This window comes from Sminthopsis crassicaudata, chromosome 1 (assembly GCF_048593235.1).
Source record: "Sminthopsis crassicaudata isolate SCR6 chromosome 1, ASM4859323v1, whole genome shotgun sequence".
Lineage (NCBI taxonomy): Eukaryota > Metazoa > Chordata > Mammalia > Dasyuromorphia > Dasyuridae > Sminthopsis > Sminthopsis crassicaudata.
Window position 1 is genome coordinate 380,856,731 of NC_133617.1, and position 144,179 is coordinate 381,000,909.

At 34.4% G+C, this 144,179-nt stretch overlaps 1 long non-coding RNA gene across 1 annotated transcript; it reads right to left on the bottom strand.

Annotated features, from left to right (window-relative positions):
• Positions 1–14,925: 14,925 nt before the first annotated feature.
• LOC141549672 (uncharacterized) lies at positions 14,926–74,863 on the bottom strand. The gene is made up of 5 exons (XR_012484413.1): positions 74,726–74,863; positions 35,649–35,753; positions 21,722–21,800; positions 19,027–19,089; positions 14,926–17,808 (listed from the first exon to the last, which is right to left on the bottom strand). It is a non-coding gene; the product is annotated as an uncharacterized LOC141549672 (long non-coding RNA).
• Between the last annotated feature and the right edge of the window lie 69,316 nt (positions 74,864–144,179).

Sequence of the window (144,179 nt, forward strand, 5' to 3'; positions counted from 1 at the left end):
GAAGAGTATGTTCAGAAAAAGGTGATAGGGTTGCCAAAGAAACTAGGAGCTATGAAAGATGAAGTTGAGATTCCATTCAACTAATAAAAATGAGAATGTTCAGCCTGGAGACCTAAGAAAAACATAGCAGCTCTTTCAAATATTTGAAGAAGTAACATGTTAAAGGAGAAGTAGACTTGTTCTATCTGGGCTCTGAAAGAAGAATCTAGGAGAAATAAAAGAAACTTACAGAGGGGGAAATTTCAGCTCGGTATTAGGAGAGACTTCTTAACACCTTTTTTTTACTAACTATGTGACATTTGGTAAAACACTTAACAGTAACAACAAACAACAATATAATAACTAGCATTTACTTAATATTTCAAGGCTTGCAAAACATTTTACATGTTATCTCATTTAATCCTCCCAATAACACTATGAAGTAGTTTAATCTTCCTAAATTTCAGTTTCTTCACCTGAAAAATGATGGTGCTGGACTAGATAACTTAACCTTCCTTCCAGCTGATGTATGATAGCATCATCCTGATTAGAGCTCCCTGAAAACTGAACTAGTTTTCTTGTCATTAAAGGTGACTGAGTAGAGGCTGGATAGACATTTATTATAAACAGGATTCGGGGTTTGGATGGGATTGTACTATGGATATCTGGGGTTTATTCTAACTCTATAATTTCATAGCTTTCTTCAATATTTTTATTCCTGCCATTGTAGATATTCTGTCTCTAGAGTACTTCCCAGAGGACCTTGCTCTTAGGGACTTGTGGAAGGACTTGAGTAATTCAAAGATCCGTTGAGTTTTTATTTGATTCCTTTATTTGACACATCATAGCATCTTAGTATTTCTTTCCTTCTTAAAAAATCTTTTTCTCACAAACATATTTTAAAATCTTTGAGAACAGAAATTCTTTTCTACATTTCTTCTATCCCTCTCTTAGTATCCATTAGAGGACTAAAAATAAAATTTGTTGTTCAGTATCCATTTCTTCAGATCTGAACTCACATCTTCCTGATTCTAGTAACGGCACTCCATCCACCAAGCCACCTAGCTGCCTCCAAGAATCCAATAGGTATTCAGTAAATACTAAATATAATAAGAGACCCTCAGTGCTTCTTTAATCCACCTGCTTCAATTTAGATTTAAACAAACTGAGGCTTCAAATGTGTAAATCATAGTACTAAGGTTACACCATAAGTAAAAAAAAAGATATAAGAAATTTCAAATAGAAATCAGATAAATATGAGACTTGTATGAACCAATGCAGAAGGAAATATATTCAAGAGAACAATATAAATAATGACTATAATAATGTAAGTGGGGGAAAACCCCACCCACCAAAATGAAGCTGAATACTAAGTAGCTATAATGACCAGTCTTAGAGATGAAGAAATACTATCTTACTCCAAGTGTTAAAGGAGAGCAGTGGGGCAGAACATTCTGTGGGGGGGGGGGGGCAGTTTACTCTTTGTCCTATTAGGCACAGTCAATATTATAAGGGAATTTTCCTTAAGTCCTTTTTTTTTGTTACAAAGGAAAGTTTCCTGAGGAGTAGTTTGAAATGAAGGATGTCTCTGGAAATCAATGCAAGGTTTAAATTAAATATATCAATAAATAAAGTTGACAAATTGAAATAAGATCTTCAAAAACTGCATTAGTGCTGACGATAATAATGATGATAACAACTGACATTTAAAAAATACTTTTCTCACACTTCTTGATAGTTTTCTAAGTGACAACTGTGCTTTTTTAAAAAATGTTTTGATTATTCTTAGTCAATCTGGACAAAAATTATAGAGTGAAGGAGAAATTTTAATCCTTGTAGGATATTCCATAATAGACAAATATACAACAATATTTCAGAGAAAAAAAGTTTGTCTTTTGACCAGTGAAAATAATCTCAAGAAAAATAATAGTGATGGGAGGATCAGAGCATTTCCTAATACTGTTTTTCAACTTAACTTTAAATGATGACATTAACACCTAAGCAACCAAAGGGACCTGAATTCCATATCTACACAATATAATATCTTTGTATCTGAGATTGCTTTTTGGAGAGGAAATTGAAGGTGTTTTTCAAAACCTTTTTCACTTCAGTTTATTTGCTCTGCAAAAAAGTTTATTAGTTTTCCCTTTTATGAAAAGAACTAACCATGAGGTCCATTGATTAATGAATGCTTCATTCACTCACATTGCCATGATATCACATAACCAAATGAATAAAACTCTAGTAATATTGAAAAAATATATAAAACAACTAATTTAGTGTGTCAGGTGAAATGACAACAGATTAATTCAGTAAAGAAATTAAACAGGTAATTTAATTTTGCATAGACCAGGGTTTTTCAAACTTTTAGAAGTCATAGAAATTTGATGTAAAATAAAATTCATTGACTTTTCATCAAATAGTAAAATTTTAATGCTGTCTACGTAAAATTAATGGTAATAATACACAATTGATACCATTTTATAATGAAAGATTGGATATATACAAATACATAGGGCAGCAGAATGCCTAGTTTAATTCTTTCAGGACTTGTGATTTCATTAATGTAGATAACCATGTGGCAACCACTCTCCAACTTTGTGAGTTGTTGGGGGACAGAAAAGATATTCCTACCTAGTAATCAATCTCTTGTTTTTGAAAAATACTAAACTGTTCACAAAGTACATTTTGTAAATGTAGTTGATTGACTTTGAAAAGGAATCCTAATTTAAAATTTTGTGAGCAAGTTCATAGAAATGAGATACCAATCAGTGCATTGTTTTTGAAAAATACTGAATTGTTCATATTGGTTATCAAAGACATAATTATGCTTGTAAAGTTACTAAGAGAACTCTTATCAAGTTTCTCTTGAACGTCACTTAAAATATTCTGGTATAGCCAGAAATTCAAAACAACAGGAGGAGTGATTTACATTTCAACTCATTAAGTGGCTGTTTCTAGATATAAAATGAAAATTTCTTAAATAGAGATCAGAGGATGGTAAGAAAATATATATCACATAATGAGCTTAAGTGGGGCAATCTTGAGCAGAGGGCAAAAGAAATGCTTCCACTGTGACCTGATGTAGATATTCACATTTTTTTTTTGCAAATGAGCTGGGGGTTCTTCTGAAATTTTAACTGTCAGAGAAGAGTTCTTGGTTTACTCCAAAATTTCTTTCTCTCTCTCTCTCTCTCTCTCTCTCTCTCTCTCTCTCTCTCTCTCTCTCTCTCTCTCTCTCTCTCTCTCTCTCTTCTTCTTCTTCTTCTTCTTCTTCTTCTTCTTCTTCTTCTTCTTCTTCTTCTTCTTCTTCTTCTTCTTCTTCTTCTTCTTCTTCTTCTTCTTCTTCTTCTTCTTCTTCCTCCTTCTCCTTCTCCTCTTCCTCCTCCTCCTCCTCTTCCTCTTCCTCTTCCTTCTCTCTCTCTCATTCTCTTTTACTCTCTGTCTCACTTTGTCTCTCTCTGTCTCTGTCTCAATCACACACACACACACACACACACACACACACACACACACACAAGCTAGAATTGGCACCACCATTAACAATTTTGGCATAAGAAAGACAAAGTTTAAAAAAAAACATATATTGAACAGTACTAAACTGCAAAAGTTGACACCAAGTGCACGACATTCATTTTACTATTTTTCTTACTACATAAGCATTTATTTAATGGTTACTATGTTCAAGGCTCTGAAATAACTGTCACTACATTAAAAACACAATCTCTGCTCTCAGTGAACCACAATCTAATGGGAAAAAGGAAACATACATAAATGGATAAAGCACAAAATAGAATCTGCTAGTTGCATACTGAAATGTAATAAGAGAGAGAAGACCAGGCTTTATCTGTAAAAAAGATGGGAGTCTTTCCAATCACACACTCCCTCAAAACCCACTTCAGATACCCTTCAGAAAGCCTTTCCAAGAAGGCAATATGAGTCAGCAGAAAGACTTTTGATTTGAGATTGGATCCATAAGACCTCAGTTCAAACCCTACTCCTGCCACCATATGTATAGCATTGGTTAAATCATTTTAGTGTCAAATTTTTCCCTTTGTTAAAATTACTAGAGTTTGGACTAGAGGATCCTTAAACTTGCTACTAGCTCTCTAACTATATTCCTGACCTACCCTGTAATCTCATGTATTCTTTGCATACCTTTTATGATACTTATATTCTTTCTTGTGCTTTATGAAAGGGTTTTGTTCTTTTTTTTTTTTTGTATTCCTGACTTTTTGTATTCTAGACTGTAAGCTCCTTAAGGACAGGAATTCAGTCTTATTCTTTTTTCTCTTGGCATAAAGTATAATGGTTTTCACACATTAAGTGTTCAATAAGTGGTTATTTTACTTGTCTTGACAAGAACAAGATTTCATATGCTTCAAATACAAAGGTCAGAGATCATTCTATCCCATAACCATCTTTGAATCAATAAAGTTTAGAGAGTTTGTGTACTTTTCTCATTGCAGTGAACTTAAAGTAGCAAAGAAAAACAACCTGTATTATAGGTGGCTTGGCTGGCTTTGTGGGTGGGATATTAAAACATTTTTGAAAACTTCCTTAATTGCAAATATATTTTTTCATGAAACTGAAACTGATCAGAGAATACAGAGAAACCTGTCACCACTGATGACAGACTGACCAAAGTCCTGAACTCTTTTCACAAATATTTCCAATTTGGAAAAGTCCATTTGGTAGCTACTTGTATATTGCTATATTTTGAAAGAGACCTATTCTATATGAGCTTGATTCATTTACACAGATCCCTTCAAAATACTTATTGATTCAAAAAAACTGTATGAGTCTCTTTTAAAGCCCTCTTTAAAAACGTTAACATTTCCAATGTAGAACTTGAAAGTCTTCCACTTGAGAACAAAAACCATTAGATTTGAATAGGCCAAGATAAGACCAAACCCATTTTTCCCATTTCTGAAGATAGTCTTCTTCAGAAGACTACTTTCTGACTTATAATCCTTGTTGTGAGTTATTTGGGCTTAGGACTTAACATTTTTGGTTATTAGATTAAAATTTTCATTAGACATGGCAAACATTGTACACAAACTGTACAGACTCTCATCTTAGACCCTTTTTGCTGACAGGAAGGAATTTGGAAATACAACTTTGGTTGAAGCAGAAGGTTGATAGGAGCTGATTTTTTTTTTACTCTATTAGAAAAACTCTTTCATCTCCTCTTGCCCTCATATTGGCCTTTACAAAACTCTTATGCAAACATACCACTTTCCTGATCAGAAACCATCAATTCCCTATTGCTTCCAAGATAAAATGCAAACTCAGCAGCTTAGTTTCTTTTTTGAAAACTCTTTTTTGCTTTTAAGGCAACATTGAACATGCATAATGATTATTATCCTTTAAATTTAATGTAACACAATTACTATACTTTGATAACAATTTACAATTTTTTAAATTTATTTTTGTCACTTTGTGTAATTTTTTTTATTAAAGCTTTTTTATTTTTCAATTCACTGGAAAATTCTTCAACAGTAGCCCTTGCAAAACCCTGTGTTCCAATTTCCACCCCCTTCCCATACACCCTTCCCTAGATGGCAAGTAGTACAATGTATTACAATGTTTTTATTTTGTAAGTTTCACCCTTTCTTTAAGGTTTAGAACTCTTAAACTTAAACAATTAATTCCTTAAAGTTGACAAGAGAATATACCTAGGAAAACACTTTATTAAGTTTTAATGCTTAGTAGACAGATTTTTAATTAATCATTGATTTGCATTATGAATTTCAAAATATGCTGCTTAGAATAGAGTGATAGCCCAATTCTTCCAAAGGTAGTTCTGGACCACCTGTAGCAAAGTGAACACCATTCTCTTTTTTCTTCAGCATCAATTTAATTTCATTCCTCAACTGTGGCAAGATTGTTGTTCACCATTATACCTTTGAGAAGAAAATAGTGGTACACTTAACTCTTGCTTCCAGACCTCTTTCTGAAGGATGGTAACTAACAATTGGGTCATTCATATTGTTTCCATGATGGTGATGAATCTGTTTCCATTAATGTGGGACTCATTCTAGATCAGAGGATGCAGCTTCAAGTTTTGTTGTCCAACACACAGAACATCTATTCCATCTTCTCTTATTCCCAGAACAAAATCTCCTCTTTTATAGCTATCAGTACTGTCTAATGTTCTCTCCAAAGATGCTTTCATTCCATATTGTTTATTCTAACAAATAAAAAAAATTATAGAGTAGTTTTCACAAGATGGACATTTTGTAAGTTACAAATATCTGGCCCTGATAGTAGAAACATCTCTGCCCAAAGTCAAATAGACTTCATTCTCTTCATTGTTCTTAGATCAAAGCAATACTGACTCCCAGAGACCCCTAAACTGCAATGCCATGATAAGAGATCTTGACAGATATATGTATGTATGCTCTTTATTACTTTATTATAATCCCCTCCTTGTCTATCAATTGGGGAGTGGTTAAACAAGTTATAATGTATGAATGAAATGGATTACTATTATGTAATAAGAAAAGATGAGCAGGCAGATCTCAGAAGAACCTGAAAAGACTTACATAAATTGATGCAAAGTGAAATGAACACACCCAGGAGAACATTGAACATAGTACCAGCAACATTGTGTGATGATTAATTATGAATGTCATAGCTCTTACTAGCAACACAATGATCCAAGAAAAATACAAAAGATCCAAATACTATCGACATCCAGAGAAAGAACATAAGGGTTCTGAATGCTAATAGAAGCACAGTTTTTTCACTTACTTTATTGGGTGCATGTATGTGTGTGTGTATGTGAGTGTGTGTGTTTCCTTTTGATCTATTTCTTCTTTCACAATTGTCACTAATATGGAACCATGTCTAACATTGTTACACACACACACACACACACAAAAAAAAAAAACACCTATCAAATTAACTATTGTTTTAGGAAGAGGGGAGGGAATGGAGGGAGAGAGAAAAATCTAGAATTTAAAATCTTGCAAAAATCAATGTTCAAAATTGTCTTGAATTACAATTGGGAAAAAATAAAATGTTTTTAAGAAATGACTTTCATGTAATACATATGCACATAGATTTTAAAAATCCTGATAGAGTTAAGATTGGCAACTTAAAGAATGACTTCTCAGATTTTCCATTGAGCTATAGCATATGAACAAGCATTAAACTTCTTTAGCTGGAAATTTTTATATTTGTTCTTTTATTCATCACTATTTGAACAATTGTAAAAATCAGTAAAAAACAAAACAAAACAAAAAAAACAAACAAACAAACAAACAAAAAAACCCAGATATAATTACCACTCCCTTCATTCAGTAAATATTCATTATATGTAGAACACAATATTAAGTCCTATGAGAGCTAGCAGAGTTTTGCTAGGGAAGATACATATATAAATCACTATAATTTTTAAAAGTATATGATAACTATATAATTGTACAAATAAATTGTTGCATAAGATCTTTTTATTCTCCTGAATAAATAATTCTTAATTACAGAAGATTATAAGTTATTTATCCTAAACTCAAACAAGACACATTCCAGCAAAAGAGTAGGATGAGGAGAGCAGTTGAATGCTAGCAGACCAGTTGTGGTTTTCACACTAACCTATTTTTCCCATGTCATTTTTTTTTATTTTCAATTGTCTTTATTCTCTGCTTCTCTACCTCTATATTTAACAATGTGCTATTCATCATTTGCAAAAAAGTATGAAATAGTTGATGTATAGGTAACACAATATAACAAAAAAGGTAGAGAAACATTGTTACACACCTCAAAGATCATACGCCATTAGCATAGGCTATAATTACTGCATAAGCATATGGGAACAATAGTCCTACATGAAAGAAAATAAGTATTTCCTGCAAAATACCCAAACAAATTGATCTATTATAATATTTTACAGTAATTCATTTTTTTAAAAAAATTATTCCTTTTCAATGGTCACTTACTTAGCTATAACAAACTGATTGTTTTTCTCCCATTTTTCCAACCTGAGAAAATTATTATTTTAGTGTGTTGAAAATAAAATTGACTTGTGGAGTAAAAGGAACAATAAAGGCCCATGGCACTAAAACTCATTAAGGTTTTTTTTTTTTAAAGTGGAAATGTAAAAAACATTATAAAATTATAGAAAACTTGGACAGGCATTCTTAAATAATCAAAACCTGACTAATAGAAATAATATAGACTCTTCATGACAAGATTTGTTTTGCAGCTAGAAATTCTCTAATATTTTTTCAGTCTGGGCTTTTGTTGGTTGGCATAAGCCAATAAGCTAAAACAAATTGGGTGATTTTTGTAGCAACTAAGCATTAGTTGCAAGCTTTCTGGTAACATGAATATTGGGGAACAAAAATTACTAATGACCAAAGGTCACTAGTAAGTATAATAAGAATGACTTTTTTCTTTCATGTTATCAATCCACATTGTTAAGAAATGTAATTCATATCACATAACTCAAATACTAAATTTGTGTAAGAATTTAGAAGTTACTTCAATCAAGAAGGTAAGATAAGTGATTTTTACAAGCAGGAAGACAGAATTTACTGCCAATAATTCTAATGTAAATAGTTCCTATGGCATTTTGAGGCTTGCTCATGAGCAACATATAAAAGCAAAGATATCCCACATTTTCTAAATAGTTTCTAAATAGTGTTTATTCTATAACTATTTGTAGTAGCTATCATTGACCTTGTGACTGAGCCATCTTTTTTCTCATGTGTGACTATAACCTCACTTTATCACACAATCTAATACATGATGCTGTCTAAAGGACATTCAAGAAACAATGGAATGCAAATACAGCCACATTAGGAAGGATATTAGGCCATCCACACTCCTTGAGAACAGTATTGTTATGCCACAATTATAGCCTACTTTTGCACTCTCTTGCTTTCTCTTTTTTATTTTTTATTTTTTTTTTTGCTTTCTCTTTTTTCAATGCAACCAAACATATAAACAGCTATTGACTGTTTATAAAATATATTTGTGACAATCCTCTGAGTATTTCCTGTTGCTTTCATTAGTGCCTATGTCTAGACCTGTGCACAATAATGGAGTCATACAAGTATAACTAAGAGAACATTGTATACAGTAACAGCAATATTTTTTAAGAACAACTTTAAGCTAATAAGTAATTTTGACTATTATAAATACCTAAATTAACTATAGAAAACACATGAAGGAAGATATTATCTGGATCTGGAGAAAGAATTGATAAATTAAAGTATGCCATAACTTTATTATATATTTAAAAGGAATAGCAAGTTGTATATAATAAACTGGCAGTTTCATGGGGAATAACCTTGTTTTTTTATTGTGCTATGGAAATACTTGTTTTATTCCATTAATTAAAATAATTTAAATAAAATTTTCAAACAAACTAGTACTTGATACTATGAAGAATCCAGGTTTTTTCCAGAGCCATTTTTTATGCCAAGTTCTCAAATCCTTTAGTCTCTTTATGATGCTGCTTAAAGCACTTGACTGAAGCATATGCACTTATCCTTTATGTGAATCAGGCCTAAAGCTGAGGCAGAGTAGGTAACTGCCTACATGATGGGATCTGAAGAGGACAACGAAATGCCACTGAACAGGAATATCTCCCTCAATAGTCTATCCTTAGTATTTGAAATTATACTAGTTGTTACTTTGGGTCCCTTTTCACAATTCCCACATTAGAAAATAGTGTGAGTTGGTTTGTAGAATTTTACTAGCTTAACTAGTTGAGAGCAGGTCTAGATAGTAAAGTGAATGGACTGTTAAATCTAGAACACAAAAAATAAAGATCTGTGGAGAGTTTTAGTGATTCAGAGGACAACATAAAGGTTCTGAATTTCTTGGAAAAGAAAAGACCTCAAAAAGCAGAGAAGGGGGTTAAAATTTTGGGTAGCAGAATGCTAAAAGACAATTTACTGGCTTTACTGTAAAAAAAAAAAAAGTACTCATCACTATGAAGATAAAAATAATTCCAGTGACATAGATCTTCATTGGACTCTTAAAATTTATGCATGTTTATGCATGGAAAAGACTCCCACTTGAAAGCTCACAATACTATTCAATAGAGTTTTGTCAAGAAGAAGCTTGCTTTATGCTTTACCAGCATAAAAAGGAAGAAGAACCTTCATTTTCATCATCTTCTCTGGCTTCCTTAGTGAATGCCTTAGTGGTGACATTGAAGATAAGAGTACTGAGATTTATTTCTTCTTCCTATCTCTACATCCGTCATATTTGCCACTGTAGCCAGAATTTTGCATGTTAGGACCTTCCTAACTTTTCTATGATCAGATATTATTCTAATTGTAGGATAATAATGATGAATAGAGGGTTGTTTTTTCCCCAACCTGAGGCAATTGGAGACTTGCCCAGGATCACACAGCTAGGAAGTGTTAAGTGTCTGAGACCAGATTTGAACTCAGCTCCTCCTGACTTCAGGGCTGATGCTCTATCCATTGTGAATGGAGGTTTTAAGAGATCATCTATTCTTCTATATAGATACATTCTTGTATTACCAGCATTTATTTATAAGAGCCTCCACCTCTCTGTAGATATATGTGTGTCTGTTGAAATTGAGTAAAAAAATAATCTTAATATAGATCAAGATATTCCATCTCTGACAAGAGTGTCATAGGTTGCCAATGTTTATGCTGAAAAAACAATAATAATTGCTATTATTACAGCTCATATTTATATAAGTATAATCCTCTTATTTTATGGAAGAAGATTGAGGCTGAGAGTGAATGTTTAAATGACTTTCTTATAACAAAGGTTATAATGATAAAATTAAGTATGTAAGTATAGAATGAATAAGCATTTATTAAACACTATGTATCAAGCATTGTTCCAAATGCTAGAAATACAAATAGAAAAAAGCTAGAAAGCCTCAGATCTCAAAAAGTTCACATTCTAACACACACACACACACACACACACACACACAACCACACATACACAAATTTAGCTGCAAGACATATGGGGGGTTAGTGTTCAAGGCAAAGTATCAGGGCAGATGATAAGGCCCACCCTGCTTTTAGTTAGGTCAGTAGGTCAGATGCATGTGCTGGAGATTGATAAGTGACAGATACAACTATATAGCAAAGTGGATAGTATTGGTGCTGCAGTCTGGATAACCTATGTTCAAATCTGCTGTCAGAAACTTACTAGCTTACTAATACCTGTCTGCCTCAGGTATTAATACTTGAAGGTATTATTAGTATCAGCCTCCTAAAATTATTGTGAGGATCAAATGATATCTTTGGAAAGTACTGTGCAAACTTTAATGGGCTATATAAATGGTGGCTACCATTATTATCAGAGGCAGGACAAATGATAAGGCTTGATGACTTTCTACCTGTTTGTTTGCATTTTTTTGGTAAGAAGAGAGTTGGTGAACCCATTCTCATCCAAGCCACTGTGAATTTTCAAGTATTCCAGGTGAGTTCTTGAATATCTGGGCCCCAGGGAGAAGACAAAGCAGAGATAGCACACCTTCTTGCTACCCAAGAGTTCTAAGTTATTATTAAAAACACTTTTCAATGCTTCATTTTCCCCTTTAGAAAATTAAGTAATAATAAGAAGAAGCTAGTATTTTCACCACCACAGCCACCCCCAGCTTAAAATATTTATCTTGCATGGTTAGACTGGAGCATGTCAATTCTTTTTCTTCTCCCTCTCCATACCTCACCTCACTAGCCTTCTTATTTCTCCAAATTAGGCTGCCAATCTAATAGTATTTCTGTTCTCCACGGGGGAGTCTGCCTGCAAAATGGCAGACATGCCCAAATATCTGTCAGTGTTTAGTATAGATAATGCAATCCCAGCATTTTACCCCAACCTCGGTAGATGTGTTGCAATATTGTTTATGATTTTCCCATTTGTGGCATGCTGCTTGGTTTCCTGTGAGTTGCTAGGAGAGCTCCCTGATAACAACTATGAGCCATTGAAACCTATGAGACTTCATTTATTATGGCATGATATACACATTACCTCACTTGTGTTAGACCATATGGAGAGCTCTCTGTTGAATTTGGCATAGTTACTGGGGTGAAACAAGGATGGATTCTGTTCCTCATCCTCTTCAATTATGCTGTATATTGGATCAGGGCGCCAACTTCAACAGATCATGTGGGCATAGCAATCAGTCCTCAGGACAACAGCTCTGCTTTATCCTATGCCAATAAAGAGTGATAGATGAACTGAGGAAGGGATGGTGAGTGGCAGGGAATAGCATTGATCCCAAGAGCAAATCAATAGAACTCAACACAAATATAAGGCTAGGGAGTAGGAGGCAAATGGAAGGCAGGACACCCATTTGTCACTCATTGTGGGAGAAAAACAGAAACTTAAGAGAACTTGAAATGCTCATCCAACTCTAAGCACAAATGAAAATCCAGCAATGAATTCTAAATGGAGACAAATCAACATTCTATGCTTGGATCAACACCACAGGGGAAAAGATGCATCCTGGGGACAAAACTCAGTCTGCCATGCAGATTTGCTTCTTGCTTAAAGAGGGAAAAATGAATGCTTAGAAAATGCAGGTGCAAGAATGGGAATTTTAATCCCTGTATGTAGATATGGAGGAAAATATGGAGAGTATACATGCTTCTGAATATTGGTTATGAAAGAGGGGGGAAGTGATACTAATGGCTTTTGCTCATATACTTATCTTTATAACTACCAGGGTAATGAAGTCTATCTTATTGTAAGTATAAATTATACCACACAAAAAAGGTAGTGGCAAACAAACAATACTATATACATAGTATTCATTTGATTCAATAATAAGACAAGTTTTCCCCACATCCCAAAGCTAACATGCTAGCAATCATCCTGAAAATGACCAAGATCACCAGAGACTAAGCATAATCACTATAGTCTGATTCTTGTATATTTACTATCTTCTGTTATAAGTAATATATATATTACTTATAAGCATGCGTTAAGAAGTTGACTCAAGACAGAGGCTCACAGGTAGTAGCTTGGTTAGTGGTAAGAGCCCAGAGACCTAAGTTCAAGTTCTACCTCTATAAAATACAAGTTGTATGATGAAAGATAAGTCCCTTCACCTTGTTTTGTCTCAAAACTTCAGTTAACATTGCTTGTAGTACCTAATTCACGGTGGTTTTGTAAAAAAGGTATTTTGTACCTCTGAAAGTACTTATATAAATGAAAATTATTATTGTATTAAGAAAACAACATAAATGCATTATTCACTTTTTTTTTCTCCTCCTCTCTGTTTCTCTCTGTGTCTGTGTCTGTCTCTCCCTCTCTCCCTGTTTCCCCCCTCTCTATTTCCCTCTCACTCCTCTTTCCTCTCTCTCCTCCTCTGTCTCCCTTTCTCCCTTTCTCTCTCCCCCTCATTCCCTCCCTCCTTCCCTTTCATATGTGCCTCATCTTTATCAAAATGGAACATAAATAATCTAAGAGTTCCCTTTGCAAGCAAAGCATCATCACTAATAATGAGCTATGGGTAAAGCAATCCTGTCCCTTCCAAAGGACAAGCTATAGCTTTGCTTATGGCTGATTATTAGAGGATAAAATCAAAAGATTGATGCCCCCCAAAAAAGTCTAATTAGTGTTAGTCTATTGGAGAGGAAGCTGAGCATGCTGCTCCACCACTGCCAAATGAAATTAAGGCCCAATTATTGATAAATGAAGAGTGGTTTGTGCTGGAGTCTGGCCTGGAGTCGAGGAAATACATCTGTCATTTGGCCTGCACAGGAGTCATTCATGTGTGACATAGCATCCTGTGCATTTATCATGCATCTGTAGATTTTTGTTTTAATTCAGTTAGCTGTCTAACTAGATTCAGTGCTGGATGCCTCGTACAGAGTCAGGATTTGGACTGACAGATGCAATTCTAGTTTGAAATGGTGTGTGACATGACTAGCTAGCCTGCATATTAATTATTATTGAAACCATTATAGGCTGTGCTCATGCACTAATGGCCGATTGTGTTATCTGTTTTGTGGCTTCCACAGTTAACAATTGCCCAGTTGCTCTAGGGCAGGTAGGAGACAAACTGGATCAATGGACCATTGTTGCTCAGCGCATTTACTATTATGAGTAAATTAGAATGGAGCTGTTTGAAAGACCAAGATGAGAATGCCCCAGTCTTCCCATCATGCAAATTACAAATTCTCTAAATGAGATAAGTAGAGAAGAAACACTTTTCATACATCTTAAGATGGCAAAATAATTTATTAATTCAATTGTTAACACTCAATGAAAAACAAACATTTGTTAAAATGATAAAATTGTAACATCTTCACAATGGCTTTTTTCAATAATTCCAGTTCAGAGTAGGCAATCCTAAGAAAAACTTCTGTCTGCAGGCTTGTGGAAGTTTAATTTAAAGTTCATACAATTTCATCATCAGGATGTATGGGAAATTGAAATAACTGTCACCTTCAGACTGAAACTGCTAATGGAGTTTTTGTCCAAAGTTCTGAGAAAAGACTTTGAACACTAATGAAAACATCGGGGCAACTAGCATGGTTCAAATTTTCCTCCTATTTTTTCTTCCCCATGAATGCGCATTTCATTTATGCTGATCACAGATTTAATTTGTGTGTGTGTGTGTGTGTGTGTGTGTGTGTGTGTGTGTGTACCACTGATTGCATTTTCGCAAACTTCTGTGATACACATTTTAGTCTTGAATGTGTAAAGTAAAGTGATGTGAAAGAGTCATGAACTTTCCTGCCATCAGCATACCAAATTTCTGGAAAGAAAGAGAAGTACAGGATTGAAAATCCTGTGTGTTCCATCTTCAATATGACTAGAATTAGAAATTTTCATTTTCTAAAGAAATTTAAAAGTCAGAGATAGTTCCTTTGGAGTTGCTAATCACTTTAATAAGGCAAAATGTAAAATGGTTATAACATTGAAGATGACATCTTTTGTATTAAATACAATTCATTTTTGGTAACTTTAGTTAAACTGAATTTACCACTTTCCTGGATGCTTCTTATTTATTAAAGAACCCCCTTTTTGTATTAGTGGTTAACAAAAGCTTGTACTTTCCTAAACAATTAAAATATGCACCTCAGAATTAATGCTTTTGTGCTTATTAAGGTTTTTAAAAATATTATTTATTTAAAAGGAGGTTTGTAAAGGGAAGCTGCAGTCTTCTATTAAAAATGGAGTCATTTGATGATGGTATTGGGTTATGAGATTTTAGTTGTTCAAGATCATTTTGAATAAAAGAGCAAATTAGAAGGTAAAAAGAATCTCAGCACAAATAGATCTTAAAACATCAACAGTCATAATATTCAGGAAATATAAGTGAATTTTGACTTTACAGTTTGGAAGCTATTATCATTTTTTGTGTGTGATTAGCTGCTCCAATTTACAGTGTTTGCCTCACTGCTTTATTTCTCTCAAAAGGTTTTTTTATAAGACTCCTAAAACTTAATTATGGCTTATGCAAATATCATTTGAGGGAAAAGAGGGTAATATTTAATCTTTAAAAGGCATTGTTAGGTTAAATGCTAGGAAAGTAGTTGTATGTATTAAATGGTGTTAAGAGGAACAAATGGTCTGAGGGAGGGGAAGCTTCCTTTCTAAGGGGCTGCTAATAACTTTCTTAAAACCACTCCTCTGGGGATAATGTTTTCCATACTTTCTATCAAAGGTGAATGTCTTAGTTGAAGAAAACATCCACTTTGCTACTTCTGCGTTATATAAAGATCAGAAGCAAAGCACTGTTCACAAAACATTGGGATAAACCTTATCAAATGATAGAAAAGCTGACAAAAGCATGAAAAGTGGTCAGTCAGCCAATGGCTTCAAATGTTATGTCTGAAATAATACACCAACTTTTCTTTTTTTCCCTTTTTATTGAAATGACTTTTTAAACTTTCTTTACTGGAAGTTTGGGAGATACCACATTCTCCAAATAAATTTAATTAAATACAATATTTGTTTTGTTACTTTAAAAGAATTTACTAAGCACTATGTGTGCTTATGTGTGAGACACCATGCTTAAGAATTTAGTTAAGAGGTACTAACTGTTAAATATTATGGTAGGAATTAGATGAACAAAGACAGAAATTAAATGGCCTTAATCTCCAAGGAGCTTACATTTCACTGAAAGGGAAACAATGCATATATAATTAAATAAATACAAAATACACACATGCTAAAAGATAAAGACTGGACCTGGCATATCATAACTACAGGGAATTCTCATCTTTTTATTGATGCGAGTCAGTACCTTCTCTGCAATTTATAATTTTAAAGAGTTGTCTGAGAACATACAGAGGTCAAGGATCTTGCCCAGCATCATAGAGCCCACATATATCCATGTCTTCCTGGATTCAATGTCCTCTCTCTCATTATATTAGGATAACTCTCTGTAACAGTTAAATTCAAATAGCTTGATTGGTGGAAGGAAGACACTGCAGGGAAGCCTATAGAAGGTTTAGTAAATTTGCTATCACAGACTCTTAACAGGAAAACAAAATTGAATTTATCAAAATTTATCAAAAAACAAAAGTTAGAGAGCAAAGTTAGATGTAAAATGGATAGTTTTGATTACATTAAATTAAAAAGGTTTCCCATAAATAAATGTAGGCAAGATCAGAAGAAAAACAGAAAATAGGAGAAAAAAATGTAAAAAACTTATCATATAAAAGTTTCATATCTAAAATATATGAAGAACTTGATCAAATTGATAAAAATAGAAGTCATTTCCAGCTGGTAAGTGTTCAAAGTATATGAACAAGCAATTTTCCATGCAGTATGAAAAAAATGCTCTCATTCTTGATTGGAATTAAAATAAATTTGAAATACTCAGAGAAAGTAAATTTTTTTCAACATTTAGCATGAAAGGAGTCCATTGGGGTGGGAAGGTATTGTTTATAAAGAAATCTGAGAGTGGAAGCATACTCTCCTAATGGAGATTCACTCTCCTAATGCAGATTAGCAATTCAGTGATATCTTTTTGTCTTAAATAGTCAAGGAGGTGGGAAGGCAAAGGGTTTAAGTTACTTGCTTTTTGGACCTACTCCTAATATGTATCAGAGATAGGCTCTGAACTAGTCTTCCCTATCTCAAAGTTGAAAATCTAGACTTTATAAAATTTTCTCTAAATTGCAAGAATACAATATGGAATATTTAATATTATGACTGTATAATATGCAATACCTGAGAAAAATATTAAAGATTTTTTGGGGAATTTGGTGATAGAGGGAGAAGAGGCCTTATTATAAGGTCTTTTCAAAACAAAGAATAAAAGAAGCTTCCACCTCATGATAAAAATCTTAGGAAAGACAGATTCAAAACACTTAATAAAATTTTTTCTTTGATTACGTTTGCAGCCTTAGTTTGAAATTATTATTATTATTAAATATGTCTGCTTAGATAAGTATTTCTATTTGGTGGTATGGAAGTGTTCAGCTCTATATGGGTACTGTTGGCTTTGAGCTTACTATAACATGTACAAAATTATTCATTTGTAGAGGATAAATCACTTTGTAAAGGCAAATTAAAATTGTCATCTTGGTTGGTTACTAGTATAATATCTTCTCCTTGAGATCAGGAACTATCTTCATTTGGATCTTGGAATCCCCAGTACTTATTGTATAGCAAGCACCTAATAAATCCATGATATACTGAAGTGGTTTGGGCTGCCTGCATAGCCTACATAAGAGCAAGACAGTCTGGATGTACTTTGTGAATGAACCAACCAAAGATATGTACTGGATCCAAATCAGTCCTTTGTTCTTAGTTCTTCCAAGGCAGTGTGCACCAAGTTTATGTGAAGTGCATTCTTTAGGACATGTAGACTAGGGGGTTAGCCAGCCTCTTCCATTCTACTTCTTTTACTTCTGCCTGGGGAAATGAGGCAATACTTCAGTTTTTGGACCAAAACACAAACATAACTATGATTTTATTGCCTGCTCATATCAAATGAAGATAATTTATTTAAGATGTATTTTTAAAATCACAATATTTGCACAATATGGAACTGAATGGAACTCTAAACTTGTGTTGACTTTCACTTTTCCACCTGCACTGTGACCTGTAACTTCCAATTTTATAATGAGAAAAGGATTTTCCCCTGCCAGAAACTATTTTTTGTTTACCAAAGAATATGCAAAATAGCACCAGGTGAAGAATGACTTTTTCACCCTGTCTTGAAACCATCACAAAGAAGCAAATTTTGCTGCTTTTACTTCGTGTGTGAATTTTTTTCCACACAGCTCTATTCATTGCATCAAACAATGGGGCCAGTGTTGCCCAGCAAAGAATGGAACTATTCACATATCCTGTGCCCTGCACAGTGCCTACCCTTGTTAGTCTTGGCTGTCCTTCTGCGGGGATGAAAGTTGGGTACATGTTGGTGCATGTGGCAGAGTAGACTAGCAAATTCTGGACAAAAGATTCCAGATAAGCTGACCCATATCAACTCCTAAAGAAATTGCTTGTTTGCTTGAGTTTGTGTTCAGAATAGGGTCCTGAATTTCAGGAACATGAGATGGTATCAACTGCAGTGTGAGGACAGGTGATGAGCTCCTACTTTTAAGTAATCTTCACCCTATTGGGCCTAACTTCCTGAATATGTCAGGAGATATAATGAAAGCCTGAGACTAGAGCTTACCCTGATCTTGTGTGCAACCTCTCGATGAAATTAAGAGGATCTGAAAACAAAAGAGGCAACTCTGTAGTCATGTGGGTAGAAAATACATTCAAGTACTGTGCTCATACTACAGAAGCATTAAAATGCTTTCCAAAGGGAAGAAAATGTATTTTGGTAAGAACAGCTCCATCTATCTCACAGACAAAACCAGCATCTTATTATTTTCATATGACATTATCCTGGAAAGAAAATTTCTACAAATATATTATTTGGGAGTGTCACACATTATCTTTACCATTTCCTCTTATGTTTCAGCATCTTAAATGTGCAGCTTATCAGCTACTATTTAAACCCAAACTTTTCTTTTAACAAATGAGATAGAAGGAGAGGATTAACTTGTTATCTACCATATTTAGAATATCCAATACTGGCTTCCATCATTCCAAACTTCTCCCTGCCATTGAACCCACCTTTTAAACTACTGACATTTTCTTGGTGATACTGTTGAGCTGCAAATCATGATACATCAAGACCTAAGAAGAAAGAAAAATACAGTTGAGTCAAAGGGTAATGTAGAGATGGATGAGAAGGCATGGGGAAATTATGATATTTGTCAGTGGATAAGAGTTCCTGAACTAAAGAGTTTGTGAGTCATTGAAATGTCAAAGAAACAAACATGGCCAAATCATGCCAAACCTGAATGGCTGACAAAGGGAAATAAATAGCAAATTCATGTCATGTCTATATGATTTAAGGAAAATTGACTATATCATTGAAGCATTAGAGACCGAGGAAGAGATATGTCATAAGTATGTGATTAGTTTGTATTTTTAGTTGGAGCTGTGTTTTCAATATAGGGAGCAACTTGTGAGAAATCCTCACTACCAATGTAGATTGCAAAGCATTGCCTGCTTTGCAAGGCATTTTAAGCAAGTTAGGGAGCCATCTGCAACACCAAAAAGTTAAATAATTTGCCCAGCATCACTCAGTCAGTGCATAGTAAAAACAGGGCTTGAAGCTAGGTCTTCTTACTAATCTGGGCCTAGCCTTTTATTCATTCTATGGATCTTTTCCTCTGCCACTAAATACTTAAATTAGAACCCTATCAGTTCTATCACAAAGTAATTTATGCAATGTAGCTAACTAAACCAGATAATTCAATAACACTTTCTCTCCTTCCTCACTGCCTTTTGATGAAAATATGCCTCTTATATTATTCTAGATCATTCAAACCAAAGTAAACTCTTTTTGAATTGCTTAATGATTCAAATATTTTTCTCATCCTGGTATACTAATTGTAATACTACAAGCTCAAAAATGGATAATTTTAAAGAGTCCTTTGTGTGCTCTCTTTTAAGCATGTCTCCTTTAGCTACTCTAAATCTTTGCTAGGCCATCATGGATCAGTTCTCAGGCAACTTATTCCATTTAACAAACTTTATTAAGCATTTATCACATGCAAGGTACAGTGCTAAGTGCTTGAAATGCAAAAACAATAATACAACAATCTATGTTCTCAAGATTATATCCTACTGGGAAAATACAATGAGTACATAAATAACTAAGTGCATGATGATTTCAGGAAGAAAAAGTATTGGCAGCTGAGGAGATTAGAAAAGTTGTTATATAGATGTTGACACCTGAGAGACAGAAGATAGAGTTTCTGAGATGTGGTAAAGGAGAAAGGAGTACATTCTAGGTACTGGGGAAAGCTTAGATCCTAGCAAAGGGCAGGAGATGAAATGTTGGATGTATCAGCCATAGGTCTATCTAATAGTGAAAAATATCTCAGGAGTTTTTGTGAATATAACTCTGGCTTTTCACTTAAGTACCTGATAGAACTACTCGTGAAAGAAAACAGTAGATGATAGAGGATCCTTGGCAATTATGTAATCCAACAGCTCTCCTCCAGGGCATTACTCCAAAACTATGAATATTTTGTTGACTGTCCTTATCATGTGATAAATAGAAAAAATATATTAATGACTTAGATACGTTATAGCATCCATCTCTCTTTTTATAAAAAGCAAATCATTCCTAAGCAGAGCTGAATGCTAGTTGCTTGACAGTAAGGGTAGATTAGGAGGTGTGTACAAAGTGGGAAAGGTAGGAGAAGATACTATATAAAATGTGGGGTACCTTGTCTAATTATCTCTTTGCTCTTGTTTTTCTATTCAAGGCCCAAATATTAAGAATAAATCTGATTTTACTGATTCCTCAACTATTTATGAGAATATTTTGCTCACTTTAGGTTTGTTAAAAATAGTATCAGTCATTAGAATCCATGAATCTTGTTGGGTAGCAGTAGGTAATAAAGGGCCAAGAGATTGGAATAAAGGCATAAATTAAGCTAGGATGGCAACTAATTCAATATCCTAATTGTATATTGCATTAGTTTCCATATTAGGTCTCTTCTAGTTCTAAAAATATTTTGCTGAATGTAATCCAAGTTGAACCTTAACTTTTATTAGGTTTTTGACTATTTCTTGATTGGGAAAAACTAAAGTCTTAATGTAGATATTGAAACAGCATTTTTTCCCTTTTAATTCTCCAAGCTTCCCCCCACCCAAAGCTTCTAACCTACATTTTTCTTTTCTAATATAGCTATTTGTGATACCTTGCTAAATCTATTCTGTTCACAGTATGGGGACTAAGAGCATTCTGCCAAATCCATCTATCTCCAGTAAGCTTATAGGTGGCTTAACTCTCATAAGTCAAAGAATAAAGATGTTAGTGAATAAAATTAAAACTAATTGAATAAAAATGTAATTAACTTTTAAAAGTCCAAATGCCTATACATTTATCACTTCATTGACATATCATTTATTCTTTATAGGTTTGAATTGCTTATCTTTAAGATGAAGGGATTGGACTAGACATCCTAAATTTCCTTCCATCTCTAAACCTCCATTCTATTTTGTTTTGCAACCAATGAACTCATCTATCCCAAGGAGTCATCTGGTAAGGCTTGAAGTGTTCAGGGAGAATTAACACCTCTTGTATGAAAGCTTGCTGAGCTTTTTCAGAGCTGCTCCATTCCTGGTGTCTACCTTGCACCCAATTCTCATTCTGTGGCTTTAGGAAGCTATAGCATTCACAGCAGCCACATTCTGGTAAAGCTGTTTGAGCAGATGGGCTAAAGCAAGTTAAGGATAACCAACAGACCTTACACCAATCAGTGAACTTAGGGAGATGTCTTCCTTTCGCAGAATAAGCAGATTTTGTTCCAATGGCCATGGAGAAGCTGAAATAGATGTTGTAGATCATCCTGAGATTGATTAGACATAAAAGACATCAAGGTCATTCACTGTCACTTATGCTATCACCAGTCCTGATTTGCCTTGCCACTGGATTTTTGTTGACTCTGAGAGTGAATCTGATGACTTGTGTAAATCTGCCTCACTCAAATCTAATTCATATATAAGTCAAAATATCATCCTGTGATATTATTGATCCTCTTTGGAAAACAAAGGACAAACAGCAATAATAGTCATGTGGTATTGGGCAAGTCATATAATCACTGTTTTCTTATTTGTAAAAAAAGGAGATTAAACCAAAATGTCTTTGAGCCCCATTCCAGCTCCAGCATTCTCCCATGCAAATATTGTACATAGATAAAACTGCTACTCTGACCTTGTCTTGACTTCTGCCTGTGAAGGAATTAGTATTGTTCTGTGATAAGAGTGTCATAGAAGCAGTTAAGTGCTATCATAGTGCACAAAGTGCCAGGCCTGTACTCAAGAAGACTCATTTTCCTGAATTCAAATGTGGCCTTAAGCACTTACTAACTGTGTGATCCTGGACAAGTCACTTAATCCTATTTGCCTCAGTTTCCTCATTAGTAAAATGAGCTAGAGAACCAAACCACTCCAGTAATTCTGCCAAGGAAATCCCAAATGGGGTCATAGGGAATCAGACACTACTGAAAAATGACTAAATAACAGTAGCAATGGTGCCACAGAAGAGAAAGCTGGTTGAAAGTTAATATGGCATTGGTGGTGGTAATATTCTTTCACCAAAGCAGAAAAGCATACAGTGGTAGCAACATTTAATGTGAGAGTTAGGAGTGGTCACTTTTTGGAACTAGAAGAAAAGAATCAAAACAGCAAAATAAAAAAAAGACCTCAAATCAAAGGGACCCACTTGCTCTGCAAGGTGCCACCTCAGATCCTACCTTCTTCAAAGCTGAGAAGTCCCAGAGTAAGACAAAACAAGCCGAGTTGTTGAAGTTTCAGACCCTTTACCCTTACTTCCAATTTGAATACTTCCTGGCAATATTAAGAAATCTGGATTTTGCAGGTTTGTTTTCCCTCTTCATCATCCCTTATAAGTAACAGAGAATGATGTCTTGTCATTCTGATGTCTTACTCCACTCATATGGCAGAAACCAACCAGGTGAGTCGTCATAATTTAGAGGAGGCTTGGATATAAATACACTTTGGAGAGCTTTCTTTATAACAGATGGAGAGTACCACCTTTTGATTGGAGTGATTTGGGACTTAAATGCCGTGCCAAACTATATGAACAGCTCACGATATCAGGCTACAAAAGAGATTACATTAAATATGAATATGTACATGGTTTCTTTTTTCCTCTTAGTTAAGTAGGACTTTACTAAATGGATCAATGGCCTTGTATATTCCTTTTCATTTAAAACCAGAAGTGGACATACAGCTAAAATTTAGTATACTTCTTACCCCACATTATTTCCAAGCCTCGCTCATAAAAATAGATTTACCTGTGTAGAGTTAAAGCTTTTCATTCATTATACATTCCAAGAATGTGATAATATTCCCTGTATCATCCTTAAGTTTTTCATTCAGCCAAATTACTTCACAAAAACAGTTCTCCTCAGTTTCTGTAATTCTCCCTAGGCAGTCACAAATATACTGAATTTAACTAATCACCATAAAACTGGGACTAGGGGTTGGGGACCCCTAGTATGACTTTGTGGTTATGAAGTTGCCTTTGCAAATAGAAAATTTCCTTTGCAGTTAATTCTGTGCTTCATCTTAAACAGGGCCAATCTGTCTTGTTTTTACTCAATTTTCTTATCTTAATTGCTAATTGGAATCCTCTGCACAGTGTTAAGCATAATTCATTAAAAGGGCTACTAATGGTTCTTATCACTTAACCACTAGCCATTTTCTTCTTCTCAATGGTCTTTCCACTCACCTTGGGGGCTACATGGAATACATTCAAACTTTATATTGGATCAATTGGTCTAAAACAATTTGCTACAGAGCAAAAATTTGATCTGAGACAAATCCACTTTGTTCAGGATATAGATAGGAGAGCTACTAGAGTGCTTCTGTTGAACCTAGTAGAAGTCAGTGTAGCCCATAACATGATCTTATCGAAAATACCCAAGTATGGATAGATTGAGGATTTAGTACTCTAGAAAATGTAAAACAATCAACACTCCTATCCAAACAAAAATGCTTGCTCACTTTCCTTTGAACATTTCCTTCACTTGTCAAGGTCCCTGACCTTTTATCGGGCTCTTCTTGGGATACTCTCACAAACATCTCTGACTCACCTCATCCTTCAAGATTTAGCTGCATTTCAAAGATAGCCTTTTCTGGTACCACTGATGTCACCTTCAGGGAAGCAAGCAAGCGACACACATTTATTAAGCATCTCCTATGTGCCACAGTCTCTATCTTGGAAAGAAAAAGTACAAATCTGTTGACTATTACTAAAGTTTACTTCTTTCAGTCACCTCTTGACACTTCATTCACAGGTTCATAAATTAAGTGCTAGAATGGACTACAGAGGCTACTTTATCCAACCCCCTTATCTGAAAGATGATTATACTAGGGCACAGAGAGGTTAAGTGAATATCAAAGACAGAGTTTAAACTCAAATCACCTGATTCTAGCTCCAGTATATTTTCTTTTATGAAATTCTGCTTCTGTAACAGTTCTGTGAATCAGTCACAAATGAGGCTTCAAATATTTTCTACACATATTAAAGTTTGCCATATTTTTCATTCTTTCCAATATCCCTATATCCTGTTTGTATTCTTTCAACAGCTAGGTCAAAGAATAATAACGTTCGTATTATAATCTCTTACATTTGAAAAGGGATTTTAAATTTTATAAAAACATGTTCATAGCCATTTTTGCATTTGAGGCTCATAAAAGGTGATTCCAATTTACCAGATAAGGAAACTGACAACTTAGAGAGATAAAGTGATTTGTCCAGAATCACACAGGAAATTAATGGCAGGACTAAAACCAGAATCAAGCCTTCTGACTACTAATGTAGCATTCATACTCTTTCGCCATACTGTTTTCAAGGGAAGGTAGATGGATTGAGGGGAGTAACACAGTTGGATCTCCCTAGACAGCCCTTGAACACTGGCTTAGTGGTTGGTAGGATAGATGATGAGTAGGCTCTCTTCAAGTTCTAAAGCTTATGTTTTTAGAACTTTTTTCAGTGCTGGGCAAAAAACAAGCAATGATTTGCAGATTCTGTAAAATCTTTCTAAGCCACACTTGAAGAGAGATGTGAAGTATTAAAGACAATGAGATACTTCCCTCTTCTCTACTTCCTTTCTTTTTTCCTTGAAGTGGCATCATACATGAAGATTAAAAAATACAATTTTCTTTTTGTACAAACTTTGAACCCAAGTTAATCCAAATGTTATTCCAAAAAAAAAGAAGTAAAATTTTCTCATTCATATATTATCTTTAAAATATTGTACTCAATTATTATTATATTTTTAATTTCATGAATAAAAAAAATTTGTAGAAATTTGTTTTCTCTCTTGTTCTAAGTATATTTGTTATATTTTTCTTTTGTTTCTTGGCCTACAAAGTCTAAAATATTTACCTTGTGGCCCTTTACAAAAACATTGTTTCAATCTTTAATTTATTGCATATCACCTACCAAGATGGGGTATATCAAGATTAAAAGATCCTTGCATTTGCAAGACTTCTGCTTGGTTGAAAAATTAGAAAAAATAAGTTTTGGCTATACTATTTATTTTCTTGATCTTTCTGAAGAGGGTTACTTATGAATGGATTGGAAATCCTGAGCAATATAATTCAATTCACATACAGTTTGGCAAATAGTAGATTCTCAATAAATATTTGATTTTCCATACTCCTCACAAAAATCTTTCTAGACCTGACTATAGAAATATTAGAGCCTGATAGGTCTTAGAATAATATGAAATTATTTGACCAGGGTGTCAAGATAGGAAAGGGAACATATCATAGTCAGTGAAAGTATAATAGTCTTCAAAAGAAATGAAGGGAATAGAGGGCATAGTGAAGATGAAAACAATGACAATGATATTCCACCATTTGCTACTATTGCCTACTGCAACTGGCCTGGTTATACATTGGTTTCAAGTCCAGAAAAAAAATTGAGGTAGGGAGGGAGGAATAAAAAAACCAAAATCTCTATTGAGAAGCTACTATATGACAAACTCTGCATGTGGTAGTTTACACATCTCAGGATTCCCATTCCAATTCATAAGTAGTCCATTTTGGAAATACCAGGAAAGGCTAAATATTGTTGCAGAAACTCTTTGCTCTAATTTTTCAGCAAAACAGAAGTCTTGTGAGACTTCTCATATATGTCTGATATAAGTGCATCTGATATATGTATGTATATGTGTACATATATAAATGTAATATTATAGTATCGTTTATATAACATTGCATGTTGTATATATATAATGTATATATGTACATATATACATATATATGCATATAGCATTTCTCCTTTTTTTAATCATCCATCAGCTACTTTTCTAGCACAGACTTTCTGCATCTCTCATATGGATTAATGTAATAGTGTTTTAATTGTCTGTCTGCTTCATGTCTTTCTTTACTCCAATTCATCTTTTACTCAGCTACTAAATTGATTTTTCCCACCATCTTTTTCCCAATAAAATCTAAAGTCTCACTTCCAGGATGAAAAATAAAGTCTTCTATTCAGCATCTTAACAATTCATCATCTGACCCTTTTCTGCCTTCCTAGCCTTCTAATAATGTTTTATTCCTACCCATATACTCTACAATCTACACTGGCCTCCTTGTTTCTTGGACAAGAAATTGTAACTACTGACTCCATCTGGAGCTTTGCATCAACTGTCTCCCTTGCTGTAATGTTCTCTCTTCTCACCTTTCTCTCTGATTCTCTTTGGTGTTTTTTAAGACTCAGCTAAAATCCTATTTTATGTTTGAGTTTTTTTTTTCAATCTTTGTCCTTTAGTTATTCTCTGCATTAGTGAAGGCAAAGCAATTGCTTGGAAAGGAGCTCTTGAGTTGCAATCTCATCTATCATTAGCTTATAGTAAAATTTAAACTACTTAATTTATTTTCATTTCCATTTTTTTTCACTCATGCATGAGAGTGAAAACACTAATCACTCAGCCTTTTCATTAGACCATGCAGAATGAAGTGGATTGGGAATCATAACACTTGATTTTTTTCTGGGTTTTCAAGTGACCTTGGGTAAATCATCAATCTTCCCTATGCCTCAGTTTCCCCATATTTAAAATAAAAAGGCAAAAGGAGATTTTACTCCCTTATAACTCTTAGATTCTGATGGTTATGATGCATAGTAAATAGAGATTTTGTTTTCAAATATTATGTGCTATAAAGATAGTTTTAAAAAGTGAAAGGGGGCAGCTAATTGCTGTAGTGGATAGAGCACCAGCCCTGAAGTCAAGAGGACCTGAATTCAAATCTGGCATCAAATATTTAACACTTCTTGGTTTTATGACCTCAGGCAAGTCACTTAATCCCAATTGCATCAGCTAAAAATAAAAATAAAAATAAAGTGAAAGAGAAGATTCTGGAAAGATAGCAGAAGAGGTAAAAAAAAAAAGTCCAAACTCTCCAGATTTCCCCCACAAACAAGTTGAATTTGTACTTTAGGGCAAATGTGAGGGGTTAAAAATAAGTTGGGGCAGAACAGTGATCCTCTTGAGACAATCAAAAATGATCCAAAAAAAGATACTAGGATGGCGGTTTGGTCCCTGTGAAGTATAAACATCTCCAGGTTAGTTCCATTGAAATAACAAGCAGAAGGAAACAACCTCAGCCTCAGACTCAGAAATTTTCATCTCCTGGACAGTGTGGGGAAATCTGAAGTAACCTCTGCTTATAAGGAATCCCAGGTCTAGTTGTGCTGTTGAGAAAGAATCAAAAAGCACACTCTCCCTGAGTGCAGATGCAATGGGACAAGAACTCTGTTGGCTGTGAGCACTTACAGGAAGATGGAATTCGTAGTTTTTGGTCCTAGGACAGAGAGAAGAACTGAAAAGACTTGAGGCCAGAGGTACATTCCCCCAGACACTAAGACTAAAGGTGATAATACCAAGGATCCAACCATATGGAAATAGGGAAGACCAGAATTCATCTTCAGAGATACCGGAATTTTTAAAAAAGAGAACAATCCAAAAGAAAAGAAAAGATTATGTAAAGAAAGCCAACCAAATAGAAAAGGTGATCCAGAATCTTAAGGAAGGAAAGGATTCCTTGAAAATTAGAATTAGGAAAATCTGAATGGGAAAAAAGGATATTCAATTAATTGCTAGACTGTCAGGATTTTGTGGCAAAAAGACCTGAACTTGATTTTAAAAAATCTGACATATAAGATCCAGGAGAAATATAAACTAAACATCAAAGACTAAATTCAAAAGACTCAATAAGGACAAACTGTTTTATATGTGGAGATATCAGCCATATATTTAAGATTGTCATTAGTAATTTGATAGTTCAAAAGAAAGTTTAGGAGAGAATTGAGTATGATGGGATTCTAAAAAGCAAACTATGTTGGAAAAGGTAAAATAGTAATTAGCTTATAAGAATGAAGTATGAGAGCAAGACCTGACACAGAGGAATTAGAAGGGGGAGGAGAGTTGGTAGTGCTAGAATTTTATTCTCATTGGGAATGGATTAAAAACGGGAAAACATATCTAGAAGGGTATAAAAGTCTTTTAAATAAGAAGAGAAGAGAGTAGGATGAAGGGGGAATAAAGAAGGGTCTATAGATTAATGGGAATGGGGTAAAGTATATGGAATAAAGGGAATGGGATACAGAGAGAAGAAAAGGGTATGGAGAGATGATAAAGCAGAGATTCTTGGAGGTGACGTACATTAAGTAATAGCAAGGCAAGGTAGAAGTAAAGAAGAAGAATGAGCAGGGATAGAAAATAAGAGATACAAACATAATAACAATGATCAGAAGTAGAGTTTAATGGGAAAAAAGCAGGGGTAATAGTCATTGATTTCAGACCAAATTAAAGCTAAAATAGATTTAATCAAAAGAAAAAAAATAGAGAAACCATACTAGAGGTCAGCCATATAAATCAATAGTATTGTGACCTATTTAAAATAAGTAATATAAGATTGGGATGGTACTGTGGAATAGTAAATGATGAGTTCGTGGATATAGAAAAACATGAAAAGATTTGGACTTATGATGGATGATGATATCCATCTTCAGAAAAACAGAGGACAAAGAAGCAAAATTCAACTTTATGTATTAATGAATATATACATATGTATATGTATATCTAGATATATGTTGTGTATATTAAGTATATATTTGATTATAGATATCTATGTGAAAATATATATACATATACATGTTATATATAAATGTGTGTATTATGTATATGTGTATGTATGTATATGTGTATATACATATATGTGTGTGTGTGTGAATGCAATATATCCACTTCTTAGGGGAAGGAAGATAAGGAAAGAGGAAAATAGAATAAAGTAAAAAGTGTACAGAAAAAAAGAGCCCTCTGGCACTCATCTCTTATTCTCCAAATTTAACTGAATGTTTCTGTCTGCCTGTGTTCTCAATGTCAGATTTGCTGTGAAGAAATGTCTAAATATCATAATTAAGAGAATTTAGTGCAAATGTAATCTTAGTGTACAAATTAAGAATGAAACTGTTGTCTGGAAAAAATGCAGACAAAAACTTTTAATTAATTAAAAGAATTGTTAAAATGGTCACATTACATGTTTATATACTTTGTAGATAATTAATCATATCATAGAATCACAGAATACTAGAGTTAGATGAGACTTCAGATACCACTTAATCCCAGCCTCCCACTTTACAGATGTGCAAACAAACTCAAAAGGAAGGCATGACCTGTTTGACCTTTCAAAACTATTTTCTTCAACTTGCCTGTGTTGACAAGGACTCAGAGAAGAGATCTCAGATTTCACAGAAATATTACTTGACATTCAACTGTGTTTCAATATAAAAAAAGTTTCCCTTTTGAATGTCTACGGATATATTTTTAAAAAGGTAGACAGGTGTATTAAAATATACTTTTCTGAAGCATCTAATCTGTCAAAAACCCACCAAATTTGCAAAGATAATATAATTCAGTTGGACTTTAATGAACATTTTGAAATGTATTCATGATTATTGTTATTATTAGGTACCAAACTCTACTACTTTGGCTAGTATATATAGGAAATTAAAAGTGTAAGTTAAGCCAAACCAAATGCATAAGTACAATTTTATGCAGAAGAAATATATTAGGAATTATATATAGATAAACTTGAGGATTTTTTAAAATTCAAAATTTTGTCCTTAAAATATTTGAGAACCAAACTTCAACTATTACTTTTTTTTTCTTCAGTCAGTTGTCTCCCTTTGAGGAAATAAAAGAAGTTGATACTAAGTTATTGGGACATCTGGAGACTCTATAAACTTAAGAATGAAAAGATTTTAGAAACATTATTAGGAAAAAAAACTCTTCTGAGTTTCTGGGAGAAGATATACCTTGTCAACTCCAAAGTGGAAAGGTACCATGGATTCAAGAGACTATTTCTCCCATTAAAATGAAAGCTTCTCTCTAGTAGAAATTGCTTCATTCTTCATATAAGTATCTGAAGGATCAACAGAACATAACAAAAAAGCTCTTAATAATTATTTATTGATTTATTGATTGACTGCTCCTTACTTAGGAGACAAGCATTTATTGACATCCTCTAAGGACAAAGATTGTATAAGGTGTTATTGTGGGATATCCCCCAAATTAAACACAAGTCCCTGGATGTAGGTTGCTTTTAAGATATAGAATTCATAAACAAAACAGCTTGGGAGTAAACATTAGTGACATATTAGTAAGTCAGAACAAATATGTATTGCTTAAGTACATAACTAGTCAGGGATGGGCATACAAAGTAAGAATCTTTAGAATGTGATAGGGTTAATCATAAAAGGCCTAAAGGGGAGACATTTGAAGCTGGACTTGAAGGAATAGGGATGAATAGAGAGAAAGAAAGTGATCATTCCAACTGGAATAGGGATTACAGGAGAAGGTGACATTCCTCAATTTACATGTAAGAATGGCATATAGCTTACTTTGCAATGGAGGAAATGCTCGGCACCTACTTAGTGAATGCTTGTTTGTTATTGATTGGTTTTTATATCCTGCATTTACTTATCTTGAGCACATAAAAGTCAATTGATTTATTGAACAAAAGAATTGCCCTACATGTCCAGAATGGGAACTTCCTGAACCCACAGTAGAAGCATCTGGCTCAATATTTATCAGTGATTTGAATAATGGAATAGATATGATTCCTACATTTGTTTGTGTTTATAAGTTGGTTGGTCATGGAAAAAAAGCTGGAAGAGGAATATATTCAATATCTCTCCCTTTTTTCATCTTAGGGTCTTGAAGATCTGAATATGTCTTTATGGCACACAATACGTTTTCTCTTCTTTTATTCCACTAAAATCACATCTGCCAAGATTATAATGCTATAGCTGGAGAAAGTTATTTCATTCCAATCTTCTTCAATCTCTTTGCAATTATTGAAACAGTGAATCAACATATACTCTAGTATCCTTTCTGAGTTTGATTTCCATGTTTGCTTAATCCATCATTTCTACAACTATTCCAACAATGCTTCCTTCCACCGTGCCAGCTTAATCTACTTCCTATCCCTTCTATCTTTCAGGGCACTGCTACTTAATAATTCTGTATCGTTAGGGAAGCTTCTTTGCCACTCTCTGGATCTCTTTTTCTTCATTGTTTTTAAAAAAAGAACTGGCCTATATGATATGGAAGAAACTTTAGAGAAGTCCAAGTCCTTCATTTATTTTATTCCCCTCTATTTCTAAATTTTATCAACAATGTTTAATTGAAAACACTGTGCTAGACACGATGGAGAATATGTTTTAAAGTATATGACATGGTTGTTGATATTTCTACCACTGTAAGAGTTCTTTAAATGGGCCGGCGACAGGAGATTTGAGTGGCCTGGAAGTAATTTTCTGTGGCTAGGGACTACCCCATGGGTGGGATCCTTGTCATATCCAGATAGCTTCTTAATGGGAGATGGATCACTCTCTGATTGGCTGTGTGTGACCTCATAGACTCTTTTTAAGCCCACAGCAAGCAGCAGGTCTCTCTCTTTATCCTGGGGGTAGCTAAGCCAAGTTGATGGATAGCCAAGAAAAGTAAGGTAAGGAGCTTGATAGTGAGCTCACTATATATATATATATATATATATATATATATATATATATATATATATATATATTTACATATATATATATATGTGAATTTAATCAGTTGGAAAAATAACAAATGCTCATTGGTAGGCTAAGCTAATAAAAAATGACAATAGTGGCTAAATTAATCTACTTATTCAGTGCATTACTAATCAAACTCCTAAGAAATTGTTTTACAGAATTAGAAAAAAATAATAACAAAGTTCATCAGAAGAACAAAAGGTCTAGAATTTCAAGGGAATTAATTTAAAAATGCAAATGAAGATGACCTAGCTGTACCAGACCTAAAATTATATTATAAAGAAGTGGTCATCCAAACCACTTGGTATGGGCTAAGAAATAGAATAGTTGATCAGTTGAATAGGTTAGGTTCACAAAACACAATACTATATGTTTTATAGTTTTATGACTATAGTTTTATAAGCCCAAAGAGCCCAGTTTTGGGGATAAGAAATCACTATTTGACAAAAATTGCTGGGAAAATTTGAAGTTGGTATGGCAGAAACTAGGCATTGACTCACACCTAATACCCTATATCAAGATAAGGTCAAAAGGAACTCATGATTTAGACATAAAGAATGCTATTATAAAGTTCTCTATTTCCAGGCTTATAATGCATTACCCTTTCCCCACATTCTACATTTGCCTTTTCTCTACTACTCACATATGACACTCCATGTTTTTCCATATCTCCCCATGTCTTTGCCCTGGTCAAACCCTATCCCTGGAATGAATTCCCTTATCTCCACATCAAAAAAATTCATGATGAAATGTAAGCACAATCCCTTATGAAAAGTTTTTCTTTTCCTCATTCCCCACTCCCCAAATGCTGATGTTCTTTCTCCTTGCCACTTTGTTTTTATATTACATGTATTTATTTTGTAAATTTTTACTCAGCATATACGTATCAGTATGTATATGTCACTTTCCCAAGGCCTAAAGCTGCCTAAGAAAAGTGTGGTGGATCGAGTGCTGGATTTGGAATCAGAAGGACTTTTAATAAAATGTTGCTCTAGACACTAACTAGCAAGTTAATTTATCTAATTTAGAAGAGAAAGAAGAGAGAAAAAATGTATCCAATGAGTAAAATAGCTCATTATTTTGAATAAAGACCGGAAGGAATGACCAGTGTGGATGTGAAGAACACTAAGGAGATTGGCCTGAGAATTAGAATGTTCCCAGCTATTTAATTCCCACCTGTATATATGTAGTGGAGATAAATACAATAGTTGTTCTATAGTTACTGAATACTCATTCAATCCTCTTGAAGGTGGCATTTCAATCTCAACTCAAACTAAATATGGCGGAGACAGAGGTTTCTTTAAGATAAGATGGCAATTTGGATTTGAGGAAATTTGCTAGACAGACCAATGGCTCTTTTAGCTTTATGCTGTTTTTGAAACAGTTTTGGATATTACTAGTAAGGGAAGGTCTTCCTAACTTCTCATGAAACCAAGGTCAATTGCACAAGTTCTATAGATATTTTAATAATTTTGAGGAGGCAAAATATCACAGATTGGGAGAGGGATAGATATGGGGACGTTATCATAAAAGGATATATGGCAGTAGAATGTAGTAGAAGAATATGCTATATCTAGATGTAGAATATCTGAATACACATTGTGACCTGATTGACATTGTGCAAGTATCTTTACTTCTCTGAGTCCCAATTTTTTCATCTGTAAAAGGAGGCTTTTGGATTAGTTAACTTCTAAGGCTCTTGCCAGTTCTGCATCTTTACCATACTTTTAAATTACCTAATTTTATATCTTTCCAAGTTGTTTGTTCAGAACAATAGTTGTCCCATACATAATTGCAGACAAATAGTAATGAGCATGTAGTAACTAACCTGGAAACAAGTCTGTTTGTTTGTTTGTTATGGCATTAACGCCCTAACCACTCTGCCCAGCACTGGATTTGTAATGTGCAGTACTGGAGAACATCTTTCAAACAAGCATTTCTGTTTTCTTCCTAATAACCATATATGTGAAAAATAGGCAAATGTAAACAAAACAAAACAAAACAACAAAACAAACACCCTGGCATCACTTAATATATCTTTCCTTTTATGGTTCAGCTTCTTCACTCCCATTCACATTTCTTTCATGGCCAGATCTTAAGAGGAAAAAATTCAAGCGGGAAGCAATGTTTTATAATTGATTTATAAATTCCTAAAAAAGTGTCAAGTATAGTTTTGACATTGTTTCTTGTACACCATAAAAATAAAGGGACATGAAGAATCTTGGGAGCTTCAGCTCCATGCAGGTACTTTTACTTCACACTTTGGAGCTTCTCAGTTTATGGTGAAGCAGCCTCTAGTTGCTAGTCAGACAGCAACAGAAGTAGCAGCGCAGCAGCAGCACCGCTGGCTGCTGTAAAACTCGATTATTGATCATGTACTTACATGGTTGGCAGCTTTTTATGTAAGAGGAATAAATGATATAGTTGTTTCTATCCATTAAACTATAGTGTTATCCAGGGATTGAAAAACTGCCCCGAACATGACAATTATTTTTGGAGGTTCTGTAATGCTTAAATATAATTGCCTAGTAATCTGATATTTACTGTGCGACTGCAAAGTGGAATTACGTTTGTATTTGTACCTTGTAAAAAGAAAAAAGGCATTAAACATGTTTGATACTAAGCAGTCTTCCTTCATAGTCGAGAATTTCTTTTTCTCCACTCTCCTCCCTCTCCCCTATTCTCCTGTTACATCTGGAGATAGAACTTTTAGGCACCTCTTCCTCCCTTAAGGAACAGGGACAAATTGAAGCAAATCACTTTTCGCTTTTGCGGGATTTCCACACACCCCTCCCTTCTTTGCCTCCTCCTTCCCCCCCTGTAACTCTAAGAATTGACCTGTACTCGGTTAGGTGGAACTCAGTAATTTACTAGGACGCTGGTGGCCTCCAGGCTTCAAACTGCTAGCCAAAGAAAGGCAGTGAGGCCTCAAAAACACAAAAGAATTTGCATGATTAGTGGAGCTGCAAAGGCGGAGGGAACGTGCCTAGAGAGTAAACCGCCCAGGCTTGGGCAGAACCCAAAGCAGGTCAGTGGAGAGGTTCTTCTCGGCCCTGTCAGCAGCTGCTACCTCTGAAACTAAGAACACGAAACACCAAGCCCAAATCCACATCCACCTTCAACACTTCCTTCTACTTCGAAGGCTCAATCTTAATTCACTTCCATCTCAGTTCCTTTCAAATTGGACTTTCCGATTCATGATTACCCTGCCAGATTACTTTCTTTATCCTAATTCACAAAAAGAATTAGGTATCCCTACCCTAATTGTTATTTTTCTCTTTCTTTTCTTTCCTCTCCTTTTCTTTTTTCTTCCTGCCCTCCCTCTTTCCTTCCTTTCCTCCTTCCCTCCCTCCCCCCTCTCTCCCTCTCTCTTTTATCTTTTTTCTTCCTTCCTTCTTTCTCTCTCTCCTTCCTTCCTTCCTTCTTTCCTTCCTTTATGTAATATTTCCTTATCACAAAGGCTTATTTCCTTTTGTTTTCTTCCTTGTTTTATTCTTTCCTTTCTTTCCTTCTTTTCTATTTTCCTGCAAGATAGCAGGGACCAGATACTCACAACATGCCATTTAGCTCCTCCTCAGATTTCTTTCTACACAGGGTGATCAGGCTAATTATCTCTTCCTTTCCAACTTAGCTGTACTGCTTCAGACTTTCTCTGGTACTGGAAAAAAAAAAGAAAGAGAAGGAATAGAAGAAATGAAACTTAAAGGCTATTTAAAATTGATTTATAAATTTTATTTATGTGCTTCTAATATGGGTAAAAGAAGACATTTTTGAGGAAACTGGTGCAAATTCCTATGAATTTCACATAACCTTTATATTTCTGGTCTTCCTATGAGATGTGTCTTTTGAAGTGCCAGTAAAGACACCTAAAGGGAATAATATTTTGTCTGCCATAGGACAGGAAAACCAGATAATAACTTTTTTTTTCTGTCTGTTTCTCTTATTTCAACTCAGCGTATGAAAACACAGCCCAAAAAATAACCATAAATGTTAGTTTTTGTGATAAGGTAAAATGTTACATAAACATAATGTATTAATATTACTACTATTACTATTAATATAGTGGTGATCACTGCAACCTTCCCCTTTCATGTTTTTACAGTGTCTGAATTGGCCCCTAAATCCTTTGACAGGCTCTTCCTTCCTGCCAATATCAAATTGAAGCACTTATCTCCACCTTCCGGTCACTTTTATCTCTAAAATGCTGTCTGTGTCTGCCTCTTTTCAGAAGACAAGTCTTTACACCAAAATAAAGAATCAATTCAGTCTGTTAAATCAGAGGAGAGAAAAGCACAGTCGAATTTGTTATTTGAGGTCAGGTAGAGAAAATAAGTGATTAGCTGCCTGTGTTTTTTTTTTTTTTTTAAACTCAAAGTTGTTATGGCATCATATGGGCTTTAGTTAATTCTTTTTATTTGTTCATAGTCCCAGCTGTCTTTATTTACGATATTTGCCTAGCTCCATCTCTGTACCTTTTTTCAGGCTATCTATTAAACCCTGGTAATGTCCCTCATTTAAAAGAGAGTGGAACACAATCACATGCCTCATCCTCAGTCACTCTGTGAAGGTTTCTTACTGTAATTAATGACTGAAAGCTTTCATGTGAGAACAAAATGACAAGAGTAAAGCTTCAGAAGATTTTTTAAGGCCAGTAAATGACAATTGTATCTTAATTCTGAAGCTCTTCCACTTAATCTCCTAAAATTGTATGCCCTGTCGGATATTGACTTCTAATTTGAATTGTATTGCTGTTAAAGCCTGAGCTATGTTTGGAACTGTATTTAGTGTATTTGGTCAATCAACAATAATGACATTTTTGGACAGCATTCTCTTTCATTTTCTGTTTAGAAAAAGGAGTGGGCTTCTGGAGGGTAGGGAAGGAAAAAAGGAGGGAGCCTAAAGAGGAAGGGACAAGAAGCAGAATCCATCGCTGCCTTAAGGTCCTTGTGTTTGAGAATTGGTAAATTTCAACTACTATAGTGTATTATGACATAGATCAGCTGTTGTTTTCCAGCCTCAGAGGAAACCTTGAGGAATCTCATTCCTTCAATTGTATTAAATTATCTGCAAATGTTGTCCTTTCCACTCAAAGTACTTTCATCAGCACATTCAACGTTAGTTGTAAGAACAGCAAAATCTCTTTAAAGCTATTGTTTCTTTGGATGTTTGGTTTACCTTTGGGTTCCACAACAAAATAACTTAATAAATGAAGGGTGAGTGGAATTGTTACTATAGCAATCCCCATAGTAACATCAAAATGTCACCAACACTCATCCTCAGAGTACAGACTCTGTGAAGGCTTATTTGCAGTACTTTCTCCTTTCCCTCCTCCCCTCCCCACACTAGGTTTGGCTCTGATGATCAAATCTATCGAATCTAACCTATTTTCTTTATGTCTCAGAGTTAATATGGTGACAAAATAATAAAAGTCTTTTGTCCTTTGTATTCAAAACAAAAGAATCAAATGTGAATTTTCCACAAGGGTGAAAATATGCAAGAAAGTATGTTTCTTGAATTATTGTTTAATGTGTTCTGGAATTATTAGGTATATATATATATATTTCAATTTAGAAATTTTTATTGATTTGCATGTATATACTGCATTAGAAATTTCTACCAAAATTCCTATGCATATACATATTCATTAAATAGCTCTCTTTTCACAAGCAAAATCTGAGCCCTCCCCCCTTACTCTTTTTTTCTTTTTACAATTTTGTTTTATTTATTTTTTTATGTACAAGACATATGCATGGGTAATTTTTAAGCATTGACCCTTGCAAAACCTTCTGTTCCAACTTTTCCCCTCCTTCCCCCCACCCTCTCCCTTAGATGGTAGGTAAACCAATACATGTTAAATATGTTAAAGTATATGTTAAATACAATGTATGTACACATATTTATAGAGTTATCTTGCTGCACAAGAAAAATCGGATTTAGAAAGAAGGTAAAAATAACCTGAAAAGGAAAACAAAAATCCAAGTGGGCAATATCAGAAGGAGTGGAAATGCTATGTTGTAGTCCTCACTCATTTCCCTTAGTTCTCTCTCTGGGTGTAGCTGGTTCTCTTCATTACTGAATAATTGGAACAGATTGGTTCATCTCATTGTTGAAGAGAGCCACGTAGGTACATATTTTTTAAATAAAAATTCTAATTTATTAATTGTCTTTTTCCAGATTTCAGTAGTCTTATATTATGTCTACAAAATAAGATTACCAGAACAAATAATAATGATCAGAATGTAGTACTGTAGGAACATACATATTTTTTCTTCTCCTATTTTTAAGAAGATTGAATGGAAAGAACTCCAAGAAACTATTTGGACTAGCCCCCTGTTTTTTGCCTGGGCAAGGATTCGATTTTCATGGTAACATTATCATTACTAAGCAGTACCAACATATAAAAATAGATGTTAAATACACATTCAAGGAAACAATATAAGGATGATTTAAAACTCATGTTCTATTAATGTATACTAGTTGTTCACATATCCTCCATTGAAGTCTTTTTCTGACTGTGGCATAGGAGGAATTTGGGGTAATCAGAGAGTTAGACCAGGAGGACATAAATACCAGCAGGTCCCACCATGCTGGAGAAACTTTAAGCAAAGACCTGGTATGTGTTTCTGTCCTCTGAATAGTCTGACCATGATAAGAGAGACTTACTCCCAAATAGACTATGAAATGATTAATTTTTTTTGATTTTCAAAATTCATAAAGACTTTGATAAGGAATGATGTTTTGTGAAAAGTACACCCACTCTGATATACTAATAGTATTTTTAAGCATTGAATTACATGTGTCTGTTCAAGTGTGTGTATATGTTATGTTAGCCAATCACTAAATAAAAAAATTAACTACTGTATACCAAGCACTATGCAAAACTTAGCCAATGCAAATATGACTAAAATAATTCCTAAGTGCAAGGACCTTATATCTTAATGGGAAACAAATATATCTATAAATATATACAGTAGTAATTTTAAAGGAATAAATCAAAATAAATACAAAGTAGGTAAGTACAAGGGGATTTGGAGGATAGGTACTATCAATTTAGGGTAATCATGAAAGGCTTTGTAAAAAATGTGATGCTTGAGTTATTAGTGATAATAACTCATGTACACTATATTTTAATCTTTATAATAGTACTATGAAAGAAAAATCTCAAGAAATACTATTACTCCCATTTTAAAGATGATGACCCTGTAATGTTAAATGACTTGCCCAAGACCACATAGCACATATTAAAAATCACGATTTGACTCCATATTTTGCTATATTCCAAAGTGATCACCCTTTCTGTTACATCAGGCTGTTTATCATTTTGTGGATTTGTAATAGCATGAGATTGGTATCTGGGGAGCCAAGAGCCCCTGCTGTCTTTCTTATCACTCCCTGTCTCATAATAGCACTTCCTTTTTTGACAGACAGCCTGTGACCCAGTTTGCCTGTATCATCTACTGATTTACCTACATTCCTTCATTCCTCCATTCTTAGCTGGATCTGGGGAAAGGTGCTTCATCTTCCTTTATCTCCCCCCAAAACCATATCATGCTATGTTCATTTAAAAAGAGAGGTTTCGTAAGGACAAAGTGGTAGATATGTACATTCTTGATCAGGGTATAAGAGTTTACAAATTATAAAAGGTCTTCTAAGTACTAACTAAAGGACTTTTTCTTAGATTTCCCTTCCCTTTTGTCTGCCTCCCTGCTACTACACTTTATTTTGGACATTATGTCAGTCCTACAAAATTTGTCCCTCAGGGAATATATCTATATAGATCACATAGAGATAAAGAGGTAGTAGACATCTAGATAGATATATAGACAGCCAGATATGTATAGACAAACATCCCCCTAGACACAGAAAAAAAATCATTCTCTTATCTCATTAAAATGATAGAACTAAGGTGATAGATAGTAAAAAGTATGGATTCCCATGCCTATAAAAGAAGGGTTGAGAATAATGATTACTAAGGGCTAAACAGCATAATTTCTTCACTTCAAAAGTTAGAACTGATCAAAAATATGTTAATACATCTGTGATATCATCAACATGGATACTCTCTATCGTAATAAACATTTCAACACAAACAGCCCTGTCCATTTTATGAGACCAAGTCCTCCCAAAAGCTCACTACAGGTTGTCCATCCAATATTCTGGATATCGTTTTCATGGTCTTAATATTGTAAGGATAACAATGAAGCTTGTGGACTGTCCATTGATTATTTCTTATTTTTGTTGCATGACTAGTCCAGTTTTTTTCTATATAGAAAGATATAAATAGTTATCTTCAGAATGTAGCATTGTGAGAACAAACACGTTATTTCTGTATTTCTTCCTTTTTCCTTTTTTTTTGCAGAGGGTCTGAGACAGTCAGGTTGTCTCAACTAGTAAATACAGTTAGTAGATGTCAAGTGTCTGAAGTTAGATTTCAACTCAGGTCTCCAGGGCAGATGCTCTATTCCCTCTGTTACTTAAGTGCCTCTTCTCTCCTATATTTTTTTTTACTATTTACTGTTCTCTATTTGGGCCAGCTACTTGCCTCCTACTTCTTGTCAATGCTAGGATTTACTTTCTATGTTATTTCCATATCTATATGTATATTTATGTTCCTATCAACATCTATCTATATCACTAGACATATAGATAAGACTTTGTATAGTTATATTGTAGAGCTGAGGTATATGAATTTAGTGATGTAACTGTATATCTCCATATATATGTATGTATATATATATATATATACATGTAAATCCATATACACATATCTGTATAGTGAGGAAAACAGAAGTCTATAGACTTAGAAAGAAATAAATTGACAGACAGACAGACAGAAAGATAGATAGATAATACATATACTGAAATGAACAATGAGTTGAGGACAGAATTGAAATACCAGGTTGGACTGTCTTTGGGGAACAGCTTATTTTAATTGGTGGTCTTATTGATGCCAGAATTCTGCACAAACCAAAATTCCATCTTTTAACACCAATATTTTTGGGTAATATTATAGATCTTGGTTGTTGTCCTTCACACTCAAAGAGGACCAAAATGACACCACTATATTAAAATGGAGTTAGAAGATGGCAGCGTGGAGGCAGACAGCTGCTTGAGCTCCTCGTTTTCTCTCAGAACTTACTTCATGACAAGCCTCTGACTTAATGCTTGACCCAGAAAGAAATCCACAGATGATCACCAAGAGAAGACATCCTTGAAAGTCGCCAGAAAAGGTCTGTGTTTGTTCGGGGGAGGGTCAATCAGACTGGGCGCAGACTGAGGGCAGACAGCCAGAGCAAGACAGGCAGCTCACACAGCTCAGACCGGAGGGGGAGGGGTGTGATCTCTGCCGTTTCTGTGAAACGGCTTTTGCCCCAGTGTGGATGCTCCGTCTTGGCAGCAAGCCAGGAGTGGTGGAGAGGGTGTAAACACCGGAGGTGAAGATTAAAACCCCAGAAAGCCAGCGTCTCTCAGAGCCCGGCCACCCCCAACCCCCACCTGGACTGACTCGGTGCGTTCTCGGAGCCTCAGAGGGCAGACTCAGTACAGTCATTGCTGTTCTGTTAGTGGCTCTCTGCTGCGCTACCCCCAGTCTGTAGAGGAAGCCCATTAATACCATCCAGCACCATCCCCCGCAAAACAGACCAATTGTTTCTCTTGTCAGTTTGTTTTCTTTGATTCCTACTCTGACAAAATGAACAAAAAATTCAAAAGGGCTCTAACCATTGACAGCTTCTGTGTGGAGAGGGAGCAGACTTCAAATGCTGAGGAGACTAGGAACAGACTGTCCCCAGATGTATCCCCTGGGAGGGATATAAGCTGCTCCTCAATACAAAAGAACCTCATAGAGGAAATCAAAAAGGCTCTCACAAGAGAGCTGGAAGAGAAATGGGAAAAGGAAAGGGAAGCTTGGCAAGAGAGCCTGGAGAAGTCATCCCATGCATTCAAAGACAGAGTGGATAAAGAAATCAAATCATTGAGAAACAAGATTAGTGAGCTGGAAAAGGTAAACAACTCCAAAGAAAACAGGATTAGTGAGCTGGAAAAGGTAAACAACTCCAAGGAAAACAGGATTAGAGAGCTGGAAAAAGAAATCAGCTCTCAAAAAAATAAAATGGATAAAATGGAAAAAAATTCCATAGAAGATAAAAACTCAATTGGACAATTACAAAGAGATATAAAAAAAGTGAGTGAAGAAAATACATCATTGAAAATTAGACTGGAACAAGTAGAAATGAATGACTCAAGGAGAAACCAAGAGGGAGTCAAGCAAAACCAGAGAAATGAAACAATTGAAAAGACTGTCAAGTACCTTACCAGAAAGACAACAGACCTGGAAAACAGATCCAGGAGAGACAATTTGAGAATAATCGGACTCCCTGAAAAATGGGAGGAAAAAAAGAGCTTGGACACCATTTTCGAGGAAATTATCAAAGAGAACTGCCCAGACGTTTTGGAAACAGAGGGTAAAATAGACATTGAGAAAATTCATCGATCACCTACTGAAAGGGACCCTAAAATCAAAACGCCAAGAAATATAGTGGCCAAGTTCAAGAACCATCAGACAAAGGAAAAGATATTGGAAGCTGCTAGAAAAAAACAATTCAGATATGGAGGATCCACAATAAGGATAACACAGGATCTAGCAGCATCCACATTAAAAGAACGCAGGGCCTGGAACATGATATTCCGAAAGGCTAAGGAACTTGGTATGCAGCCAAGAATAACTTACCCAGCAAGAATGAGCATCGTTTTCCAGGGAAGAAGATGGACATTTAACGAAATAAATGAATTCCATCTATTTTTGATGAAAAAACCAGACCTACATAAGAGGTTTGATCTTCAAATACAGAACTCAAGAGACTTCTAAAAAAGGTAAAAAGAAATCTTGAGAACTATACTTCTGCCAAAAAATATGTAAAGAACATATGTACAATTTGTCTTAGAAACTAGAGGTGGAAAGGAGATTATATCATAAAAAAGTATAAAGTGGTGGTACTACATCTCATGAAGAGGCAAAGGTAACCTATTATATCTGAGAGAAAGAAAGGAGGGAGATGAACATAGCGTGTATCAATAGACATATTCGATTTATGGTGAAACTTCTTCCACTTCATTGAAAAGTGAAAGGGAAGGAGTAAGCTAAGGGGAAGGGAATACAGTAATTTCGGGGAAAAGGGGTAAAATAAGGGGAGGATCTTTAAGGTGGGGGAGGGATCCTAAAAAGGGAGGGCTGTGAAAAGCAAGTGGTGTTCACCAGTTTAATACTGGATAGGAGGGTAAAAGGGAAGGAAAGGGGAAAAGCATAAGCAGGGGTTAATAGGATGGCAAGCAATATAGAATTAGTCCTTCTAACCATAAATGTGAATGGGGCAAACTGCCTCATAAAGAGGAAGCAGTTAGCAGACTGGATTAAAAGTCAGAATCCTACTATATGTTGTTTACAGGAAACACACCTGAAACAGGATGAGACATTCAAACTAAAAGTAAAAGGGTGGAGCAGAATCTATTATGCTTCAGGCAAAACCAAAAAAGCAGGAGTAGCCATCCTCATCTCAGATCAAGCAAAAACAAAAATTGATCTAATTAAAAGAGATAAGGAAGGGCATTATATCCTGCTAAAGGGAAGCATCAATAGTGAAGCAGTATCAATATTAAACATGTATGCACCAAGTGGTGCAGCATCTAAATTCTTAAAAGAGAAATTAAGAGAGCTGCAAGAGGAAATAGATAGCAAAACTATAATAGCAGGAGATCTCAACCTTGCTCTCTCAGAATTAGATAAATCAAACCACAAAATAAATAAGAAAGAAGTCAAAGAGGTAAATAGAATACTAGAAAAGTTTGATATGATAGATCTTTGGCGAAAGCTAAATGGAGACAGAAAGGAATATACTTTCTTCTCAGCAGTTCATGGAACCTATACAAAAATTGATCATATACTAGGGCATAAAAACCTCAAAATCAAATGCAGTAAGGCAGAAATAGTAAATGCATCCTTTTCAGACCATAATGCAATCAAAATAACATTCAATAAAAAGCCAGGGGAAAATAGACCAAAAAATAATTGGAAACTAAATAATCTTATACTAAAGAATGATTGGGTAAAACAGCAAATCATAGACATAATTAATAACTTCACCCAAGAAAATGACAATAATGAGACATCATACCAAAATGTGTGGGATACAGCCAAAGCAGTAATTAGGGGAAGTTTTATATCTCTACAGGCCTACTTGCATAAAATAGAGAAAGAGAGGGCCAACGAATTGGGTTTACAACTAAAATTGCTAGAAAAGGAACAAATTAAAAACCCTCAGACAAACACAAAACTTGAAATTCAAAAAATAAAAGGTGAGATTAATAAAATTGAAAGTAAAAAAACTATTGAATTAATAAATAAAACTAAGAGTTGGTTCTATGAAAAAACCAACAAAATAGACAAACCCTTAGTAAGCCTGATTAAAAAAAGGAAAGAGAAAAAGCAAATTGATAGTCTTGAAAATGAAAAGGGTGAACTCACCACTAATGAAGAGGAAATTAGAACAATAGTTAGGAGCTACTTCGCTCAACTTTATGCCGATAAATTCGATAAATTAAATGAAATGGAAGAATACCTTCAAAAATATAGCTTGCCCAGATTAACAGAGGAAGAAGTAAGTAGTCTAAATAGTCCCATCTCAGAAAAAGAAATAGACCAAGCTATTAACCAACTTCCTAAGAAAAAGTCCCCAGGACCAGATGGATTTACAGGTGAATTCTACCAAACATTTAAAGAACAACTAACTCCAATGCTATATAAACTATTTGAAAAAGTAGGGATTGAAGGAGTCCTACCAAATTCCTTCTATGACACAGACATGGTACTGATACCTAAACCAGGTAGATCGAAAACTGAGAAAGAAAACTATAGACCAATTTCCTTAATGAATATTGATGCTAAAATCTTAAATAAGATATTAGCAAATAGACTTCAGAAAATCATCCCCAGGATAATACACTATGACCAAGTGGGATTTATACCAGGAATGCAGGGCTGGTTTAATATTAGGAAAACTATTAGTATAATTGACCATATTAATAATCAAATTAATAAAAACCATATGATCATCTCAATAGATGCAGAAAAGGCATTTGATAAAATCCAACATCCATTCCTACTAAAAACGCTTGAGAGTATAGGAATAAATGGACTATTCCTTAAAATAATAAGGAGCATATATTTAAAACCTTCAGTAAACATCATATGTAATGGTGATAAACTAGAACCTTTCCCTGTAAGATCAGGAGTGAAACAAGGTTGCCCACTATCACCATTACTATTCAATATAGTACTAGAAACTCTAGCCTTGGCAATAAGAGCCGAGAAAGAGATCCAAGGAATTAGAGTAGGAAATGAAGAAATCAAATTGTCACTTTTCGCAGATGACATGATGGTATACTTAGAGAACCCCAAAGACTCTGCTAAAAAGCTATTAGAAATAATTCAGAATTTTAGCAAAGTCGCAGGATACAAAATAAATCCACATAAATCCTCAGGATTTTTATATATTACCAACACAATCCAACAGCAAGAGATACAAAGAGAAATTCCATTCAAAATAACAGTCGATAGTATCAAATATTTGGGTATATATCTACCAAAGGAGAGTCAGGAATTATATGAGCAAAATTACAAAACACTTGCCACAAAAATAAAGTCAGATTTAAATCATTGGAAAGACATTCAATGTTCTTGGATAGGCCGAGCGAATATAATTAAGATGACAATACTCCCCAAACTAATCTATTTATTTAGTGCTATACCAATCAGACTCCCAAGAAACTATCTTAATGACCTAGAAAAAATAACAACAAAATTCATATGGAAGAATAAAAGGTCGAGAATTGCAAGGGAACTAATGAAAAAAAAGTCAGAGGAAGGTGGTCTAAGTGTACCTGATTTAAAGCTATATTATAAAGCAACAGTCACCAAAACCATTTGGTATTGGCTAAGAAATAGACTAGTTGATCAGTGGCATAGGTTAGGTTCACAGGACAAGATAGTGAATAAAAATAGCAATCTAATCTTTGACAAACCCAAAGATCCCAAATTTTGGGATAAGAATTCATTATTTGACAAAAACTGCTGGGAAAACTGGAAATTAGTATGGCAGAAACTAGGCATGGACCCACATTTAACACCACATACTAAGATTAGATCAAAATGGGTCCAAGATTTAGGCATAAAGAACGAAATCATAAATAAATTGGAGGAACATGGGATGGTTTACCTCTCAGACTTGTGGAGGAGGAAGGAGTTTGTGTCCAAGGGAGAACTAGAGACCATTATTGATCACAAAATAGAACATTTTGATTACACCAAATTAAAAAGTTTCTGCACAAACAAAACTAATGCAAACAAGATTAGAAGGGAAGTAACAAATTGGGAAAAAATTTTTACAGTTAAAGGTTCTGATAAAGGCCTCATCTCCAAAATATACAGAGAATTGACTTTAATTTATAAGAAATCAAGCCATTCTCCAATTGATAAATGGTCAAAGGATATGAACAGACAATTTTCAGATGATGAAATTAAAACTATTTCCACTCATATGAAAGAGTGTTCCAAATCACTATTGATCAGAGAAATGCAAATTAAGACAACTCTGAGGTATCATTACACACCTGTCAGATTGGCTAAGATGACAGGAACAAATAACGATGAATGTTGGAGGGGCTGTGGGAAAACTGGGACACTGATGCATAGTTGGTGGAGTTGTGAAAGAATCCAACCATTCTGGAGAGCAATCTGGAATTATGCCCAAAAAGTTATCAAAATGTGCATACCCTTTGACCCAGCCATACTACTACTGGGCTTATACCCCAAGGAACTACTAGAGAAGGGAAAGGGTCCTGTATGTGCCAAAATGTTTGTGGCAGCCCTTTTCATAGTGGCTAGAAGCTGGAAAATGAATGGATGTCCATCAATTGGAGAATGGTTGGGTAAACTATGGTATATGAATGTTATGGAATATTATTGTTCTATAAGAAATGACCAACAGGAGAAATACAGAGAGGCTTGGAGAGACTTACATCAACTGATGCTGAGTGAAACGAGCAGAACCAGAAGATCTTTATACACTTCAACAATGATACTGTATGAGGATGTATGCTGATGGAAGTGGATTTCTTCAACATAGAGAAGAGCTAATCCAATTCCAATTGATTAATGATGGACAGAACCAGCTACATCCAGAAAAGGAACACTGAGAAATGAATGTAAACTGTTATTTTTACCTTCTGAATCCAATTCTTCCTGTGCAACAAAAAATTCGGTTCTACACACATATATTGTATCTAGAATATACTGTAATATATTTAACATATATAAGACTGCTTGCCATCTGGGGGAGGGGGTTGGGGGAGGAAGGGAAAAAAATCTGAACAGAAGTAAGTGCAAGGGATAATGTTGTAAAAAATTACCCATGCATATGTAATGTCAAAAAATGTTATAATTATAAAATAAAATAAAAAATTTAAAAAAAAAAAAAATGGAGTTACAGTGTGTCTGGCTGTGGCTGATCAGACCAATACGAACTTGGAATGCTCTGCCACAGATTGAACACAAATAGTCCCTATGAACATTTGGCGTAACTTCTCTAATTTTGTGCATCTCGCATTTCTTTTGGGCTAATTCAATTATGTTTTGCTCATAGAGCACAGCACTTTCTCTGATAAAGACATGCCAAGTTGGGCAGTCTTATGCTAGTGTCTCCCATGTCACAAAATAAATTCTAAAGTTCTTCAGAGATAATTTGAGAGTGTCTTTGTATTGCTTTTTCTGACCATCTTGAGAGTTCTTGCTCTGTGTGAGTTTTCCATAAAATATATATATATTTTTTGGCAAATGGATATCTGGACAGTATACCAGCACCATGCCAGGAAACTTACTTGCTTCAATTTGAATTGTCTTAGGAAGATTCTGAAGATCTCCTGGCAGGATAAGAAACCAGACACTAAGGGTCTTTCTTAAACTAAACTGCCAAGCAGTCACACTCTACTGCAGAGAGCACAACTCTGTTGGGCTGGCCACATTGAATACCAAATGTTATGGAGTGGCAAGTCAGGAAGCACTGACATTTCTGGAGAGTTGAAGTTGACAATCACCTTTGGGGCAATAGAAAGGCCTGTGATATGTGCTCCATATCAAAACAAGGAATTATTTAGGAAATTTTGTGTAAAAGACATCATTAAAATCATGGATGAATAACAAATGTTGGTCATATGACAAAAATGATCAAGAACCAATGGAGAATTCACATCTTCTGTTGGTATCCCTATAATGTCAAGAGAATAAAGAAGACCTACAGAAGACTGGATAGACCTCCACTGATAAACTTGCAGTAGGACAGAGTTTGAAGTCACAAAGGATGCTAAGATATGGATGATTATGATGTGCATCATTATAGGGAGTACTCATGTTAATGAGATCTGTTAGCAGTTCCTGATCTTTGATTATGAATTTTTTCCAACAAGATGATGGTACCTCAGCCCTTTGCAATCTACTCAAAAACTTAAATTATAATTATTGAAAACTAAGCTTAGTTCAGAAACTTTCTACAGATATCCCTACTCTTTCAAACAATCATTTATTTCTTTTCATTTCTCACATAGTTTTTTTGATCTCCTGATTATAGAAATAGTAAGATCACATTCCTGAATCTAAAACAACAAAGTTGTCAATTGGGTTTCCAAATTATTAAATAATGTGCCTAGCCTAGCACATATCATCCATTTTCTGGAGGCTACTCTAGAATTTCATTCATTTAGCCTATTTTGGCTGATCCATCTGAACTGAATTCTTTCTTTCTTTCTTTCTTTTTCTGAGTCAATTGGGGTTAAGTGACTTGCCCAGGATTACACAGCTAGGAAGTATTAAGTGTCTGAGGTTGGATTTGAATCCAGGTTCTTTTGACTTCAGCACTGGTGCTCTATACATGTGCCACCTAGCTGCCCCAGAAGTGAATTCTTTTAGCTGGATTTTTTTGGCTTGTTCAGCCACTGTTAGTGAAAATGTCTCTTCTACTTATATACACTGTGTGAATCTAATGCCCAGCGATTCAGTATACCCACAACTTAGACTTCAAGTTTCCAACATGTCTTTTGACTATCTCAATCTCTCATAATCTTTAGTCCCTAGTGAACTTGATCTAATCATAGTGAATGTTCCCCTTGCTGGTGAATCTGAGTTGACAGGCACACTTTATGACCAATGATAATAGAAAATCATTCCAATCTTCAGCTATAGGATTCCATACTTTGCAAACTCAGCCATGATCCATTTTTTTTTACCTTCTACAAAGGAATTGGCTAGCATTTTTACCATAATAATATTTTAAAAGGAGGATATAATAGTATTAATATATTCTTAATCCTCACTACTCAAAAATATATTAGGATAAGATTAATAAAGATTAAAGGAAGGGAAGATTAAAGTCAGCATGACTTTAAAATTTCTGTTTTAGGTCTATATCATAGACATTCATGCATACATGTAAATATGTATCTCACTATTTATACATATTTAACACACATTTAAACAATCAGCTGCTGAATATCAAATACTAGATCCACTGTCTATTCTGTTTCTTATTTCATTATACTTTGAATATTATCAATAAAGAGCAAATAATACAGAATATCAAGTTGAAAATTAAGTTTGGAGGATCCTGCTATTAAATGCAGAACCCAGGGCTCCTTAACATTATATAGCTTGGGATCAAGCTCTCAGGTCAGTGGATCTCATGACCAAAAATATCCCTCAGAATAAATGAAAGGGTTTTAAGGAACCAAGGATAATTCTAAGACTGAAGTCTCATGTTGAGAATCAAAAAACCCATCCGTGTGCACCATTTGTGATGACAGGCAAGGTTTTCACTGGAAACAAGTAGTATAATAGTGTAGTTTACATATTAGGAACTGTTTTGATAGTACTTTTGGTGTGGTAGAAAGCACACTTAAAATACTATACATATAATATATATATATTATATATATATATATATTAGCTATTAGGACTGTCATTTTGTTTAGAGACAAACTGGACCTTTGATTCCTCTGTTACTTTAACCTCAGGCAATAAACATTGTTATGTAGTACCTGCAATAAATAAGACATTGTATCAGGAAATAGGAAGAATATAAAGATTTTTCTTAATCTTTTTTTTTTTAATCTACAATGTGCCTGGCACTGTGCTAAATGCTAGGAATAAAAGTAAAATGACATTTTTACCTTCACAGAGCTTACATTCTAGAGGGATAAGATAATACCTATAGGGAGGAAGAAGGAATTATTTTGTGATAGAATGGTTTGGAAATGGTCAGAAAATTTCATGAAGACCTGGTTCTGGATAGGATAATGTTAGTGATCAACCATCAGAGCTCAAGGACAGCTAGGTGGTATAGTGATTCAAATCTGGTCACAGACCCTTATTAACTATGCAACCCTGGGTAAACTACTTAACACTGTTTGCCTTAGTTTCTCATCTATAAAATGAACCTGAGAAGAAAATGACAAATCACTCCAGTATCTTTGTCAATAAAACCCCAAATGGGGTCATAAAGATCATAAAGTGAAAGAACTGAAAAATTAGAGCTCAGGGTCCCAGGAACAGAACCCAAATTTCTGGTGGCAAAGAAAGTAAAGAGTATGGTCATTGCACAAACAGTTTGATTTGGAAACTGTAGGGGAAGGGAAGGGGAAAGGAAGGGGAAAGGAATAAGCATTTATTGAATGCCTATTATGTTCCAAGTACTTTACAAATATTACTTCATTTAATCCTCCCAATAACTTTATTAAGTAGATACTATTAATATCCCTGTTTTATATTTGAGGAGACTGGAAGGCATTCAGAGGTTATATGATTTGCCCAGGACCACACTAGCTAGTAAGTGTTGGAGGCCAAATTTAAACTCAGATCTTCCTGACTCTAGGCCCATCATGCTAAGTAATATGCCATATTACTGAAGGGCTATAATCAAAAATAACACAAAATACATATTGTGGAGGATTTAAATGCAAAGGTAATAGTTTGTATTTTATTTTATAGGTCAATTTATTCCAATTTTTCTGAGTTTTTTGATGGTATTATCTGTTATAACCATCCCACCTCCTATCATCTGCAAGGTTGAAAAGCATGTTACCTATGATTTTACCCAAATCTGTAATAAAATTGGTGTGAATAGGACAGGGGCAAAGACAGAGTCCTGAAGCATCCAGAATTGAGACCTCTTCTAAACTGATACCAACCCATTAATGAAATGCTATTTTTGTCTCCAAAAAAAAAAAAAAAAAAAGACACTGATTATATTTGGGTATATAACAAATTTTAAAGGGCCATGAAGAATTTCCTTTTTTATAATTATTCTACCAATACTAGAAAATATCTTAGAAGCCAATTCTGCTAATACATAAAGTTGACTTAACTATTATAATAGTCTGTTACTGTTTTTTTCTGAAGTATGGTTCTATTACAGTGACAGAATTCAAGATTTGTATTAAAACTTGACAGTACTTAAAGATGGGCTAGTGGAAAACATCAGCTGGATAGCTGCATTTCTTGGCTTCTCTCTGGTTAGGACAATTATCACTAATCATTGTCATATTCATGTTTTAAACTTGTCCTTTTTCATTTATGCAGGTGCACAACCAACATCAGCAGAAGCTCAGATTGTTTTTGTGTGGTTTTTGGTGGTTTTCTACACACACAACTTTGTGTTTCCAAAGGTTCAAGTTGATTTTTTTAGAAAAAAAAAAACATTTATAGGAACTTTCATGCTGAGAAGCAATGTGCCAAATCCCATCAAAATGCTAATATGTTTGGACACCTCTGGAATATCAGAAAGTTTTTTTTTTGTTTTTGTTTTTTTTTTATCATGGAGAGTATCAATCCCCAATATACAAGACCCTCACTCTGATGCATTCTTAAAACTGTGCTTAGGTCTTATGGGAGGACCATTTTTCTAGACACTTCCAGAAACAAATCTCCTTTGGATGATGTCCAGATCTTCCTCTTTTCACATTTTACCCAATGGGAAGGAATGCCAAGTACAGGCATATCTTAAAGATATTAGGGATTTGGTTCCAGATCACTGCAATAAAGCAAATATCATAATGAAGTGAGTCACATAAATTTTGGGGTTGCCCAGTGCATATAAAAGGCATATTGGTACTGTACTGCAGTCCATTAAGTGTGCAATAGTATAATATCTTTTAAAATGTACATATCTTAATTAAAAACATTATGGCTTTTTAAAAAAATGCTATCATCTGAGTCTTCAGAAAGTAGTTATCTTTCTGCTGGTACAGGATGCTGCTTTGATATTGACGTCTGTTGATCAATCCGGGTAGTCTTTACTAAAGGTTGTAAGTGCTGTGGCAATTTCTCCAAATATGACAATGGTGAAGTTTGTCATGTCAATTGACTTTCTTTCAGTTGAAAAATTAGATTAATATTAATAAAGGATAATATTATTTGGCCTAATTTTGATGTTGTATCTCAGGGAATAAGTTGGCCCGAGGAGAGAGAAAAGGAGAGAAATGAGAGAGCAATAAAAACACACACATTTATTAAGTTCACCATCTTATATAGACTTTGTGGCTTCCCAAAATAATTATACACTGATCTTTAAAAAAAATTTAGCATTTACCAAGATAAAGTCAAAATGGATACATGACCTAGATATAAGGAGATATATCACAAAAATTTGAATACCGTGGAACATATTACTTATCAGACTTATGGATAATTGAATGATTTTTGAATAAGTAAGAGATAGAGAGCAAATTTAGGTATAAAATGAAGAGTTTTGATCATATTAAATCTAAAATGTTGGTACAAATATGGCAAAGATGAGAAGGAAAACAGAAAATTTAAGGAGGAAATTTATAGTCAGTTTCTTAGATAAAGATTTCATATATCAAATATATAAAGAACTTTGTCAAATCTATAAGAATACAAGTCATTTCCCAACTAATAAATGGTTAAAGACTATGAACAAGAAATTTTCCAATGAAGAAATCAAAACAATTTAAAATTACATGAAAAAATGTTCTAAATCATTATTGGTTAGAGAAATGCAGATTAAAATAACCTTGGAATATCACCAAATTGGCCAAAATGATTAAAGAGAAAAGTGACAAATGTTGGAGGGGTTGTGGAAAAATTGGAACACTGATTCATTGTTTGTGGAATTGTAAACTGAGCCAAACATTTTGGAGAGCAATCTGGAATTAAGCCAAAGGAGTTATTAAACTGTCTGTACTCTTTGATCCAGTAATATTACTGTTACAAATACCACATCTATTTCCAAAGATGATTAGGACACAAGGTGAGAACATATTATTGGAAAATTGATACCAATAGACTTGTTCAATACAGGGTTGGCACAAACCTTCAATTTGAAATCACAGTATTTGCAAACCACCATAAAGCAAAGCACATTAAAATGAGGTATACCATAAAAATCCATAGAAATGTTGTATTTCTCAATCTATATTTTAAAAAGAAGAAAGTAAAAAAAAAACAGAAAGGTCTTTATAAATTAGTTATTGTTATTGTTGAGGTTGTTTATAATCAGATATATTATCAGGCATATATAAAAGCAAGGAAAATTCACCATACCCCCATACACTAGACTGGAGACTGAGCTACAAGGAAAGGGATCATGTAGACTAGGGATCTACATTCTGAGGGAAATCTGATCCATTTGCTGATTCCAATTTAGCCCAAATCCTTCATATTAGAAAGAAGTAAACTGTACCCCAGAGATGAATAAATAGATTAATAAGCAACTATTAAGCATTTACTATATACTATGCCTGGTACTGTACTAGGTAAAAAGCTCACATTTTATACAGTAGACAACATGTACCCAGCTACACATACATGTACATATACACATGTACACACATTATCAACTTCAATGTTCTCTATTCTACTCTACTATACTTAACTTCAGTGGTTTTCTCATGGAAGTTCCATTTCTGGAGTATCCAGATATTCCTCCCCAAACTGTTATTGATAAAAACATCCATACTACCCATGTACCCTTTAAACTCAAACAAGACATGACTCCCCAGACTATGGAAGAGGAAATTATTTATTTGACTCAATAATAGGAAGTCACTTGAGTTTATTGAGTAGAATGAAAATTGAACAGATCTGAGTTTTAGGAAAATGTTTTTGCAATTATAAAGAAGATGCCTTGGAAAGGAAAGAAATTTGAAGTAGGGAGAATGATGAAGAGGCCATTTCACTAGTTTAGGTAAAAAGCAATGAGAGAATTGACTGGATTGTTAATCATGCAGAGAGAAAAAAAAAAGATAGAAATTAGAGATATGATGACTACAGATTTGACAAAATGTGTGTGTGTGTGTGTGTGTGTGTGTGTGTGTGTGTGTGTGTGTGTGTGTGTTGAAAGAAGTCTCAGAGGGAAGACACTACGATTAAGGAAGAATGAGAAGACTTTTTTAAAAAGATGGACCTTTAAATAATATTTGAAGGAAGCCAGGAAAACTAGGAAGAGATGAGGAGGGAGAGAGTTCCAGGAATGGAAAAAAAAATCAAGTAAAAACATTCAGAATTGGGAAATGAAATATCTTGTACTGTAACTAGAAAGGTGGTCAGTACCACTGGATCACTCTGTAGAAAAATAACATCTAAGAAAACTGGAAAGATAGTAAGGGGCTAGGTTTTGAAGAGTTTTAAAAATTAAACAGTGAATTTTACATTTGATTTTGGAGGGAATAGGGTACCACTAAAATTATTGAGTAAAGGGGGTCAAACATTCAGGTTTGACCATTAGGAAAATCAGTTTTAATAGTAGTCAGTGGATTGATGTGAGGAAGATAAATGAGCCAGATGTTATAATAGTACAGGTGTGAGGTGATGAGGACATATACTAGAGTATTCATGGTCACAGAACAAAGAAGGGGATATATATGAGATGTAATTACCATATTCTAAAGAGACAGACACACAATTGTAGAGATGTAATAGCTGGATGATGGAGAGACAAGCCTAAAGGCAGGAAGACTTGTCATTTTCTTGAATTCAAATCTGGCCATTGATACTTAATAGCTGTGTCACTCTGGGCAAGTCACTTCACCTGTTTACCCCAGCTCCTCATCTGTAAAATGAGCTGCAGAAGGAAATGGCACAAACACTTCCGTGTCTTTGCCAAGAAAACCCCAGATGGGATCACAGTGTCCAATAATCTGGACACAACTGAAACGACTAAACAAATTATAGGGATGTAGATTTGGGCTTCATATAATGAACATCTAAGCAGAAATGGAATGGGCAACTTAGGAAGATAATGAGTTCCACTCTCATTAGAGGTCTTCAAGAAGAAGCTGCCTAATCTAGTCATTTGCTATATCTGTTTAGAAGGGATTCTGTGTTAGATATGGCTTAGAATATATATATATATATATATATATATATATATATATATATATATATATATATATATATATATATATATATATATATATATATATATATATATATATATATATATTCTATATAAAGAGGTTTTCCAGTTGTCAGATTCTAAATTTCTTTCTCTGAATTCTAATATATCCAACATTCAATCAGATAATGTCTTGTATTTTTATTTAATTTTCTGTGTATGTGTACCACAACTCTGTATTATAGATCTCCAGAAGATGAGGACTGTGCCTTGTATCTGTTTTATATAAGCTAGAACACTTGGCACACACAATAAGTGCTGAATAAATACTTAGAGAATCATTATAAACACTCATCCCACCTGCCCTGCATTTTAAGATAAATCTGAGCAAATAAGACAGATAAAAAGTTTCCTTTTAATGGTGAATTCACTGTGGTCATCCAGATGTTGCTTCTCAAACTTTTTTTCCAAGTGCCTATTAGATGAGATCAAAGAACTTATAAGTATTTCATCCATCCACTGCTACTACTTTCCCTTAATATGGTCTTACCAGAATTCCTAAGAATATAATTATTTGCATTTGACTAGATGGTGATAGCATATTGGTCCCATAGTAAACTCTTAAAAAATATTAAGGGAAAGAAAGAAAGAAAGAAAGAAAGAAGAAAGAAAGAAAGAAAGAAAGAAAGAAAGAAAGAAAGAAAGAAAGAAAGAAAGAAAGAAAGAAAGAAAGAAAGAAAGAAAGAAAAGAAAGAAAGAAAGAAAGAAGAAGAAAGAAAGAAAGAAAGAAGAAAGAAAGAAAGAAAGAAAGAAAGAAAGAAAGAAAGAAAGAAAGAAAAGAAAGAAGAAAGAAAGAAAGAAAGAGAAAGAAGAAGAAGAAAGAAGAGAAAGAAAGAAAGAGAAAGAAAGAAAAAGAAAGAGAAAGAAGAAAGAAAGAACGAAGAGAAGAAAGAAAGAAAGAAAGAAAGAAGAAAGAAAGAAAGAAAGAGAGAAACGAAAGAAAGAAAGAAGAAAGAAAGAAAGAAAGAAAGAAAGAAAGAAAGAAAGAAAGAAAGAAAGAAAGAAAGAAAGAAAGAAAGAAAGAAAGAAAGAAAGAAAGAAAGAAAGAAAGAAAGAAAGAAAGAAAGAAAGAAAGAAATGAAGGAAGGAAGGAAGGAAGGAAGGAAGGAAGGAAGAAGAAGGAAGAAAGAAAGAAAGAAAGAAAGAAGAAAGAAAGAAAGAAAGAAAGAAAGAAAGAAAGAAAGACCAAGAGAAAGAAAGAAAGAAAGAAAGAAAGAAATACCAAACCTAGGTTCCCAATCCAGCCTTTTCCAAAGCTGGTTCTGACAAATCAGTGCTAAATTTTCTTTCACATGTATCTAGCTTGTATGTACCTGTTTTGTCCACAGCTATAGAAAAAAATATATTCCATTATCACTAACTGCACCTGATTTTTGTTGCAATCTGCTTGTCCTCTGTTCCCAAAATTTGTTGTCCTTCTAGGAAGGATTACTCTTACTTGATTGATCTAAGTTGCACTCACTTTTGTTCTCTGTGGCCCAAATATGAGATGTCTTGGAACTAGGGGATGTAACTGTCAGGATGGCCTGGTATTCAGTGAATTATCTGGGAGTCTTTGATGTCTGCTCAAGTTTCAGCTACTTTCAAGGCCATTGGAACAAATTATTCTCATTCAGATAACTCCCTAACACTGGATTTGTTGGTCTGTTGACCTCGATAACATTTTTTGTCCTCATTGAAGACATATTACAACATTGCAGAAAACATTATGATAAAAATTTTGGGAGTTATAAACACACAGCCCTGTGTTTACTCCCTTGGTGACTTGAAAAGTATAAGAACATTATCCATTATTCAACAGGCAAGCATGCCATAATCAAATTGGCCTATAATGAATGAACTTCTTTGGATAATCAAATCGTGCCATAAATTTCCAAAAGTCCTCAAAATTGACAGTGTTAAAGGCCTTCATTAGATCAACAAATTTTGTGTTAACAGATCTCTGTTCTACTCCACTTGATAAATATATCATATTGAAAATACATTTATATATTGCTTTAAGATTTGCAAAACACCTAAAACATATTGGCCCATTTGATCTTCACAAAAACTCTGTGTGTTTTGTCCTTTTATTCTTATTTTGGAAATAAGGAAACTGATGATGAAAGCTTAAGTGACTTGTCCAAGGTCATGTAGATAATTAATGTCTAAGACCAGAGTTTCTTCTTTCTCTAAATTTTATGTTCCACCCAAAACAGTCTCTCCCTGATTTTGGATTTTGACAATGAGTACCTCATAATAGTATGTCCCTTATGATTAATTACTATCATTGTAGGTCCCTAATTACTGGCTTCTTTAGAGAGCAAAGACACTAGATTACCAAGGACTGCCACTATTGTCACTGGGACACTGGCTGCTAAAGAATATGAGAGCATGGGTCACTAACTATTGAGGACTGTGAAACCCCTTTTTATATCCCCCTGGGATTATTATAATAGCCTGAAGCCTGTTTTAAGTTTCTCTCCACTCTAATCCATCCTGCATTCAGTCATTAAAGTGATTTTTCTAAAGCACGGTTCAGTCACCAATGCCCCACTCAATAAACTCTAATGACTCCCTATTACCTTGAGAATCAGATACAAAAATGATCTTTTTGGAATTCAAAATCTTATCTCTTTCCTGCCTTTTAATTCTTTTTATTCTTTCTCCTAGCCATGTACAGTGTACTTGACAATGACTTCCTGATTGTTCCATGAACAAGACACACTCCACCTTTATTATCCAGGCATTTTTCCTCTGGTTATTTCCTAAAATTCCTCAACTTCAACCTATTGATTTCCATAGCTTTCTTTAAGTCCCAACTAAAATTCCATCTTCTACAAAAAGCCTTTCCCAAACCTTTTTAATTCTAATGCCTCCTTCTGTTAATTATTTCATATTTATGCTGTATATAGCTTGCTTTCTTTATATTTGTTTTCATGCAATCCTCCCATTAGATTGTAAGTTCTTTGAAGACAAATACTGTGTTTTGTATTTTTAAATATATATATATATATATATATATATATATATATATGTGTATGTATATTCAGAGCTTAGACACATAGTAGGTCCCTAATACATATTTAGTGATTGATTGCACACCTCTTACATTGTCATTATTTTCTCATCAAATAAAGATTTTAAACTTGTTTCCCAAGTCCTGGTCAATAACAAAAGATGTACTTACTAGTTTCTTAATAAACCCCTTGATAACTTTCTCAGGGTACTTTGAAATGCTACAGTTTCAGGCAGCTTATACAATACAATTAATGAACCCATTCTCTCTTGGATTTATTATCTTAAATAGCACCTGACATACCCCCCAAAGCATGCAGAGAACAGTCTTTTAACCCCATTCTTGTGACATCCAGTAAATATCTCTCCCACCCGCCCCACTCCCAAAGAAAATAATACTAAAAGCCCTTGAAGGAAACCAGATTTTGCTCCATAGCCCCAATTCTCTAATAACTGTTATTGTATGTAACCATATTTAAAAATTAAAAATGCCAAATTGTCATTGCACATAGCTAACATATGAATGTTCAATGTAATGGGCCAGAACTCTATACTTGAAACAAGGATTCTTATAAGGTGTTAACTAAGTGGAATTGATGAGACAATGGTTATCTAGTTTAACATGGTGATAAATAGTTCTCTAGTTCAGTATGATTGATTTAATCTTACAACAAATAATGGTTCCCTGGTGACATAATGATTGGTTATACTCAGTATACTGCATATAAACTGGGACAAACTCAGCCACAGACAGACTCGGAAGGGGACTAGAACAGACTGGGGGAAGACAGTGGGTAGAGGCTGGGGCACAAGCTCTTAGACTGAGAGAGACTTCAAGACAGAGACCCGTCGTGGTGGTCCTCCAGCTTCCCCCACAGAAACCAAGACACATTTCAAAGGACCTCAAGAAAGCTAGCCTAGGCCCCAGGCAAGGAAACTAGACTGTGAAGGAGATAATAAAGAATTTGGACTTTTTCCCTGGCTATTCTCATGGTGATTACTCTACTGAGACGAAGTCCAAAGACCTCCAGAAACCCAACTGGAACATTACAGTTCAACAGTGTCATTTTCAATTGACATGGAAAGACATGTATCAAATATCACCAAAGGTATTTCAGTACCATGTACAGCATTTCTTCAACAACATATACAATGTAAGTTCCACTAAAAATATGTGATGATGACATTTTGTCATATAATATCATACTAGTTACTTGAATCAATTTGTTTGTTCTGCAGTAGTGTGTTAGAAAACTAAATCTTGGGGAAAGAAAAGAAATAAAATATATTCAGTGTAGCCCTCCTACTTAGATTTGATGAAGGCTATTAATATAAACAATATTCAATTTAAACCTTGAATATAAAAAATAGACCTGTTCTCTCTTTTTAAAAAAATAGTTTTTATTTTCCAGATATATGCACAGGTAATTTTACAGCACTGACAATTGCCAAACCCTTTGTTCCAATTTTTCCTTTCTTCCCCCCCATGGCAGATTGACCAATATATGTTAAATATGTTAGAGTATAAATTAAATACAATTAAATAAATTAAAATTACATTAAATTAAATACATTAGACCTGTTCTCTTAAGGAGTGTATTCTCCCCACATGCACATATACATACATGTATATTTTCAGTGAATCCACAAGTAACTTTGGCTTAGCCCAAAACATGCAAAAATATTCTTTATTAATCTCAGCAAAAGTTCTCACAAAAATGTCATCCTGAGTTCGATGATCTCTTGCTCCCATCCCCTACTCCCATGTTCAAAGGTGTAATATGTGGTAATTATAATTATATACTTTACAAGTTAAATCCAAACTGGTGTCATCTCAATACACAGATTAGGATAAAAATTAAATCAAATTGCAAAGCATTTACTGAAAATAAAATAGTGAAGTAGGAGAGAGTCACACACTTAGAGGTTACCAATACCAAATTATTCATTTCAGTTAGAGTTAGAGAGGTTAGGGAAGCTGAATGAGTTGTCCAAATTTCACATAAAAAGGTAGCATTTGAACCCATATCCTTAACTTTAGAGTCTATGCTCAATTACTATAATAAAGAAATCTTGAATTTGAATTGTATAGAGGCAGTTTCTGTTTTTAAAAAATAGGTAATTCAAAATTAATCAACAGCAAAATTAAGAAAAAAAAGGCAATTTGTCCCCACAGTAGCATTTAGTAAAATGGGTAACACTAGACAATAAAATTTAACTATGTATTCATTATTAGGAAGCAAATGACCATAATAAAAATTGGCTATTTTGGAATTAATAAAATGGTGGTTGGACTTCTTTGTTAGGTCAGTTTTGCTTATTAGCAATACATTTTATGGAATTATTTTTCTCATACCACAATTTCTATTAAGAAATCATAATGAGAAATAGATGATTTTCCTTAAGTTTTTGCCACTTTTCCATTTTACTTTTATGCTTTATGAGGTATTCTTTAAAAAAAAATACAATTCAAGCAAATCTTTAACATTTCAATGGATTGAAAAGGCTGAAAAGCCAGTTTGCAAGAGTTCAATTCAAAACACACTACTTAAGCACTTTCTTTATGCAAGGCAACATTGTGATAGGTTGGATGTACAAAGATAAATAGGACACAGATCTTACTCTTAAAGAATTAATAGAATATAATTAACTGGGCTAACATATCCAGACACAGGGACAGGACTTCAAAATTATGTATCTTCATCAGAGAGCAAAACAAAATTGAAGTAGCTCAGAAGAAACCTGAAATGGGCAAAGTCCATTTGTTCATAGGACTATTTGTGTCCAATCTGTGGTGGAGCATTCAGTGCTCATGTTGATCTGATCAGGCACAGTTGGACACACTGTGGGAAGGGAAGGGAAGGGAAAGGAAGATAAATCCAGAGTCATTCACTACATAAAATATAAAAGTTTGCAAGAAATATTAACGCAAGGATGATCAGAGGATATAGAAAACTCATTAAAAAACTTTTTGGAGTGGGTAGGTCTGGACTCTAGAAATCCTCTAGCAAGTGAACAAATAGAGACATTCTAAGATGTCCTTGACATTTTACAAAGGGGGAACGGAGAATCCAGTTCTAATTTTGCTCCCAAAATTAGTAAAATTAAAGGTTTTTCCTGAACCAAAGTAAAACTTAACAAATAGCTTATTCCACTGAATTATAATCAAAATGAATTTAAACTCATCAAAATATGCCTTTTCAAGTTTATTTCATATTATTCTCCTTTAGTCTACATTCTAAGCAAAACTGCCTACTTATTGTTCCTTTTGTATGTTCCATTTCATGATTTTTCACAGATTTCTCCCCAATTCTGGAATGTATCCTCTTCTCACCTCTACCTTCTAGAAGTCTATCTTACTCAAAAGCTTAGCTTAAATATCAACTCTTAGAAGATGTCTATTCTGACTTTTCTGGCCAATGGTTCTCTCCTGCCCTAGAAATTACTTTGTGTCCACTTTGTGCATATTTTATGTTTATTTTTCTTTGTACATATTGTTTTTCCTCAGTAAAATATGTTTCTTAAGGACAGGGACAATTTCCTTTCGGTCCCCCCTTCCCCCAGAGCCTTAATCATTGCCTGGATTATACAAGTTATTTAGTAAATTAATGAAAATCTCATCCTATATGCCTCAAGTATTATTACTGTTATTATTATTTCTTTAAAGGAGATGTAGGATCTCCTGACAGCAAGGAACTAAACAACATGGACACTGGTGGAGTCTGTAAGACTGTGAGCTTTATTTCATTTGCAGATTCTTCAGTACCCTTCTCCAGTAAACAACTGTTACACAAGCCCTGACCTGACTTGAGAATTAGCCAATCAGAGCTTTTGATGCATGATCAGCTCAAATGGGACAAGGATGAAAGATGGACAAAACGCATCTGGTTTGTGACCAAATCACTCAATAGATGTGTGAAAAGGTTGCTAGCATTACCAGTTTGTCTATCAACCCACTACCTCCCTCCCTTCACATAAACTCTCTTACCTCATCCTCAGTTTCACTCTTTCTACTCTTTCCCTTTACCTTCCACATCAAGAATGTTTGGCTAAGAGATTTATTTATTTTTAGAAAATGAGAGTGTACCACCATATTTCCTGTGCTCAGAACCCCTCCTGATTTTCTGTCAAGCTCTCCCAATGGTTTTTAAGAGGGATGTGAACTTTCAGAGGCAGGCTTTTAAAAAATGCAATTTCATACCTGTACACAAGGAAAAAAGAACGCTGACAGAATTTCTGCTTATCTTTACGCTGACAAATTTTTAAAGTACCACCCTACTGGAGGGTGGTGTGACTTTCAGGTAAATGAAAAAAAAATTCCCTGGTAATTTTTATTCAGGGGGGTAGAGAAAGAAGTGACACTTGAAGAGGATAGGAGCATTGCAACCAAAGGTTTGTGCACCCCTGGAAAAGAGAAGCAGGAAGAGTCCCCCATTTGCTATTCCATGGCTTAAATGTTCAAAGAAAAAATGTAAAGTGAGCTGCAAGGGTCAGATCTGGATTGGAGCCCACATTCTGTGTCTCTGCATCCGTTCGGGGATAAACTTGGCTCTTAATCAGAGCTGACAATTAGGCCGTACAGTTAATATTTTTACAGCTGTTTTATTAATAACACATACAGTGCATCCAGCCAGGATTTGTTGGAGACACCTCAGGAAAACGAATGATGTAAATAACAGATGGATGTCGAATATTCTTACAAACAGGCATAAAGATATTCCCTTCTTGTTTAAAAGGAATTTAAATAGACAGATTGTAGATAAACAGGCAGACAGAAAGAGGGAGAGAGGATTTATGATATTTGGGGTAGTGATCACATGCGTTCACATGGCATAGAACATGAAGGTACACACATATGCAAGCACAGGATATGGAGAAATATACTTGGAGTATTAACTTCCAGAGAAAACTGTGGCATGAAGGGTTGTAAGACCACATTTTTTTCAGGGAGGGAATACAAAGGGGTAGAGTGAACATTTTAAGCAGATGCGGTGACTATGAATAATCCAGTGCTTCCTTTAATATATATTCAGCTTCCAAAGTTTACTCACACAATAAGTACAGAAATACCTGAGAATATCTTAACCTAGAGGGCAGCGAAGGGAGCATCTTTTTCACATTTATGTCAGTCAGCCTCCTTTACCTGGGACTTAGCTCTTTCAAATTCCAGAGCTGATCTAGAAGCAGCTCAATCAGAGAGGAGATATGAAAACAAAAAGAAATCAGGATTTTAATGTCTTTTGTTTCCACTCCTATTAATTTTTTGTACTGTATTTTTCATTTGCATGGGGCACTGTGCATGGTATCATACTTTGCAACCAGATGGCTCAGGAATGTAGAACAAAGGCCACTAAAATTGGGAGGAGAGAGATGAGAAAGAAACAGAGAATTGAAAATCAAGGGGTTCTAGAAGACAGAAGTAAAACTCAATGCATTTAATCACTGATATCTTTATTCCAAGTATAAGCCTATGATTCATAGTTTTTTTGAGGTTTAGTGTGTGTGTGTGTGTGTGTGTGTGTGTGTTTGTGTCTCTGTGTGTGTGTATTTGTGTGTGTTTATGTGATTTCACAGGCCAAGACCTTAGTTAACTATCATTTGTTCCTCCCTATAATGTGCCCCTCCTTATGTGGGGACACATTAAATTTTCCCCCTGTAGCACAGATGTGGAGCCATTTTGGAGCACTGTTCCATCTATGCATGGCTACTAATGGTGTGACTATAATGGAACAACTGGAAGCTTTAGAAGGTGCTGACTGCACTTGTAGTTTTTGAGAAGCTAGAAATTACTCAGATTAGTACTTAGTTAAAATAAATAAGCAGTTATAGTAGGAGAATAGCAGATAGCTTGTTTGTTTCTCCATAGAGGTTTAATTCAGGTGATCTCTAAGCCAACTCTTACCACATTTCACCCAAGCCCTAAATTTTCACCCCAACAGGGTCTCAGAGGCTTTTTTACTTCCCCAGGGTGGTGTCCAAGGGTCTCTTCCTACATGAGATCTTATGTCCCAAGATTTAAGATTTCCACTTTTTTTTTTTCCTTCAAATGACTTGGCTTAAAAACTTGACTTGAAATTATCTTTTGCATTGCTTTCCCTAGAAGGCTTCCCAGATAACATAGTTTGTAATGCTATCCCAGACACCTCATTTGCTAATTATTTTTCTGATAGCCAGGTAGCCACAAAACTACAAATAATGGAAGGCAATGTGATACAATAAATGGTGAAGTCAGATAGGCCTGGATTCAAATCCAATTTTGTACACTTAAGACCTATGTGACCCTGGGCAAATCACTTTACATCTCTGTAATTATTTCCTCATATGGAAAATGGAGGAGTTGGAATCTACTGAAATCCTTTCACTCTCTAAATAGATTATCTCATAATCCTTACCATATTTTCCTTTTGTGCTTCATCTTCTACTCCTTGGCTCTAATACTTCAGCCATCCAGGACCCCTTATTTCCAGAAGCCCAATTTTGGCCTGCTTGACTTGGTATAATTATTAATTTTTTTTCAATCATTTCAGTCATGTCTGACTCTTTGTGATTCCATTTGAAGCAAATATGATTAAGTGACTTGTCTAACGTCACACAGCTAGTGAGAATATAAGGACTAGATCTGAACTCCAGAAGCTCTAACTTCTATCTAACTTTAGCACTCTATCCATTGAGTAATTGTTCCAATAATGACTTAATACTCTGGATCTGAGGGTAATAAGGGTCAATACACAATTGTTAATTGATTAACTCATTCCCAGAAGGCTTTAGAACATCCAAAAACTGATTCATTAATAAGCTTAAGAGTTACTTGTTTGAGTAGGTCTCTTAGTACTGCAGAGGGTTGTTTGTATTGGATGATGTAAGGGATATATAGGGAGATCCCCTTTCCAATTCCTCTCCTCCCCAGCTCACTACAACAATATCTAGAATTTAACGATTAGAGACTCTTTAATTCACCCACCCTTCCCTACATGTAGATTCTCTTAGAGTAATAAAATCAGTAATTACTTAATCCCTATGAGGTTTACAGGTTTTTATCAGAAATAGAGTGGAGAGGAAATTCAGAGGTTCCAAATCTTCCTTTTCTACTGATTACCTATATGACTCTGCACATGCCATTTAGACTTTCCAAGTCTGTTTCCTCACTTGTAAAATAATGAGGCTGGATCTCTGAAATCCCATCCTGCTGAAATCTAGGAAAATCTTGTATGTCAGCAAAGAAGATATTTAAAGTAGTACTGAGAAATATCATATTGGCTGCCACTCATGTAGAGTCTCTGACCCACAAAGTAGTTGGCCCACAGCAGCCCAACAGGACCAGTAGGGAGGGACTCTGGAAGAATGAATAAAATTTGAACAATGGGACACCCCAAGGAATAGAGGGAAGATGTGAATGTGCTGGTGGTGCTATTTGGCACCTCTGAGAGCACTTAGAAAAGCAGGGTCATCTTCTGGGGATGGGATGGAGAGTGGATGGCTCCTTAGAATGGATGATAGAATGGATCGGTAGAATTGTGAATTGATCCAACCATTCTGGAGAGCAATTTGGAACCATAGCCAAAGGGATTATAAAGCTGTGCATAGCATTTGGTCCATTAATATCTCTACTATTTATATCCCAAAGAAGTCATAGAAAAGTGAAAAGGACTTCCATATACAAAAATATTTATAGTAGTTCTTTTGTTGTGGTGGTGAAAAATTGGAAACTCTTTATTACCCATAAGCTAGGGAATAACTGAACAAGTTGTGGTATATCAATGTAATGGAATATTATTGTGCTGTAAGAAATAATGAGCAAGCTGATTCCAGAAAAACCTGGAAAGGCTTACATGAACTGATGCAAAATGAAAAGAGCAGAACCAGGAGAACACTGTACAGCAACATTATATAAGGATCAATTATGAATGACTTAGATTCAAAACAATTCCAAAAGACTCATTATGGAAAATGTAATCTATATCTAGAGAAAGAACTGATAGAGTATGAATGCAGATAAAAACTTACTATTTTCACTGTTTTCATGTTTTTTTAACAACATGACTAAAATGAAAATTATTTACATGATTGTACATATATAACTCATCTCAAGTTGTTTGCTATTTTAGGAGGGAGACAGGAGAGAGAAAAATTTAGAACTTGAAAATATTTTAAGTGAATGTTTAAAATTGTCTTTTCACATAACTGGGAAAAATAAATACTATTTTTAAAAACAATGGGTGAACTCATTAACTTAGTAAAGAAAACAAAACAATGGCATTTCAGGGACAAAAGGCAGAAACTACAGATAATAGTCCTGAGGATTGTAGTCCTTTCTCTCATTGAAGAGAAGACATAAAATACAAAAAATTTTGGAGAAGTAAGGGTTTAACTTTAGGGACTCAAAACTAGTTTTAGGATGCTTGTATGTAGAATAAGGAACAGTAGAGAGATGTAGAACATCTTCCCAGCAAAGCATCAAGACTTTAGGGTTCAGCGATTTATGAATTTCTTACTTTGTGGGTCATTTTTGCTGTGTTCATTGTTAAATTTCCTAAATTTCTGCTCATAAAGAATACAGTTATTTGGTAGTATTGAATCTCTGTCAAAGATTAGCAATAATTGTGACCTTCTAAACCATTTCTTTCTTTCCCAAGGCATAGTAGATATTAAGGAAGCCTGATGTTCAAAGGTAAGATACATTGATAATCCAAAGTCAAGATATATGTGTACATACATACATTACATATGTATATACATGCATTCATTTATATGTATATAAATATGAGCATACATATTTTTCTGTTCATTTTATGAGTTGTGTTTGTGATTCAGAATTCTCTTCTGTGATCTATAGCTGTGCACAGTGGAAGTCATTTATAGGTTTCTTTGTTGAACTTGAAATTTTCATGAAGTTTGAGTAGTCTGTAAATCCCTTTGTACTGGCATATGCTATTGGAAAGTTACTTGAATATTTTTCAAAGTTGTTTATGTAAACTTCAAAACTGTTTGGGGTTTGTGATTACTTCTGTTGTTTGCCTCTTGGTATCATTTCATTTTTCAAAATTTAATAAACACTTGTTTTTTGGAAGAGAAAAATAATTGGTCACACACTTGTGGGTTCCAAGATTTGTTTTACATGTGTATGTAATACAGGCTAATTCAAAACATTTTCAGATACAGCATGTCAAGTAATTTCTAATGTTGTGGTCAAGACCAGAATGAAACCTCAAGTGAGTACCCACTGTCTTAAACCACATCACTTAAGAGACCGCCAAAACCAGGCCATGCTCACAGGCCAAATTCAGCCCTCAGTGACGCACATAGGGCTGTCTCAATCTGCAGCCTGAAGCTACCATAATAAGCTTCTACAAATAGCCTGAGATATAGGCACACTAATGTTTCTGATACCCTTAGAATTATAATATTGGCCAAGAATCACCTAAGAAAATGTCATCCAAAAGCCATCATCTCTCCATCTCCCCTGTGACTGAATGCTACTGGGTAGGTTGAACCAAAGATTAACCCCTCATTCTATACCGTGCTTTCTCTCCCCATCAACATCTCTGCACCCTCCATATCCCAATTCCCAGTGGTTTCCTTCTGCTCACTGTGCTATTCCCCTTAAATCTGACCTCCCCCAGGTAATTTATCATATTCCAAAATTATTCCTCCTTCTTACCCTCAATCAGAACATACATTCTCTCAGTGCCAGATCTCAGACTTCTGTCATGGAGGAAAGTGATGTGATTAATTAAGTCACAATAAGCAGCTTAATGTGATGTCCTCCCTAGGGGTATTTGCATTTTAAAAGCATATTTGGCAAGACAGCATTTCAAAATGAAGGAATAAGTCACTAGTTATGGGGTTTTCAGCAATTTAACAAGCAATAGGGACAATAGTTGGGAGGCAGGGTGTCCTTTGAGTCAAACCATATTGGTGACTATTTCACCCATATAAGTGGGCAATCTATGGTAGAGGGAGAACAAACTGGCCTGGGCATCAGGGGTCTCAAATTCTAGTATTGGTTTATACCATTTTGTGATCATGGGCAATTATTTTATTTTGCAAAGTCTTTATTCCTTTTGTATAAAATGAAAGGGTTAGACTATGGCCCAACTAGCGCTAAAGAGGCTAGCTTTAAAATTCAATCATGAACCTTGTGAAGAAGCATTCTTGGGGGGGGTCCATCAAGGTAATAATGCTTTCATAGCTACATGTGGAAGGTTTCACAAAAATTTTGTTAAACGTTATTTGTTCCTTATTTGTTACCATTATGAAACAAACTGTAAAACTAATTGTTATATAGTGAATGCAGCTTCTATGAACAGTTCCTTCTATGCTGACAATATGATGAGCCCATTTGTTTGTTTGTTTGTTTTTTACCTTAATCAACCAATTTGATTGACTGTAAAAATAAAAATTTATCAGACAGTTTCTAATCATCATTTTTGGGAAATCTCAATTGTCAAGATCAGCTTCCAAATGGAGATGAATACAATGAACAAGTGTAGGGAAATCACTATAGATGTTAAAAAACAGTTAAATAATGCTATGTGTCATAAGAGCTGAAAGGGATCTTAAAGTTCATTTAATCTATGGGTTCTTAATTTTTATTTGGGTCAAGAACCCTTTTCACAACCTAGTGATAACTATGGAACTCTTCTCAAAAATCTGTTTTTAAATGCATAAAATAAAATATGTAATATGGTAAAGGAAATGCATCATGCTTAGTTATGAGTAAAGAGATATATCAGTAATATATCAGATATATTAAGAACTTCTGATGTAATCCAACTCCATCATTTTGCAAATGAAATAATGAAGAGAAGAAGAATGCCTTGTGCATGATGAGACAGGTACTAAGAATCTTATTGGGGCAGTTAGATGGCACAGTGGACAAAGGATTGGTCTGGAAGACTTGATTTCAAATCCAGCCTCAGACACTTAACACTTCCTAGCCATGTGACCTTGGGCAAATAACAACCCCAAATGCCTAGCAAAAGGGAAAAAAAAAGATTTAAAAAAAAAAAGAATCTTATTCATTTTCCTTGATTCTAAGGACAGTGCTTTCTCTACTATGTCACAGTGTTTCTTGGTTATAAAACAATTAAAAAGAGATTTATTGATTATACAATTAATATAAGTAATGTAGATGGCTCATTCAGATATTCAAATCTCTAGTCATTTAGTGAAAAGAGCACTGAACTTGGGAACTGATAGAACCCGAGGACAAATTTCAGCCCTGCTTCTTACTACTTGCATATCTAACAACAAATTATTTACCACATCTGGACTTCATTTTCATTATCTATAAAATAACTAAGGTTGCTTTAGGTAATCCCTATAGTTCTTTTATCATTAAAACCCAGTTTTCCAGAAAACCAATAGTTAAGAGGAACCAGCATTTTGATCATGAAAGCCAGGGAATCAGATTCTCTTTTTTCTCTCAAGCTCCTACCAACTCCAAACTTCATGTAGACATGGGTCATTGAATACTCAATCTCCATCAATAAGGAGAGTTCCAAACAAATAGGATTTGAGGCAGGAAGTACATATATGATTTGACTTTCGATATAGTTAAAATTAATCAAATAGTTATCAGATCTTCATAGGGAGGGAGCATGAGAGAGAGGGAAAGGACAGAATTTTGAAATCCCAAATCTTTAAAAATGTTAAAAATTGTTTTAACATGTAATTGAGCCCAAAGAGATCTTAATGGAGGGAAAAGGACTCACATGGACATGGGCTTTGTGGAAGCCCTTTTTGTATTGGCAAGAAACTGGAAACTGAGTGGATGCCCATCAGTTGGAGAATGTTATAGAACATTATTGTTCTATAAGAAGCGATCAGGAGGATGATTTTAGAGAGGCTTGGAGAGACTTACATGAACTGATGCTAAGTGAAATGAGCACAATCAGGATATCATTGTATGTGGCAACAACAAGATTATACCATGATCAATTCTGATGGACATGACTCTTTCCAACAATGAGATGATTGAGTCCAGTTCCAATGATCTTGTGATGAAGAGAGACATCTACCCTCAGAGAGAGGATTGTGGGAAATGAGTTTGGATCACAACATAGCATTCTCATTTTTTTTGTTGTTGTTCACTTGCATTTTTTTCTTACTCATTTTCTTTCCTTTTTGATCTGATTTTTCTTGTGCAGCAAGATAATTGTATAAATATGGTAACACATAGTGGATTTAACATATATTTTAACATATGTAACATATATTGGCTTGCTTGCCATTTAGGAGAGGAGATGGGGGAGGGAAGGGAAAATTTGGAACACAGGGTCAATGTTGAAAAATTATCCATGCATAAGTTTTGAAAATAAAAAGCTTTAATTAAAAAAAACATGTAATTGGGGGGAAATCTTATATAAAAAGAGAATCATAAACTTTCAACAATTATCTGCTCAAAATACATTATTAATCAAATGAAATTATAAGATTAAAAAATAAGTCAAAGAAGCAAAAAAGAAAAATCTGGGTAATGAGATTTGATATGATATAGAGGGAACTACTTTTCAGGTACATATTAGAATAATTAGGTAAGGGATGGAGAAGAAAATAAGCAATTAAATAGCACTTACTATGTACTAGAACTTTGCAAAGGTTATCTTATTTAGCCTTTAAAATAATTCTATGACATAAGTGCTATTATGAGCCTCATCTTATAGTTGAAGAAGCTAAGGAAAACAGAAGTTGGGTGGCTTGCCCAATGTGACACAGCTAGTAAGTTTGTGAGGCCATTTTTGAGCTCAAGTCTTCCCAACTTGAAGCCCAGTACTCTCTTCACTTCCACCACTTGCCTTATCAGATGATGATTTATCCCTTCCAACTCTGAAATTCTCCTTTTTTTGAAGACTACATGGTCATTACACCAGGTCCAACAATTCACTGGCCATTTAAATCTTCCCAAAACACCACTTGTATTGTTTCAAGACATAAACATAAATAGATTTCTGTATTCTACCAAAGCAAATCAATAGTCCTCTAACTAGCTTTCAAAATCCAAAATCCTAGGAGCATGAATTTATTTCTAACAACTCTTTTAACCAGTTACTTCAACTCCAGAAGATAGTCTTCTCAATGAGCCACATATATGCCATATTCTTTTCTTGTATTTTTAAAAAATATTATTCCCTTTCCTTTTTTTTTCACTTATAGAAAACCTTCTCATTTTTCAAAGAAAGGAGGCTATGTGCCATAGTAGAATGTTAGACCTGGAGGTCAGTAAGACTCCAGGATGGAGTGCCATCTCTATAATTGAGTAAATATTTCAATCTAGAACTCAATTTTCTCATCTGTATAATGGGTATATAATATTAGTAGTTCCTAACTCATGGGATTGTCTCAAGAATCCAAAGCACTTATGGGTAGAAAAGGGGTTGGAGAGGGTAGAAAATAATTTTAAAATCTTTTATGATTTCAGAACAAATTGATCATTTTTCTGAACTTTTAATATACTTAGTAACAATATTCCATTTCCTTTTCTACAGACTGCTATTCCTTTTCTGTTATGTATTAACTTTTACCTTTCCAAACACATTTTGAGATTCTGGAAGGTAGGGGCTATGTCTTATATTTCTCCAGGATCTCTCATAGAACTCAGCTCAACATTGGAAAAATTTTATATTTGTATCACTCTAGGAAAATCACTTAACCTTTATTAGTTGTAATACTCTAGAAAAATGGGGATAGTTAACACATGTACAACCTACCTTACAAGGTTGTTGTTAACCTTAATGCACCATCTAATTGCAAATTATTATTATTATGGTGTTTGAGAAACGATGGTTTATCACTTGATAGACTCACTAGGTAAAGATGTTGGAAGTAAGAAACATTTGGTCTATCTGAAGACAACCAGTAATATTACTTTCCCCCAAAAAAATATATTTGAAGATCTATAGTTGCCAAATTAATATAGTATTTCAAGAAATTAGTGACCTTGTTAATGGGGTATATATCTAACTAAAGAGGCCCCTAAGTAATATAGTGGTTAGAGTGCTGTATTTAGAATAGTAAAGGCCTGAGTTCAAAAGTAGCCTCAGAAATTTACTAGAAATTTATATGACCCTAGACAAGTCATAATTTGTTTGTCTCCATTTCCTTAGTAGCAAAATGGAGATAACAATAACCTTTACTTCACAAAGTTGTAAGGATCAAATGAGATAATATGTATAAAGAGCTCAATGCAATGCCTGTCACACAGTAAGCCCTTAATACATGCTTATTTTCTTCCTTTCTTTTAATATCATAATCTAGATAATTGGAACTCTATCAATTGTTTTTTCCAGTGTTAAATTGATCTCTTTTCAACAATTTTCAATAATAATAATTTTGGATTTTATTGGCAATAGAGAGAAAAATATTTCTTTTCCTTAGGAATAAGAGAATAAGAAATTCTCCTTATAAGATAGTTTCTGGTATTAAAATAGTCACCTTTCTCTTGGTTTGGTAACTTTTAAATCTCAGATTGTCAACTAAAGAATTCTCCCTAGGGTTAACACATAGAAGTGTGTAAAATGCGGATGAAGAAAGCAATAGAAAATGAGCAGACCATCTAATTCATTACATAGATTAAGTCAGAAAATCCTCAAGGATTTTTCCAAAACAATTTGACTTGGTGACATTATGGCCAGTGCTCATTGTACCAATATTTGTTCTCTCTGCTTTATTACAAAAGATATTTTCTGGTTTGAAGCTTGACCTATAATCATCTCTCTTCTTTTCCTTCTTTTGCTGATGAAAAACAATGACATTTTCCCAGAATCTAATGCTAGGCATGCCCAGAAGTAATCAATAAATAATAATAGTAACATTTATTTTTTTGCTTTAAATTTTGCAAATACATTTATACATATTATCTCATTTCACACAACCATGTAGAACAGATGCTATCATTATATTCATTTTATAAACCTCAGGAAGGTGAGGTGGAAAGAAGTTAAGTAATATGATCAGCATCATACTTATATAGGTAGTAAAGTGACTATATGATTTGAACTCAAGTCTTCCCGACTTCAAGTTCAGTACTCTATCTCACTACCTTACCTACCTTTGTTATTTTTGTTATGAAAAGAATTACATGTTACATAGCTTCTTACATATCTTGCAACTGTCTTTCCATCAAAAAAGATTCACTTTTATCTGGAATATTAGTTTGTCCATTAGACACCCCTGCAACCTGCTAAAATCATACAGTTCTAAATCTCAAACTGATAACTTTTAGATATGCTATATTTTCAGCATAAAAGACCTAATGAAAGCAGCTTGCTTGCTTCAGGCTGCATAAGTGAAGAATTTGAATTTTCTTTCTGTCTACCAATTTGGTTGCCCCAATTATTTTGCTCCCAATTTCCAGTACTGCTTAATGGAAGATTAAAATGAATTCTTATTGAAATCATAGAGTAGTCTGAAATGTCTGGATTGAATAGCAATCCTATGTGGCATCTAACTTAGGTTGTATCTATACCAAGAGCTTTTTTGACTGTTCTAAAGGTTAAGTGATTTAAAAAATAACATAAAATCAATCAAACTGGTGAAAGGGAAAATAATAATTACAATAAACAAATTGATTGCATAAGTAGATAAATAATTCCAAATCACCAGTAATTCTCAAAGTAGGATGATATTCTAGTAGGATTGTCTTTCATTAGCTTGAATAGAATAGGGTTCAATAACATTTAAGATAATAGTTTGAGTTATTGTTGGAGGACAATCTAAGCAGCCATATCTATTTAATTTGGCATCTAAGAGCCCCAATATTATCAACTTTCTCCAAAAGATTTTTTCATAAGTGAATCCCCCAGTATGTTTTCATGATTAATATGCAAATAGATGTATATTTTGTAATGAATTTCAGCTGGGTACAGTGAAAAAAAATTCAAAAACCTCAGCATGGAAGTTTCTTTCTTTTTTTTTTCCCTTGGGAGAATTTCAACAAAATCCCCAAATGTCCTTGTCTTTGCAACCCATAATTTGCAGATTATTAATACAATAAATCCTTGGTGTCTGTGAGAGTTGGCATCATACCCATGAACTCCTATGCAGCAAGCTCACAAACTAAAAATCCAAATGGGAAAAAAGAAACAAACAAAAACATGCCATTTCTGTATGTGCTCATTACCTGCTTTTGAAATCATAATATCTCGGCCTTTTATCGATCTTGTAACAGGCTCTGCAGGAAGCAGCTGCAGCCGTTATCCACGGGACAGACTAAAGATGAAATCTGTGTGGAAGGGAGGGAGGACTGGGTAAGCAGTGATCTTTGGGACCCCATTCTGAATCAGAAGAACAAACACTAACATATAACAACATCTTCTTCAAAAACAACCCATTGGAAAGGGATCTTAGAGATAATCTATTCCGAATCCTTTGTTTTACTGATGAAGAAGCTGAGGCCTAAAAAGGAGAAAATGTTTGCCCAAGGCCATTTGGCAAAAAAAGTTACTGGCAAGATTGGGTTTATAACCTAAGCCTCCTTACTCTCAGGTCAGTGCATTCGTTAACTGTGAGGCACTGAATAAGCAGACTGGAAATATAAACGCTTAATTTTTTAAAAAGGTACAAAACACCGAACAAGAAAGTGAGCTGACAGAGTTTAAGTGATTTTATAATATAAACATAAAAAAGTAAAAACAAAAACAAAGTAAAACATTAAAAACTAAGCTTGTTACAATAAAATTCTCCTCTAAAAGAAGATAAAATCCTTGACAGAAGTGATTAGGTATTTGTTTTGTTTTGGAGTTTTTAGTCTTTTTTATCTTAATATTCACAATGTCAAGTATCTATAGGTGCTTAATAAATATTTGGTGTATTAGATTGGTAACTTAGTTCCCAGCTATCTGAAATTATATAAAATCAACCCCATACCTTCTCTAATAAGCTAAATTAGTTGGGGTTAATATATTAATTGAACCAAGGACCTTGAAAGAAGTCAAGGGCCCTTGAGAATGAAGATTCACCTTTCCATAGACTGTCCTTCTTTCTGAATCAACCCACAACCAATATCAGAGAGTAGCTAGAGGGAATGATGGCACCCTGGATTTCAGAGAAGATTTAAAACCAAGGTCCTAACTGCTCATCATCATTAAAAAATCTCCAGGCAGTTTTCATAAGAGCAAGGGGGTGGTAGCCTGAGGTTTTGGCTGACAGTCAACCCAACTAATTACATTCTGTCTACTGTGTCCTCCTGCAGTTTCAATTGGATGTGTTATTTTTTACTTCCTGTCCTAATCTGGAGTGCAATGTTGCTATGTGTTCTTAAGCAGATGCTGCAGTTCATCCTAGTAATGTCTGATTTTCAGTCCTGAAGTTAAAGATTTGTCTTTGTATCTTGCATAAAGCCTGTTAGACTTCGGGTTAATTAATATCTTTAAGTGATCCCTAGATGCTGTCATCAAATATCTTTTAAATATTGTACTAGCATAGAATATACTAGCAAATTATATTTCCCATTAAACATATAGATGAGAGGTATGTTTAGTCCAAAGCTGATGATGTCCTCCTTATAGAGGCCACACAACATGAATAGTCCTTAATGTTTTTGTTCTCTGCATTTATAATAAGCGTTGCCTGATTCCTATTCTTGTTCGTTTCCTTTTCTTCCCCCTTGAACTTACCTCCTTCTGTGATTTAATTATGATGAGAGCACAGATAGTCTAGGATTCTCTCCTTTAAGATTCAGAGGAACAAAGGGGAGATGCTCTTTCAAAGGTCCCAGCAAGCCTTGCAGCATAATGAAATGAACCCAGAACTGGAATGACTGGAAACTCTGCAGGGGGCAGATTCATTTGGGGGAGATAGTGATATCCTTGTGTAGGGGGTCAATCCCATAATGGGGGCAGTGATTCAAGGATGGGGTGGTCATTTGAAGAATGTCTTCTTTCCCCCTAGAAATGAAGTAGAAAGATTTTGAATTGCTCCGGGGGGGGGGGGGGGCAGAAAGGTGGAGAAGAGTGCTTTCATACTAGGAAAAATATTCCATAGACATCTCTTCCATATCAGCACTCTAAGGTAAACTCCTATTTGCTTCATGCCAGTCCTATAACCTTAGACAGTTGTCTTACTTAGATAAAAAGGTAAAATGATTTGACCAAGGTTGTAAAATTGGTATGTGGGAGAGGCAAGATAACCCTGGAATCCAGATACCTGTGCATTTTGCCACTGCTTCTCAACCTGTGTCATTAATTTTGACATTTAATTATTAGCATTTGTCATCAATTAATATTAATTAAAGTAATAAAGTATTATAAAATATCAGCTATAATTATCTAAACATACAAACACATATACGCACACACATGTGTATGTGTATATTTATATGCATGTTTCAATACATATATGTGTATGCATACATACATGTGAATAATTAAAATCTTTTTCCCCATGGTGTTTATAAATATGCCCCTACCACAGATTCTGAAACAAAAAAATACTAAGTGTACATTGCAGGAAAAGTGGGAGGTGGAATTTTTATTTATCAGAATGTGATAAATGTCAATAGAATAAGCCTCTCAAGGGAACAAACAGTCTCCTCCAGCATTCTTGCCAGGGCTATGATGAACAAAAACTGCCAGGCCATGTGTGAGGCACAGATCAAACTCCCAGCACCTCTTCCTTGGCTGTACATCTATAGTGATTTAAAATTCAGACATTGTGATAGTAATGACAAAGAGAGCTCCAGAGAAAGGTTCTCAGTTCATCAGGGATATTTTCAGTTGATTGTAAAGGAAGGAATAAGTAGACAATAATGAAAACCAAATTTTACTTATCCTACTTATTGCCTGAAGAAGGCTGAATGAAAGAGAGGGAAGAGATGGAATTTCTCAATCTGTGTTAGAATATACTACATGTAAGAGAAATAGTTCATTTTAAAGACATTGGCATTTTAAGGGTAATAAAAATAATTAGCTTTGATAAAAGATCTATTTAAATTAATCCTTATGCAAATCAGAAATTAAAATGTTAACTAATTGACTTAGACTTCTTGTAATTTCAATAGGTACTTGATTAAAGACCAGCCCTGGTTTAAGCATTATGTGTTTGAGAAGGGGGCAATATGGGTGAGGTAAAGGAGGACTTGAGTGTCTGTGTATGTCTGTGTTTGTGTGGAGTTGGAGTAGGGGATGATATATATATATATATATATATATATATATATATATATATATATATATATATATATATATCATCCCCTACTCCAACTCCCATATATATATATATACATCTATATACATATATATATACACAGGCATACATAATTATGTGAATGACAAGTTCATACCACAGCCTGCTTCTTTTCTTCTCCCCTCAGAAAAAAAGAATAAGACACTGAAAAACTAGACTTAAATGGAGACAGACAGAGAGAGAGAGATGGAGAGAGAGAAACAAAAACAGAGACCCAGACCCAGACCCAGACATATACAGAGAGATAAAGAGAGAGACATAGAGACAGACTGAGAGACAGAGCAACAGAGATAGAGAGACAGACAGAGAGACAGATACAGACATACAGAGAGCAGAGAGAGAGATAACAAAATAAGGAGGAGGAAGAGACTCAGGTCTTCTGATTCCAAATTCAGCGCAATCATTTCATTGTCTATAATTCAGGGGTTCTCAAACTACAGCCCGCAGGCCAGATGCTGCCTCTGAGGACGTTTATGCGACCCACCGGGTTATGGCAAATGGGCTGAGGGGCGGAGACAGAGTGTGAGTTTTTGTTTTTACTATAGTCGGGCCCTCCAACAGTCTGAGGGACAGTGAACTGGCCCCCTATTTAAAAAGTTTGAGGACCACTCCATCATGATTATTAAGTCAGGGGAATAAGGATTATCATAGGCAACCCCAGTCAATGTACTCTACGAAGAGCTGAAGAGACATAAAAAATTAAAAGAAAAAGATAGTCCTTGACTTCAATGAGCATTGATTCTAATGGAGGAAGATAAAACAAAAAAGTAAGAGTTGGAGAAAAAAAGTAGTTACATGGGGTGTGGTGGTGAAGTCCTGAGGACAAGAAGTAGAAGTCTGGGAGGAGTGAGAGAGGGCTGACCTGAACTCTTCATCTAAATAAAGGTTCTGGGAGGAATTTACCAGTAAAAGAAATGAGCCACAAAGGCAGAAAGATTTTCCAGGGTGAAAAGGTGGCTAAGGAAAAATCCAGAGTCAGAAGTGGGACTAGATGAGGAATGAGGGTTCACACATAAAGGAACTTGAAAAATACATAAAGCAGCATAGAGTATGAAATCTTCTCCTTAGTCAAAGTTGTCTACTTATCCCACCTTATAGATCATTGCTGTTGTGGGTTTTTTTTTATTTTTAAGATGCCCTATATTTTTATATTGTTGTATTTTCCAAATACTGCATTACATTGTATTAACCCCTCCCCTTAAAAAAAAAGCAAAATTGTCTAAAGCAAATATTTTAATAATATATGCAATATTGCATACCCGTAGTCCTCTACCAAGAGGGAAATCTTCATCCTCTGGGAGTGAGGATGATCTGTAAATTAACCTGTTTTGTTTCTTTATAGTGTTGATATCATGCACAATGTCATACTAATTCTGTGCAATATTTTCTTGTTTGTACTTATTTGCTCAGTAGTTCATATAAATCTTCCTATGCTTCCCTGAACTCCTCATAGTCATAATTTCTTATGGCACAATAAATTCTGTTTCATTTATCTATCACCATTTGTTCTCCCAAATCCTAATGAATGGATACCTATTTTGTTTCTGTGTTTTGCTACCACAGAAAGCATTACAACAGATACTTTGGCATGTATAGAATTATCGATTCTTCTAATCTTTGACATCCTTGGGATTTAGTTGTGGTTAAGCTAAGTCAAAAGTTATAAACAATTTCATGATTTTTACCCAAACAATCCCAAACTTCTTTCCAGAACTTTTGGACAATGAATGCTGCAGCAACAAAGCATTGGTATACCTCACTTTCTATAGTTCTTTTCACAATGACTATTTCCATCTTTTTTTTAACTTTGGCCAACTTGATGGCTATAAGACAAAATCTAAGAGTATTTAAATTTGCTTCTCTCTTATTAGTAATAATTTTGAAGATTTTTATATACTCTTAATTGTTAATGTTCCTTCTTGTTCATGACCATTCTGAGCACATCATGATTACTGCTTCCACAACTTTATTCATTCTATTTCTACTCACTCTCTCAGGCTGCCCAAATATGACCCTTCTTTTTGTACCAAATTTAGATTCCTCCTTTTTTCACAAAGCCTTTTCTTGCCATACACACCAACTCAAAATGATTTCTTCCTTCTCTGAAATCATATTGACTTCACCATTTCATTCGGTCTCCCATCTGACAATTATTATTTATTGCCCATATTGATAATTATTTTTTCATATGTGTATGTAATTTCGCTCAAATTTAATTGTAAGCTCAATTAAAGTAGAAATTAGGTCTTAAAATTCTTTGGACAAAAAACAGCTGTGATTATCTATTGAGAATGGATCTCATTTGAGGCTACAGGTCAAGAAAATATTTTTTATTTTATAAATAAGTGATCAAGGTATCTGAAAGAGAAAGTTAGCAGATTATCTGCCAAAGAAAGCATATGTTGGATATTAATGAAAAGAAATTTTGTCAGAGTTTAACTTGGAACTTTGGTACCGTAGACAAGAGACAGTAACTAGGGAAAGGGTTCATCTGCAAGAGAGATTATACCCTAAAACACTATGGGGTTTCTATGCTACTAGAAAGACAGGAAACTCATCTTAGGTCATCAGTTCTACTGCAGGGTAGGGCTTCTAGGTCAGTAGTGTCAGAGCCTTATAAATCTTCAGTTTTAGGGCAAAAGCCATTTTCTTCCAGCTTTTGCTCTGGATGTTAGTAAGATGGGAGAATAGGAGAGGGAATAAGAAGGCTGTTTAAGGCTTTGAAGGCCCAACAAAAGAGTTTAGATATGATAGAAGAATCAATTAGGAGTTACCATAGATATCTGAGTAAGCAAACAGGGTAGCTAGATGACCCCATTAATAGAGCACAGGTCCTAGAGTCAGGAGGATTTGAATTCAAATGTGACCTCAGATACTTAATTTCCTAGCTGTGTGACCCCCAGCAAGTCACTTAACCCTAATTTCCTTGCAAAAAATAAACAAAAACAAAAGACAAAAAACAAAACTTAAAGCATGGACAACCCAAGTGACATTTAAGCAAAAAATATTCTGGCTTATATGCATTCAGTGAATTAGGCATATGAAAGATGAGAGACAGAAATCAAAAACAAAAACAAAACAAAACACCTAGAATGGGGTGAACTTTATAGGTTTTGTGCATAGCATATAATCAGTAGAAGTGCCTTTGAGGAGTGCAGCCAGTGGTTTCTCCCTTCTATAAATGAGCCCTCTGTAGTAGATAACAAAGATTAAAAGCAGAATCAGTAAGTCTACCATGCAAGCCTTACCAATTCGAGCAGTTCTCCCATACAGACATCTTACACATAAATTTAACTATTATTATTGTGTTGCCCTTTTCCAAGAAAGGGTAAAGTAGATTTGTAGGAGTACTTAACACATGTAAATTCCTGCCTCTTCAAACCCAAGCATATTGTATTAAAGAGCTACATAAATTTTATAAGGATTCTGTCCTTTTGAGATCATAGTACTGTTCCTTTTCTCCTAATACAATTAAAGGGATGCCTCTTTGAAAACTGATTCTGGTAAGTCAGGAATCTGACATATTACACCAAAAGTGCTACTTTTACCAAGATTTTAACTACATTATGATTATGACATACTTCCCAACTTCCATCTCCCACCCGCAAACCATAAAAAAGTCAAACATACCAATAACAAGATTTTTTAAAAGAACTAAAATACTATATTTTAAATTACTTTAGGGACCAAGGGATCCTGGGTAGGATTATTCTATGATCCATGATGCTTCACTATGATAGCCTAGGTAAAACAGAAAAGCAAGCTAAATATAAGATGTACAAAATACAATAACATTGTTCTATCTCAACTCAGAAAGATAAAAACTGACTAATCTTATACATGTCATCTGAGGAAACATGTGCCTGAAGTTGCATTAGAAACTTCTGGGGACTCAAAGAACAAGATGACTCATTTCTTGAACATTTGGGATAAAAATTTCTTGGCAATAGTCCCATTGCTAGCAATACTTTCTGTGGTAGCAAAAAAAAAAAAAAACACTGAAAACCAAGTAGATACCCATTCATTAGAATTTGAGTGAATAAATGGTGGCACATGGATCAAATGTAATATTATTGTGCCAAAAGAAATGCTAAACATGAGGAATTCAGGGAAACACAGAAAGATTTATACAAACTGATGAAGAATAGCAAGAAATTAAAAGATTTTGGGAGCATTTTATATTAATATGCTAGATCTTGAGTGTCCTTTCCTTTGTTAAAACAAAGGGGTTGGGATACTGAAGTTAGTAAAAAAAAATCTTTCAGTTGGTGGTTCTTTTTTTAATTAAAAATACTTTAAAAAGAATTTTTAATCAACAAAGATCAATTTTTCACTCTTTCACCTCCTACCACATTGAGGGATAGAGTGGGTGGAGGGGTGAGAAAAAAAATCATCTTAATAAATATGCAGTCATATTCCCTCATTGTCCATGTTCAAAATATACATTTCTCATTTGGCATTCTGAATCCATCATCTTCTATACATCACCATAGTGTGTTTTATTACTAGCCCTCTATAATATAAATATGAGGAAAGGGTGGAAACACCGCTCCTTCCTTCCTATCCTCGGGTAATATAGGGTATATCACTTAACCATGGAAGCCTGGGATGAGACCTCTAGCTGTCTTTGTATCCTATGGGAGGTTCTTTCCTTTAGCTTCCACATTTTCAACGTCTTAAATTCTTAGACAGTTTCAAATGATGGTTAAAAAGCATCAGGGGCTACTAGAATAATTGTAGAAGAAAAATAGGAGTAGGATGGGCTAATGACTGGAAACGAAGAAGTTCAGGGGACAGAGAGAAAAGAGACAAAGGAGAGGGGGGGAGGGAGAAGAAGAAGGGAAGAAGAAGAGAGAGAAAGAAAAAGAGAGAGAAAGAGAGAGAGGAGAGGGGAAGGAAAGACCTAGGGGGTAGAGGAAAGAGACAGAAAGAAGATTATTTTTGAAATTTGATCAGACTATGCTCAAAGAACTATAAAATGGCTAATTAACAACCTTTTAAAAAAACAAACCAAAAATAAGATTTATATCCTAATAAATCTTTATTGTCTTTCCAACTGATTGTACTAGAAGTAATAAGTTATTCTTTCTGTAAAACATGCAGGTATATTCTTTTATGTTTTAGAAGTCTATTTGGTGATAAACCTATTCCATATATAATTCATATGTGCAGATGGGATATATTTTTAAAACTTGACTCTTTTGTGAGAAAATTCTAGATTAGAGCTGAAAATGAATTAATTACAATTAGCAATTTTCCTAGGGTACACAAGGTAAGGGTATGTAAGAATTATGGTACTTAATCCTCCTGACTAGAGGTCAGTCTCCTTCCGACCTTATCACAAGCAAATTAGCATGATTTGCCAGCCCTTATGGCTTCAGTCTAGCCAGCCACTGTATTAACCACTGATTAGTGCATGATCTCATCTATTTGTCATACAGAAAAAGATTTAAGGAAGACATCGAAATTGTCAATGAAATAAGACTATAGAATTTTAGATATCATCTTAGCCAATCTTGCTCTCATTTTATATATGTCAAAACTGAGACCCAAATAGACTATCCCATCCCCCTCACTCCCCTAGGTTTGGTTCTGTCTTACCTTCAAAGCCAAAATGTATTATGGATAGACTTCACCATTTACCTATAATCAGTCATTGTTTGTACTATATTCAGACCTTCTGAACATTACTCTAAAGAGGTCTGAATTACTACTATAAGGAATCTATAAGCAAATAGATAACTATTTCAATAACTGACACTGATAAAGTCTTCCTGAATTTTTTTTTTACTTTTTATTTTACTATTTTTTTATTTTAGCATATTTTAGAGAAGAAATAAGGATTTATCAGTAGAGAGATGACCCAAGATGATTTGTGTGCAAATATAGCTTCCAACATAAATCTAAGGATACCCTACATGAACCTACAATAGCCCTATGTGACTCTAGGTGACCCTAGACAAGTTATTTGATCACTTGGTTTCATAGACCATTCTCTAAGAATGACAGTGGTTGATTTGCATTTACAGAGGAAATTTCCTTCTCTGGGATTTCCCAACATATAGAAACAAGAAATCTGGAGACAATTTACGAGCTTTGGAGGGATTTCCAAAAATGATTTTTGGTGAGTCTTCTTTCAAAGATTAAAAAAAAATTGTGCGTCAAGCAACTTGAGATCAGCAAAGTGAGTAGAAATTAATAATCTCATGGAGTTTAAAGGACAAGATTTTTCAACTGATAAAAAATAAGTTGAGCAAAACTCACTCATTTCTTTTCTCTTTTCTTACCAACATTCCTACTTCAATTGAATTCTAAAAGAACCAAGGATTATATTTAATACTGGAGGCAGTTTGATCATTCTTTGTAATTTGATTTTGAATTCGACCTGGTTTTCTTCAACTTAGTTTGTCTCGAAATGTTCTTTGTTCATAAGGTTAATAAAAATGTCTTTTGACCAAATAGTTTCAAAATCTCTATATGAGATTGCTTCTAGAATTTCTACTCAAACAGGAACTTGCAAAACACTTTCCAACCTTCATTTAGTAAAGCTTGGACTCTCTCATCATGAGGGAAGTGGATTGTGGTTTCTTCCAGTTTAGGTTTGGCTTTCAGCTAATTTTTTCCATTTAATGATCCCATCTAAAAGCCAAAGTTTCCCTCTCCTTCCTTGAATTTGAGAGACAACATATGATATTTGTATTAGTAGAGGAAATTTCCTTATCTGGAATTTCCTTTAAATAAGAAAAGAACATATTATATATTTCTAATCCTCCCTATATGTTCTCTAAATATTGCTATCCCTCCAGTCTTGTGCTCCATCTTCTGTTCTATATACTCTCATGATTTCCTCTATACCCTCACAGAATGATATGGTTATAATATAATAGTTGAACATGAATAGGATCATCTATTTAGAGAAGAAAGAAATTTTAGAAGTCATATTAGCTCTATCCTCTTGTTTTCATTCTTGAAACTTAGAGAGATTAAGTGACTTGGTTATATAGTGAAAGAATCAGAATTTGAACCCAAGCCCTGTGACCCCAAATCCCATTCATTTTCCATTGTGTAATGTTATGTCCCAAATTCAGATCTCTAGATCTGACCTCTCTACTAAAGCCCAGCATTGACATATCTAAAATTGTTTGTTTTGTTCCTTTAAGGCCAGCATACTTTTCAGATTATCCTATTTCTGCCAATGATAGAGAACATGAAGAGTCTCCATCATATAGTCTAAAATTTTTGTAATTATCTTTAATTCTTTTCTGTTTCTTAGTCATCCTTATCTAGTTGGTCCATAAGTTCTGTTTATTCTTTCTTTAAAATATCTCTTCCATTCCATTTTTCATTGGTTCCACTCTAATCAAACATCTTATCATATCATAGGATAATTGAATATTAGGAAAATTATCTATTTCATTGTTTGCTGAGGAGCCAGTCAAAATCAAGAAGGTGCCAGAGCTCCAAGTTTGCTCTGCTCCCTTTAAAAATTACAGCATCAGGATCATCATATTTGGCCAATAAAGTATAATTCTATCCTTTGCTCCAGGACACTGAAGGTTGCTTTTGCACAGCATTAGAAGTCTTACTTCTTCTTTGTATTTGAGACTAATACCAAGCAGATTGAGATCATAGGAGAAAAAATATTCTAGGAGATTACAAATCTCAAACACTTACTAGGCACTTAATTCCATTTGCCTTAGTTTCTTCATTTGTAAAATGAGTAGGTCACTTAATTCTGTTTGCTTCAGTTTCTTCATCTGTAAAATGAGTAGGAGAAGGAAATAGTGAACCACTTCAGTCTTTTTGCCAAGAAAACTCTAAATCAGAAAAGTTGGATACCATTGAAATAAGTGAACAATTCCTCATTACTGTTGAAGGTACCACCATGATACCAGTCATCAAGGTTTCCAATCTTTGTGTCATCCTCTGTTCTCACTTATACTTAGCCACTTATCCCATCTTCCATTAACTCATGTTTTTACCTTTTCATTATGTCTTTCCCATATAAACTTTGAGAATATTCCCAATTCTTATTCCCACAGAAGGATAGGTTTCCAAAGTGTGGGCTATTTCTCCCCCTCATGGCTCTGTGGGCAGCTCTAAAGGTTAGAAGTAATTCTCTAATATCATTAGTTCAAATCCCACAGCTCCACTAGTATGTTAGCCCCACGCACTCAAGATTATCTTGAAAATTAATTTAGTTACTTTTAAATAGCTTCTACAAAGAGATATTAAGCTGATACACTAAGAACAATTGTTACAAAGCATATTTCCTTCCAAATATTCATAACACCCTCTCACAAGTACACAAGACTCCAGGGGAAAGTGAGCTCAAATAAGAGATGATGCAAAAGGGCAACACAAGACTCACAGAAGCTGGAAGTCTTTTCTCTTATTCTTGGGATACTCAAGGAATTCTTTAAGCATGGTGTAGTACTTTAAAACTAAAATCCTTGCAAAATCTTACTACTCTGTTCTTAGCATCTGAAGATACAGAAACTGCCATCAATCAAGTCAGAATGTTTTCTAGGTCACTAAGGAAGGAAATGCAACATCTAAATCTTGCAAGCTAAAAGATTCTTCTCTAATTGAAGATGTAGGACAGGGCAGACAAAGGAGTGACAAGTAGAACTAAACCATTTTGAAGACAAAGATTCTCCTCCCCCTGATTTTTGATGGTTCTATTTTCAAGGGGTTCAGCTAGAAATTCATTTACACATTGATTTTTTAAATTCCTAAGAATAAATGATATCTGAACTGGTGGCCAAACTTTAGCCTATCCAAATATAAGCATTGTGTACCATCATTTTAATTTGAAGGTGTTTTCAAATTTAGGCTAAGGTATTTTTTTTTATTATTATATATATATTTTATAATATTATCCCTTGTATTCATTTTTCCAAATTGCCCCCCCTCCCTCTATTCCCTCCCCCCGACGACAGGCAATACCATACATTTTACATGTGTTACAATATAGTCTAGGTACAATACATGTGTGTGAATATCATTTTCTTGTTGCACAATAAACATTAGAATCCGAAGGTACATGCAACCTGGGCAGACAGATATTAGTGCTAACAATTTACATTCGCTTCCCAGTGTTCCTTCTCTGGGTATAGTTATTTCTGTCCATCATTGATCAACTGGAAATGAGTTGGATCTTCTTTATGTTGAAGATTTCCACTTCCATCAGAATACATCCTCATACAGTATTGTTGTTGAAGTATACAGTGATCTTCTGGTTCTGCTCATTTCACTCAGCATCAGTTGACCTAAGTCTCTCCAGGCCTCTCTGTATTCCTCCTGCTGGTCATTTCTTACAGAGCAATAATATTCCATAACCTTCATATACCACAATTTACCCAACCATTCTCCAACTGATGGACATCCATTCATCTTCCAGTTTCTAGCTACAACAAAAAGAGCTGCTACAAACATTTTGGCACATATATGTCTCTTTCCGCTCTTTAGTATTTCTTTGGGATATAATCCAAGTAGTAGCGCTGTTGGGTCAAAGGGTATGCACAGTTTGATAACTTTTGGGGCATAATTCCAGATTGCTCTCCAGAATGGCTGGATTCTTTCACAACTCCACCAGCAATGTATCAGTGTCCCAATTTCCCCACATCCCCTCCAACATTTGTCATTATTTGTTCCTGTCATCTTTAGGCTAAGGTATTTTGATTGAGATACATTGTATTTAGTTATTAAAGCTAAAATGGGAAGGGTGGTTTTGGTATTATCTGTACTTTTTGCCTATGGACCCTTTCCTCATTTACACCATTCTAATATAGATCTCCATCACTTCTCTTCTCAATCGCATCTCAAGTTTCTCCCCATTCCAATCTATCTTCCAGTCAGTTGCTAAAGTGATTTTCCTCAAATTCAGGCCTGACCATGCCATCCTCTTCCCTCTACCTCAGTAAATTCCACGGACCCTTGATTATCTACAGAAGCAAATATAAAATCCTCTGACTGCCATTTTTAGAGCCCTCCACAAGTTTTCTAGATTTCCCATTTTCTGACACCTTACTCCCCTTCATGCATTCTGCAGTTCATCTATATTACCCTACTTACAGTTCCTCACTAATAAAATAGTGAGACACAGGGATTTCTCCCATCCCTGTGCCTATGTACTGTCTGCCCTCCCCAGCCCCCACCACTCCATGCCTGGAATTCTCTTCCTTATTAGTCTTTTTTCCCAGGCTTCCCTTAAGTCTCAACTAAAATCCCACATTGTGCAGGTGGTCCTTCCTACCTACCCTGGCTCCTGACCTCTAGAGCCTTCTTTCTAAAGAGAACTATTTATATTATTTATATCTTGTATGTACATAGTTAAAGTAGAGATGACTCTTCCCCGTTAAAATATAAATTCTTTGAGGACAGAGATTTTTTTTTCTATTTTTAGATCTTCAGGGTTTAGGACCATGCCTGGTATACAATAAGTGCTTAAAAATTATTAACTGATTTACTCTTTTACTCAAACTAATTTTGGAAAAATCAATTCATAAAGATTTCCCACATTTTCCTCAAATTCTTTCTACTAGACAAATAAGAGAAAAGGAATATAATCATCTAGCATTGCCTGTAACTGATGGCAGGTAGACATGAATGACAAGCATTTCTCCTAACTCTGGGGTGATGTAGCACTGTCAGTGCTTCCAAATTTTCATCAGCATGGTGAAAAGAAAGAAAAAAGTGGATTTGGCACTTTTAATCAGATAATTACTTTTTTTAAAAATCACAACAGGAATGTTAAATTATTTCCCAGGTTTTTTCCATCTGTTTAAACTTAAGTCAAAAGCGTCACTCCTAAACCGAGCAGAACTACGTGATGAATATGCCTTTTGAAACGAAGGCTTTCAGATGGTTTCTTTCCTGAAACGTGCACAAAGATATGTACTGTGATGGTGGTGTCTGCTTTGTAAGACATCTGGCCACAACATGTGCCTCATTAAATTACACCTGTAAGTGTGGGGTCATTTTTATACCAGTAATATTAATAATAAAGGGTCCATTGAATAGGATTATTAATGGTGCCAGGTGGAGGATGTGGTATTACTTACAGGCTGGCAGGGGATTGGTTAATGTCTCCTCCTTCCAATGTTTCTGGTTTCATGTTTATAGTCAGAGCACTCCAGATGATGACTAGTGTGTAGCCATTCACAAAATGACCTCCCTCCCTGCCCCCATCCTCTCCCACAGCAAAGAAACCTTCATGTGGTAGTTAAAGAATTTTAACACTTTTTTTCTCTACTTTTGAGCTTAAAATTTCACTCAATAAAACAAGGCATTTTCCCAATGCCTTCACATCATTTCAGATCCAACTCTAAATCCTCTCTTCCCATACTCAAATCTAAATGAAAGCTCTTCAAGTATATCCATTTTCTGTCTCTTCTTGTTCAAACAGACATTCATCTCTGCATTTTCTCTTTGTGGTCACAAACCAAAGTTCTGGAAAACTCAGAAGAAACTTAAAACCTCTCATTTCCCACCACTAAAAGGGTGTGTGTGTGTGTGTGTGTGTGTGTGTGTGTGTGTGTGTAAGCGTGTACACAAGGGTGCGGCGCCCACACCATTTTTACAATACATGGCTTGTAACAGAAGGAAATGAATGTTTTAGGTAGGGAGGCTACTTCATGTGTAATGTTACAGGTGTTAGAGGGACTGGTAAATTCAAAATTATGTTTGGTCTGGCAACCAGATTTCTTGAGTTAGAACACCAGGGCACATTGTAGCTTTAGATGCTTGTACCTCAAGTGTAAATTTTAAACTTAATAAGGCAAAAAATAATCCACTATTCTTCTTAAATAATGGCATTTCTGAAAGGGATACAATTACTTATTAAAGGCAGTTTTAAAACAATCTAAAAATGTCATAGATATCCACATCTATGACATGATTTTTAGCCTTATATAAATATATTGAATTATCAGAATCACAGAACTTCAGTATTAGAATGAACCTCCAGGGTCCATTAGCCTATTTTATCTGAACAAGAATCCCCTCACAACAAATTTCAAAAAAGTCATTCCATCTTTTTAAAGACTTCTGACAATGGAAAATCTGCTACCTACTCAGGCTGTGAATCCCATATTTTAATAGTTAAGATGTTTTTCCTTACATCAAACTAAAATTTATTTGTTTTCAAATTCCATTCATGAATCCTAGGTTTTTTTCCTAAGAGGCTAAGTAGAACAAAGTGAATATAGAAGAAAGGACACTGATTTTTAAATTAAAAGCTATAATAATAGTAGCTAGCATTTATATAGTGTCTTAAGGATTTCAGAGTATTTCACAATTATCATCTCATTTTTTTCTTCACAACCTAAGGAGAGAGGTTCTAGTAAAATTCCCATTTTAAAGATGATATTGAGAGTGACTTCCAAAAATGAAATTGCTAGCAACTGTCTAAGTTAGAATTTGAATTCAGGACTCTTCAAATTACTACTGGTGTGATCTTGAGGAAATCCATTAAATTCCCTATAGTCTCAGTTTCCTCATGTACAAAATGAAGGAATTTAGACATATAAAACTCTAAGGGAGCTAATAGGTTTTTGTTGTTTTTTTTTTAATCTTACTTAAATTTTCCCCAATTTCATGTAAAGATAATTTTAACATTCTTTTTCTTTTCAAATCTTGAGTTCCAAATCCTCTATCTTCCTTCCTTGGCTTCCTCATTGAGAAGGAAAGAAATTTGACATAGGTTATATATGTGTAGTCATGTAAAACATATTTCCATGCAAGTTATTCTGCAAAAAAAAAGCAAAAACAAAAAAGAGAGGGAAAGGAAGAGAAATAAAGAAAGCAAAGAAAAAGCACCTTTGATCTGCATTCAGACTTAATCAGGTCTTTCTCTGGAGATGGAAAGCACTTTTCATCATGAATTCATCATAACTGGCTTAAATCACTGTATTGCTAAGAATAGCTAAGTCATTCATAGTAGTGAATTATCTCAATCAATTATTTTTCCAAAGAGCTATTTCACATTTTCTTCTATTTTCTCATTTGATTGTTTCTTGATGTCTCATAAAGTGATTAACTTCTACTTGTCCAATTTTAACTTTTAAGGAATAATCTTCTTTAGTCAGCTCTTACACCTTCCATTTGGCTAATTCTGCATTTAAAGGAGTTCTCTTCAGTGAATTTTTGTATATATTTTTTTCATTTGACCAATTCTGCTTTTCAAGACATTGTTCTCTTCAGGTGATTTTCAGGCCTCCTTCACCATTTTGTTTTTTTTTTAAGCTTTTATTTTCCTCAGGATCATTTGTATGTATCTCCTTTACCAAGATCTTCACTCTTTTTTCATGATATTCTTACCTCACTCTCATTCTTCTTCCTAATTTTCCCAAATATGCCCCTCATGCTTGATTTTTAAAATTCCTTTTAAGCTCTTTCATGGTCTGAGACCAAGTCATAATTTTCTTTGAGACTTTGGATGTCTTTGATGGATTTGGATGGATTTGAGATTTTGACTTTGTTGTCTATTGAATGTATGTTTTGATCTTCCTTTTAACCATAGTAACTTTCTATGATCAGAATTCATTTTTCCAGCCTATTTATTAACTCTATGCTAAAGTGGCACTCTACTTCCCAAGTGGAGAGGGCAAAGTCCCAGAATTGATTTTTCTTGGTGCACTGTTTTCAGAAGTAATTCTGAGGATCTGTAGGTTTTTGGCTCTTCCAGGCTGGTATGATCTTGGGTAAGGTGTGCTTACAATCCTCCTGTACTTTGCACTGGTTTGTGAGTGACTAAAAGCACTCTTTTTAAACCTGAAAATGTGACCAGGGTCCTTGATCTCTTGTGGCTTCAAGTTCTGCTATGCTAGTTCTCCTCCTCACATTGAGATTAAAATCAGAATCATGATTTAGAGCTAAGTATAAGTAAGGCAACATAGTTGTGTCTCTGTTCCCTGCAATGGGATACCTACAAATCTCTTTCTGTCCTGTTATCTGATCCCCTTACCATCTCTGGGATGAGAAATCTAGAAAACACCATTGCTGCCACTGATTCAATCACACCAAGGTATGTTCCTGGTTTGGTAGGGCCCAGTTTGTGCTAGCACAGCCTACTCTGGACTACACTCCTCTCTCATCCAGATGCTTCAGGCTTTTTCAGTAAACTTGTAAGTTGTCTTGGGCTGGAAAATTGTGTCAGTCTGTTTTTTGTAAGTTCTACTGCTCTAGAATTTTTTGACTCATTATTTAAAGGTCTTTGAAAGGGTCTTGAAGAGAATTCAAGTGAGTCTACTTTTCTCCACCATCTTAGCTCCACCTCTGGAGTTTTTTAGTTATAAATCTATACTCCTATGTATATTTTATTCCTGTTCTAGCTAACAGCCCTTCAGAGATTCAAAAGACTGCATTTAGTTAATAAATTGATAATCCCAAAGCATAGATCTGATCACGAGTTTCTCTTACTTTGTGAGCCTCAGTGGATTCTTTTTGCTTCAAGGAGAAAATGCAAATTTCCCTCTTTAGCATTTAAAGCTCTTCACAACCTAGCTTAAGCCCATTTTCACAGATTTAGTATGTGTTACTCTTCTCCATGCTCCCAAAAGTCTACCAAAATTAACCTTCTTACATTTTCTCCCATATGATGTACATTTCATCTCTCAGCCTTTGTGCAAGCTGTGGTCTATGACTAGGATGCATTCCCTGTTAGAATCCTTAGATTATTTCAAAACTCAGTGCAAATGCTACCTCCTAGATTTCCTGATACCCCAATTCCTAGATTCCCCTCTCTCACAAAAATACTTTGGATTTATTTTAAATAAACTATGTATGTACTTATTGATGCATATGCTATTTTCCCCTAATAGAATGTAAGCTTCTTTCATTTTTGCATGTGTCATGATCCAGTCATCTTAATAGGTTAAAACACCAGTTGAAATCTAATTAGATGAAATTTAATAGGACCAAATCTAAATTCTTATACTTGGAATAAAATATAAAATAACTTTACAAATACAAGATAGCAAAATAATAAACAGGGAGCAATTCACTTAAAAAGGATCTGAAAGTTTTGTGGATCAGAAAGCTCATTTTGACTCAAGGGTGTGATGTGGTGCTCAAGAAAGCTAATGCTACTGGTCTTATTTTTGAATTTCTTCTGAGCCTGTAAACTCATAGATATAGGAAATTCTGGGTGAAGAAACTCTGCTTACTAATCAGGATACCAATGACTCTTCTATTTAGTGTGATAGAGAATTATCTGAGAGTCTTGAGAGGTTAAGTGATATGCTCAGGGTCACAAAGTCAATAAAGATCAGAAACAGCACTGAAGTATAGGTATTCTTGACTTTGAAGCCAGTTTGTTATTTGTTACACCATGCTAACCTTCCCAGGGCTTTTTAGGCTGCATTCTGGGATGGTTGGGGCATTCAGGAGGACTATCATGCCTGGTGTGGGGGCTTCCTGAGCCCTTTTCAGGGCTGCTCATCCATCATTAGTATCTTTAGCATCATGCCTGAAACATAACCGGCTCTTAATATATACTGTTAGTCTTCTTTTCTCAGTCTAAATGTCCCCATTTGTTCTATTGATCCTCATATAATGTCTACTTCAGGTATTCTTTAGTATATGGATATCCTCCCTATACTGAGATACCCAGAAATCTAAATAAGATTATAGGAGATTTTTTGCAGATTTTTTCAGGTAAATTGCTATCTAGTAATAAATTTGCTGCCTTATATTTGCAAAGATATTTTATTTTTTTATCCCAAGTGTAAGAATTTAGATGTGGTCCTATTAAATTCCATATGATTAGATTTCAACTGGTATTTTTAAAATTTATGTAGTTTTATACACATTGCTTTCTAAATCTTGTTGGGAGAGAAAAATCAGAGCAAAAGAGAAAAAACCATGGGAGAGGGGAAAAAAACAGGAAAAAAAAAGAAGTGAACATAGCATGTGCTGATTTACATTCAGTGTCCATAGTTCTTTTTTTGGATGCACATGGCATTTTCTGTACAGTCTATTGAATTTGCTTTGGATCACTGAACCACTGAGAAGAATTAAGTCTTTCATAGCTGATCATCACACATTCTTGCTGTTATTGTGTACAGTATATTCCTGGTTCTGCTTAGTTCTTGCTCAGAATTAGTTCATGTAAATCTTTCCAAGCCTTTCTAAAATCAGCTTATTCATCATTTCTTATAGAATGATAATATTCCATTATCTTCAAAAACCACAACTTATTCAGCCATTCTATAATTGATGGGCATGTACTCATTTTCCAATTCTTTGCTACCACAAAAAGGGCTGCTACAAACATTTTTGCACATATGGGTCCTTTTCCCTTCTTCATGATTTCTTTGTGATAAAGACCCAGTAGTGGCACTCCTAGGTCCAAGGGTATGCACAGTTTTATAACCCTTTGGGCATAGTTCCACACTGCTCTCTAGAATGGTTATATCATTTCACAACTCCATTAATAATGCATTAATGCTCCACATCCCTTCCAACATTTATCATGATTTTTTCCTGTTATCTTAGTCAATCTGAGAGGTGTGAGATGGTACCTCAGAGTTGTTTTAATTTTCATTTCTCTAATCAATAGTGATTTAGAGCATTTTTTTCATATGACTATAGATGGCTTTAATTTCTTCATCTGAAAATTATCTAATCATATCCTTTGACCGTATAGCAATTGGTGAATAACTTGTAGTCTTATAAATTTGATACCATTTAAAAAGTATTTTAGTAATGAGACCTTTATGAGAAATACAAGTCAACTGCTGTTTTAACCCAACAATATGACATTGGATCCTGACTCAGTTTTCCAGTATGTCTCTTGTGATTCTTTTCATCCATTTGCTTTTGGTTGAAAAATGTCAGCATTAAATTAAGACAACTCTGAGCTACCTCTCAGATTGGCTTAAGATGACAGGAAAAGATAATGATGAATGTTGGAGGGGATATGGGAAAAGTGGGACACTGATACATCGTTGATGGAGTTGTGAACAGATACAACCATTCTGGAGAGCAATTCAGAACTATGCTCAAAAAGTTGTCAAACTGTGCATACCCTTTGATCCAGCAGTATTTCTACTGGACTTATATCCCAAAGAGATAGTAAAGAGGGGAAAGGGACCCACATGTGCAAAAATATTTGTGGCAGCCCTCTTTGTAGTGGCCAGAAACTGGAAACTCAGAGGCTGCCCATCAGTTGGAGGATGGCTGAATAAGTTATGGTATATGAATTTTATGGAATATTATTGTTCTATAAAAATGAGTAGCAGGATGATTTCAGAGAGTCCTGGAAAGACTTACACGAACTAATGCTAAGTGAAATGAGCAGAACCAGAAGATCATTGTACATAGCAACAACAAAATATATGAGGATCAATTCTAATGGATGTGGTTCTTGATGAGATTATTGAGTCCAGTTCCAATGATTTTGTGATGAAGAGAGCCATCTACACCCAGAGAGAGAATTATGGAGACTGAATGTGGATCACAACATAATATTCTCATTCTTTTTTGTTGTTTTCTCTTGCATTTTGTTTTCTTACTCATTTTCTTTCCTTTTTGATCTGATTTTTCTTATGCAGCAAGATAATGGCATAAATATGTTTACATATATTGGATTTAACACATATTTTCAGATGTAAAAAAAGGAAAATGTCATTATTTTTCCAAAGAGCTAGCAAGAGTAGCATGTCCTCACATGCTTATATCCTACATGACAGTACAGGGTCATGCAAGAGCAGGGACTACAGGCTGTCCTTTTACCATACCTTTCCCTTGCATTTCCTCCTCCCCTGCAACCAACTTCATCCCATATGGGAGAGAAACCAGAGTTTCTTCAACCCTCTGTTGTACATCCTGTTTCCCAAGGTTAGTGAATTGAACCCCCCTAGGCCTCCTCTCTCATGTTGAGTAGATATGGCCATTCATACTGCTTGGATTAGTAATGAGTCACTAACTGCAAGCCTTCCATTAAGATGGAAGATAAACCATACCATTTCTGTTGATACACCCTCTGGACTGCTGGACCTTGCCATCTGCTTTAGCATTGCCCTTACAACTGCCATGTCTTTCAATTACACTGTAGTTGAACCTCTTAAATGTTTTATCTCCTCCTAATTGGAACTCAGGGCCTTTGAGAACCAATATGTTGCTTTTCTGTTTGTGTCCATAGCACTTAGAACAGGGTATACCATGAAAAAAGCATAACTTATGCCTCTCCATTCATTATTTCATTCATTCACTCTGCATTTCCCTGATAAGGGCATCAATCTATGAGGTACATGTGATGATACCCTAGAGACCATGTAGCGTGCTTTTAAAATACAATCTCCTTCATGCACACTAAAACTTAGCATTTCTTTATAAGGATGAAATTTATAATTTTGCATTAGATGTGAGGTTTAAAATACAAATAGCACTGGGATATTTGTAATGACTGAATGTAAATGACTGATATTAGACTCTTTCCTAAGAGTTTCTTCTGATAACAGAGAGAGTCAGTAAGCACTAAGCTACCATGTTTCTGAAAGAAGATAAGAAGGGATTATCTCAGAGGAAAGATATTATGCTGGAAAGAAGAAATAGAGGGTTCTGAGGACAGAGCATTATGCAATTTTGCATCAGGCTTGCTTTGGAGTCTTAGAGAACCTTTAGAGCAGGAATACGTTGGCTCCATTGTTTCTTTAAGCAGAGGTCTGAGCTTCATACAGTTGGACCATGAAATTCTCAGTGGGAGCTATCCTAATAGTATTGAGAAGGAAGTTCTACCATTCTGCAGGAAGAATCTTTACTTGGTCTCATGATCAGAAGTAGTCATATCCTTACAGAGGACAGGGAAGGTTCCCAGACTCCTCCCCTCTACTCATACTGAAGGCAGATTATTCAGAGTGAGTGGAAAGGGGATTGGGCCAGGAACGAGAGCAGAGAATTACTATTGTGAGCTTCAAAGAGGGAGAGTGAAATTGAATAGTTTATTATCCCTTATTATGTGGTTTTCTCTGGGTCTGGGGGTTTCCTTCCCAGCCATTAGGCATTGGTCCATTTTCTAGACACTGAGACATTTGAAGCATTTAGTCTCTCAATATGATATTTTTTTTAAATAACACCAATGAACTCTTAAAATAACATTTTAATGGGTTAACAGCCAATGAATAGAAGCTATGTTGATTAAATATCCCTTACAATACATGTTTGATGATTATGAGAAAAAGCACTTGGTAGATTGCCTTTGGGGTATTATTAAATCTAAAATGTGTGAAAAATTGTTTGAGAGAGAGGCTCAATGCATCCAAAGTGTTCTGCATTCATCCATCCTTGGCTTGAAATGAGACGCGGTTTGATCATTACATGCGGCTGCAAACAGTCTTTAAGCACACCTCCTACCCTAAAGATGAAGGCTGCAGGAGCCTCAAAAATGTCAAGTCAGGGAAACTGAAATCAGTCTGTCCCTTTTGGAGATCAATGTGGTCTGGGAATCTCATTTCTCCCCAATTCTGACAGGGGTGAGAGGCCTCCTCCTGGCTTGCATTCTCCCATTCTTTCCATTGCTGAAAGGATAAGGGGTTGAAAGCTGAGAGCTAGTGATCCAGTACGCAGATGAGGATGGGAATAGGAGGAGTAGAAGCTGAGGTTGATATGCAGAGAAAAGAAGAGAGAATCTCAGTCAAGGACCAAGGGAAATGCATGTATACAGAAGGTTTGCAGACTGAATATTCTAAATAAGAGGACCTTCTTTGGGGGGATTAGAGAGAAGAAAATCTCTTAGTTCATTAATTGAAAGATTCACTGTTTATGACAATATTTGAATAGTGGATACAGAGATTAATAACTATGATTGACATTTGCATAGCTCTTTTACATATTATTTGGAAAAACAGTTTGGTTAATAGGTAGAGAAACTTTGTTAAAAGACAGGAAGTCCTGGGTTCAGCATCAAGTTGATAAATACTGACTGTATGAACTTGATCAAGTCATTTAATATCTCTGTGCCTTAGGATATTTTTTCAGTCTAAATTGTCAAATGGGTACATTGGTAAGGGAGTTTTCTAACCTCAAAGTTTCCTATGAGAATACCATTACAGATTCAGTTCCTATTCCTTTAAAACTGGCAAAGTGCTTTGTCTGTGAGCCTTGTGTCAACACTACCGGGCAGGTATTGCAGGAATTGGTATTTTATATATGAGGAAACTGGACTATTGTCTAAAGTCGTGTATTTAATAAGTATCAAAAGATCAGAGTTTTACTTATTATTCTATTTTTTGATGTTATATGTTTTTAATCTTGAGGGCCATATCTCTAGTTTCCATAGTATCACTTTGTACTGGATTGGGTCATCATCTCTTCACTTTGCATATATGTCTACATTACTTGGTTCCTCTGAGTTTTCTAGGGACTAAAGAATATGAATCTAAACAAAAGAAGCAAACCCACTTTTTAGGTAAATTATTTATCATAATAATAATTGATATGCATATAATGCTTTAAGTTGCACAAAATTCTTTATTTACTTCTCATTTGATGTTCCTGATAGTGTCTAAGAGTTATTATTATGTGTTGTTCAACAGAAGAATTAATTACACAGTCAAACAGCCAACTAGAATTGGAAGTGGGCCTCAAAGCTAAGTCTTTCTTTCTTTACTCCAGAGTTAGCACACTTCCCATTATATCACATTTCTCCTTTATTATCAGTAAGTAATGATGACTGAGAAATTCTTTGACGAGTATAAAATTGTTTGATGAGAAAATACTCTGAAATATCCATCTAGAAAAATCACTGCAGTAGACAAAGCTAGCAACTCAAAAGATCAATGACAGCCTCCAATAGTTAGTCTTTCTCCCTCTCTTTCTTTCACTCTCTTTCTCTCTCACTATATATATATATATGTATACATATTAAATATATATGTATGCATATATATTCATCCATGTGCCTGCATGTGTAAATATCCATACACATTGTACATGTACTCTGTGTATATATGACCATGTATCATTTCGATGGAATATACTTGTTTACATATATGACCATGTACATATATGTGTGTTATGAAAATGGCATGTATGGATATGTGCTAATCTATCCATTTCACTTTGGAGAATAGTTTCAAATGAATGCCTCTTCCACATTGTTGTTCAGGACTTATCAGCTCTGAATTCTCCAAAGTGAAATGGGCTGTCTTAGGATGAAACAAGTTCTCCCTTCACTAGAAATCTTTACAGCAAAGTAGAATATGGAGGGAATCTCTACTCAGAAACAGCTTGAGAGTAATTCTTAACACTTTCCTCTCCATTACTACCTGACTCTTATCCAATTATCTGCTAAATCTTTCAGATTCTAATTTCTTCAACCCATTAGATATCCTTTCTCTCCATTCATCTAGCCATCCCTGATTAAGATTTTTCTTACTTATGTGGATGACTTTTAGAGTCTCATGATTGGATCTCAAACTTCAAGTCAATCTCCTATTCAATGTAACTTCCACAGAACTTCATGAAGTACATCTGATTATAATTAACAGCCATTCAAGAACCTTTTAGGATAAAATATTGACGACTCAGCTTGTCCACAACTTTGTGCTTCTGTTTCCTCATTCATAACATGAGCATGTTAAAATGGATTATATCTAAGGCTCCTTCATAGTCTAAATCAATGATTCTTTGCTTTGATAATGCTTGCATTCTCCCAAGGGAGTTTAAGCTTCTTGAGGGCTGGGGTGGATTTTCATTTTGTTTTTGTGTCTCCAGTACCTAGCAGAGTTCATGGTACATAACAGGAGTTTAGAAAGTGCTTGATGGATTAGAACAGATTCTTTACTACAGAGGTAATCTAGAAAGTAAATCTCCCCAGTAAACAAATGAGATTGGGAGGGAGTAGGTACAGGTTTTTTATGCCTGGGATACAGCATTATTAAAAGACTTAAGTTTCTAAGAAAAGACTCAAAACCTTAATTATCTAAATATCTTTATAAACAAACCAGGATTCTCAATCTCAAACTCAAGCATCTAGATTAATTCTGAAATGTGTTAGTCCATTTCACCTAATGCAATTTCTCCCAATCTTACATTTCACCATCTAAACCAAACAACAACAAAGCAAGTAACCAGTAATGGTTTATGGCTACAGCACAGAGCACTAAAGTTGTTTTTCTATGAATACGGATTATTACTTTTTTTTAAACATATCAAGTAAACAGATGCATAAAGATGCATTATTTCAGCAGCATAAGAAGACTTGCTATAAGCATAGTGTTTTTAATTAGCTTTTATGATTACTTGTAATTAATTAGCATCAAAAGTAAATTATCAACATCACTAAAAAACTGAGATGGTACCAGCAAACATAGGCAGAGAACTACAAGAATGATTCATTGGTTTATCTTTGTGCCTAGGTAGGGAAAAGGAAGGATATTTTAAAATTATACTTAAATGATAACGCCAATAGCTAGTGACAGTCCAAGAAGAGGGAATGAAAAGGCAGCAAATAAGAAGGAATAGTTGTTGAGGGACAAATTGTGTCAAAGGGTAAAAGTTATGCTCATAAACAGTAGCATCACTATGTCAGGTTAGAAGAGGGATGAAAGTTTGTCTTTTAAAAAATGGTCCAGTCTTGTGAAACAAGAGGAGTTTCATATGCTTCTCCAGTGCCATCAATCTCCACACCAAACTCATAAAAGAAAGACATTCTGACAAGGGCTGGTATTTTTAACAAGCTCTTGCTGTTTGTCACCAGCCTTCTCTTTCTCCCCTCAAGATAAATGATGGAATTGTTTGCTATGTTTTGGTCCATCTAAGACAAATCCACAGGTACAAATAAGGGAGCTCCTTGACCTCTCTCCATTTCCCTTGACGGTTTACTGTCTTGGCTGGACCACTGTGAACCTGCTTTGCTGAGCGGGAGTGATGAGAAAAGCAAGAAAGCAATTTGTTAGTAAGCAGGCAACTCTCTCTGTGAGGACCATGTGCTGGGACCCAGCAGACTTGCCTGGGTCTGTCTCAGTAACAAGAATGTACTTGAACTGAGGGCTTCATTTTTCTAGCATTATCAAGAATCGCCAATAGAAGGGAAAAAATTAAAACTAAAGTCTTCCTTCTTGCTTACTGAACTCTCCCATGAGCTCAGTAACTCTCACAATGGGATTATCGAATTCACAACAAAGTTAAAGAAATAGATTTACTTCTAATATATTTCATTCTATGGCAGGTCTTCAAAAGACACCCAATTCTTTTGAATTTCTGGATAAGCATCTGAAATGGGACTGTTTCTGTTTCTTCTAAATAATCTAATGAGGAGAATAAAAGCTACATCTAAGAAAGTATGAAAACTGTCACAATTGTATTTACTTCAGTATTGATTAAAGTACATGAGGCAAATTACTTGAAATTCGAAAGCATCCAAACTGAAGATGACCTAGGAAACATTTTTGATTATCTTCTACTCCTTCAGGGATTCAAGTTAAGGTCACTATGCTACTACCAGTGAACTTTGCTGGTTACTAAGGAGACAATGTCAGAGTTTTAAGTCCCTAAAGAGGAAAAGTTAACATCAAACCAAGGATGCTTACATTTCAGGTATCTTACTGGATAAATCTTCACAAAACCATACTAAAATATGAAATATTAATCAAAGTTCACACCACGGCAACTACATTTTTACTTAAATGTTTACATTAAGGTTTGTCACCTGCATTGAATTGCATTTCCATCTCAACAGAAGCCAGGATAGAAGGGGGGAGCTGGTGGTGAAGAGAATGTAGATCCCATAAAATTGCTAACTAGAATATTTTTACACTGAGATTTTCCAGTCTATGTTATCAACAGTAAACACATATTCCCATCGCCCCAAGCTTGCTGCTTGCCAAATCCCTCTCTGGAAAGCCCCACCTCCCTCCCCCAAATACAGAAGGGCTCAGAGTCACAGAGTGAGAAGACCCAGGTTTTCTCAAATGTTTATTTTTCCACCAATGGGAGGGAAATGGTCAGGTCATTTCAAGGCAGAATCAAAGAGATAAAAAAGGCCTTTGCTTCTTGGGGCGGGAACCACTTTATTCAGTGATACTCATGGAATCTACCCAACATGGAAATCCCTGTCAGTGCTCCTATCATCATAGTCCATTTGCAATCTGGGTTTCTGAGGAAGACAACACCTTGGCATGTATCTATGAGTCCTTTGAGAACAATCAGGTCTTTTAGTTTCTTTTCAGTAAGAGACTTGTCTCTCTTTGCTTCTTTGGGGCTAGGGAAAGGTAAGCACAGAATTGAATAATATTCAATAAATTCAATAAGTACTTTGACAAAAATTCAGTTCCTGTTCTTGAGGAACAATCTATTAAGTTTTAATTTATTAAGTTTCATGCCAATCAACCAAGAAGCACTTACTGAAGGTCTATGTGCCAGGTAGTGTGTTGGGACTTTAAAGATAAAAATGAAACAAATCTTGGCTTCCTTCAAGAAGATTATATCCTTGTGATGATCAGATTAAAAAGATTTGAGATTCAGGGTTAGGAGTAACATCTTAGCATTTATTTTAAGACTAAGTTGAGGGGGCAGTTGGGTGGCTTCTGGATAGAGCATTGGCCCTAGTGTTAGGAGTATCTGAATTCAAATCTCAGACACTAGCTGTGTGACTATGGGCAAGTTACATAGCTCCAAATACCTCCTTCTTTTCCACCCATTTCAAAAAAAGATTTAATTGACTCTTGTTGCCTTTCATTTTTTAAATTACTATCATTTATTTTTAATATGTGGTTTCTTTTGTTTTGTTTTCTGAAGGAATGGGGAAGTCAAGTACTGACATGGAAAAGTTTTTTTTCTTGTCAATTTTGACAATAAAAGCATTGGTATTGTGGAGAAAAGGCCAAATTTGGACTGAACTGAAACAATCTAGGTTCAAATCCTGATTTTGCTATATATTACCTATGTGATTTTGAGCAATCTATTTAACATCCCTGAGCCTCAGTTCTTCATCTGCATAATGGATTAAATGATGTTCTAATGTTTATTCCAGTTCTAAATCAATCTATTTATTGATACTAGATTTCCTATTGTACTGGATGCTGGGAATATAAGAACAAACTGGAAAACTGTCTCAAGGAGCTTACAGCCTACTGGGCCCATCAGAACTCAAGGATTTGGAGGGAATAATAATTGAAAGGGTGTGCCCAAACTCTAATTCATTCTTACCACAAAACAGTATTTGACATCTTTGTCTAGGGATTTATCTTACAGATGAGATAATGCTATAATGAGGTCTTATTGGCATGATAGCATTCAAATGGTTGTGAATAAGTTCCAAAAAAGATCTGCTTTATACATTCATTAGAATAATAATAGCTAATATTTGTGAAATGCTTATTATCTTATTTGATTACTATCTCATTTGATTCTCACAATAACTCTGGACTAGGTAGGTGCTGTTATTACAAATGAGGAAACTGAGGCAAATAAAGGTTAAGCAATTTGCCAGAATAATATAGACCCAGAAAGTGGTGAATGGAAGGGACCAGATAGATTAACTGCCTGGGAGAGAGGGTTTGCTTGTATTTCTTCAGCAGGCGAAGGAATCAGATGGGTGCCAACGAGTGGTATTTGCCTTGTCCATCGGAGAGAGACAGAAAAAGAGAAAGACCTCAAAACAAAGGAGAAAATCTAAGAAACATCTGACACTGAAAGAGCATGGCTAATAAGAAGACTATTAAAGAACTTTAAAAACCAGCAGGAATCATTGGATTTCCTCACACAAGATGAGACTAATGGACAATGGACTTATGGACATTTATAAATTCTCAATTTATGATTATTTGATCATGTTGTTTGTTACATACTTCTAGCATGTGTTATGTTACTATGTTACTATGTTACTATGTGTTTGTGTAATCTATGTAATTATGTGTAATGCCTCCTATATTGATGGATTTATGTTTCAAGGTCATGACCACCCTATGTTCTAAATCAAAAGAAAGGGGGAGATGTTAGGTTCTTACTAAGTGCTAATGAGATAATGAGATATTAGGTTCTTACTAAGTGCTATGTCGGTACTTGACAATTCTCTAGTTCCGGCCTTTACTGGCAGTTTTTACTTGTGAATTCCTGGGGAAGAGCTTGCATGCTCAGGAGGAGCAAGTTCATTGGTTGAAGTAATTTTTCCCAGAAGCCCTTGCATTATCCCATGCGCATTCTCTGGGAGGATAAAAGAGGGCAGCTCTGGAGGAAAAGGGAGTTTTTTCCTGGACGAGACTTGAGGCAGCTCTCTGCAGGAAGGGAAGTCGGCTCTCTACAGGAAGAAGAGAGAGATTTGAGTTGATACAGCAGATCTCCTCCCAGAGAGCGATCTGCAGCTTCTGGAGACAACAGCACATTACAGGATTTCTTTTTCATTTCACAAATTCTATTTTTCAATGAGTTGGTTTCTTTTTTCATTTATTTTGTAAGGAATTATATGCTTTTTTTTCACTTCTTTAAATCTTTTTAAAATAAATTTTTTTCAGATAATTTCTGTGTTTCCTTTCTCAAACTCTCTTGCAAAGTTTTCATTTCCTTTCTCCATTTTATTCTTTTAAGATTCTTTTTGAATTCTTCCAACAGAGCTTTGTGAGATTGAAACCAACTCATATCACCCTTTCATCTGAAAATCTTTTGCCTTTAACGTCCTCACGGTTTGAGGTCTTTTCTTCTCTTTCGTCATAAAAGCTATCTATGGTCAGAGCTCTTTTTTGCTTTTTTGCTCATTTTAAAAGTTTGAAGTATGCTCTTAGGACAAAGGACATTTTGTCCCAAGCTTTCTCTATTGACAATAGTGACTTCATGCTGCCCTGGGGTGGATGCTGCTGGATGCATCTTTCCTGATGAGTGGGAGTGGCCAAGTCCCATGTTATTCTGGGGTTCAGTAGGTCACTATTTGCCTTTTATATTTGCATTGTATGTCTCACAGCTAGTTTGCTTATCCATTCCTTCTGAACCAGGATAGAGTGGCCAACAATGCAGTATTTGAGCTAAGAACTCCCCTTCCCTTTTACCCCCTCAGTCTGGGGGCCACTTCACCCTGGTTCCCTAAGCTATGACTGCTTGGACACCTCTTCCCTCTCCCAAGACTGATTGAAACAGACTTTTTCTGAAGTTATTCCAAAATATCTTCTGCTGGAAATTTTTTACACTCCAAATATTTGTGTGTTCTGTCATTCTAAAACCAGTTCAGAGGCTTGATATGGTATTGATTTGAGGGAACCTAGGTGGAGCTCAGGCAAAGACCTGTCTATTCTCTGCCATCTTGGCTTTACACCCCAAGCTATATTGGGGTAGGTCAGATTTGATCTTTTTAATTTTTTTTTTGAGGCTGGGGTTAAGTGACTTGCCCAGGGTCACACAGCTAGGAAGTGTTAAGTGCCTGAGACCAGATTTGAACTCGGGTCCTCCTGAATTCAAGGCTGGTGCTCTATCCACTGCGCCACCTAGCTGCCCCTTAATTTTTTTTTATTTTTTTTTTAACAAATCCAGTGCTCTATCACCTGTCACCAACTACCTCTCACAATGTAAAAGAAAGTAAGCTTCTTCTTAGCAATAGCTTCTTTCTTTGCCTCAGCTACCAAGATGAGTTCCCCCCCCCCTGAGGCTGGGGTGAAGTGACTTGCCCAGGGTCACACAATAGGAAGTGTTAAGTGTCTGAGACCAGATTTGAACTCGGGTCCTCCTGAATTCAAGGCTGGTGCTCTATCCACTACGCCACCTAGCTGCCCCCAAGATGAGTTTTCTAAAGCATAGCTGTCTGTCTGTTTTTCCTCTCTCTCTCTCTCTCTCTCTCTCTCTCTCTCTCTCTCTCTCTCTCTCTCTCTCTCTCTCTCTCTCTCTCTTTTACACACACACACACACACACACACACACACACACACACACACACACACCATTCTTTAACTCTGCTTCCTATATGGAAACACAAAATGTTAAAGTCAGATGGTACCTTCATGATCATCAAATTCCTATCTTTTTAGATATAAGATTTTAGAGATAAGTAGATTTTGGGTCGATGAGATGACATAATTTGTCCAAAATCTAGTTAGAGGATGACCTGGATTTCTTGACTCCTGATCCTAGTTCCACTGAAATATAAGTAGCAAAGTAATGATATAGGAATAAAGAAGAGAATGTGGCAAGGTGGACAGGTTAAGTTTTATAAAAGAAGTGGTTAGAATATTATTGGGGCTTTAAAAAATAAGGGGTTTTAAAATATTTTGGAATATCTATATGAACAATTATATAGTCGTAGAAAAGTATGAATTATATTTAGGGAACCCTTGAAAAAGCCCATCTGGCTATAAATGCTTCATATGTTCAAGATTTTCCCTGTCTTAGATGGTTGGAACCTTATTTTAAATTAGGAGTCATTAGAAGATACATTCTCTCAGATAACCAGTGAATTTAGGCAGTCAACAAATATTTATAAATTATGTATTATGTCCTAGAAATTGTTCTTAGTACTGGGAATACAAATACAAATAAGAAGAAAGGTAGCCCTTTTCCTCAAAAAAAAAAAAAAAAAAAAAAAAAAAAAAAAAAAAGTTTAAAAACTTGTTGGGATATTGGTGAGAGAGAGAGAAGAAGAAAGCTACCCAGTAAGGGAAAATGGCCTGGACAGCATCCTTAAAATAAAAGTTCTGGAAGAAACCAACCAACAGAGAGAGAGCATTAAAAAATTGTATAATATTGACTCTCAAGGGCATGTGACATACTGAAGACAAAGAAATGTCCACCTTTGGGATTATTTGCTCTTTGGAAATTCACCTTCATATTGATCACAATATTAGGAATAATTTTTAATATAAGCCATTCTATTCATTTTGTAATGATCTCTCAAGAATTAAAATATATTCTTGTAAACCATGTACAAGTGTGGCCCATCAAAAATATCAATCACTGTAAGAAATTTTGTAGACTTCAACACACACACACACACACACACACACACACACACACACCCCTACACACAAAGATTACCTCTTCCTGGAAAAAAGAAAAAAAAAAAAAAGAAAAGAAAAATCAGCCAATGTAATTACTTAGAAGATATTAAATGGAAAAAGAATCTTATAAGAAAAATGGAGGTTAGAAATGGAACAAACAACTTCTTAACAATTTGAACAACTAACATGTGGGATTCCCTCCCATCAGTGTATGTGCCCAAATATAGTTTGAAGTGCAATTTGAAAGAATGTTATAGATTGGCCCATCTCCAATGTACAATTCCCCAGTTAGGAGTTAGCTTGCATGACTTGTAAAATCTTTCCAATATTATGATACCATCTAGAGGATGGGGACCAGACTTGTGGTGTCATTGGTGTCAAGAATACCCAGGGGAGGAAATTCCTGCTGCCAATGGATGTCATGACCTTTTTTGCAACTTAAAGTCAGATAGTTGCCTAGAGTAATGAGAGGTTTAGTAACTTTTCCAGCATCATTTGACCATTATTTCAGAGATAAGACTGGAACCCATCTTCCTTATTTCGTGGCCAATTCTCAATTCATTATAGCAGGCTACCTCTCACTGTGACATATTTTTAAAAGGAAAAATTGTCTTAAAAAAAAAAAAAACCTCCATTTCTCTCCCCACCCCTTAAGATAAGAGAGGAGTATTTAGGGCATGTTTCAACATTAGAGTGAAATTGGGAAAACTCTAGGGGAAAGTAAGTGAAAAGAGTTCATAAAGGGATACGGAGGGTAAAAAGTTCTCCAGAATAACTATATCCTCTTAAAAAATTTCTCTTTTTCATGAGCTTGAGCATTACTCACCAGCTGCCTTTTAGTGTCTGCAATTGTTTCCCTTACTATTCAGATGTGAAAAATCTACAGACCTCTTCCCCTATCCCCACCTACCACTACCACCCACCACCCTTATGTCAGTCTGGAGTCCCTAAGAGCAAATTTAAAATCCCTACACAGATTGGCTCCTGGGTCTGGGCTGAGTTCAGACAGGCTTTGGCTCAGGCACCCTATCTTCACTACACCATCTGTATTTGAGATTCTTGGGAGAGCCGGGGTCCAACAGAGGGTTTGGTCTTTGCTTCATGACTCTCACTGTGACCTCTCTGTTCCATTGCAATGAGGCATAGTAAGAACCATTGGCTGTGCTCATTTTTGGCTTGAGTGACCAAGCCATGTCCTTGGCTCACTGGTAGAACTTCCTTCCTTCTCCAGGTCTGCTTTATTTTCTTCCTTTCAAAATTTTTCTTTGCCAAATGACCAAATATAACTCTTTTTCACTTCTCCCCAGAGAACGTGTTAGCTTGGAAAACTGGAAAAAAAAATGGAAATCTGCAGAAAACACAAGACTATCATGTCGTATAAAAAGACAACCATATTCAATAGAATAATTTGCACATTAAAGATAACACTCCAATTAAATATATTAGTTAATAACAATAAAGTAACCCATTAAACTATATGAGTCTACCTTGGATCAAGACAACAGAGCCAGAATCTCATCTTTGGAAAGAATCTTAGAAATTATTAGTCTAAACCCTTTCTGTTACAAATGAGAAAATAGAGACTCATAGACGAAAATGACTTGTGCAAGTTAACTAAGCTAGATTATGGTAAAAGTTGGACTAAAATAGGTTTGAGGACTTCTAGACTAGGGTGCTTTTCATGGGACTTCACTGTCCCAGCGAGCTATAACTTATAAAAACACAAGCAATTTATTACATTATTAAAAATTTATTATATTGTTAAATTTTACTATTATAAATATATTGTTGATATATAATCATTCTTAATGATATATAAATCACAGAGAACAATTGATATTGTTGTTATGATTTTTTTATTTATTAAATAACTCTATTCTATCCAGCGTCTAAGTCTTTCTAGGACAGAGGTTCTCAACTTCAGGTTCACAATCCTTAGAAACTGGAGGAGGGAATGTTCTGAAAAATTGAATGAAAAAAACAAGTTTCTATTTTAAGATAATTGTTTTTCTTTGAAATCTTAGGTATTACATTTTATAGATTTAAAATATTTTTATGAGAATGTGGATTTCGGAAGGATTTATAGATTTCACCAAACTGTAAAAGAAGACAGCCCCTCCCACTCAGGGTTATTATTTTATTAGGTAAATACAATGATCCATTCTGACCACAGGTGGCATATAAGGTTCACTGCTACTAATCGTACCATTGTAATATTCTGGTCCTTAACCAAAAGACAGATGAAATTATCATATCTCCTCAAGTACCTGCCTACCTAGTTAACGGACAGTATTGAAGAGGCAAAAAATAGAATCATGTCAGAAGGAAAATGTAGCAAACAGGCTCAGGAATTTATTCTGGGAGAAGAATGTATGAAAAACCTGTTTTAAAGATAGATGATACCACAGTAAACCTTGGTTTTTCTAGGACACAGATAACCAGCACTTTTTTTCATTCTCTCTGCTTTTATGAAGAGAATAAAGTTAAGAAAAACTGACTTAGAGAAATCATTGAAAAAAAAGTATTGTATTGAGTGAGAAATGTGTACCATAAGTCAGTTGGAATTTAATCCTTTCTCCTGACTCTTCCACTTGATGCTTGTAATGATGAACCTGAACCTTTATAAAAATCTTGCTTAAAGTTCCTTCTGATCAAAGAAAAATGAAAGTGACAATGAAAGTATAGAAGCTGGAAAGAATCTTGAAAATCATTCAGCCAAATCCACTCATTTGATAAATGGGGAAGCAGAGGCTCAAGGAAGGGAAAAACTTGCCTGTCACCAAATAACTAGATAGTATCAGCTGGATCAGAACCTGACAACACTATACCACCATATATATTGTGTTATTTTCTTAATTTCTTGGTCCCTGTCTGGCATATAAAATGATAATTCTCCATAAACTTGAATGTTCATTTAGCCAAAATACTCCATTTCCCTATCAGTATAGATAAAGGGAAATGTGCTATAATAACTGGAAAGAAATGGGACTGGGGGAGGGGAAATTTTATAATTAGTTAAGTGGAGCCAGCTTGGTTGGTGAAAAGAAAAAAAAAAAAAGAAAAAGAATGTGGACTCAGAAGCTCTACCATCTAGTACTTATTCTGTCACAAATCACATATGTCGTATTAGGCAAGTCACTTCTATGGGCCTCAGTTTCTTCACTTATAAAATGAAAGAGTTAGATGAGTTGATCTCTAGGCCCCTTCCAGTTTGCAAATTTCATTAAAGACTTCAAAACAAGATAATAGATCCTGATTGAAATCAATGAATCTTTCATCCAGGAGCCAAACTGCAAACCACAGACCCTAGTGTAGTTGTTTGATTCAGTGAGTATGCTTGATAAGCTCTTTTTAAACACCACTTGGAGTATTAAATGCCAAAGCTTCATCCCTGTGCACTGCCTCATTAGTTATTAATGAAGCAACATATTTGTTCAAAATTTATGATTGTTGATTTGTTCCCATCACTGTATGAAATATTAACATAGCATTTGTACTTGCAACCATTTGCAGACATTAGATTGTGGATTTGCATATTCATGAACACTCATAAATGTTTAAGGAGACAGCACAGAAAGCATGGGAGCTGTCAGACAGCCAGTAAAAAGGCATATTTACAGCGTTAATAAGTATTTGAGTTTATAGGACAAAGCGATGAGCAACAAATTAAATGAATTTCCGGTTTGCCTATTGCAGAGAACTAGAGGGTAAGAAAGAAAGGAGAGGGGGGGAAGGAAGGAGGGAAGGAAGGAGGGAAGAGGGAAGGAAGGAAGGAGGGAAAGAAGGAAGGAAGGGAGGAAAAGAAGGATGGAGGGAGGGAGGGAGAAAAGGAGGGAGGAAGGAAAGAAGGAGGGAGAAAAGGAGGAAGGAAGGAAGGAAGGAAGGAAGGAAGGAAGGAAGGAAGGAAGGAAGGAAGGAAGGAAGGAAGGAAGGAAGGAAGGAAGGAAGGAAGGAAGGAAGGAAGGAAGGAAGGAAGGAAGGAAGGAAGGAAGGAAGGAAGGAAGGAAAGAAGAAAAAGAGGGAGGGAGGGAGGGAGGGAGGAAGAAAGGGAGGGAGGGAGGGAGGAAAGAGGGAGGGAGAAAAGGAGGGAGGGAGGAAGGAAGGAAGGGAGGGAGGGAGGAAGGGAGGGAAGGAGGGAGGGAGGGAAGGAGGGAGGGAGGGAAGGAAAGAAGGAGGGAGAGAAGGAGGGAGGAAGGAAGGAAGGGAGGAAGAAAGGAAGGAAGGAAGGAAGGAAGGAAAAAGCTAACTAAAACTTAGGATTCGTCTCCTAGATTCTGCTTAAATGTTCATGGTTTTGCCAAAAATGTGTGGAAAAGAAAATACTTGGAACAATGAAATTTTAGAAATTCTGCCAGTCTTACTAAGCACTGACAAGGCTTATCTTCTCTCTGGGTGTGGTATAATATAAAAATAATGGATTAGGAATTTGGAGACTTGAATTTTATTCCTAACTGCCACTAACTAGCCATGTGATCTTGGGCATTCCTTGACTGCTCTGGGCATTCATTTCCTATTTTTCAAAATAAAGGGACTAGTCTAGATAGAAGTTCTCTTCCAACTCTAATAATTTTAGACAATCTAAAGAGTAATAAGTCTTCTATTAGATTCAGCTAAGAAATCTATCATGAATAGGGAAAGGAAAACACATAAAAATAGTGGGACTACTCTTTCAGCATTTTTAGTGACGTTGGACAAATGATTCATACTGACTCAACATTCCTTATCAGCACTCTTGCCCTCAATACTTTCACCTATAAAATGGGCACACACACACACACACACACACACACACACACACACACACACACTATATATACATATATATATATATATATATATATATATATATATATATATATAGTCTAACTTTTCAGCCTTTGGGGTATAAATACATATATAGAGATAGATAGATAGATAGATAGATAGATAGATAGATAGATAGATAGATAGATAGATATGGATAGATAGATATACTGGTACCAGAATCTAAAATGGTGACTATAAACTCAATCCCTCTTGCCTACTGCTATTAGCATTGCTTTTACTGTCACCATCTCCATTAGCTATAATCATTCCACTCACTGGGGATGAAGAGTAAAGTAAAATGTAGAACTTTTTTAAAATATGGCTTCGGAAATAGAAAAAAGGATAAAAAGCTATGAAAAACAATAACAATTTTGGGGCATATTATATAAGTAAGCTGAAATGTGTTAATTTTGTGTATACTTAAATGTGTAAATATTATCTTTTCATTATAAAATATAAGCTTTTTAGGGAAAGGGACTATTTTATTTTTTATATCCTCAATGCCTACCCCTGTACCTGGCCATAATAAAAGCTTAATAAATGCTTATTAATTGGTTGATTTGTATAAAGGGATTTTTTTCTTTTTCTAAACATTGTGTTTTTCCAACAATGCAGTATAGGTTCAAAATAAATGAAGGTGCTAAATAATTATTTGTTGAATGAATAAATAAAAATGATTGAATAAATGAGGACATTGCACTCATTGTGCCCAAAACTTTCTAGATCTTAGAAACTATCTTATTTTATTAAGTAAAACACTAGTTCCTGCTGCCCAGAAAGAAAAAATCAACTCAGATAACACATTATTCTCAGAAAAACATATTTTCGGTCCTTGTTGTAAAACCAGTCCTAATGTTAAAAAACAGCATTTTGAAAGTTGATCAGAATAACTAACAATTTTTCCTATTTTATGTGATTCTCCCTCTTCTCACTCGAAACTCTCTTGTAACAAAAACCAGAATAAGTTATGGAAAGGAGTAAAATCAAGATGGCAAAGTGTACAGAACATTCAAGCCAAACTTTCCCAACACTCTTTTCCAAGCAACTTTAAAATAATGTACCAAATCAAATTCTGAAGTGTCATAGCCAACAAAAGGCCAAGTTGTAACATTTTTTCCAGTCTAAGAAAACCTAGAATTTCAGAAGGAGAGGTCTGTGGCAGAGTGCTGGGATTGGCAAGGACTATAATGTGGCATCAGCAATAGCTGTGGGCTTTGGAGATAGAACAGTAGCAACAGCAATCTCAAGAGCTCTCAGTGAGAACTCCCAGAAATGTTAAAGGAATTGGACAATTGGTCAGAAAGAGATTACAAGGAGCTCTTATGTTGCCACTGGGCATAGGACTTCCATAACCCATTACCCAGTCACAGTTCCAGAAAAAAGAATATGCTTCCCATAGCAAGGGAGCAAGACTAGATCACAGTACTAGGATAGATGAATGGTAGTATCTGTGATTGTAAGGGAACAGAAACCCTACAAACTGTGATTGTAAAGGACAAGGACTGAAACATAGACTAGGAGAGAAGTGACTATTCCTATTTTTGGATCACACCACTTAGAAGCATTGACAACTTACAGATACCTCTCCCCTCACCCCAAACAATCTGTGAAAACAGAAGTTAAAAAGTCTGAAGTTTGGGGCAATGAACTTCCTACCTTTAGGTGAGCAGAGCCCAACTCTAACATAAAACTTACATAAAAAACTTAAACATTAAAAAAAAACATAAAAAAGTCAAAAAAGGTGCTGAAAAATGAGCAAATAGCAATAAAGAATATGATAATAAATAGCTATTATGGTAACAAGGAATCTCAAAAAACAATTTTAAAAGAAGAAAAAAATTATGAAAATATCTACAAGTACAGGCTCAAAGGAAAAATGCAGATTTAACACAAGCCCAACGAGAATTCATGGAATAACCAAAACACATTTTAAAAAAGAAAATAGTTTTAAAAAGTGGTAGAAGAAAATTGTGAAAAGAAAATTAACAGGTTGGTAAAAGAGGCACAACAAATAAAAATAACAACTTTAAAAAATATAACTGTACAAATGACAATAGAACTACAAAACCTGAGTAAAAAAAAAATAATCCCTTCAAAATTAGAATCAGCCAGAGAGAAGCTAATGACTATATGAGCCATGAAGAAACAATAAAACAGAATTGAAAGATTGAAGAAAAACAGAAGAAAATGTGAAATAATTCCTCAGAAAAACATTTAACCTGAAAAAAGACATTAAGGAGATATAATTAAGTAATCATTGCATTATCTGAAAGTCATGGTTTTTAAAAAGATTTTAAGGATTATACTTTGAGAAATCATAAAGGAAAACTACCTGATTATTTTAGAACCAGAAAACAAAATACAAATTGAAAAAATTCACCCATCACTTCCCAAAATGAAATTTTCTAGGAATATTACAAATTCCCTGGGTGAAAAAAATATATAGCAAGCAGTCAAAAGAAACAATGCAAATACTGTAGAATCACAGTCAGGTTCACTTGGTAGCTACCATGTTAATGGAGAAAAGTTCTTAGAACATGGTATTTTAAGAGGGATAAAGCTCTGATTAAAACTAAAAATAACCTACATAGTAAAACTCAGTATAATCATTAAGGGAAAAAATAGATATTTAATGAAATAGAATAAAATCTTGATGAAGAGACCAGAGCTGCATAGAAAATCTGACATTAAAACATAACATTCAAGATAAGTATAAAGAGATAAACATGAAAGATAAAGCATAAGGGACTTAATAAGATTAAACTATTTACATCCTTATATGAGAAGATGATTCATGCAACTTCTTAAAAAAAACTATCATTATTAGGTCCCTTAAAAGGAATCTACAGAGACAGAGGGCACGAATGTGAATTGATTATATTGAATTAATCTTTTAAAAATGGAGAGGTGTAATTCCCCAATTGATAAATGGTCAAAGGATATGAACAATTTTCAGATGACAAAATTAAAGCCATTTATAATTATATGAAAAATGCTCTAAATCAATATTGATTAGAGAAATGCAAATTAAAACAACTCTGAAGTACCATCTCATACCTTTCAGATTGACTAAGATGACGAGAAAAGATAATGATAAATGTTGGAAGGGATGTGGGAAACTGGGACACTAATGCATTGTTGGTAGAGTTGTGAAATGATCCAACCATTCTGAAGAACAATATGGAACCCTTTGACCTAGAAATGTCATTACTGGGTTTGTATCCCAAGGAAATCATAAAGGAGAGAAAAGGACCCATATGTGCAAAAATGTTTGTAGCATCTCTCTTTATGGTAGGAAAAACTGAAAAAGGAATGGATTCCATCAATTGGGAAATGAAAAAGTTGTGGCACATGAAGATAATGGAATATTATTGTTCTATAAAAATGATGAACAAGCTGATTATAGAAAGGCCTGGAAAGATTTATATGAACTGATGTTGAGCAAAACAAGCAGAACAGGAACACATAGTACTCAATAACAACAAGAATGTGTGATGATCATCTATGAAAAGCTTGGTTTTCTCAGTAGTTCAATGATTCAAAGCAATCCCAATGTACTTTTTTTTTGATGTGCATCTAGAAAATGCCATGTGCATCCAGAAAAAGAACTAAGGAGATTGAAAGTAAATCAACACATACGATGTTCACTTTTTTAAATCTCTTCCATATTTTTCTCTTTTGCTCTGATTTTTCTCTCCCATCGTGATTCATAAAGCAATGTATATTTAAAAATAAATAAAATTATTACAATAAAAAATAAAAATTGAGAGGTAAGAGAGGGATACACAGAGAAGAGGGAGAAGAATGGGGGAAAAGTTTCATATAAAAGAGATGTACAATGAGGAGTTTTTACAATGGAGGGGAAATTAGAATAGGGAGGGCATTGCTTGAACATTTATATATATATATATATATATATGTATTGTTGTGTGTATTTATGAATGCATATACACACTTGATTGAGTTTAGAGATCTATTTTATATAATAGGGGAGTAGAGGAAATAAGGGAGGGTGGATTAAGGGTGGCAGTAACAAAAGCAAAACAGATTTTAGAGGAAGAACAGGGTCAAAAAAAGACAGAGAAAGAAGAAGAAACATAAGAAAACAAAATAGTAGGCAATACATAATAATTATAACCATATATATATATATATAAATGGGATGAACTCACCCATAAAGCAGAAGAGGATAGCAGAATGAATTAGAAACCAGGATTCACTGGAGTACTTATTACAAGAAATACATTTGGAACAGAAAGACACAGTAAGTTAAAATAAGTAGCTAAAGCAAACTATTATACTTCAGCTAAAGTTATAAAGGATTAAAATTAAGCAAAAATAAAAAATTAATATCTTGGCTATATCTGACATTAGAGTCCCCAGTCTCCCTACCAAACCTCAGGAAAGATGCCTTATCTTCACTCCTCTGAAATCATTTGATCATTGTGTGAGTGAGAAGTTTGAAGTCTTCCAATTTTTTTAAATGTTATTATGTTCATTATGGTACCTCTCCTAGTTCTACTTACTTTATTCTGTATCAGTTCATATATATTTCCCAACATTTCTCCAAAATCTTCATATTTGTAATTTCTTACATCATAATAGAGGATAGGAATGGGGTCTGTGGTTTAATTTGTATAATTAACTCCAGGATGAAGAAATTGTTTCTAACAATGGCAGCATTTTTACAGCAATTTATATTCTGAGAGAGTTGTCTAGGATACTGAAGGGGTCATATTACTTGCTTAGGTTGCAAAGCCAATATGGCTTAAATGCAAGTTTTTCTGACTCCAAAGACAGTTTTATATTGACTACTGCATGCTATTTCTTCTATTCCATAATAATATCCAATTCTATTCAAATGCTACAATTTGTTTATCCATTCCTAAATCTATGAATACTTAATTTTCTTCTGTTTTTTTTCCTTCAATAAAAAGTACTGCTATAAATAATTTTGCATATATGGCATGTTTCCTTCTTTCTTTGACCTTCTTTGGGCATATGCCTGGTAGTAGCATCAAAATGCCAGGGAGACTGGGATGCACACCAAAATAACATATTCTTCAATGCCAAGTCTAGTAGCCATTAGAGAAAGAGAACCATTTGAATCATTCCTCAAAGAGAAATTAAAGGTAAGCAGAATATCTGATGAATAAACCTTTAAAAACAAATGAGAAATTAGACATAAATTAATGCAATTATCAAGAATATAGTTTGCAATAATAGTTATACTCTTCTAGGGAAGACAAGAATTTTTTAATTGAGTTTAAAAGACAAAGAGGTAACATTAAGGAACAAACAGGTCTAGAGATGTTAAAAAAAACTTAAAGTATTGAAACAAGAGGATGAAAAAGAATTAAATTAATATTCAGTGAAGAAAAAACATATCTTCAATAAGTAAACCAATATATTTTGGAAAGCATAATTCCAAAAATAATTATTTAAATTACTTGAAGGTACAGAGAATTAGAAGCATGCTCCAAACAGCAATGAATATTATCAGATTTTTCTGTTCTTTCAACAATGAGAGGGGCTAACATAAAAAAAAATAAGAACAGAGAAGAAAAAAAGTGGGGGTGGAAAATGAAATGTATTTTACCCTAGAGGAAACTACTAGCTAGAGGAGACTACTATTGATCTATGTTTCTTCAATAAGAAAAGAAACAAAGCAACCTGATAGTGCATTTTGTTTCAGATAAGGAGACTACCTTAGGATATTATCTTCTCTAAGCACATGTCATGTTTCCCAGGATTGGATTCTATTATTATCAAGGCAGGCACTTGGGCATGATCCAGTAAGCAAGAGGACATAAATCCAGAAGTAGGATATACTGGACTTAGTCATGAATTGACTTTGTAAGAGTAATGTACAGTAGAAGGAAGCTATAACAAAAAATACAAAATAATAAATATACAATAATAAATAAGAAAATGAGGAAATGACATAAAGATGTACAGATGCATTATCATATAAAGAAAATAATGGCAGAAGTTCAACATTTGTCCTTCAGAAACATTATGTTTCATGATGGAAGGAACATCATGGAAGAATGGAATTTGGAATAGTGTAGAAATAGAGATAGACAAAGTAAATGAAAACTTCTTAGAAAAGATCAACACAAATTAGTATCTCTCAAGTTTAGAGTGAATAGGAACAGCATTAGAGAGAAAGAAATTTCTAACCACACTTTAATGTGAGTATGGAGAGAGAAGAATCAAAAAATAGGAATACAAAGATTATAAAAATAATTTTAAAAAGAAAAGAAATTAATAACTCAAGTAAACAAGTAACAAGATAGGGCAACTAAATGGATTTGGTAGTGAGAACTTATGGAAACATAGGGTCAAATTAATATAAGCATAACAAGCTATATAAGAACCAAGAACTGGCTCAAAAAAGAAAGAAGACAAACCAATACAAAATAAATACAGAAAAAAAAAGCAATTATCATAATCTCATATGTGAATGGATTAAACAGTACAATAAAATAAAAGCAACTAACAGAAAAAATAAGAAAACAAACCCAATATGCTAAAAAATTAATTATATTAAAGTAAAAATGAAATCATATAAATCATAAAGTAAAAATAAAAATCATAAAATAAATACATCAGGTAAATCATAAAAATGAAAAATTAGAACAAAATATACTATGTATCAATTAACCATAAAAAATCAGCAGTTGCTATTTCTAGCCATATGAAAAGATTCTCCAAATCATTATTAATCAGAGAAATGCAAATTAAAACAACTCTGAGATACCACTACACACCTCTCAGATTGGGTAGGATGACAGGAAAAGATAATGGTGAATGTTGAAGGGGATGTGGGAAAACTGGGACACTGATATACTGTTCAGCCATTCTGGAGAGTGATTTGAAACTATGCTCAAAAAGTTATCAGACTGTGCATACCCTTTGATCCAGCAGTGCTACTCCTGGGATTATAACTCAATGAGATTTTAAAGAAGGGAATGGGACCTGTATGTGCAAGAATGTTTGTGGCAGCCCTTTTTGTAGTGGCCAGAAACTGGAAACTGAGTGGATGCCCATCAACTGGAGAATGGCTGAATAAATTGTGGTATATGAACGTTATGGAATATTATTGTTCGGTAAGAAATGACCAACAGGATGATTTCAGAGAGGCCTGGAGAATTATTTCTTAAAAGACCTAAGAAATAGGAAGATATGGGTTCAGTCTTACTGCTGACATATTGGTTATGAGACCTTTTACAAATCATTTTACCTCTTTAAGAAGGGCAATTAGGTGGCACAGTGGATTAAATGCAGGATTTTTAGTCAGGAAGAATCAAGTTTGAGGTCTTAGTTATCTAATAGCAATCCTGGGTAATTCACTTAACCTTAACCTTTCTGTGCGTCTATTTGTCACCCATAAGACAATTAGGACCTACTCTAGGATTGTTGCTAAGGTCAAATGACTTAGCAAATATAAAATCTTTTGTAAAACTTAAAAAACTATATAAATATTAACTATTATTAATTTAATTTAAAGAACAGAGAAAGCTAGATGGTGCAGTGGATAGATTGTTAGATCTGAGAGCAAGAAAGACCTACCTTAGATACATGGTAGCTGTGTGACCTTGTGAGACTTTCCTGTATCTTGGTTTCCTAATCAATAATATGAGTGATGATATCACACCTCCAACCACAGTTATTATAAAGTGTGATATATGCAAATCATTTTGCAAACCTTAAAGTGCTAAATGAATGCTATTATTAGTATTATTATTAACAGTGGTTGATCTACCCTGGTATATGGAATTTATTCAGTTAAACATTCCCAATTCTAATAAAATCACAAATCTAGAGAAAAAAAGTTTTTGTATTAATAAAATCAGTGCAGCCAGAATAACAAAGGAACTTGAAAATGGTGGAAAAAATTGTACCAAATATATGTGATAAAAATAAACCATATAGAGAATTATCACAAATACATGAGATAGGAGATAATATAGATGAATTGTAAAATAACATGAAAAAACAGTTTCCAAATGAAGAATTATGAACTATTAACAATCTTATGAGAAATTGTTCCATATGACTAATATAACTCTAAATTAAACTATTCTAATGTTTTCTAGATAACTCTTGCAGGCTACATGAGAACTCAGAGAGGTCAGGAATCAGAAAGAATACCTGACCATTGACCCAAATTTACTCCTACATAGAGAATAACCATCTTTAGGTCCCTGGGGTTAAAAAACAGGTGCATGTAGAAATAGTTCTGGGGTTAGAAAGTCCTGTAATGCTTCCTGAAAATCACAAAAAAAAAAAGTCCTTATCTTTCAAAAGATTGCATAATGCCAGTTCAATGGGAGAAAAGGATTTTTGTTTTTGTGTTTGTCTTTTTTTTGTTGTTTTTTTTTTTTCTGAGAAGAACTTTCACATTGGGCTTAACTGAATAACCTGAAATGGAAGAAAATGAGACTCTGTCAGAACTCCTGTAACCTATTAATGACCTGAATAAAATGTTATCAATTTAAGTTAAATGAGGTACCATTTCTAGTTCTTGTACACTTGACAGGTTCTTACCATAACTCCTACTAACTGACATTGCAGCCTGTGATTAGTGAGCCAGCCTGTTGGAGAAGCAAACTAAAATGAGACTATATTAATAGAGGTCTGTGAGAAGGAAAAACTGAAGGTGCTTGTTAAGTGGTATAACTAATACATCTCTTATTTGTCTAACCCCTGTTTCCAAAGAGCAATGAAGACTTTAAAGACATTAGCTCATTCATTCTCATCTAATAAAGTGGGGAATCAGGTTCTACAACTTTTATATAGGAGAAAAATGAAAATGTGAGGGTAGACAGGAATTTACCAGTGGAAGATCTGAGAATCTAGGCTAATCCTTGAGTAAACATTTGTGGAACTCCTTGTGCTATAGCAGATATTTTATTTTACAATTGAATAAGGATGTGAGATAGGCACATGTGAAAAAAAAACACGAAAATTACCTGTGGATGAATACTATATTGAAGCATCATTGGAATTTCATCTTGGCAAGGAGCTCTAAATCAGCCTTTTTTATACATGTTATGAATCAAGCATCAAATCTAGACCAGGCTTATTCAAATTTAAATCTAGTTAGTCTTTCAAGCTCAGAGACTATAGACATTTGTTAATGTCCAGAATCTTTTCACTTTGAAAAAAATAGTATATCAAAAATCAGTCATCTCCTTTATCATTCAGCTATAAAATTAACTGCTCCCTGTTCAATAAACCCAAGGAGTTTCCCATCGATGTCAAGATCAAATATAAAACCATCTATTTGGTGTTCAAAGACTTTCATAAACTGGCTCCCTTCTACCTTTCTAATATTATACCTTACTCTCACTGATACATTATCTCCAGACTTTGGGCATTTGCATTGACTGACCCTTATGCCTGAAAAATAGTATGCTATCCTCAACTTTTCTTTTCATCCCAAGATGGCAGGTCAACATAGACCAAGCAGACACAACCAGTTTGAAATTAGGTCCAAAGTCTATAGAAATGGAATAAGTGAATTAAGAATTGAAATGATTTAATTAGATGGTACTAATAATTAAATCCCAGGTTCTGCAAGTCTCACTTCCTGTGAAATGGCATCTACTACTTCATTTCATCACCTGTTGAAAGCCATATCATTAATGGCATTCATCTAAATCATTAAATTAAATTATATCTGCCCTCTATGGGACTTCTGAGTAATTCACATTGTGATTCAATGGCAAGCACCATCCTTTCCTGCCTCACTCTCCAGCCACTGTGTCTTCAAATATTTTGTTCCTTATTTCATAGAATATTATCCCAAGCCCTCAATTAGAAAATTGAAGAAAATGTCATTTGAGTTGTTCTTTTAAAACCCAATTAAAATGCCATCTTCTTTAGGAAGTCTTACATAATATTCAATTACAATGAGTTCCCTTCTACCTCTATTCAATATTTTAATACTTTAAGGACCTGTGATTCTTGTCAGCAAGAGGCATATCAGGCATTTCAGGCATATCAGGACCTAAATTTGCCTATGCATAGAAACAAAAGTATGAATGCTAACTTCAATGCACCATTCAAAGGCCACTAAGTTTTAATCCAGAACATGTGAAGTAATTTGAACTAAGGCTGAAAATATAGGTTGTAGCCATAGTGATCTATTTTAAATGCCAAGGGGAATTGTTTTCCATTTATGCTAGAGCCAATATAGGTCACTAAAGATTTTGATTAGGAAAGATACAGGCAGACTCAATCTTAAGAATATCAATTTGACAGTTATGAGGAGAATGAATAGGAGAAAGAAATGAAATGGGGAGGTGCATTGAGATGATTGCAATAGTTTGAGTAAAGAGATGATGAGAACTTAAAATGGATCAATTGAAGTGTGAGTACAGAGGAGAGAGATGTAAAAAATGTAGAAGAAAGGAGACAAATGTGAGAGGTGTTGATAACTGATCTTATTAATGGAGTGAAAGAGAGAGAACAATTAAGAGTGATTGCAAGGTTGTGACTATGGGTGTTTAAGAGGATAGAATCCTGAAAAGAAATAGGAAAGTTCAGTTTAGGAATGAAGAATAATTCTCCATCCACTACCTAAATACAGTCCTACTGACTTGTTACAGTTTCTGTATTCCAAACATTAGTCTAAAACTCAAAGTAAAGTTTAATGAATCATCAAAGTTCTTGTGTCCACTTTTTAAATTGCTGACATTCCACCGAACTGATTAAAAACTTCCATCAATTGGCCATCCCAATTTCCAGTGGGTTCTAATGAGCTTTATGAAGCTAATGTGAACTTTTAATTCAAGTGAAGGTCCCACTAACTCTAGTTGATAAATGGTTGTACCTTTGGACTTCATTTTGGACTTAATATGTTTGAGATATAAATGGAATATCCAGGTAGGAAGATGTTCAACAAGCATTTAACAACCTATGACTGTAGTAGCATACAAGAGAAGGTATGTACTTGCATATATATGTATACATACATGCATACATACATATATACACATTTGAGATTTGTCTCTGTGGAGATGATAATTGGATTTATATCTCCATTAGTTCTGTCTGTCTCTTTGCATCCTGCAACATTAAACACTGGAGTACTTGAAGTGAATATAGTATAGGCACTGATATGTCCAATCACCTACTTAACAAACTGAGGATTAATTATTACTGACACCAGATGGTATTTGTGGTGTGGGATCTTCCCTATCTCTCTTTTATCAGTGTTCCCTATTGCAAACATAGTGAGTAATTTGTAAAACCCTAAATGAAATAATAAATGTATATTTATTTTACGTAAATCTCGGCAAACTGAGGCAGCTACTTACAGAAGTGATTAAAATTTAAAAGGCAGCATTGCCATTAGGAGATAATAAAGGATTGTTATTTATAGTGGATCTATTTATAATAAAATGCTGAATTTATTTCAACAAATAATAACTTTATATTTACGAACAGTGATTCATAGGCAAGACAATAAAAACTTTCATTTCTGCTTACTAGATTTTTTGGTACAGCACATAAATCAAGTCCTTCAGTGAACTCCATATATTCATTTTGAGCCAGCTAGGATTTACCAGGGTAGTCACGTCTGTTGTTTTTTAAAACCTTTTTCTTTATAAAAAATGGCTTTATTGATTTGATTTTACCTCAGTTCCAAATATAGCAGAATAATACGCCAACAGAAAAAAAAAGTTGAGAGCATTTTATCAGCATATTTCAAAGTCACAGGTAAAATCTCATGATGGCTAGCAATTTCTTTGTACTATAACTACTTCTAAAGTCCTTGAATAGGAGCTATTGAGATTGACATCTAGGGAACTTAGGGTTTCATCTAGTTCAATTGCAAGCGACATGTTTCATTTTTAGAGACTTTTATCAACAACCCTAATTAGCCTCCATTAATTCCCATTTAAACTGCTTTGTCATGAGGCAGAAATGACCATAGCTTTTCAAATACTGCAGAGAACAAACTACCTTATTAAATGAAGGAAAGCTTTATATATTGAACCAGGGACAGATTAAGTATCTGATGTCTGAAAACTTCTTACCTATGTTTATTGAAACTCCTCATCACCAGTGATGTGACCAATAGATGATGAATATTTTTGCCCAGAGTCACTCATGAAGGCTATGAAAACCTGAATGCCATTTAAAACAATTTTAGATGTATTTAGTTTTTAGTTTATGGGATAAATAATGGATGCCAGTTCAATCGGCATCTGTCAAATACTATAAACTAAACCATGGATCCTTAAACTATTTAAGTATTATCATTCATTTGGAATTGGAAAAAAAAAGTTTTTCTTAAGAAGTTATGCATCTAAAAAGGCTTACAAGTTCTTGTTTTTTCTTTCAAAAACCTTTCCAATTTAACTTTATTGGCAGGACGCTATTAAAAAAGTAATTATATACTAAGACAATGAAATATTATTTATCTGGACAGAGGAAAGACAATTTGCAATTGCCAAAAATGTCTTAACTTTTGATTATTTGAAAGAGAGGGATGCTCTTTACTTTATAATAATTTAAAAGGTAACAACGATAACTACTATTTATATGTCATTAATGTTTATAAAACATTTCAGAAATAGCATCTCATTTAATTTGCATAAAACCTTTAGGTGGTAGGTGCTGTTATTACCTCCATACTACAGATGTAACAACTCGGGCAAAATGACTTTTCCAGATTCAAAAGCTAGTAAGCAATTGAAGTAGAATTTGAACACAGACTAAACCAAATGGAATAAAAAAAGTTAAAAAAAAAAAAAAAAGGTTTCAATATGCATTCACATTCCATCAATAGAAGGGGGGTTCTTTTTAGTGTTTTTTTTTTAAATAAAACTTTTGGAATTCTTGTATTGCTGAGAATAGCTATCACTCACAGTTGTTCATTGTATAACATTGTGTACTGTATATACTGTATATAATGTTCTTTTCTCTCTGCTCACTTCACTTTGCATTCAGTTCATCTAAGTCCTCCCAGACTTTTCTAAAATCATCCTGTTTATCATTTCTTATGGAAGAAGTATTGTTACATTCATTACTCATTCAACCATTCTCTAGTTGATGGGAATTCCCTCAATTTCCAAATCCTTGCTACAACAAAAAGTACTATAAATATCTTTGTATATGTAGCACCTATTTCTTTTTCTTTGATGTATTTTGGATACAGATTTAGTAATGGTATCACTGAGTCAAAGGGTATGTACAATATTATAGCCCATTAGGAATAGTTTCAAATTGTTCTCCAGAATTATTGGATGCATTCACAGCTTCACCAACAGTGCATTAATACCCATACTTTTCCATATCCCACCGAACATTTGTTGTTTTGTGTCATATTAGCCAATATGATAGGTGTTAAGTATTATTCCAGAGTTGCTTCATTTGAATTTCTCCAATCAATAGAGATTTAGAACAATTTTTATATGATAATAGATAGCATTGATTTCTTCTTCTAAAAATTGACTTAATACCATTTGACCATTTATCAACTGGATATTCTTAAGAATTTGATTCAGTTCTCTATACATTTGAGAAATGAAGTCTGGTCAAAGTGTATAATTCTTGTGATATATTGCCTTAATCTCCTTTTGGGTACTTTACTTATTTTTACAACAATTCTCATTAGATAAATGGATTTATAAAAAAAATTTGGTAGGAATGCTTCTTTGACTATTTTTCCAAATAGTTTGCGTATCATATTGAAATTAATGTTTTTAAATGTTTGATAGACTTCACTTAAGAATTAATTTGGTATAGGGAATTCTTTCTTGGGAAACTCATATATAGCTTGTTTAATTTCTCTTCCTAAAATAGGGTTGTTTCATTACTGGTGGAGTTGTGAACTGATGTGGAGGGCAATTTGAAACTAGGCTCAAAGAACTATACAACTGTGTATACTCTTTGATCCAGGAGTTTCTCTGCTGGCTTGTTCCAAAAAGATCATAAAAAGGGAAAGGAAGCCAAATGTGCAAAAATGTTTGTAGCAGCCCTTTTTGTAGTGGCGAGGAATGAGAAAATGAGTGAATGTCCATCTGTTGAAGAATGGGTGAATAAGTTGTGCTATGTGAATGTAATGGAATATTATTTTTCTATAAGAAATGATCAGCAGGCTGATTTCAGAAACACCTGGAGATGCTCACATGAACTTTTGCTAAGTGAGGTGAGTAAAACCAAGAGAACATTGTATGCAAAATAATGTGATGATTAACTGTGATGGATTTAGCTCTTTTCAACAATGAAATGATTCAGGACAATTCCAAGAGACTTGTGGTGAAAAGAGCCATCTGTATCCAGAGAGAGGAATATCAGGATAGTATATGGATCACAACACAGGATTTTCACATTTTGTTGTTGTTTGCTTGCTTGCTTTTTTCTTAATCATTTTTTCCCTTTTTGATCTGATTTTTCTTGTGCCACATGATAAATATGGGAATATGTTTAGATTTGCACATATTTAACCTTTATTGGATTATTTACTGGAGGCAGAATAAGAAGGAGAAAAAAAATCTGGAATACAAGGTTTTGCAAGGGTGAATGTTGAAATTTTTCTTTGCATATGTTTTGAAAAATAAAAATTTATTATTAAAAATAAAAAGGAAAAAACAAAATAGGGTTAAATATATTCTATTTTCTCTTCTACTAATCTAAGCAATTAGTATTTTTGTAAATATTCATCTATTTTGCTTAGATTGTCAGGTTTATTGTCATATAAATGGACAAAATAACTCCTAATAATTGCTTTAATTTCCTCTCCATTGATAAGTAAATTCATCCCTTCCATTTTAATAATTTGTTGTTCTTATTTCTTATTAAATTAAATTATCTATTTTGTTTTTAATAGAAGCAGCTTATAATTTTACTTATTAATTAAAATGATTTTCTTACTTTCAATTTTATTCATCTCACCTTTAATTTTCAGTATTTCACTGTTGGTTTTTAATTGAGGATTTTACATTTATTCTTTTCTAGTGTCTTTTTTTTTTTTAGTTGAATACTAAATTCATTGACTTGCTCTTTCTTTACTTTACTTCTGGAAGTATTTAGAGATAGAAATTTTCTCCTAAGTAATATTTTAGCTGCAACTAAATTTTGATATGCAATCTTAAATCTCTTTAATGAAACTAATGGTTGTTCTTTTACCCATACATTTTTAGGATTAAATTATTTCATTTCCAATTAATTTTACCTCGTTATGACTCTATGTAAATGTAATTTTTATTGAAGTAGGGTCTGAAAGTGACTCAGTTGATATTTCTGCTTGCATTTGGTTGTGAGGTTTTTATCCCTAATACACAGTCAATTTTCATTAAGGTAACATGTACATCTGAGGAAAAAAAAATATACACGCTTTTATTCCCATTCAATTTTCTCCAGAAATCTCTCATATCTAACTTTTCTAAAATTATATTTATAACTTTAACTTCTTTCTTATTTATTTTTGGTTAGATTTATATAATTTGAGAGATGAAAGCTAAATTCTCCCCTTTTTAGTATAATTTTATTATCTATTCCCTCCATTAACTTATTTGATTCTTCTTTTAAGAATTTGGATGCTATACCATTTGGTGCATATACTTAGTGTTGATATTACTTTGCTGCCTTTATTACTTTTTTGCAAAATATAATTTCTCTACTTATCTCTTTTAATTAAATATATTTTTCTGTTACTTTGTGTAAGATCATGATTGTTACTTCTGCTTTTTCTTTTTTCTTTTTTTTTTCTTTTTTTTTTTTTTACTAGCACAATAAATTCTGCTCCAGTGTTATTTATTCAATTCTTAAATTATATCTTTTGGATCTATTTTCCCAATTGTTTTTTTTAATGAGGTGGGTTTTTTTTAATTTTTTTATTATTTTGATTTTGTTTCATTGTTTCTTGATTTTTCATGGTCGTTAGCTTTCACTTTTCCAATTCTAATTTAAAAAAAAATCAGTGAAATTTTCTATGTCCTTCCTTTTTTATTTGAACAATGATAGTTTTAAAGATTTTTTTCTGTTCATTGGAGTTTTGTTCCTCTTTTACCATTTGGTCAATTTTGTTTTTAAGGTGTTACTTTATATGTTTTTGTTCCCTTTTTACTAAACTATTGACTTTTCATAATTTTCTTGTATCATTCTCATTCTCATTTCTTTTCTCAATTTTTCTTCTACCTATCTTATTTGATTCTTAGACATTTTTCTTCCAGGAATTCTTTTTATATTTGTATCTAACTCACATTTTTCTTTTAATCTTTGCATGTAGTCATTTTAATTTTATTGTATTCTTCTGGGTGTGCATCTAGATCTTCTTGTCTCCATAGTAACTTTCTTGGATGAGGTCCTTTTTTGTTGCTGTTTCTTGCTCATTTTTCCAGACTATTTCTTAACTTTTAACTTTATATTAAAAGTTGAGCTTTGATCCCAGAGTGGAAAGTGCCCAAGCTTCAATTTTTTTATGCTATTTTCAGAGGTAGTTCTGTGGGTGAGGGTGAAAATTTCCACTTCTTTCAAGGTAGTATGATCTAAGAAGTGATGTGGTCTTGCTTTCCTAGCCTGTGCTCTGGCGTTCCAGCCTTCTCAAACACTCTTTTTCTGCCCTTGAATTGTGTGCAGGGCTCATGCTTCCCCATAGTCACAAGTGTCAGTGTGTTAATGTACCTTTTGACCTGTCATAGTGATCCGGAACTCTGTATGGGCAATTCAATAGGGTCCTATATTTCCCACTAACACATTGTCCCCTATAACATTCTTTTGATCACTTGTTCAACACCCCTAGCATCTGTGGCCTGAGAGTTTCTGAAGCTATTTCCCTTCTGATGCAGTCACTTGCAAGGCCTGGCTTCTGCTGGCTGCACAGCATTCAAGGGACTCATCACCACCTTGTGAGACAAACCTTTCCTGTTGACTAATTACACTGTCGTGGGCTATAAATATGTTTTACCCCAAGCTTTTGATGATTCTGTCATTGCAGATTTGACTTGATGCACTGTTTTAAAGTTATCAGAAAGGGATTGGTAAAGATCAAATGAATTCCTGTTATTTCACCATCTTGGCTCAACCTTTGCATGCCTGACTCTAACAATAGTACAATGGGTATGTCAGGTGTTAATTATCTTTGGAAAATGAGAATGTTGAAACTGAAACTTTCCAAGAATCCCACAACTAATTGATTACATAACCAGTACACTAAATTCTTAATCAAAATATTTTACCACTTTACATGAAAGAGTTCTGATCAGGGAGTTTCCCCTTATCAGTGAATATATCTCTGTGGAGTTTGGCCCATGAGAATACCTTTCTCTATTTACAATATGGATACCGTCTTCAAAAAAAAGATGCTCAAACCAATTGGGGAACAGGATATCATTGCTTTTAAAACCTTCCTTGAATTAGTCCATAAGATCTAAATTAAATCTATGTAAAATTTTAAACCATTAAAAAATATTTCTCTCTCTCCAAGAAGTAATACACCAGTTCCAGGATCCTTTTTTTGCCATGTAATTGATCACCCTAAAGTTTGCATGTAAATTCATTTTCAATAAGCATCAAAATCATACTTTATATGGAGCCAAAGATTATGTAGCTCTTGATGCCATGTATCCAAAGTATCCCAATAAATAACAAAGAAGAGGAGGGGGAAACAATTCCTTTTGTCCAAATACTTGGCATGTAAAAAAAGAAGACCAAGACAATATAGTAGACTCTTGTTTTGTGTTCAGATGCAAATTACACCTTTCCTGGCTTTAAAAAAAATTAAAACATGTTCATTATTACTGTCCAGTATTTATCTTCACTGAAATAATTCCAAACCAACCTCCCAGTGGAAAATTCACCCATGCAGATGATCAACTAAAGATCTGTGTGCAACTTTGTGAAAAAGCATCAAATTTAGAATCAACAGCAGGGCTTTTGGGCGCCAATATTCCATTTCAGGGCCCAAATTAACTGGAAATTGCTCTAGAAGAGTCATAAGCTGACATCTGTGAAGAATTTTCAGCAACTACTATTTTCCAACACCTGCCTCTCCAATTTAATGAACTGACCTTTATGAAGTTTTAAGGAATTTTTTTAAAGTTTGTTCTCCCTCAGATCTTAAATCATTTTGGGTTTTCTTTTGGCTATTAAGAGGTAGACACAGAAGCAAGAAAGCTTTGTTCAATCAGGAAAACATTGTGTGATGACCAACTATGATTGATTCAGCTCTTCTCAGCAACACAGTGATCTAAAACAAGTACAAAGGATTCATGAAGGAAAATGCTATGTGTAAACAGATAAAGAAATGATGAATTCAGAATGAAGACAGAAACATATTTTTAACTTACTTTATTCATTCTCTTTTTCCCTTTTTATCTGTTCCTTTTTTCACAACTGTGACTAATATGGAAATATGTTTTACATGATAGAACATGTATAAACTATATCAAATTGCCTACTATCTTTGGATGACTAGAGGAGAAAATTTTGAAATTGAAAATCATTTAAAAAAGAATGCTGGGGGCAGCTAGGTGGTACAGTGGATAGATCTCTAGTCCTGACATCAGGAGGACGTGAATTCAAATCTGGTCTCAGGCATTTAACATTTCCTATCTTTCCTATCTGTGTGACCCTGAGCAAGTCACTTAACCCCAATTGCCTCAGCAAAAAAAAAAAAAAAAAAATGCTAAAAATATAGAAGATGAGAGATAGAGAAAGAGAGAGAGGGAGGGAGGGAGGGAGAGAGAGAATGAGAATGGAAGGAAGGAAGGCATGGAGGAGAGAAGGAGGAAGAGAGGGAGAGAGGGAAGAAAAAAGGGAGGGAAGGAAAAAAGGAGGAGGCAGGAAGGAAACACAGATTCATATCTTCCGCAGGATTTATTATTTGTAGAAACCAGAAAAAGTCATTTAACTTCTTGGAATGTCAATTTTCTTATCTGTAAAATAAGGATAAAACAGTACCTAACTCACAAGGTAATTTTGAGGAACAAATTAGATTCTATAGATTTAACTTAGTAATTTTTTTCTAGGATTAAATGAGATAATGTATATAGAATTATTTGCAAATCTTAAAATGGTATATGAATATGAGCTATTATTAAAACTGCTAAACTTCATGGTTACATATTCTTAGTTTAATTTAATTGAGCCTAGCCTGGGGGTGACTATTGATAATGAAGAAGACCAGGAGTTCCAGCCCACTAATTATGGGAAGAAATAAGTTGTTCAACTCAGTGTCTTTATAGCATTTTAAAATTTACAAACTATCTCTTTTTGCCCTGAAGTAATCCTGTGATTTAGGTGTTGCAAGTCATATAAATCACATTTTAGGTGAGGAAATTGGATGAAATTAAGTGATTTGTCCTTGATTACACAACTAATAAATGTCAGGTGTGGGATTCAAACCCAGGTCTCCTGATTTTAAATCCAATGTTCTTTGTAATTTAGTATGCTGCCTAGGGAAAGAGGAAAAGTATCTCCTCAACTTTTGGATTCAACAAATATGAATTCCTTAAATCAGTTAGAATATCATGTTTATCAAGCACACAGAATTATATTAGATATCCTGTTAGACTAAAACTTTGATCAGACTATTCAGAATGAACATTCTGTTTATTATGATATTCGACTTAACTAAAAGTTAAGGAACAACCCTTTTCTTTCAACCCACTTCCTGAGGATCTTTATAAAATTTATAAATGTATGTCTCTCAATAAGTGGAGTATATTCATATTATAAATATTTCTTTGAAGAACTATAGGTCCTTCCAGGAATCATTCTGAACATTTAATTCTCTATGCACATTTCTATAAATATAGAATACACTAGACTTAATGAGGGTTGCTCTCAGATCATACCCTAGAAATTACTTAACTACTTGATTTCTAGGTCATTTTTCCAGATTTTCCTTTTTTTAGTTTAAAATTCACTAGTTGAAAAAGTGTCCTTTTTCACTGAGTTCCAGTTAAGGTATTATTGCATTATCATTATTGTTATCATCTATATAGTTATATTGAGAAAAGTAATTTCTACTTGCTTTACTTTTTGGCTCCTTTCATCATTGCTGAAACACAAATGAAAACTGAGGAACACAACAAACTGTATGATGAAATCAATGAAATAATCTGCCATGACTGTCTCGGGGCAGAATATAACAATTTAGGTTTTTTCAGAGAGGATGTCAACTATAAGGATCCTTTTTACAAACCTAGTTTTCTCCTCTCTTCTGGTATCCCATCTAGATTTTTTTACAAGTAGTTCTGAGCCCCTAGGTATTTTTTTTTATCTCTGAACATTTTCTAATTGAAAAATGAGGTTGTCAAGGCTATTATTTCTACAAATACATAATTAATATAAGACCCACTGTTTCTGTTTGTCTTTCCAACTCTCCAAAAAGCATTTGCTATAAAGGTGGAGTGATTAGCAAGCATAAATGAGAAATTAGTTGGACATCGCTGGAGATTAGCAGTCAAGATACCACTCATTAATTATGCTATAGTGAAGTGTTTTTTAATGCTAGATTAGAAGAGTTGGACTCAAAGAAAATAAGAAATTTTAAGAGGACAGGAAAGAAGTATAATATAGATATGGGAAATAGCCTGAATAAAAGAATGAGATATAGAATACTTTATATAAGGAACAGTGAGAAAGCCAGTTTGACTGAACTGTAGTATATATGAATGAGTTGTTTTTGTTCAGTCATTAAGGTATGTCCAAAGGCCCTTTTATCCTCCACTATCTCTCAAAGTCTGTCCAACTTCATATTCATTGTTTTAATGATACAATTTATCTGTCTCATTCTGTCATCCTCTTTTCCTTTTTGTCTTCAATCTTTTCTAGTACAAATGAGAGTAATGCATAAGACTAGAAAGGTTGATGGCCAGGTTGCCAAGGGCTTTAGATTCCTAACAGAAAAGTTTATAATTGATGCTACAGATAATAGGGAGGCACTGGAGTTTATTGAGTAAGTGACCTGAATATTAGAAAATCACTTTGGCAGCAGCTGAAGAGGAAAGACACTTAAGGCAGGGAGAAAAATTAGGTGGCTATTGCAATAGCCTACAACAGAGATGGCAAGGACCTAACCTGAAATAGTGGCTGTATGGAGAGAAGCAGCATGGGAGAGATTTTATGGAGATAAAAACAATTAGATTTGACAACTGATGATGCAGTATGTGGGATGAATGAAAAGTCAGAGATGACATTCAGGAAGGAAACCTGACATACTTGTATTGTGTGCATGCATGTGCATGTATACATATGTATTGTGTAACTGTATGTGTCAATGCATGCGTGCATGCAATATGTGTACATACATGTGTATATAAAATATCCATCTAATGGAGAGTAAGGTTTCTGAGGGCATTGATTTTCATATTTCTCTCCTGAATCCCTTGGATAGTTTCATTTAACTTCTGCTTTACCTTTGCAATGACTTAATAATCTTTTTTATTAAAAAAATTGATTTAAATTGAATTAAGAAAAAGTTTGTATGCATCTCAAAATGAGCAGTAGTTCATTATTGAGGAAAGTTAAATCTTGACTAACAAATCTAAATAAAAAGCATCTTCAGCTAACTAGATTTATCATTTTTCTAAATCCAAATGATAGCAAAAGGAGCAATTTCACCTATCACCAGGACACAAAAAAGCTGAGGTCTGTCAGATGTTGTTCCTCTTGAGACTTTGAGAGATAGGTGTCTCCCTGCTCTGTCTATCATCTTTCTCTCCTTCCTTTATAGTTGTCCCTCAAGGGAATATACTCCTCTGGAAGCAAGGGATTTCAGCAACCACCTCAGTTTTGTTTGCTTTTACACCTTGTCACTGGAAGTGGTTTCACACAATAATAGAGTGTTAATGATCACAACTCCATTTTTTCTATAGCATCTGCACTGCATTTTGGTGGAAAGAACCTGCAGGTTGCAATCTCTGGCTCTTCAACCCCAATAAAGATTGCACTCTGCCCTCTGGTACTGGGAAAGAGCAGTAGTTGGTATTCTAATCAATAGAGCACTCATTTCTTTTGCCCTGCTTCTCCTAAACAGACCTGTATTCAAGCAAGTTGTCACCTTCTAATCTACATATCTATTTCCCAGATACCTTTATGTGTCTGATATACCCTTCCCAATTGCTTGGCTGTATTCACTTTATGTTAAGGACTCTAGCTGGGTATAAGATCTGGAAGAGGTGGAAGCCTGGGTGTCTAAAAGATCCCAGTTTTTGCCATTGAACAGGGAGGCAAAAGAAGAGAGGAAGCTGTCCTGTTTTCACTGCCTCCCTGACAAATGGCAAAAGATATTTGTAAGCCAGGCAGAGGGGCAGAAAGGCATCACTCTTGCTACAAATCTCAGGCAGTGACAGGATACATAAATTAATGACAGCTTGGGTTTTCCCCCCTTACCCTCCCACAAAATACCTTCTGAGCTGAAGGCCCCGGGCTGCATGGATATCTATATATCATTAAGAGGAGAAAGAAGGGAAGGGTTACAGTGGAGAGGAAAAGAAATGAAAATATAGTACTGGAGAAAACTGTTGTCTTGTGCCCATGCTCTCCCCCTCCCTAGCATACACACACACACACACACACACACACACACACACACACACACACACACACTCAGAATTGGCCTTTTATCATTATCACTCTATGGTATCAACTCCCTTCCTGGAGTATTGCAAGAAGAGGAGCCAAAGTTCAGTGTCTGATGCCCTGCTAGGGGCCTTATAATGTACAAGGAAAGAAGAAAAAAACAAAACCATTTCCTGAGTCAAACTGCTTTTCCTCCCCCCACCCCGCTCCCTTCCCTCAGGGAAAAATCATAACCATAGACAGCAGAATGACACTGCCTTATTATTTCCCTGAGTCCTTTCTCTATGGCTGACCTATAGGAGTGATTTAATATAGAGCTGCTGGAGTTCCCACACTTCCTCTGTGCTCCTCGGGCTGCGACTGGTTGATTTCTTTGGGGTGTTATAACTATGACCTGCTCCATTAAGTAGCAAACAAAGTACAGCTGGATATATCAGGCTCAGCTTGACTCTAGGCTTTCACACAACCTGCTTGATTAGGAGAAGTACTGTGCCCTTGTCACACAGCTCCTTGGGCAGCCTGGAAAGATTGGGTATCCATTGATTTCTGCATAATATGGATTCACACTGCCTTTCCACAACAGCGTGTCTTTCACACAGAGATTCCACCCCTCCCTTTTCAGACCTAGGCCGAAGCTCACTTGGCTTTCTAAATTTGTCACTCATGTAGGTAATGTGCCGCTTATTACCCAGGAATGTGAAGTACTTTATGATGCATTAATTGCTACTTGATTTAGACATTTTCTAATTTGTGATTTTGTTACCATAATGCAGACATGGCTTGGTGTAAGTCATTAGTGAGGGAGCCCAGTAAAATAAAAAATTAAAAAAAAAAAAAAACACTGAAAGCTTTCTTATCACTAGGAGAGCCAGTACAATCCTTAGGGTGATTGGTGCCATTTATTTATTGGGAAGCTGGGCTGAGGGGAGGAGGGGCAGAAGAGAATGTATGCAGCTCCTTTTTTTTTTTTTTTTTAAGGAGTTAGCAGTTTAGAGACAAATGCAGATAAAACTATGAAATTCATTCTCTGGTAACCCTAACCTTGAGTTCCTTTTCCCTTTTCCTTCTTAGCAAAAATTATGGGCATTGAAAGTTATTGAGAAGTTCAGGAAACCAACATTTTATGGGTCATACAGAAATGAGAGGGAAGAAATCCTTGACCAAAAACTGACTATTTTCCATATATATTATAATTCAAGAAAGTTATTTCTTTGCCTAAAATTATATATTAAAAATAATAATTAGACCCATTCAAACACTTAGCACTCCAGGAAGAGATCTGAGTGTTCCGTTCCCAATCATCAATTCTTTGGATTTTTAAGATGGGGATAATACAGGCCCCAAGGTCAGATGAGAAGATACTTCCACAACATTCCATTGTAGAGAAGGGAGTGAGAAGTGAAGTGAAGTGAAGATTCAGGAATATGGAGCATTGTATAAAATGCTAGCTTTTTTCTGTGTATTGATCTTTTTTATGAATTTTTTTGTATTCTTTAAAAATATTCTTTATTATAAGAAGTGGCTGAGGGTTGGTTGAAGGATATAAAGAGAAATCTGTATAATACAAAAACAAAAGATATTAATAATCTATTTTTAAAATAGCTGGATAGTAGTATATTAGGTTGGCTAAGAACTAGCTTTATAGAGATATCTAACATATCTAGAATATCTAACAAGCACTTCCTAGTATGTGAACTTTAGATAAAATTTCTACTTAGATAAAAGTGCAAAAAAATCTAAAAAGAAGTTTCCAAAATAAAGGTATCGTTTTTAACAGCACTCCCAAAACACAAACTCATGAGGATTTCTATAAATAGAATGGAATCATCCTAAGCCTAATTGGGTATTATTTGACACAAGACTTTGTATGCCTCCTAGATGAAAGGAGAAAGAAAGGAAGGGGCAGGGAAGAAAAAGGAATGGTGGGCAAAGGAAGGAGGGAAGGAAAGAAGGAGAAAGACATAAAAGGGGAAAAGAAGGGAAAAGAAAGAAATAAAGCAAAATACAGAGAGGGAGACAGAGACAGAAAGGCAGAGGAACAGAAAAAAGAAAGACAGAGATAGACAAACAACACCTGTATCTGAAATATCTTCTATCCACTATATCATGGGAAAATAGACCTGCTACCTGCTGATTTGCCCACCAGAAATAAAGAGAAATGGAGGAAAGAATAGATGTTGCCTGCTGTTCTTCTACCTATAAAGAAAAAGCACTGAAGGGCAAAGCATAAGGGAACCCTTATGTCCTTTTCTTTATCCTTCTGTTCTAGGAAGGCCATGTGTTCCTATACTGCATTCTTTAAGTAATAAAATGAATGGCAGGTAATAATAATAATAATTTCAATGGCTCAAGGAATGTTGAAAGGGAGATAGACATACTTAGAATGAAAATTTTATGTTTGAAGGCATAGATTCAAGTAATGGATCATCTAGTAAAACAATAATCAAAAAAAGGGCAATGTTTTCTATAACTTTAATAAGCAAGTGAATTTTCTTACAATATATAACAAAGTTTAAAATTATTTTACCACTAGTCTACATAAATACATGCTATGGTTATTGCAACAATAAGGAGCAGAGGAGGAAAGGTGAAACTACTTAGCAATTCCCTGAAGGATATGCAACAAATTCTATCTATTATTGCAGAAGTAACTTGAAAAAAATTATGTAAGCCCTGTGAAAAGATATTTTAAATTACATTAATACTTCATTAAGTACAGTAGACAATTTGAACACTCTATCACCTAATTAAAGGAGACAAAAAGAGATAGAAGGCAATCTATGAAATAACAATATCAAATTCTTGGTGGCTTTAATCAGAAATGGAAAACAAAAGTTAAAACTTTAGTTAAAGGTCAGTTTTGTTTATGTATCTAAAACACTAACAAAAAAATCACAGCATGTATTAGTACCCCAAAAAATTGGAAACACAAAGGAGAGCCAAAAGGTCAAAGGAGATATAAAGAGAACTTCACCATAAATTTGAGGATTATTTAATTATTCACCCCAAAGGATCATAATATTTGCACTGAGTTTTATTGGTTTTCATGAAACTTTTAACAGTTCCATGCAAATAACAGACAATATATAGGAAATACACAAAATGGTTCCAAATATAATTTTTAAAAAGTCTACAATATTTGATTTCCACATGGAAAACTCCTCTATATTTGAAACATCACAAGAGAATAATTTTAGGGACAATTGACAGAAAAAGTAGCATTCATGAGGGAGACTGGATTTTTTTGCCACTTATCTGCTTCACCTTCAATGTATTATCATTACTCTTTAAAAGAATGGAACACGATTTTGAAGGAAAAAAGAGTCAAAATTAAAAATTGCTTCCATCACTTGATATACATGGATTACATTAATTTATAAAACTCCACTGAAAAGCTCATTAAACAATTGCTTTATTTCCTGGAAATTTTCTTCAATGTTCAAAACTCATTTATACTCTATAAGTGTAAAATTCTTGATGTGTGTTAATGAAGACTAGAAAGTAAAGGCTTTGGGCTTGAATATAGAGGTTAAATTCAATTAATAGAAGCAATAATATTCATTACTTGGCCTCCCTAGGTAAAACACAGCAATTGTAAGGTTTTCAAGAAGAAAACAAACATTGTGTTTTAAGAGATTATATGTAATCCTGAAATAAAAATTTAATGAAAAGAATACATTTAAATTATTTAATAGCTATTCACTACTAAACTTAATGTGTACTTTTGGCAAAATAAAAATGGATGTCTATAGCTCTAGGAAATGTTCAAACAAAAGTCCATGCAACATTAACAAAGTGAAAGGTTCATCATTCCAATATATCTATAGAAAGATTAGCATATTTCCTCATCAAAAAAGAGAAACAAGATTGATAGGTGTTATAAATCCTCAAAATTTCTTCTAAAACCGATAGTCCTCATTGCAATATATCATTGCAGGTTGCAAAAATTCAGCATCTACATGATAAATTAAAGTTGTTCCAAAGAATCATATCATCTACATAATGCTCTGAAAGACATTATCAAGTGGCTAAAATTAGACAACAGAACAATTGTTATCATTAAAAACTAATAGGCAATATTATATCTATAAGCCCCCAATATCCTTGAGAATTCAACAAATAAACTGAACTCAAATAAAACTATTGTCATATACAGAATTACTGTTCACAATTACTTAGTCATAATAGTAATCCATTAAAAATTTGAGGATAACATTTTAAATAAATATTGCAATGTTTTGCATTTATAAGCCCCAAACTACATCGAATGAAAAATCTTCAACACATAGCTAATATTAAAAAATGTAAAATGTGGGATGGGTATAAGGTATACATCACTCTTGTTGTTTCTACTGCAACTGGAGTTGCTCTATAATACTTTTAGTGAGTCTTCAGAAGATGAATTTACATTCTGATTATGAACAGCCATCATTTTAACTTTATATAGTATTGCATGGAGGATATTGAAGATAAAATAGTAACAGGATTGTGATTTTTGCTCAGATCAATTTTCTTTATTTTTTTATATTTCCCAGTTACATATAAAACAACAATATTTTGGTTATACATGTAGATTTATTTTTTCACATATTTCTATAAGAATCATGTTGAGAGAGAAAAATCAGAACAAAAAGGAAGAACCAGGAGGGGAAAAAACAGAAGGAAAAATAAAATGAACATAGCATGTGTTGATTTACAATTCAGTCTCCATAGTTCTCTGTCTGGATGCAGATGGCATTTTCCATCCAAACTTTATTGGGATTGCTTTGGATATCTAAACTGCTGAGAACCAAGTTTGTCATGGTTGATCATTGCACAATCTTGCTGTTGCTGTGAACAGTGTTTTCCTGGTTCTGTTTATTTAACTCAGCTTCAGTTCATGTAAATCTTTCCAGGTCTTTCTAAAATCAGCCTGCTTGATAATTTTCAGATGAAAAAATTAAAACCATTTCTAGTCACATGAAAAGGGACTCTAAGTCACTATTAATCAAAGAAATGCAAATTAAGATAACTCTGAGATACCACTACATACCTCTCAGATTGGTTTAGATGACGAGAAAAGATAATGACGAATGTTGGGAGGGAATGTGGGAAAACTGAGACACTGGTGCATTGTTGGTGGAACTATGAACAGATTCATTCTGGAGAGCAATTTGAACTTGCTCAAAAAGTTATCAAACTGTCCATACCCTTGATCCAGGGATGTTTCTACTGGGCTTATATTCCAAGGAGATTTTAAAGGAAGGAAAGAAACCCACATGTGCAAAAATGTTTGTGGCAGCCCTTTTTATCATGACAAGAAACAGGAAATTGAGTAAGTTCCCACCATTTGGGGAATGGCTGAATAAATTGTGGTATATAAATGTTATGGAATATTATTGTCTTATAAGAAACAATCAGTACAATGATTTTAGAAAGGCTTGGAGAGACTTATATAAACTGATGCTAAGTGAAATGAGCAGAACCAGAAGATCATTATACATGGCCACAACAAGATTATATGATGATCAATTCTGATGGACATGACTCTTTCTAACAATGAGAGATGATTGAGGCTGGTTCTAAGGATCTTGTGTTAAAGAGAGCCATCTAAACCCAGAGAGAGAACTGTGAGAACTGAATGTGGATCATATCATAGTATTTTCATTCTTTTTGTTGTTGTTTGTTTGCATTTTATTTTCTTTATCATTTTTTTCTTTTTGATCTGATCTTTCTTGTGCAGCAAGATAATTGTATAAATATGTATACATAATATATGTTGGATTACTTGCCATCTAGGGGAGGAGGGAGGGAAAGGAGGAGAAAATTTGCAACACGAGATTTTGAAATGGTCAATATTGAAAAATTATCCATTCATATGTTTTTATTAAAGCTTTTTATTTTCAAGACATATATATGGATAATTTTTCAACACTGATCCTTGCATAGCCTTGTGTTCCAAATTTTCCCTCCTTCCCCTACCCCCCCAATGCCAAGTAATCTAATATATGTTATATATGTTAAAATATGGGTTAGTTCCAATATATGTAAACATATATGTACAATTATCTTGCTGCACAAGAAAGATCAGATCAAAAAGGAAAGAAAATAAACAAAATGTAAGCAAACAAAAAGAGTGAGAATGTTATGTTATGATCCACATTCAGTTCCCACAGTCCTCTCTCTGGATGTAGATGGCTCTCTTCATCACAAGATCTTTGGAACTGGCCTCAATCATCTCATTTTTGGAAAGAGTCATGTTCATCAGTATTGATCATGTACAACGATCTCCTGGCTCTGGTCATTTCACTTAACATCAGTTCATGTAAGTCTCTCCAAGCCTCTCTAAAATCATCCTGCTGTGAATACAGAGAGGCTTGGAGAGACTTACATGAACTGAGGCTAAGTGAAATGAGCAGAACCAGGAGATCACTATAAACTTCAACAACGATACTGTATGAGGATGTATTCTGATGGAAGTGGATACCTTAGACAAAGAGAAGATCTAATCCAGTTCCAATTAATCAATGATGGACAGAATCAGCTACACCCAGAAAAGGAACACTGGGAAATGAGTGTAAACTGTTTGCATTTTCATTTTTCTTTCCAGGTTATTTTTTACCTTGTGAATCCAATTCTCCTTGTGCAAAAAGAGAATTGTGCAGTCCTACACACATATATTGTATCTACGATATACTATAACATATTTAACATGTATAAGACTGCCTGCCACTAGGGGAGGGGGTGGAGGAAGGGAAGGGAAAAGTCAGAACAGAAGTGAGTGCAAGTGATAATGTTGTAAAAAATTACCTAAACATATGCTTAGGTATATATGGCATTTTTCATCCAAACTTTATTGGGATTGCTTTGGAGATAAAAAAAAATTATAATAAAAAAATTATAATAAAAATTACAAAAAATAAAATAAAATAAAATCATCCTGCTGATCATTTCTTTTAGAACAATAATCCATAACATTCATATACCATAACTTATTTAGCCATTCTCCAACTGATGGGCATCCATTCAGTTTCCAGTTTTTTGTGAATATGTTTTTAAAAAAACTTTAATAAAAAAAAATCAACCTCTTCATGTTTTATAGAACAATAATATTCCATTAATTTCATATATCATAACTTATTCAGCTATTCCCCAATTGATGGACATCTACTCATTTTCCAATTCTTTGCCACCACAAAAAGAGCTGCTACAAACATTTTTGCACATGTGGGTCCTTTTGCTCAGATCATATCTACTGATAGCTATCAAAAGCTGAGAACAAGAATGTGAATTATAATAATAGAATTCACTTATGAGAAGTGGAAGAGCCTATGATGGAAAAGCTGAATTCTTTCACTGATACATTCAGAAAGTTTATCTTTAAGGAAATATAAGATGTTATTTTTAAGGAATCTAGATTAATAACTAATACAGATTTTGAAAGGATTATATGTCCAAATTGTACAGTATGACCATTACAAGCTGGAAAAACACCTCGGAAGATATCATCAAATGCTTACAATTCCAAGTTAGAAATTTACTGTCTTTCACATATGGATAGGCAATACACTTCCATACAAACAAATATAAAGTTCAGATTATTTGAGAATTCAAACAATTTGCTCAACCAGAGTGTGACCAAATAAATAAATAAATAAATTGTTGAATTTGGGATGAAAAATGTCATCCACATATTGAAAAAGAACTATGAGGACAATGCAGATCAAAACATACTGCTTTCCCTTTTGTGGCTGTTGTAAAATGTTTTCTTTCTTGATTTTCCCTTTTTTTAATCGTTCTTTCACAACATGACCAGTATGTAAATATATTTAAAATTATATATATATATATATATATATAAAACCTATAGCAGATTGCTTGCTATCTTGGGAAGGGAGAGAAGAAGAAAGAGAAAAAGAAAATTTAAAACTCAAAATTTTAGAACAGTGAATGTTGAAAACTTTCTTTACATGTAATTTGAAAAAAATAAAATACTATTAAGTAGGAGGGAAAGTAAAAAATATAATAAACTATTGGTCACAATCATGTGGATATAATAACATTAAAACATTATAAAGACATAAGAACAGTTTTAAAAATAGATATTGTTATGGCAAGTAATTTTAACCTCTAAACTGCATGGAATGAAATACTCTCAAATTTTATAGAACTACATTTAAAAAGATAAAAATAGGTCCCTTCACCATTCCTCCCTGCTTTTTTTAAGTGAATTAAGAAGAGGTTAGGAATTCTAGAAAAAGTTATAAACATTTCAAATACTCTCAATATTAGTGTGTTTTTATTAATATTTTTATAATATCAATATATCATATCCATAGTAAATCAAAAGAAACAGCATTACAATGTATGATGATATACTTCGTTCTACAAATCTACAGATCATTTCTACATTCACATTTTAGGTCTAGAAATGTCTCCCATACTTAGTCTCCTCTAGCAGAATAGATCAAACCCCCAAAAGAACAAAAAATCCCCCAAAGTGAACAAAAAAATCCCTACTGTCTTGTCTACTACTAGAATTGTACAGAAGAAGCTTTCAGTGAGACTATAAAAAAGTAAGCTTCTATACTCTTCCCAGAGATAAAGACAGAATGGGGGGTATCCCCAGATGTTGATAGAAAATGCTTATAGCTCTATTTTTTGCTATATCTTCTCAATAAATATCCTTTTAAAAATAACTGATGATAATTGTTTAAATGATTCTGGAACATTAATAGACATTAACATTGGGGAGAACAGAGTAGAATGATAGTATGAGTCAAAAATATTAGAGAAATGTACCCCCAGATTCTTAGGATTCAATTCTTAGAACCTTGTGGAAATATTTTTTTGCTTAGAACCAACTAACTTATCACTAAGATTGAAAATGGGAGTTGGGCTAAAGATCCCCAAAGCTTTGTTTAAAAGGTCAATATGAATAAAATTTTAAAATATTTGAAGGTATGCTTCTCAATAGTAGGGGCTATTTATTTTCCTTTAGCACAATATTCTACTTATTGATTAATTATCTGCTGAATGACTTTTGAAAGAAAATATTTTTATATCTGTGTCTCATGCAGGAATGCATAAGAGTGATGTGACTCATCAAATCCAAAAGGCCTTGAACAGACCAGAAGCTATTTCCTTTGGGAAGAAGGATGGCGGTATCTCCTTAGTTCATCAGTTCCTGAAACATCTCTGTAATAAATCTGTGGTTGGGAGCTGCCACCACAAGTGGGCCTGAGACTTCAGATTTGGTTCTCTGCTTGCCAGCGCAAATAATCAAATGTTAATGGTAACCACCTAAAATATTTCAGTGTGAAAGAGATGGATATTGTTAAAAATGAAGCTGAGCCACCAGTTTTCCTTCTTTTCTTGGTTCTCCATAAAATGCTTTTTTGGGGCAAGTGTATATTTGGCATTTGAACAATGTGGCCAGGCCAATGAAGTTGTGCTCTCTGTAGGAGAGTAGGAATGCTCAGCAGTTTCGTTTGAGAAAGAACCTCAGGATCTGGTCAATTATCTTGTCAGATGATTTTCAGAATCTTCCTAAGACAATTCAAATGGAAGCAAGTCAGTTTCCTGCCAATGTGTTGATATACTGTTCAGGTTTCCCAGGCATACAACAATGAGTCAGCACAATGGATTTGTAGTTTTGGTGGTTAGTTTGGTAGTTAGTCTAATACCTCTCCACTACCATACTTTCCTTTGTAGTCTCCCAAACACTAAATTAGCTCTGGCAGTGTATATGTCAATCTCATTATCAATGTGAACCTTCCTGGAAAATATACTGTCAAGGTAATCACACTTATCCAAAGCATTCAAAACTTCACCCTTTACTGTAACTGATGGTTACACATATGGATAATGTGGTGCTAACAGATAGAGGAACTTAGTTTTCTTAGTGTTAATTGTTAGGTACAAGCATCAGAGAATTGATTCATACTTTGTTGCATCTCTGCTTCAGAAGTTGCATTAAGTACACAATCATTTGCAAAAAAAAAAAAAAAAAAGTCATGCACTAACACTCCCTCTGCTCTAGTTGTGGCTTATGGTCTTTTCAAGAATTTACAACAAGTATAGTAGCTTACTTTGATTCCATGTTTGTCCTCATTAAAGGTATATGACAACATG